Source organism: Triticum aestivum, chromosome 5B (genome assembly GCF_018294505.1).
Source record: "Triticum aestivum cultivar Chinese Spring chromosome 5B, IWGSC CS RefSeq v2.1, whole genome shotgun sequence".
Classification (NCBI taxonomy): Eukaryota; Viridiplantae; Streptophyta; class Magnoliopsida; order Poales; family Poaceae; genus Triticum; species Triticum aestivum.
Genome location: NC_057807.1, coordinates 382949383 through 383093561, shown reverse-complemented (window position 1 = coordinate 383093561; position 144179 = coordinate 382949383).

Genomic DNA, 144179 nt, shown 5'->3' with positions numbered 1-144179 from the left:
GCTTGTCCAGTTTTGACCGCATACTCGACCGTCCATGCCAAATTCATGGCACCCCTAGAAAACCAGCCAACCACACCAATAGAGAATGCTGGGTCTTCAAACAAGCCGGCGGGTGAGACGCCGAAAACAAGGGGAAGGGGTCCCAAAGCGACAGCGATGATGAAGAGCCCCGATCACCCGAGATAGGAGGAAAGAGGAAATTCCCTCCCCAGGTGAAAACAATGAATATGATACGCGCAAGACACATTCCAAAGTGGAAACATGCACTAAGGGAGGTCTATACAACCAACCCAAAGTTCAACCCATGGTCCTCTTGCCCGATCACGTTCGATCGCAGGGACCACCCTACCAGTATCCGTCATAGCGGTTCGGCCGCATTGGTCCTCGACCCCATCATTGATGCATTCCACCTCACACAAGTCCTTATGGACGAAGGCAGCAGCCTGAACCTACTTTATCAGGATACAGTGCACAAAATGGGCATCAACCCTTCAAGGATCAAGCCCAGAAAAACCACCTTTAAAGGTATAATACCAGGTGTAGAGGCCTGTTGCACGGGCTCAATTACACTAGAAGTGGTCTTTGGATCTCCGAACAATCACCGTACCGAAGACTTAGTCTTTGACATCGTCCCCTTTCGCAGTGACCATCAATCACTGCTCGTACAAACCGCATTCGCTCGGTTCAATGCGGTGCCACATTACACCTATCGAAAATTAAAGATGCCCGGTCCATGCAGCGTCATCACAGTTAATTGCAGACCCAAATTCCCACTCACGGCGGAAGAGTCTACCACCACTTTAACAAGAACAGCGGACGACACCTTACAGTCAAACCTCGAGTCGAAGGCAAAGCTCCCGGACACCACCAAAGGAATCCAAACTACTGCGCGACAGGATAGCCCGGCCCGCCCGGAGATTAATTAAAAACACTTAGGAAAAGGATAGAACAAGCCACATACTGCGGCTCAACCGCCAGGTGGCGCAAAACCATTTCTTACGTTTTCTTTACAGGTTCACCTCTACATAGGCTATGATGAAAGGCGTGGGAACAGTTCGAGCGTGTTAGGGAATCTCTAGATATTCCCCTGTGATCATCCGACTACACCCCGGATCCAAACATAGCTCCCGCACGCCTGGTATCAGTAGGTTCCGGAATCATATTTCTTTTTATCACATCACCTGTACTCGTACGAATTGACGTATTACTCAAATTCAACATGTGGATTTATATGATGCTCACCTATTACTATTTCTTATTTAAAATTCCTTTGTTAAAAGGCGACTGCTTATCGCAATATGCCTTAATATGCCAGGGGCTTCATCACACCCATACTACGGTAAAAAAGTCCGAACACCTTCATGGTAGTTCGGCACCCCGAACTTATAGCATTATATGCATCAGCTCCGAATCATGTCTTGGGTCAATAGTTGGGTTTGCCCGGCTCCTATGTTTTGGTACCTTACGGCCCGCTATATCGGCTAAGGTAGCACTGGGAGAACTACTGTGATTGTGTCCTGGTTCTTCCAGACGAGCACCTCAGTAGAGAAAGCCGAAAACTGACTGTCATGATGTAGCGAGAGCTGGTCAGCTGTTCGAGAGGTTCTAAAATCTTTAAGGATTTCTTCCGCATAATGCTATAACCAATGTAGCGTGCGATGGATCGGCCCTTTCCGATCAGGCGCTTATAGAGCCCCTCGTGCAGACTTCCGAACACTAGGGGCTGCACCTACCTTCCTCAAAACAACTCCTATGGCTAAGTGAGAGCGATAAAGCCCTATAGTCTGATTGCCTGGTTCACTGTGCTGAACACCTCCTTTAGGGACCCAAAACTGGGATAAAGAGTGCTTAGGTTTATCCCGAACACCCTCGTACTCACTACATGGGGGCGGAAGCCGACGACTGGCCGACTCTCAGAATTATTATATACAACGGTCGCACAGGATGAAAAACATTCATATGACAAAGTAATAGATGATAAGAATGCTTTTGTTCAAATATTACAACGGATGAACATGAGCGTATTCATGGAAATCTAATGTCCTTGGTGCATTGCTCCGCCGCAAGGCGGGATCCTTTCAAGACACCTTCATAATACAGCTCGGGCTTGCGGTGCTCCCTCCCCTCCGGTGGTCCCTCCGTCATCAGCTTCTCCGCATCCATCTTCACCCAATGCACCTTGGCACGGGCGAAGGCCATTCGCGCACCCACTATGCAGAGAGACCGCTTGATGAACTCGAGTCGAGGGCAGGCACCTACAAGCCGCTTCACGAGCCCGAAGTAGTTGCTTGGAATCGGCCCAGCAGGCCACAGCCGGATAATTAAATCCTTCATGGCTAATTCAGCCGCTTTGTGCAGCTCGACCAGATGCTTTAGCTGATCGGAGAAAGGCACCAGATAATTCGGCGCCAGATACTGCATCCAAAAGAGCTTATCCGCAGTATTCCCCCCTTCGGCTCGGTAGAATTGGGCGGCATCAGATATGTTGTGCGGCAGCTCTGCAAATACTCCTGTATATATCAAAACTCAAGATTGTCAAATTTGATTTTCTCATCTCCTATACTTGCTTTTTACAGAAAAAGCCTTACCAGCCGCAATCTTCCTCGCCTCCTGGATTTTCTTCAGGGCACCTTGGGCTTCCCCCCGGGCATCACTTGCGGCTTGGAGAGCCTGGGAGAGTTCGGATTCTTTCCTTGCTAAACTCTGCTCCAGGGTCTCGCATTTCTGCACGGCCTCTTGAAGCTCTCGCTCAGCCTCAATAACTGTGGCCTCGTGCTTCTCACGGAGCACCTGCTCTGCAGCTGCTTTCCTCTCGGCTTCGGCCACAACCTTCTTCAAGGTCTCAATTTCCGCTGATGCCCCTAGAGCACATTATCAAAAGATTGTTATCATGCACACTCATCCTTTCGTGCTACATAAAAAAGGTTTCCACATACCTTGATTATCCTCCAGCTATCTCTTCACTTGGCCAAGTTCTCCTTCAGCCCGCTTCAGACTACGCCTCAGTCCAGATACTTCCGCAGCTTGAGAGGCTGCAGTCGCTACAGACATCTGCTGATTAAAAAGAGTGATAAATATCATCAAGTGAGTCTCCTGCGAACATGAATTTGATCCCCTGCCCGGTTCTTTCTTTCACCGAACAGTGTATCAGGGCTACTATCTATACCATGACATTCTCCCAAGAACTCATAAAACATACCTCAAAGCCTCTTATGAGGCTGACACTGGATTCGTTCAGTCCACTCTCAGCAGACTGAATCTTCTCAATCACCGCACCCATGAGGGCACGGTGTTCATCAACGATGGAGGCACCCTTCAGTGCCGCCAATAAAGAATTCAGCACCCCTGGCTGAACAGAGGCGGCCGGTGGATGGGACTCGGGGACCTTATGGGTCTCTAGAATCGTGTCTGGCTTGGGACTGGATTCAAGATGACCTTCTCCTTCGACACCCACGGGATTTTTCTCTCCCGTGTAACCGGCCCCAGAAGTATGGCCTCCTGGCGCCGCCTTCGCGGCCTTCTTCCCTCCTCCGTGTCCTGGGTCCTTCTGGGACGAAACCTCGGTTTTGTTCCTACGTTTGGAGGAGGAGGCCTTCAAGGGTGTCCCGCTCCCCATAGCGTCCAAACCCAGCAGATCCTCTGATGAGGATTGCTCGGCGCGGGGCTTCACCGGACTGAAAAAGAAAAGCACGACTCAGATTAGAATGTGATGCCATGACAAGTCCAGACGCATGAGTGTGTTCGGATTTTACAATTACGAGTTCACCTGGGGCTTGGCCCTGGGATCCGATTCCGGGTTGCTATCGGTGGCGCCAGTGGACTCCTCTTGAAGAAGAGTTTTTCCCCTCTTAGGCGAATCGGCCTCCAAGGAGCTGGAGGCCGTTCTTTTCTTCTTCCCCCCTGTGGGGGATTCGTCGTCCTCCTCCCCATCCTCTTCGGAGGAAGAATGGGCATTGGAGTCTTCGGATTTTGTGTCCTTGGTACCACGGCGACGGAGGCTGCCCCTGGTCTTCTTGGCCTCCTTCTCGGTCTTTTTCTTTGGCACTTTATATGACGCCGGGACTAGCATCTTCGTCAGAAGTGGGCCGGCCGATTCTTCTGGCAGAGGGGCAGGATAGTAGATCCGCCCCGCCTTCTTCGCCTAGCCCTAGGAAAAATGATGGGAAATACGTTAAATGTCTTTCTGAGGATGTATGGACAGAATGCATGAATTATCAAACGTGCAGTTGCTTACCAAACTTGCGGGGCAGGACAGTTGGTACCCGCGGTCCTCGGTGGAGTCCGACCACGGTTTGCCGGACTTGAAAAGCACCTTCCAGATGTCCTTGTGTGTAGAGCCAAAGAGCTCTAGCAGGGTCTGGTGCTTGGCCGGATCGAACTCCCATAGATTGCAAGCTCGGTGTTGACATGGTAGGATCCGGCGAACCAACATCACCTGGACTACATTGACGAGCTTGACGCTCTTGTCTTCCATGTCTTGGATGCGCGTCTGGATCTCTTATAGCTCGTCAGACGAAGCCCAGCTTAGGCCCTTCTCGTGCCATGACATAAGTCGCAGGGGGGCACCGGATCTGAACTCCGGAATGGCGGTCCACTCCTTGCCACGTGGATCAGTGAAATAAAACCACTGCTGCTGCCACTCCTTGTTGGAATCATTGAAAGTCCCTATCGGCCATGTGACATTGGGCATCTTGCTCACCATGGCGCCTCCGCATTCGGCATGCTCACCGCTCACTACCTTGGGCATTACATTAAAAACCTTCAGCCATAAGCCGAAGTGCGGCGGAACACAGAGAAAGGCCTCGCACACGACTATGAATGTCGAGATGTTGAGAAAGGAATTTGGGGATAGATCATGGAAATCAATCCCGTAATAGTACATGACACCGCGAACAAATGGGTGAAGGGGAAACCCTAGCCCGTGGACAAAATGAGGGAGAAATACCACCCTCCCATGGGGTTCCGGGGTGGGGACTATCTGTCCCGCCGTCGGAAGACGGTGGCCAATTCTCTTGGCCAGATACTCGCCCCCCCGAAGCTTTTTGATGTCCTTTTCCTGAATGGTAGAGGCCATCCAGTTGCCTCCTGCTCCAGATTTGAACATCTCCGGGAAGCCTTTTTGGGCGAAGAAGAGAAACGCTTGGGCGCTAGGGCTCGGGCGGAAAGGAATGGATGAATAGGGAAGGGCGTGGGTGAAAGGGAAGACTCTTATCCCCTTATAAAGGCAACGGATATCCCATGCCTCCCCACTTGCCCGCTAAAACCGCTTATTCCCCAAACACCACGTTCGATGGCACGGTTGGGTTACCCACGTCTATATTGATGAGGATCCCGTGATAAGGGGACACGATCTCTGCTTCGACAAGACGTGCCGATAAAACCGCTTCGCGATATGTGCGGTGGCTGGTTGTGAAAAATGGTTCGAATAATGACCGAACCGTGGCGTGATATCATGCTATAAAAACCTGTCTGTAGATTAGATTTGTGTAATATTATACTCTCTACGGTGGAATGTGGAATTTGTTTTGCAGAGCCGGACACGATTCTTGTCCCCTAAATCTTCTACGGAGTATTCGGAGAAGGAACCTGCCTTCCAATGCTGAAGACAATCTGCACGCCGGACTCATCGTTATTGAAGCCTGGTTTAGGGGCTACTGAGGGAGTCCTGGATTAAGGGGTCCTCGAACAGCCGGACTATATACTTTAGCCGGACTGTTGGACTATGAAGATACAAGATTGAAGACTTCGTCTCGTGTGTGGATGGGACTCTCCTTTGCGTGGAAGGCAAGCTTGGATATTCGGATATGTAGATTTCCTTATCTGTAACCGACTCTGTGTAATCCTAGCCCCCTCCAGTGTCTATATAAACCGGAGGGTTTAGTCTGTAGGACAAAAAACAATCATAATCATAGGATAGCTTCTAGGGTTTAGCCTCTACGATCTCATGGTAGATCAACTCTTGTAATACTCATATCATCAAGATCAATCAAGCAGGAAGTAGGGTATTACCTCCATCAAGAGGGCCCAAACCAGGGTAAAACATCATGTCCCCTGCCTCCTGTTACCATTAGCCTTAGACGCATAGTTCAGGACCCCCTACCCGAGATCCGCCGGTTTTGACACCAACAGCTGGTGCTCTATGTCGGCAAGGCCCGACCCGCGCATACCACAACTGCCGTTGGGGTGTCCGGATCACCAAGACGGGACCAAGGGGTGAGGGGCTACATGGCCAGTGAGGCCCCTGAGTCGCGATGCTTAGGGGGCCCCTTGATGTACGAGTTACCCTCATGACCTCCATACGTTTTTCCGTCAACCTTTGCATGGGAGGGGTGCGCAAGGACCAGGTGCAAGGACTTGGTGAGGTGGCATGCGCCTTGTCGAGCTTGAACGCAACCCCCGTGTCCAGCCCCCGCGCACTCATCACAAAGAGAGGTTGAAAGGGCGACCGATCGACCATCCTAAGGTTGGTGCAGCCTGGAGGCACCATCAGTTGTTTATTCACCAGCGTGGAGCATGGTACTTCCACTCTTGCATGGGCATAGCCGCTCCTCGACCGTGTTGACCGCCAGCGCGGAGCATGGGGCTTCCACTGGTGCGTGGGTGGGAGCTCCCTCGGGGGGGGGGGGGGGGGGGGGAGACTCCGACGCGTGTACAACCCCGTCTTGACACGTGGCTAGCACGTAGGACTAGAGGAGGTGTATATGGTCACCCGTGAGCCAACGCGGGACTCACGAGGCCCTACCTCAAGGTGGGTTGTGCCTGAAATTTTGATTCGGAAGATTTGTGAGGGCCCTGTGAGATGTTTAGGTGGCCTGCGATGAGTGAATCTCCGGAGGACATCGCATGAGAAGTCCAAACACCAATGACCCAGGAGGTGACATGAACGGGCCTGTCCCGCCAGACAGAGCTAAACCATTGGGTTTATCGATGCTGTAGGGATGGACCCGAGCACAGATGTCGTGCCCAGTCTTCTCATGCAACAATCCCAAGGAAAGACAACCGGCGTGCAGCTCCCGCGGTGCCGAGGCATGATACGTCTCCATCGTATCTATAATTTTTGGTTGTTCCATGCCAATGTTCTACAACTTTCATATACTTTTGGCAACTTTTTATATTATTTTTGGGACTAACCTATTGATCCAGTGCCCAGTGCGAGTTCCTGTTTGTTGCCTATTTTTTGTTTCACAAAAAACCCATATCAAACGGAGTCCAAACGGGATAAAAACTGATGGAGATTTTTTTGGAATATTTATGATTTTTGGGAAGAAGAATCAATGTGAGACGATGCCCGAGGGGGGCATGAGGCAGGGGGGCGCGCCCCCAGCGGGTCAGGCGCGCCTTGGGCCCTCGTGGCCACCCCGTAAGGCGGTTGGTGCCCTTATTTTGCCCAAGAAAGCTAATACCCGGAAAGAGATCGTGTCCAAATTTCAGCCCAATCAGAGTTACGGATCTCCGGGAATATAAGAAACGGTGAAAGGCCAGAATCAGAAAGCGAAACAAAGAGAGAGAGAGAGAGAGAGAGAGAGAGAGAGAGAGAGAGAGAGAGAGAGAGAGAGAGAGAGAGATCAAATCTCGGAGGTGCTCTCGCCCCTCCCATGCCATGGAGACCATGGACCAGAGGGGAAACCCTTCTCCCATCTAGGGAGAATGTCAAGGCAGAAGAAGAAGAAGAAGGGGGGCTCCCTCCCCCTTGCTTCCGGTGGCGCTGGAACGCCGCCGGGGGCCATCATCATCACCGTGATCTACACCAACACCACCATCATCTTCACCAACATCTCCATCACCTTCCCCCATCTATATTCAGCGGTCCACTCTTCCGCAACCTACTGTACCCTCTACTTGAACATCTTGCTTTATGCTTCATATTATTATCCAATGATGTGTTGCCATCCTATGATGTCTGAGTAGATTTTCGTTGTCCTACCGGTTATTGATGAATTGCTATGATTGGTTTAATTTGCTTGTGGTTATGTTGCTGTCCTATGGTGCTCTCCGTGTTGCGCAAGTGTGAGGGATTCCCGCTGTAGGGTGTTGCAATATGTTCATGGTTTGCTTATTGTCTGTGTTGCGTGAGTGACTGAAACACAAACACGGATAAGTGGGTCATGGCGTAAGGGAATAAAGAGGACTTGATACTTTAATGCTATGGTTGGGTTTTACCTTAAGATCTTTAGTAGTTGCGGATCCTTGCTAGAGTTCCAATCATAAGTGCATATGATCCAAGAAGAGAAAGTATGTTAGCTTATGCCTCTCCCACACAAAACTTGCTATCGGTCTAGTAAAGTAGTAAATTGCTTAGGGACAATTTCACAACTCCTACCACCACGTTTCCACACTCGCTATACTAACTTTATTGCTTTTTTATCTAAACAACCCCTAGTTTATATTTACGTGCTCTTTATTATCTTGCAAACCTATCCAACAACACCTACAAAGTCCTTCTAATTGCATACTTGTTTTAGGTAAAGCGAATGTCGAGTGTGCGTAGAGTTGTATCGGTGGTCGATAGAACTTGAGGGAATATGTGTTCTACCTTTAGCAACTCGTTGGGTTCGACACTCTTACTTATTGAAAGAGGCTACAATCGATCCCCTATACTTGTGGGTTATCAAGACCTTTTTCTAGTGCCGTTGACGGGGAGTCATAGCATGGGGTGGATATTCTCATGTGTGCTTGTTTGCTTTAGCACTAAGTAATTTTTATTTTCTGTTCTTAGTTGTTTTCTATCTTTAGTTATGGGTAGGAAATGTAAAATACCAAAAAAATTAGTTGTGCCTACTACACCAATGGTTGAAGAACCACTCAAAATCTATCACACTCCTGAAGCTTTTTACTTGGATCATCTTTGATCCCTTTGTGCTCGTGCCGAAACCCCAACTAGCTTAGTTGAGGGAAAATCTTTAGATGAGCATGCTTGTTATGTGCGACACCATATATCTGAAAAAGGGAAACTTTTACTGGATCAAATTCATCGTTTGCAATGCTATGCTTGGAATTTATGTGAAATATATGATGTTACTTGTTGTTCTGAAAACCCTAAGAAACACCTTCCCTACCAATGTGAGTTTAGTGATAATGGAATTGTATCTTCGTATGCTAAGGGTGTTTATAATTACTATGATGTTCAACAAATTGAAGAATTTGTTGCTTTTAAGTTGCTTACGAAATTGCTTCTTTGATTGAAAAGTATGATGCTACTCTTTATAAATCTGAAAATTTGGCCATACTTAAATATAACTATGATAATTATGCTTCAAATTCTTATGTTAAACCATATATTGAGGACCCCTCCGCTGTCCAAGAAGTGACTAATATTTTGCAGGAGTCTATGGAAGAAGAAATTGATGAAAGTATGAGCTCATTGGATGAAAAAGATGATGAGGAGAGCGAAGAACAAAAGGAGGAAGAGCGGATTAGCTACCCGTGCCCACCTTCTAATGAGAGTAACTCTTCACCTCATACATTGTTTAATTTCCCTTCGTGCTTACCGAAGGATTATTGCTATGATGATTGTTATGATCTCGTTGATTCTCTTGAAATACCCCTTTTTGATGATGCTTGCTATGCTTGTGGCCATGATGCCAATATGAATGATGCTTATGGAGATGAACTTTCTGTAGTTCCTTATGTTAAACATGAAATTGTTGCTATTGCATCGACGCATGATAGTCCTATTATATTTTTGAATTCTCCCAACTACACTATATCAGAGAAGTTTGTGTTTATTAAGGATTATATTGATGGGTTGCCTTTTCCCATTGCACATGATAATTTTGATGAATGTGATATGCATGTGCTTGCTGATCCAACTTGCAATTATTATGAGAGAGGAACTACATCTCCGCATCTCCATGTTTCCAATATGATAAAATTGCAAGAAACTATTTATACTATGCATTGGCCTTTACTTTGTGTGCATGAATTGTTCTTTTATGACATGCCAATGCATACAAAGAGAGTTAGACTTTGTTGTTTCTTGATATATGTTAATTTGTGCTCACTACTAAATTACAAATCATTGTTAATTAAAATTGGCTTTGATATACCTTGGGATCCGAGTGGATCCATTACTTGAGCACTATATGCCTAGCTTAATGGCTTTAAAGAAAGCGCTACCAGGGAGACAACCCAGAAGTTTTAGAGAGTCATTTATTTCTGTTGTGTTCTTTCATAAAGTTTAAAACAAAAAAATAAAGAGGGGAACCCAAAACTTTTCAAAAAGTAAAGTGAGAGTGAGAAAGACGAGCATTGTTAAAGTGGGAGCTAGCCTTGAACTTTGTTCATGCTCATGGAAACTTTGTGAATCTTGATTACAGAAACTTTTCAAAAATAATAATTATCCCCTTGTACAATTCCATTGTATTATAAAAATAATGTGCCAAGGTTTACCTTTAGGATGTTTAGATTGCTTGTTGGTTTGTGCAGTGCAAGACAGAAACTTTGGCTATAGTGCGCGATTTTACATTTTTTACTAGAACGTCAAACGGTTCTGAAATTTTTTGCACTGTATTTATATACAAATTGTTTATTTTTCCTAATTGTGGCAGAATTTTTGGGGTACTAGAAGTATGGCGAATGTTCAGATTACTACAGACTGCCCTGTTTAAGATAGATTCTGTTTTTGATGCATAGTTTGCTTGTTTTGATGAAACTATCAATTTCTATCAGTGGATTAAGCCATGGAAAAGTTATATTACAGTAGCTACAATGCAAAAACAAAATATGAATTGATTTGCAACAGTACTTATAGTAGTGATTTGCTCTATTATACTAATGGATCTTACCGAGTTTTCTGTTGAAGTTTTGTGTGGATGAAGTGTTCGAAGATCGAGGAGGTCTCAATATGAGGAAAAGGAGGAGAGGCAAGATATAAAGCTTGGGGATGCCCAAGGCACCCCAAGTAAATATTCGAGGAGACTCAAGCGTCTAAGCTTGGGGATGGCCCAGAAGGCATCCCCTCTTTCTTCAATAAGTATCGGTATGTTTTCGGATTCGTTTTGGAGCGTCTTTGGCATTTAGTTTTCACTTTTATTTTATGCACCATGCTGGTATGAGATAGTCCTTGGTTGATTTATAGAATGCTCATTGCACTTCACTTAAATCTTTTGAGTATGGCTTTATAGAATTCTTCATGTGCTTCACTTATATCATTTGAAGTTTGGATTGCCTGTTTCTCTTCACATAGAAATCCGCCATTTGTAGAATGCTCTTTTGCTTCACTTATATTTGTTAGAGCGTGGGCATATCTTTTGTAGAAATAATTAAACTCTCTTGCTTCACTTATATCTATTTAGAGAGATGACAGGAATTGGTCATTCACATGGTTAGTCATAAAATCCTACATAAAGTTGTAGATCGCTGAATATGATATGTTTGATTCCTTGCAATAGTTTTGCGATATAAAGGTGGTGATATTAGAGTCATGCTAGTGGGTGACTGTGGATTAGTAGAAATACTTGTGTTGAGGTTTATGATTCCCGAAGCATGCACGTATAGTGAACCATTATGTGATGAAGTCGGAGCATGATTTATTTTTTGATTGTCATCCTTTGTGTGGAGGTCCGGATCGCGCGATGGTTAACTCCTACCAACCCTTCCCCTAGGAGCATGCGTGTAGTACTTTGTTTTGATGGCCAATAAATTTTTGCAATAAGTATGTGAGTTCTTTATGACTAATGTTGAGTCCATGGATTATACGCACTCTCACCCTTCCATCATTGCTAGCCTCTTCGGTACCGTGCATTGCCCTTTCTCACCTCGAGAGTTGGTGCAAACTTCGCCGGTGCATCCAAACCCCGTGATATGATACACTCTATCACACATAAGCCTCCTTATATCTTCCTTAAAATAGCCACCATACCTACCTATCATGGCATTTCCATAGCCATTCCGAGATATATTGCCATGCAACTTCCATCATCATCATCTACATGACTTGAGAATTCATTGTCATATTGCATTGCATGATCGTAAGATAGCTAGCATGATGTTTCCATGGCTTGTCCATTTTTTGATGTCGTTGCCACGCTATATCATTGCACATCCCGGTACACCGCGAAAGGCATTCATATAGAGTCATATTATTGTTCTAGATATCGAGTTGTAATATTGAGTTGTAAGTAAATATAAGTGTGATGATCATCATTATTAGAGCATTGCCCCAGTGAGGTAAGGATGATGGAGACTATGATTCCCCCACAAGTCGGGATGAGACTCCGGACTTTATGAAAAATAAAAGAGGCCAAAGAAGCCCAAATAAAAAAAGAGGCCAAAGAAGCCCACCAAAAAAGAGAAAATAAAAAAATGAAAGAAAAAGAGAGAAGGGGCAATGTTACTATCCTATTACCACACTTGTGCTTCAAAATATCACCATGTTCTTCATATAGAGAGTCTCTTGAGTTATCACTTTCATACACTAGTGCGAATTTTTCATTATAGAACTTGGCTTGTATATTCCAATGATGGGCTTCCTCAAATGCCCGAGGTCTTCATGAGAAAGCAAGTTGGATGCACACCCACTTAGTTTTCAGTTTGAGCTTTCATACACTTATAGCTCTAGTGCATTAGTTGCATGGCAATCCCTACTCCTCACATTGACATCAATTGATGGGCATCTCCATAGCCCGTTGATTAGCCATGTTGATGTGAGACTTTCTCCTTTTTTGTCTTCTCCACATAACCCCCACCATCATATTCTATTCCACCTATAGTGCTATATCCATGGCTCACGCTAATGTATTGCGTGAAAGTTGAAAAGTTTGAGAATACTATAGTATGAAACAATTGCTTGGCTAAACCTGGGGTTGTGCATGATTTAAATACTTTTTGTGGTGAAGATGGAGCATAGCTAGACTATATAATTTTGTAGGGATAGCTTTCTTTGGCCATGTTGTTTTGAAAAGACATGATTGCTTTATTAGTGCGCTTGAAGTATTATTGTTTTTATGTCAAATGATAGAGTATTGCCTTGAATCAATCATGTCTTAATATTCATGGCATGATTAGATTACATGATCAAGATTATGCTAGGTAGCATTCCACATCAAAAACTATCTTTTTTATCATTTACCTACTCAAGGACAAGCAGGAATTAAGCTTGGGGATGCTGATACGTCTCCGTCGTATCTATATTTTTTGATTGTTCCATGCCAATATTCTACAACTTTTATATACTTTTGGCAACTTTTTATATTATTTTTGGGACTAACATATTCATCCAATGCCCAATGCCAGTTCCTATTTGTTGCCAGTTTTTTGTTTCACAGAAAACCCATATCAAATAGAGTCCAAACGGGATAAAAACTGATGGAGATTTTTTTTGGAATATTTATGATTTTTGGGAAAAAGAATCAACGCGAGACGATGCCCAAGGGGGCCACAAGGTAGGGGGCGCATGTCGGTGTCAAAACCAGCGTATCTCGGGTAGGGGGTCCCGAACTGTGCGTCTAAGGCTAATGGTAATAGGAGGCGGGGCACACAATGTTTACCCAGGTTCGGGCCCTCCCGATGGAGGCAATACCCTACTTCCTGCTTGATTGATCTTGATGATATGAGTATTACAAGATTTGATCTACCACGAGATCATAGAGGCTAAACCCTAGAAGCTAGCCTATGATTATGATTGTTCTTGTCCTATGGACTAAACCCTCCGGTTTATATAGACACCGGAGGGGGCTAGGGTTACACAGAGTCGGTTACAGAGAAGGAGATCTATATATCCGAATTGCCAAGCTTGCCTTCCACGCAAAGGAGAGTCCCACCCGGACATGGGACAAAGTCTTCAATCTTGTATCTTCATAGTCCAACAGTCCGACACAAGTACATAGTCCGGCTGTCTGAGGACCCCCTAATCGAGGACTCCCTCAGTAGCCCCTGAACTAGGCTTCAATGACGATGAGTCCGGTGCGCAGATTGTCTTCGGCATTGCAAGGCGGGTTCCTTCTCCGAATACACCAAGGTAGATTTTGAATACAAGGATCGTGGCCGGTTCTGCAAAACAAATTCCACATACCACCGTAGAGAGCACAATATTCCACAAATCTAATGTGCTGACAACTTTTCGTAGCGTGACATCACACCGCAGCCCGGTCATTACACAAACCATTTTTCCCAGCCTGCTACCGCATGTATTGCGAGGCGGTTTTATTGACACGTCTATTCGAAGCAGAGATCGTGTTCTCCTTATCACTGGATTCTCATCAATACGGGTGTGGGTAACCCAACCACGCTTGTTAATATGACTCCTCGATTTTAGGCAAGTTCCAAACGGCCACACGGAGGACGCTTGATATTCACCCTCTTTATAAAGGGGCCAAGACATGTCCTTTTTTTCCACGCTCGATCCTTCCCTTCCCCTACCTCGAGTTCCAACACCCAAGGTTCAGGCTAAGCGCTTCGGACCTTCAACCATGTCTGGATCCAACCTTCAATGCGGGTGGATGACCTCTTTTGTCACAGAGGAGGACATCAAGAAGCTTAGGGAGGCTAGGTATCTGACCGCCGAAATCCCCCACAGGCTACATGCTCAAGGGCAGGTTATCCCCACTCCCGAACCCAACGAGAGTGTTGTATTTGTTTCCCACTTCCTCCGAGGGCTAGGCTTTAGTCTTGATCCCTTCGTAATTAAGAGGGCTCATGTTCTATTACGGGCTCGATTTCCATGATCTAACTTCAGATTCCATCCTTCACATCTCGTCGTTTATCGTCGTGTGTGAGGCCTTCCTCCGCATTACCCCACACTTCGGCTTATAGCTCAAGACCTTCAATGTGAAGCCGAAGATGATTGATGGGCGACCCGCGAAGTGTGGAGGCGCTACAATAAGCAAAGGTGTCGACGCCCTATGGCCAAAGGGTTCCTTCCCGGAGGTGTCCGACTTATGGCAACGGGAGTGGTTTTACATCCCAGCACCCCGAGGTACAAAGCGGGTGGCCGCCCCAGCCTTTCGCCTAGGCCCTCCGCCCCTACTGGCATCATGGGTCAACAAAGGGCTGGACTGGGGCCGGTTATAACGCGCTGACATTGCAAAGTCGCATTCGAGATCTCCTCAAGAGGGATATCAGTCTCGTCAAAATAATCCAGGTAATGTTAGTTCGTCGGGTCCTGCCATGCCAACGTCGATCTCTCCGTATGTGGGAGTTCAACCTGGAAGGACCGCAAACCATTCAGCACTTCTTCGGCATGACGCTCGAAGGGATGTATAGATTATTCTTTGGATCATGAATAAAGTGTTCGGACACCGCCGAGGATGCGGGTCTCAACTGCAACCGTCCAGACACCCAAGTAAGTAACTCCGCGACCGAACATGATGTCTTTATATTTGTCACAACATTATTCTGAAAACTTCCCTCGACCAGGATTGGATAAGAAAGGCGGAGAGGATCAGGTGTTCGGCCCCTCTTCCCGAAGGCTCGCCGGATCCCATACTTATCAAGATGCTGGCCTGCGTCCCGTACCAAGTGCCATCAGGAGAAGATGAGGGAAGGAATAGGGAAGCCAAAAGCGGGCTTCATATGCTACACATCCAAACCGGTGGAATTAGTGCCTCCGTGAAGGAGGATGATCAGGGAGGTGAATCTAGAATCCCCTCTCCCAACAGGAAGAAAAGGGCCGCCCCTGAAGACTTGGAAACAGAGGTTTCCAAGCGAGGGAAGAAACCTTCACCAGGGGGCCCTGCCCCAGAGGGCGTCCTTACCACACATCACCCACAAGGGGGTCAGCCGTCAGCCGAGCTGTAAGTGAATAAAGGTACATAGGTAAATATGCCCGACTCTTTTTCCGAGAATAACAACCGAGACATATGTTTTGCAGTCCGGCTCATAGCCCTTCTCCACAATGTTCGTCTTTGGGGGATCTTCTTCTGGAGATGATGCAGAGCAAAACGCCTCCCCTTACTTCCCCGCCTCGTGAGATGGACAACCCTGAGGTGTCGTCGTGGAGGATTTCTCCTGATCTGCAAAGGCCAGAGGGTAACTCTTCGGCCGCCCGAAGTCCGGAGTTCTCGGCTCCTAAGGAGACCAACAGAAGAAGCCCAGGACTGTCCGATGTGCAACCGGACACATTGATGGATCTTCTGGAGCAAGCGACCATCTCAGAGGCACATCGTACCTTAATGGGTACGGTGGTTGAGAGGATCTCATCCGTGAAAAGTGGGTTGAATGAAGCTTTTACAAGCCTACTAAGAGGCTTTGAGGTACACTGTACCGCACACGCTAAGTGTGCTCTGTATAGATAGTAGCCCCTGAGACTCTGGTTGCCGTCCAGAGGCGGCAAGCGGAGGATCATAGTCTCAGGTAATGATTGCGCTGCTTTCATGCGCAGGCTGCTGAGAGTCCGACAGCTAACCGGACTGCTGATTTTGCCGAATTGAGGCGGCAGCTTGACGTGGCGGATGCGGACATCATGCTTGTGAACAAGCAGCTTGACAAGGCACAGTGTATGTATATTTGGGTGGTCAGCAAATATTAAGAGGAGCATGATACTAGTATCTATAATATGCATTGACTGCAGATGGAGCTGCCGCCGTGGAGACCCTTCGGGCAGAACTTGCCCAAGCCAAGGAACAAGCCAGGAGAAGCAATGCGGCCGCCCTGAAGGCAGCCGAGGAGTTAAAAGCCAAACAGGCTGCTCATCGCCAGAGCGAAGATAAAATAGCCAACATGGCTCTTGAGCTGCAAAATTCTGCTAGCCGATATGAGCTCCTCGAAAGGGAAAGCCAAGTGAAAACAGCTAACCTGAAGAAGGCCTTGGAAGCAGCCAAGGAAACGCACTCTGAAATTAGAGCAGCGCGAGAGGAGCTTTGACAAGACAGAGATATCGCGGCTGGGAAGCCCTTCTTATTGTGGTTGAGGTTTGGCGATCCGAAGTATGCCCCTCTTGATCAATTGTGGTGTTCGGCAGGCACATACTTGGATTTAGCAAAGAGTGCTACTGATGCGACGGAGTATTTCAAAGATCAGAAAGATCATGAGGTGGAAAGATTATTCTGGTCGCAGTTCAGTAATCTAAGGCGTCCGCTGTTGTTGAATGAGCAAATGGCCGAGTGGGCCGAGCTCCATAGGTTGTCCGGGCTTGCCGTGAAGTCTGTTGTGGATCGTCTGTGGCCGAAGGAACCAAGTCTGGATAGTTATTTTAGTTTGGTGCAACGATTTCTTCATGTTGTACCGCATATCGACGCTGCCAAGAGGTCGGCGTGCATAGAGGGTGCACGGATGGCTCTTGCCCGTGTTAAGACATGTTGGGCGGAGATGGAGGCCACCGCTGTTGCAACCAGGGGTCCGCCCGGAGGCCAGGACTCGCCCGGGTACTATTTTGAAGAAGTCCTAGAAGGTGCCCGTTTAATAGAGGCTCAGTGCTCAAAGAGTACCATGTTTCAGTGACATGTATCTTGATTGTAAAAACAATGCCTTTTTTATAATAGAGGCCGTATTTATACTTTTGCCCGTAAAGTATTGTGGTGCCTCCTGTGCGGCCGTTTATGTATGTATGTATATAACCTGAAAGTTTGCAGTCGGCGGCTTCCGCCCCCATGCATATAATGCGGGGGTGTTCAGTAAAGTGCGTAATCACACTTGATCCAACGTCTTGGTCCATTAAGGAGGTGATAGTGCGGCAAACAAGGCAATCGGACTATATAGCTTTAACACTTTCACTTAGCCAGAGGAGTTTGATGGTGGGGCTACTATATAGCCCCTCGTACGTCTGTGTTCATCCGAATACGGTGCACGTACATACATGGCCGGGAAACCGGTCCTTTGTTAATGCGGAGGAATCATGAAGATTCCGCTAAGTCATCGAGTGGTTGACCAGTCTCTCGCTTTATCATGACAGTCATTTTTCGGCTTTCTCTACTAAGGTGCTCATCCAAGTGAACCAGTGCACAATTGCAATAGTTCTCCCGGTGCCACCTTAGCCGATAGAGCGGAACGTAAGGTAGCAAAACACGGGAGCCGGGTAAACCCAACTATTGACCAAAGACACGATTCAGAGCTGATGCATATAAGGCCAAACTCGCGACGCCAAACACTCCCGAAGGTATTCGGACTTTACAACATATACTGGGCTGAATATAGCCCTCGATAATGATCCCTGAATATCCACGTACGTGCATTAATCTGGCGTGAATAACATTAGTATCCCTCTCGGTTGTTTTAAGTGCCCGGAGGGTGTGAAGCAACAAGAGACAATAAAAAAGCTTTACACAGGGTCTTAATCTAAAAAGAAACCTTTGAACGGGGCCCTGCTGCACGTCCGCGCCTTTGTCTCCGTTGTGTCGTATCCTGTAAGGGTGGAGCACGATGATCATCTATAAAAAAGAAAGAGAAACGCAGGTCAAATAATCTGGTGTGATCGTGCGAAAAGTTGGTTATTCTTAATGAACCATTAGAACTCCATCTACTGTGTATTAGTAGGGTCGAGCCGAACTATGGAACCTTTTACATGCGGGCAACCCCTAGCACCACATATGGGGGGATATCCATCGACCAAGCTCAGGTTCATCTGGGCTGCTACAACTAGTGGTGCGCTGGACACGTCTAGCCGTGTCCGTGGTCTTGAGGACTGATCATTTATTCGGGTTGGGGAGGCCGTTCGGTGGTTCGGCTGCTAGAGCCGCCACATATTCTTCCGCACGTAAGGAACGCTCTGTATTTCTGCTAATTATGATGACGCCACGTGGATCGGGCATCTTAAGTTTAAGATAAGCATAATGCAGAACTGCGTTGAAACAAGCGAAGGACGTTCTTCCGAGTAGTGCAAGGTAGTCGCTTCGGAATGGAGCAATGTCGAAGATTAGTTCTTCGCTTCGAAAGTTGTCGGGCGAACTGAATACAACCTCTAGTACTAGAGAGCCCGTGCAACGGGCCTGTACGCCTGGTATTACTCCTTTAAAGGTAGTATTGCTTTGGCTGATTCTTGACGGGTCTATCCCCATCTTGCGGACAATGTCCTGATATATCAGATTAAGACAACTGCCCCCGTCCATGAGGACTCGGGTGATATGGTATCCGTCAATTACTGGGTCGAGCACCAAGGTAGCCGAACCTCTATGTTGGATACTAGTCGGATGATCCCTACGATCGAAAATGATCGGGCAGGCCAACCATGGGTTGAATTTGGGGGCAACTGGTTCTACAGTGTATACGTCTCGGAGTGCGTATTTGCGCCTCCTCTTTGGTATATGGGTTGTGTAAATCATGTTCATTGTTTTGACCTCTGGTGGAAATTTTTTCTGTCCCCCAGTGTTCGGCTGGCGAGGCTCATCCTCGTCTTCAGTTGGCGTCTCCCTCCCTTTGTGTTCGACATTTAGCTTGCCGGCCTGCTTGAAGACCCAGCATTCTCTGTTGGTGTGATTTGCATGTTTCTCGGGGGTGCCATGGATCTGACATAATCTGTCTAGAATTTTGTTTAGGCTAGACGGTCCATCTCTGCTGCCTTTAAATGGCTTTTTCGTTGACCAGGTCGAGAGCCCCTGAATCCGGCATTTACCGTCGTGTTCTTTGGGTTGTCTTCATTATTTCGACGCTTGTTTTTATTGCGCCGTGGCTTCCCGTTGCCATCCCTGACTTCGGATGTGCCTGGGTCGCTGGTGCCGCTACGGGCCAACCAACTGTCCTTGCCTGCGCAAAAGCGGGTCATAAGGCTTGTTAGGGCTGCCATTGTCCTCGGTTTTTCTTGGCCGAGGTGTCTGGCGAGCCATTCGTCCCGGACACTGTGTTTGAAATCCGCTAAGGCTTCGGCGTCCGGGCAGTCAACAATTTGATTCTTCTTGGTGAGAAATCTGTTCCAAAGCTTATGGGCTGACTCTTCGGGTTGTTGGATTATGTGACTTAAATCATCTTCATCCGGAGGTCGGACATAGGTCCCTTGAATATTAGCCCTGAAAGCATCCTCAAGTTCCTACCAACTTCCAATTGAGTTTTCGGGGAGGCTTTTCAACTAGTGTCGAGCTGGTCCTTTCAACTTGAGGGGCAGGTATTTGATGGTGTGGAGATCATCTCCGCGAGCCATGTGGATGTGAAGGATAAAGTCCTCAATCCAGATCGCAGGGTCGGTAGTTCCGTCATATGCCTCTATGTTTACGGGTTTAAATCCCTCTGGAAATTCATGTTCCAGCACCTCATCGATGAAGCACAGGGAGTGTGCGGCACCCCTGTATTTGTATGTGTCATGACATTCTTCCGCCGGTTTTAGTGTTCGGTGCTGATTCCGAGCTAGTATTCGGTCCATATAACTGTTTTGGTGGTCATGATCCTGCGCCGGAGCACGCTTCCTAGATCCATATATGGACCTGGCTATACCGGCTTTTTTATCCAAGGGCTCACGTAAATCGTGTGTTAACTTGTGTGCGGCGTCATTAGCCGCCCTGTCGCAGCCACGGGGTGGTCGGTCCGGCAGATCGGCCATATTATGTTTCGGCGGAATAGGCTCTATGGCCTCGTCGTCGAGTTCGGGCAGTAGCTTGTGCTTTGGGTAGCTCTTTGTGTGGCGATCGCCGTCGTATTTTTTGTCAGTGACGAGCACTTTGTTCCATCTACGGTTGAGCATATCCTACATGGCCTTAAGCCTTTGCTTCGGCTTCTTTAAGCTCCGCACGCTGGCAATAAGCCTATTGCAGAGGTTTTCTTGTTCCAAGTGTTTTTCCGGGATGATGAATGCATCATCGTCCGAACTGTTCTCCTCTTTGAAGACAGGTTGATGAGTTTTACCCTCGGCATCGCTGTGATCGGACAGCGGCTCCGGACTATGTTCACCGTCCCCTGGCTCATCCTGCTCCATCATTGGGACCATTGGGTCGTTGTTTCCTTTGGAGTCGACTGGGCTATTATTCTTTCTTGCGTTGTTATCGTTGTTTTTGCTATGGCGGGATTTGGAGCGGCGCTGATGTCAGTCGGCGTTCTGGGAACGGGGGTCCCCAGACTTGCCTGCCTGCGGCCTGCGGCGTGGCTCGAGTGGTGGCCCAGTACGTCCCATCTTCATCAGCTCAAACTCAAGACCCTCGCGAGGGGCCAAGCCTCGCGGGGCAGACAACGCAAGGCTTCCTCAGGAGCGGCCTCACTAGGAAGGCTCGCGAGGAGGCGGAGATATCAAGGCAAGGGTACCTCACGAGGTGCTCGTGATGCAAGCCGTGACGATCAAGAGCAGGAGGACGCCAGGCGGGCGCTGGCCTACGCAGTGTCCTTGTTTCCTCTTTGGTGCAAAGGGGGCAAGCGCAGGCGCGGAGTACCGAGGCATCAGGCAAAGGTTACCATTTTGGTGCAACAAGACCAAGACCAGCAGAGCTGCAGGATGGAGGTCACCTTGGAGCCCAAGGCAGCGTCATCGCCAGTGCCTTTGGTAGCTGAAGACCAACTTTAGTCAGGATAACTTGTACTAGCTGTTCCCCTTCAAAATTGCCGTTGTTGGCGCCCTTCTCGCTCAATATTTGGGAAGAGGACCAGGGCCTCTATATATAGGGATAGCCACCATAGTAGAAGGCATCGAGAATATCATCTAGGACCAAGAGAGGATCGAATCCCTCTCAAGCAAACCACCACTGCAAGAACACCTCTCGCAAGGCTGTTCTTCCCCTTGTATTGTTCATCTTCAGTCCCCTAAGGCAATCCACCACACCACACACTGGAGTAGGGTATTACACCACAATGGTGGCCCGAACCAATATAAATCTTGTGTCCCTTGAGTTGTTCATCGTTTAGCTTAGATCCTCGCGAGGAAATCAGACGTGGATTGTTAGGGGGAAGATCTTCGCGCGCACCCTAGTGTTCGAACCTTAAGGGTCTGCCGGAACCCAACATCCGACATTTGGCGCGCCAAGTAGGGGTGCGCCGGAATATCTCTTCTGCTATTCCGCGTTCGATCATTCGTCGCATCGATGGATGACACTCACCGGGCTCGCGCCGAGCGTCGGGCTGCTCTCGCGGCCCACGTCGCCCAGACGGCTCCCGTTGATGGGCGTCCCCGTCGATCTCCGTCGCCTACCGCCCACGCCGCCACTGGCCCGGCAGGGAACGAGCAGCAGGCCTCATTGTTGCATCCCTCGATGCGGCGGGAAGGCCGCACCGCCACCCCGTCGCTGACTCTAGCCAGTTCGTCATTGCACGGCTGTTGCACCCCCACGGACGTGCACGCCGCGTTGCTCTTGGCACGTGAGCTCCTGCACTACCGTCCCATCGACGACCTCTATGAGGAGTGGCTCGCTCGCATCACCGAGCTCGTCAGCGCCGTAGGGGGCTCCCCTGCACCATCCCTCTTGCTGCCTCGCCCTCCATCCTACGCGGAAGATGCAGCCCAGGAGGTGCCTCCGCCACCTCCTCCCCAAGAAGGCGCGCTGCCTCCAAGGCGCGCGGCCCCTGGACGAGATCCACCACATCCAGCGCCCGCGCTACAAGAAAGGATCCACCAAGAAATCCCTCGTCCCCAAGAAGGTGCTCGCGTGCTTCCTGCACCAGCACGCCATGACCGCATCCCTGCGCCGGCACGTCAAGACCCCGCGTTGCTCCAGGCAGCGGTGCGTGGGAATCCTCAGGAGGAAGCCCCGCATGAGCAGAGAGATCCGGTGGCCACCGCGGGCTGCGGCGCCTTCACCACCGAGCTACACAGTGTCGCCTGGCCGGGAAAGTTCAAACCTGACCTGCCTCCTCGCTATGACGGCATTGCCGACCCCGCAGAGTTCCTGCAGCTCTACGAGTTAGGCATCGAAGCCGCCAAGGGGGGCGAAAAGGTCATGGCGAATTGGTTTCCCATGGCGCTCAAGGACGGTGCCCGCACCTGGCTCCTGAACCTGCCTCCTGGCATGATCTCCTCCTCGGACGAGATGTGCACCTACTTTATCGCCAACTTCCAGGGCACTCGCGACCGTCCGCCGGCCGTGGGTGACCTGCGCCGCATCAGGCAGCAACTGGAGAGACCTTGCAGAAGTACATCCAGCGCTTCAACGACGCTCGCCTCAAGATTCCCAAGGTGACTGAGGAAGCGATCATCTCAGTGTTCTCCGATGGCATCCGCAATGTTAAGATGAAGGAGGAACTGGCGATCCACGAAGATGTGTGCACGTCTCTAGAGCTATTCAACCTGGCGACCAAGTGCGGAAGGGCTGAGGAGGGACGCCTCTCCCTTCTCGAGCTCCCAGCTGTAGATCCAGAAGAGAAGAAAGCCACGACCAAGGATGTGAAGCGCAAAGGAGCAACTCTGCTCGCAGCAGAGCCGGATACGAAGCAAGGCAGTGACCAGTCGGAGTCGTCCAAGGGCAGCCGGTATTGCGTGTACTACGATCTCCACACCCACAACACCAACGAATGCCAAGAGCTTAGGGCCGTGCAAGAAGGCCGTGTCGGTTGACGCCCCAAGCGCAACAATCGGGGCTACGGCCGAGGCAGAGGAGGAGGTGGAGGATGATGGGACGACCGTGGCCCTCACCAAGGGTGGCGTGACCGGCCTCGTGAGGACCGCTGGCAGGACCAGCCTCGCGAGGGAGCTTGGAGGGATCAGCCTCATGAGGATCGCCCGCAAGGCAACGCAGGTGAGGGAGTCCTGGATAAGGGGGTATTCGGACAGCCGGACTATATACATCGTCCGGACTATAGAAGCGTCAAGATACGAGACTCAAGACTTCAGCTCGTGTCCGGATGGGACTCTCTTTTGCGTGGAAGACAAGCTTGGCAATCCGGATATTATGTTTCCTTCCTTGTAACTAACTCCATGTAAACCCTAGCTCTCCGGTGTCTATATAAACCAGAGAGCATGGTCCTTAGAAGGCCGATCACAATTACAATCATACCATCATAGGCTAGCTCTTAGGGTTTAGCCTCTACGATCTCGTGGTAGATCTACTCTTGTATTCCACATATCTTCAATATTAATCAAGCAGGAAGTAGGGTTTTACCTCAATTGAGAGGGTCGGAACCTGGGTAAACATTGTGTCCCTCGCTTCCTGTTACCATCAGCCTAAGACGCACAGATCGGGACCCCCTACCCGAGATCCACCGGTTTTGACACCGACATTGGTGCTTTCATTGAGAGTTCCTTTGTGTCGTCGCTTCGAGGCTTGATGGCGTCTTCAATCGTCAACAACACGGTCCAGGGTGAGACTTTTCTCCGTGGACAGATCTTTGTGTTCGGCGGCTTCGCACTGCGGGCCAATTTGCTTGGCCGGTTGGAGCAGATCGATAGCTTCGCCCCTGGCCACCAGATCAGGTTCGGAAACTTGAACTACACGGCGGATATCCGCGGAGACTTGATCTTCGACGGATTCGAGCCTGCGCGAGGAGCGCTGGACAGCCACGACGAGCACGGCCTAGACCTGCTATCGGACAGTGCTCGAGACATCATCCCTGAAGCAGCTTTGGATCTAAATCCATGGCAGATTGCGTTTCCTATGGACGGAGGGCTAGACCCTGCTCCGTAGGCCGCACACTTATCGGTGATGGATCCGAACACGGGTCCCACCGCTATGGAGGCCTGTAATCCCAGACCCCTGGACTCATATCCGGCTGTTGGTCCTGGTCCGCTCACTCTCGAGCCAGCTAAGCCAGGTTGGGCTCCAGTAATGGAGTTTACCGTTGCGGACATCTTTCAGCACTCACCCTTTGGCGACATACTAAACTCATTGAGGTCTCTCTCTTTGTCAGGAGACTCTGGGCCAAACTATGTCCGGCTGGAGTGGGAAGCAGGCGACGAAGGAATTCGATGATTTAACCGATGTGCTCGACTTTGACTTCGAAGACATCGACGGTATGGACGAAGATGCAGGAGACATACAGGAGCCACCGCTCACAGGGCGGTGGGCAGCCACCTCTTCATACAATATATATGGTGGACACTCCGAAAGAAATGAATGGCGACGAGGCAACGGAGGACAACCCCTCCAATAAGAAAGCAAAGCATGGGCATCGCCAGCGCCGCTCCAAGCCCCGCCAAGGCAATACCGGCGCCGGAGATGATAATAATCCAGACGGTCCAAATGATGAATACAACCCTGAACAGCCCGCCTTCGAGCAGGCCGAATAGGAAGACGAGCATAACAGCCCAGATGAACAAGCGACAGACGGGTATCCGAAGGAGGACAACTACATGCCCCTCTCCTAAGATGAGATTAGCCTCGGCGATGACGAGTTCGGCATACCCGAAGACCCCGCAGAGCAGGAGCGCTTCAAGCGCCGGCTTATTGCCACTGCGAGAAGCCTGAAGAAGAAGCAGCAGCAGCTCCAAGCTGATCAAGATCTGCTCACAAACAGATGGATAGAAGTCCTGGCAGCCGAGGAATACGGACTCGAGCGCCCCACGGCTGACCGACCACCTCAAGGTCGGGACAAAACAGCATATCAGCCAAAATAGCAGCCCGTACCCCCGCGTTGGTTTGCTACAGCCCGGGGCAATACTCAGGACCTGCGCGATAAACTGGATAACACCGCAGGACAACCAAGATCGATCTACGGATCATGGGGGCGCACCGAAGCACATGACGATGACCGTCATACCGGATACACTAACAGCAAATCCGGTCGGGCCGAATACAACCAGTCAGACGCAGCCGGACTGCGCCGTGACATAGCCCGATATAGAGGCGCCACACACCCCCTATGCTTCACTGATGAAGTGATGGATCACGAATTCCTAGAAGGGTTTAAACCCGTAAACATCGAATCATACGATGGCACCATAGACCCCGCGGTATGGATCGAGGATTTCCTTCTCCACATTCACATGGCCCGCGGAGATGATCTACATGCCATCAAGTATCTTCCCCTTAAGCTCAAAGGTCCTGTCTGGCATTGGCTAAACAGCCTACCCGCAAATTCCATTGGCAGTTGGGAAAACCTAGAAGACGCATTCCTTGACAACTTCCAAGGCACATATGTGCGACCTCCGGATGCCGATGACTTGAGCCACATAACTCAACAGGCCGGAGAATCAGCCAGGAAATTCTGGATTCGATTCCTAACTAAAAAGAACCAAATAGTCGACTATCCGGATGCCGAAGCCCTGGCGGCTTTCAAGCATAATATCTGTGACAAGTGGCTCGCCAGACACCTCGGCCAGGAGAAACCCAAGTCCATGGCAGCTCTTATGACACTAATGACCTGCTTTTGCGTGGGCGAGGACAGCTGGTTGGCTCGCAGTAGCACTACGCCACATTCTGGAACTTCAGATGTCCAGGACAATAATGGCAAGCCACGGTGCAACAGACACAAGCGACGAAACAACGGCGACAGCACCGAGGATACGACGGTCAATGCCGGATTCAGCAGATCGAAATCCGGTCAGCGGAAGAAGTCATTCAAGCGCAACAATCAAGGACCGTCCAGTCTGGACCGTATACTGGAGCGCTCGTGCCAAATTCATGGCACCCCGGACAAGCCAGCCAACCACACCAACAGAGACTGCTGGGTCTTTAAACAGGCCGGCAAAATAAACGCCAAAAACAAGGACAAGGGGCTGCACAGCGACGATGATGATGAGCCCCGGCGTCCGAACATGGGGGCCTAGAAGAAATCCCCCCCGGGTGAAAACGGTCAACATGATCTACGCCACCCACATCCCCAAGCGGGAACGGAAGCGAGCATTGCGGGACATATATGCGATGGAGACAGTCGTCCCCAAATTCAACCCATGGTCGGCTTGTCCGATCACCTTTGATCATAGGGATCATCCTACTAGCATCCGTCACGGCGGCTCAGCCGCATTGGTTTTAGACCAATTATAGATGGATTTCACCTCACAAGAGTCCTTATGGATGGAGGCAGCAGCCTGAACCTGCTTTATCAGGACATAGTGCGGAAGATGGGCATCGATCCTTCAAGGATCAAGCCCACCAAAACCACCTTTAAAGGTGTCATTCCTGGAGTAGAGGCCCTTTGCACGGGCTCTATAACATTGGAAGTGGTCTTCGGATCCCCAGATAATTTCCGAAGCGAAGAGCTAATCTTTGATATCGTCCCTTTCTGCAGTGGTTACGATACCCTGCTCGGATGAACCGCATTTGCTAGATTTAACGTGGTACCACACTATGCATACCTCAAGCTAAAGATGCCAGGCCCGCGCGGGGTCATAACAGTCAACGGGAATATGGACCGCTCTCTCCGTACAGAAGAACATACTATGACCCTTGCGGCAGAAGTACAATGCGGCCTCCTCCGGCAAACCACCAATCCAGCGACGACATTTTCAAGCTCCGTCAAGCAAGGGCGGAACACCCCGCAGCAAGATCAGCAGGCAGGACAAGAGCAGGACAAGCAGTCCGGCCTCCGCTCAAATCCCATCAAAGCAGCATTCGTGCCACGCGTACACAATTACGCACTCAAAATACCATGGGCACAGGCAGAGGCGTATCAGGGGCTTAGTCAACAGTAGGGTATCACTTCATAACCTTTCCATTCACCTTTAAGGACATTGCTTTAGTGCAGCTTCTCCAGAATAGCCGGATTGTCGAACTTACATAGGAGAGGAAACCCAGGAGGCAACAGGCTTTGGGCACAGCAGGAAACACCCAGGTGGAATCTATTTACGATCATTATTCCTGCTTTATCTATCTGTACGTAGCCTGCCCCTGGATAGGATATGTCAAATCATCCTATTTTGTCTCCGCTTAATGCATACATTGTAAACATACGCTTAAACGTATTATTCATCAATGGGAGACCACAAATAGCGTCAGCTTACTTATTTTTATTTGAGCATTTTTTATAAATGTCTATTTAATTTTGCATCCGTACACTTTGGTACGTGTAGTTTGCCAGGGGCTTCTTATGGTACCCCATAATACGGCAAGTCAAGTCCGAACACTTTCAACAGTGCGACACCCCGAACTTATAGCATTATGTGCATCAGCTCCGGATCATGTCTTGGGTTACGGTTGGGATAGCCTGGCTCCCTTGCTTTGGTGCCTTACGTTCCGTTAATTCGGCTAAGGTACCGCAGGGAGAACTACTGCGATTGTGACCTGGTTCTGCCGGACGAGCACCTCAGTAGAGAAAGCACAAACTGTCTGACATGATGTGGCGAGAGACTGGTCGCTGTTCGAGAGGTCTTAAAATCCTTAAAGATTTTTTCCACTTTAGGCGTTAATTTGGCTTTGTCCGATATAGGCGTGTATAGCGCACCAATTCGGCCTTCCGGATTCTAGGGGCTTCGCCGAAATTTAAAATTATATACTTCTATGGCTAAGTGAAGGTTATAAAGCTGCATAGTCTGATTGCCTGGTTCGCTGCGCTGGACACCTCCTTAAGGGGCCAAACATTTGGATAAAGAGTGTCCGGGTTTTCCACGAACACCCCAGTACTAGTTACACGGGGGCGGAAGCCGACGACTGGCCTACTTTCAGAATTTGATAAACAACCGCACAGAAGGTAATATTTTAAATTACGAAAGCGCTACATAGCGCAAGTAACTTCGTCTTTAAATTACAAACATGACAGAAGTGAATTCATTCAAAAATTATGTCTTTGCTACATTCATCGGCCATGAGGCAAGCACCCTTCATAACGCCATCATAATACTTCTCGGGGACGCGATGCGGCTTGCCCTCCGGCGGCCCGTCCTTCACCAGCTTCTCCACATCCAGCTTGCCCCAATGCACCTTGGCACGGGCAAAGGCCCGGCGGGCACCTCAATGCAAACGGATCACTTGATGACTTCCAGTCGCGGACATGAATCCACCATCCGCTTGATCAGGCCGAAGTAGCTGGTCGGCAGAAGCTCGCCAGGCCATATCCGGACTATGAGATCTTTCATAGCCACTTCGGCCGCCTTGTGGAGTTCGACCAACTGCTTCAGTTGGTCACTCAGAGGCATTGCATGTTCGGCCCCAGCATACTGGGACCAAAACAACTTCATCGTTGAGCTCCCCTCCTGGGCACGGTAGAACTCTGCGGCTTCTGATACGCTGCGTGGCAGGTCTGCGAATGCCCCTGGAGAGCTCCGGATTCGAGTAAGTAAAAGAAACGCCTCCTCCACATGTTTGCTTTGCATAAAAAATTTCTTACCCGCCCCTATTTTCTTGGCCTCCTGGATCTCTTGCTGAGCCCTCTCGGCTTCGGCCTTGGCGTCTTTTGTACTTATAACGGCCTTCGCAAGCTCGGCCTCCTTTGCTTTAAGCTCCCGCTCCGCAGACTCGAGCTTCTTGCCGAGCTCCTGGAGCTCTTCTTGTACCTCGCCCGCTCGGGCCTCTTGCTTTTTGCGCTCCTTGAGTTCCAAGGCCGCTTTGTGTTCGGCCTTGGACAACACCTTCTTGAGAGATGCCACTTCGGTGGCGGCCTCTGTTACCACATCACGACGTCTCATCGTTAGCATAATCAAATTTTATTTACTATTTATTATATGAGAGAGGGAAATCATTCACCTTTGTTCTCTTCGAGCTGCCTCCTTGCAAGGCCGAGCTCTCCATGTGTCCACTCTAAATCTTGTGTCAGGCCGGCGATTTCGGCCGTGTGAGCAGCAGCAGCCAGCAGCACAGCCTGTTTATTTACATTAAACACTTATTATTAGATTCCTGTGGATTATAATTGACCCTCCGTTTGTTTTTTCTTTCCAAACACCAAACAGAGTATCAGGGCTACTACCTATCGGGTGGTGATTTTACACATTTTTACTGCTTACCTCAAAGCCTGTTAGGAGGCTGGTGCAGGCTTCGGTTAGTTCGCTCTTGGCGGACGAAACCTTCTGAATCACCGCACTCATGAGAGTACGGTGCTCTTCATCTAGGGAAGCGCCTCGAAGCGCTTCCAGCAAACAATCTGGCGCCTGGGGCGCAACGGAAGTCCTTGATATAGACGGCCCTCCCTCCATAACGAGGGGCTGCCCGCCTAAGTACGGAACCACTGAAGGCTCTGGAACAGTGTTCGGCTGAGAGCCCGGCTTGCCGTGGCTCTTATCAACATGATCCGCGGGGACCTTGAACCCCGCGAGTCCGACGCCTGGGATGCTGCCTTGAGGTGCCTCCAGGGCCACCTCTGCCATCGTCGGGAGCCTTCGGGACAACACCTCTGTGTCGTCCGCAGGACGAGGAGACGTGGCCGTCGGGAGTGAGTTCATTGCTGACTCACTCAAGGACCCGTCCGAAGACGACACTCCCGGATGGGCCCTGGCCGGACTGTATACAAGCTCGGCATTATAAACAAAATTATGAAGCAAAAAATACAATTGAGTGCGGATACTTACGACAACACAAGGGGCTTCTTCCTGGGCAGCCACCCTTCCTCGCTATCGGCGACAGTGGCGGAGTAGTCCGGAAGGGATGCTTTTCCCTTCTTGGACGTCCCAGTCTCCCCCACCGGGGTGGCCTTCCTCTTCTTCCCTCCCCCGACACAGGGAGGTGGTGTTTCTCCTTGTTCCTCCCCGCCCTCGCGGGAGGAATCCGCCTCGTCGTCATCAGACGACAAGGGTATGATGGCCTTGCACCGGAGGCCTCTCCTGGCCCCCTGATTCACCGTCTCAGGCCCCCCATCCTTTCCGGATGGGGCGGCCTCTTCTTCTTCTTCCCCTTCGGGGGAGGAGTGCGCCTCGTCATCTTCAGACGAGGCTTGCGCAACCTTACTTCGGAGACCCTTTCGGGTTCCCTGGGCCTTCTTGTCGGTCTTCTTCTCCGGCCCCTTATAGGGCAATAGGACCAGCATCTTCGTTAGAAGATCATTGGCTGGGCTTTCCGGCAATGGAGCCGGACAGTCGATCCGCTCCGCTGTCTCCACATACTCCTAAAAACAAATATACACAATCACTTAGGAATTCCCCCATGAGTACATTGGGAAGAACCGGACTCGGTGGCGGCCTGAGAACTCACCTGGGAAGGTTGCCGTGCGGCGTGGAGCCCACGGTCCTCGGTTATGAGAGGAGGTGCCTCGGTGGCCTTGAACAATGTCGTCCATGCGTTCTTATGCTTCATGTCGTAGAGCCTCTGGAGCGTCCGGTGTTCGGCCGGGACGAATTCCCACAGATTGAATGCCCGCCTTTGGCACAACAGTATCAGGCGAATGAGCATGACTTGGATCATGTTGACGAGCTTGATGTTCTTGACCTTCATGCCCTTGATGCAGCTGATGAGTCCGGTCAGCTCTGCAGATTCGCCCCATAATAGGCCCTTCTGTTCCCAGGAGGTGAGCCACATAGGGGTTCCAGATTGGAACTCGGGGGCCGGCGCCCAGTTGGCGTCACGTGGCTCTGTGATGTAGAACCACCCCGATTGCCACCCCTTCACGGTTTCCGCAAAGGAGCCTTCAGGCCAGGTGACATTAGGCATTTTGCCCACCATGGCTCCTTTGCACTCCGCTTGCTGGCCACTCACAATCTTTGGCTTCACGCAGAAGGTTTGGAGCCACATGCCAAAATGAGGCTTGATGCGGAGGAAAGCCTTGCACACGACGATGAACGCCGAGATGTTGAGGACGAAGTTTGGAGCTAGATCATGAAAGTCTAGCCCGTAGTAGAACATAAGCCCGCGAACGAACGGGTGGAGTGGAAACCCCGGTCCACGGACGAAGTGGGCAAGGAACACGACCCTCTCGTGGGGTCCTGGAGTTGGAATGACCTGCCCTTCATCTGGTAGCGGGTGCGCTATGTCTGTGGCCAAGTATCTGCCGCTCGGAGATTCACGATCTTCTTCTCCATCGCGGTGGAAGCCACCCACTTGCCTCCTGCTCCGGACATGACTAACTGTGCGGAGAAGACCTGGACTAGGGCGCTGGAGCCCGAGGGGGCAAGAGTATGCGAGGGGAGGAAGAAGGCGTGTGTAAAAATGAGGAACTCTTATCCCTTTATAGAGGCGACGAAAGCGGTGCGCCTCCCCACTAGCCTGTTGAGAATCGCTTACTTCCCAAGCGCCACGATTGATGGCACGGGGGGATTACCCATACCCGTATTGATGAGAATCCCGCGATAAGGGGACATGATCTCTGCTTTGACAGGACGTTTCAAGGAAACCGCCTCGTAATACGCATTGTGGCTGGTTGTGAAAAAACGGTTCGAGTAATGACCTGGCCCTAATGGCATGTCACGTAGTCTAAAGGTTGTCAGCTGGAGTATCATTCTCTCTACGGTGGTACGTGAAGATCATTTTGCAGATCCGGACACGGTCTACGTGTTCGATGGTAACCTTGGAGTATTCGGAAGGAGGAACCCGCCTTGCAATGCCGAAGACAAGACTGCGCGCCAGACTCATCGTCATTGAAGCCTGGTTCAGGGGCTACTGAGGGAGTCCTGGATAAGGGGGTATCCGGACAGCCGGACTATATACATCGTCCGGACTATAGAAGCGTCAAGATACAAGAGTCAAGACTTCGTCTCGTGTCCGGATGGGACACTCCTTTGCGTGGAAGACAAGCTTGGCAATCCGGATATTATGTTTCCTTCCTTGTAACCGACTCCATGTAAACCCTAGCTCTCCGGTGTCTATATAAACCGGAGAGCATGGTCCTTAGAAGGCCGATCACAATTACAATGATACCATCAGAGGCTAGCTCTTATGGTTTAGCCTCTACGATCTCGCGGTAGATCTACTCTTGTATTCCACATTTCTTCAATATTAATCAAGCAGGAAGTAGGGTTTTACCTCCATCGAGAGGGCCCGAACCTGGGTAAACATTGTGTCCCTCGCTTCCTGTTACCATCAGCCTAAGACACACAGATCGGGACCCCCTACCCGAGATCCGCCGGTTTTGAAACCGACAGCAGGCCTTCCTCCTCTGCCACCCCCACCAAGAAGGAATGACAACCATCATCAGGACGAGGGGGCTGGGGGCTTCCAGGAGCCGCGTGCTATCGCTTGCATCTTGGGCGGAGCCCAGGCCCCAACCTCTCAGTGCATCTTCAAGCAGTTTGCTCGTGAAGTGAATGAAGTCCTCCCCAAGCTCGAGGCCACACGCCCTCTCAGGTGGTCCGCGTGCGCCATCACGTTTAGTTCAGCGGATCAGCTCAAGTGCGCGGCCACAACCGGTGTCCTCCTAATGCTCTGTTCCCCAGTCATCAGCAATGTGCAAGTTACCAGGACCCTCATCAACGGCGGGGCAGGGCTCAACGTCCTGTCCGTCGAGACGTTCAACAATCTCCAAGTGCCATACGATCAGCTTCAGCCAACCAAGCCTTTCTTAGGAGTCACAGATGGTTCCATTGCCCCGATAGGGCAGGTACGCGTCCTTGTCACCTTTGGGCAACGCAAGAACTACTGAACCAAGCTCATTGACTTTGACGTCGCTCACATTCACCTGCCATACAATGCCATCCTCGGATATCCGGCCCTGGCCAAGTTCATGGCGTTGACTCACCATGGCTACAACGTCCTCAAGATGCCAGGAAGTGGTGGAGTCATCACGGTCCCCTGTGAAGAGAAGGATGCAGTGTGCTCTCTTGAGCGCGCCTTCCAGGCCGCGTCCATCGAGGACCCAAACAGCAAGAGTGGAGACCTCCCTGAAGCAGCTCCCAAGAAGAAGAAGGCATTACCTGGCTTAAGGCTTCAAGAGGCAGGCACCTCCGGAAGCACCACATCAGGATCTGCGCCCATCCAGGGGGTGCCGCCCTCTGTCGCATAGGAAGGCATGCTCGGCGCCCTCCTCGGGCATGGCTCAGGGGCTCTCTCCTGGAGGGCCACTGACTTTGCCAAGATCACGAGGGAGGCGCTCGGGTACCATTTGGAGGCATGCTTCATGACACGTTTTCTTCAAGAAGGCATAAGGCGAGGAGGGCCCAACCTTCGGGAGTTCATCACCAAGGTCACTCAGGAGCTGCAGGAATCGAGAGTCATGCGCGGCAACCGCCATCTGCCCAGTGTAGCCCCCCATCCAGGCGAGGGTGGCGGGCTATGCGTCTGCATCAACTACCCACGGCTCAATCGAGTCATGTCTCAGGAGCACTTCTGACCTTCGCGCGTGGGGCGATGCGAGGGTCCACCTCACAACTATGTTCACATGCCCTTTGGCCTGCCGGAAGCGGCTGCTGCTCACCAGCGTCTGATGAGGAGCATTCTGGAGGCGCAGGTGGTCAGGCACTGCGCGTTCCTGGAGGGGATGGAGATGGACCTTGCCGAGCCGCTCGGACCTCCAGAGCCTCCCGAGGCTCGGAGTTCCGAAGGCTCGTGAGGATTGGCTCCTTCATCACGCACCGACAGCTACTCCAACACTCGCTCTGCAATGGTATCAGGTGACATCTCTCAAGTTTTAGTTTAGCTGGGAGCGCCCTCTGGGCTGCATCATTCCCAGGCCGCATGGGTCTATCCCCGCGGCATGTATCCATTTTTGCTTATGTCTTTAGCCTACTTTGCTGGGGGCGCCCCTCGGGCTGCATCATCCCCAAGCCGCTCGGGCCTGACCTAGCGGCGTGTGCCTTTCCTTGTATCTATCTAAGTTGGATTGCCTGTTCATGATTAATCTTCCGGTGATAATCGCCTACTCGATTGACACCTACCTTTGGAGCCGCTCACTCTGGCACGGCGCTTGCGCATGGGTCCATCCCTGCAACATCAACAAATCTGAGTGGTCAAGCTCTGGCCGCGGTAGCCCCGCAAGGCGCTACCTCACCAGGCCCTCGGTGCCTCAATCACTCCCTCAGAGCAACCAATGGCTGGCTGGCAACCGTAATGGCAGTACTTGTTTTACTCGTGTTGGTGTACATGATCCACCTAAGGAATAACGTGGGGAGGCGTCGTGAGCTCTCTCTCTCTCTCTCTCTCTCTCTCTCTCTCTCTCTCTCTCTCTCTCCCGTGCGATCCACTCGCGCATTAAAAGGGGGGCGCCTGAGCATCACGACTCAGGAGCCCTTACTGGCTCTCCAGCCCTCACCCCCTGACCTTGACACATGGCATCGTGACCTGTCATACTAGCGGCGGCTGAGCTCGCTCGAGGGCCAGGTGAGGGAGTCCTGGATAAGGGGGTATCTGGACAGCCGGACTATATACTTTGGCCGGACTGTTGGACCATGAAGATACAAGATAGAAGACTTCGTCCCGTGTCCGGATTGGACTCTCCTTGGCGTGGAAGGCAAGCTTGGCAATTCGAATGTAGATCTCCTCCTCTGTAAGCCGACTCTGTGTAACCCTAGCCCCCTCCGGTGTCTATATAAACCGGAGGGTTTAGTCCGTAGGACATAACAACAATCATACCATAGGCTAGCTTCTAGGGTTTGGCCTCTCTAATCTCGTGGTAAATCAACTCTTGTAATACTCATATCATCAAGATCAATCAAGCAGGAAGTAGGGTATTACCTCCATCGAGAGGGCCCGAACCTGGGTAAACATCGTATCCCCAACCTCCTGTTACCATTAGCCTTAGATGCATAGTTCAGGACCCCCTACCCGAGATCCGCCGGTTTTGACACCGACATTGGTGCTTTCATTGAGAGTACCTCTGTGTCGTCGCGATAAGGCTTGATGGCTCGTCTCGTTGTCAAGGACAACATCACCTCCGGGGGAACCCTGGCTTTAGGCCAAACTCTCCAGCTGGGCAGCTTTGTTATGACCGCCCGATCGGCTGTTGCGCCGACAATGACTTCTCAGGTCATTAAAAATAGTCCCCACGTTGATTCGGAATCTATCGAACAGATGGATCCAATGGAGCTCTTCTCCCTCAATGAGCTCTTGGATCGCGTCGCCGCCCTGGGCGTCGCTACGGACTATGATCGGATTGGGCTTAAACCTGATCAAAGGGAGATTCACTCTCCACCGGTCAGCCATGAGATAGCGGTAGTGGAAGAACATCATCCTAATTCTCCCTCCACTTTGAGGACAAACTATGTCCGGATTTCCGAGCTCTCCAAGTCGGACACCCGCTCGCGGGAGGACATGACCCCGGTCCCGGACTCAGGATCGGGGGGCGGGCCGAAGAAATCGGGCAACGCCCCAGAACCAGAGCTGTTAAGCTCGGAAGCTTCTTTGCCCCTGGGTCCCAGATCGGGTCGGGATTCGGATTCAAATCCGCCCACCCACCAAGATTTATCCAATCTCTCCCATATCAGACAAGAGCCCCAAGAAATAGTACATCACTACTGGGCCAGATTCCTCCTAGTGATAAACAGGGTCAAGGACTATCGTGAGGTAGATGCAATCTCCCTCTTTTGCAAAAATTGCACGGACAAAGCGATTCTCAACGCTATAAGTCGCCGTGACATAGCACACTTCGTTGACTTAGCAGCCATAGTGCAAAAGTACTGCGCGATGGAAAGCACCTGGAAAACGCAAACAAGTTTCTGGGACAGTCCGGCTCTAGCCAAATCCCCTGTCCGAACTAAAAGGGTAAACTCTCGTAAGTCACCCGATTCAAGTACCAAAAAAATAAAGCCCACCGCAAGGCACGGAACCGTATTGGAAGAATGGCTTAACGGGCCGTGCAAAATTCATAGCACACCGGATACTACACCAACGCATAGCCTTAGAGCATGTTGGATGCTCTGGCAGGTAGCAAAAAGCGGCGAGGATCTCCTCATAAAACATCCCACTGGAGACAACAATATGGTATTTACAGTCTTCGAGACTTTCGCCTCAAATAATAGGCGCAAGTGAGCTCAGCGCAGCCTCGCAGAAGTTTTCCACGTGGGAACAATAAACCCATGGAATGACACGGCTATAACCTACAATGCCTGTGACGAACCCCAATTCCGGACAGTCCGAGCACCAGCCGCTTTGGTCCTCAGCCCAATCGCTGATGGCTTCAGGCTTACTAAAGTGCTCATGGACGGCGGAAGTGGACTAAACCTCATCTACGAGGAAACCCTTAACAAGATGGAAATTGACAAGAGATGCATTGAACGAAGCAGCACGACCTTCAGGGGAATCATCCCTAGTCGAGAGGCACAATGCGCGGGAAAAATCACACTGGATGTGGTATTCGGCACACTGGAGAATTACAGGTCCGAAGAAATTACATTCCAAGTAGCCCCGTTCAGCAGCGGATACCACGCCCTCTTGGGGCGGGACGCATTCATGAGGTTTCAGGCTATACCCCATTACGGGTACATGAAGCTCAAAATGCCCAGGCCCAACGGAAACATCACTCTAGGTAGTGACCCGGATGTCGCACTCCGCGCCGAAAACAAAACTGCCGCCCTTGCCCTGGAGGCATTATCAGAAGCCCTTGCGGCCGAAGAACTGCAAACACTGCGAGCAACAGTGGACAAAGACGACGTGGTACTCGACAAGCGACCTAAATCCACCTCCTTCAAGCCAGCGGATGAGATAGTCAAATTCCAGGTCCACCCAACGGACCCTTCGAAGACAGCTTCCATAGGGACACATCTGAACCCCACAATAGACGCCGCACTGCGAGACTTCCTGCGTGAAAATTGGGATATTTTTGCCTAGCATCCTTCAGACATGTTGGGCATCCCACGCAGGCTGGCCGAACACAGCCTCAATATACTGAAAGGATACAAGCCAGTCAAGCAGACTCTTAGGTGCTTCTCAGAGCCTAAGCGGCAAGCCATGGGAGAAGAGCTAGCCAAGCTACTCAAGGCCGGATTCATCAGAGACATCAAACATCCGGATTGGTAGCAAACCTGGTAATGGTACCAAAAAAGGACAAATCCTGGCGCTTTTGTGTCGATTTCAAAGACCTTAATAAAGCTTGCCCTAAGGATCCCTTCCCTCTCCCCCGCATTGATCAGATAATCGATGCCACTGCATGACACGATTCATTGTGTTTCCTTGACACATACTCCGGGTACCATCAAATAAAGATGGTGGACTCCGACCAGGCTGCAATAGCCTTTATCACTCCGTACGGCCCCTTCTATTTCAACACCATGTCCTTCGGGCTCAGAAACGTCGGCGCAACTTATCAACGCATGATTCAGACATGCCTGGAAAAACAAATCGGCAAGACAGTAGAGGCCTATGTAGACGACGTGGTCATCAAAACAAGACACGTCGAAACTTTAATAGATGACTTGAGGCTTACGTTCGATAATCTCCGAACATACGACATCAAGCTCAACCCGGAGAAGTGTGTCTTCGAAGTACCCTCCGGAAAATTGCTCGGCTTCATCATTTCCAATAGAGGAATTGAAGCCAATCCGGCAAAAATCCGAGCTTTGTCACAGTTGGCTACCCCAACAGACCTCAAGCAAATCCAGAAATTGACTGGATGTGTGGCTGCCTTAAGCTGCTTTATCTCCCGCTTAGGAGAAAAGGCACTACCACTGTATCGCCTTCTTTGACGCACCGAACATTTTGAGTGGCGGATGTGGCCACGGCCGGACTGGAAGAAATAAAGGCACTCTTGGCCACAAACCCAGTCCTGACCGCGCCAAACATTGGCTAACCCATGCTATTATACATAGCCGCAACAAACCAAGTTGTGAGCGCAGTGCTCGTCGTCTAACGAGAGGCAGACGGACACAAGTTCCCGCTCCAAAAGCCGGCATATTACATGTCCACTGTCCTCACTCCATGTAAATCTTGGTACCCGCACTATCAAAAGATAGCGTACGCAGTCTTCATGGCATCCCGGAAACTACGACACTACTTTCAAGAGTGTTCGATCACGGTGGCCTCCGAAGTTCCACCCAATGACATAATAAATAACCACGACGCAATAGGCTGAATCGCTAAATGGGCTATTGAGCTCCTTCCGTTCAACATAACATACAAACCACTGCGGGACATTAAGTTGCAAGTACTGGCTGACTTCGTCGCCGAATGGATAGACGTCGAACTCCCTAAAGAGTACAGCGCGTACTCAAATTGGATGATGCACTTCGACGGCTCCAAAATGCTGGCCGGATTGGGAGCGGGTGTCGTCCTGACATCCCCCACCGGAGACACAGTGCAGTACATCCTCCAAATATTATACACAGACTCCAACAATGCAGCCGAATACGAGGCTCTGTTGCATGGTCTTCGAATGGCGGTCTCCATGGGCATTTAACGCCTCGAAATGTGCGGGGACTCGAACCTCGCAATATCTCAGGTAAACAGAAACTTTGACGCCAAGGATCCGAAAATGGCGGCCTATCGCAATGCCGTCCTCAAAATATCAGCACGGTTAGAGGGGCTCGAATTCCACCATGTGGTCAGAGAAAACAACCAAGCGGCCGATATACTCGCCCGCATCGGCGCTAGACGCGACCCTGTCCCACCTAATATCTTCTTAGAAAGGTTATTCAAGCTGTCCGTGGTATGGTAAGGGGAGTCCGGCACCATTAGTCCGGCTCCGAACACAACCCCAAATTCTGAACCTTCTGACGTAATCGGAGGCTCTGCCACCAAAATAACATCTTCGGCCGAGGAAATAATGGCTATCATCACCCCGTGGACTGAGCCCTTCTTGGCCTATCTTGATAGGCAAGAGCTCCCCGAGGACCAAAATGAGGCACGCTGCATCGTGCGACGCTCTAAATCCTACAAAGTCCATGAAGGAGAACTCTACAAGAAGAGCGCCACTGGAGTGCTCCAACGATGCATCTCCGAAGAGGAAGGGCGGCAGCTCTTAGCCGAAATCCATGACTAGGCGGGCACCACGCAGCAGCCCGAGCTATCGTAAGCAAGGCCTTTCGGACAGGATTCTACTGGCCGATAGCCCGGGCGGAAGCACAGGACCTTGTCCAACATTGCGTTGGTTGTCAACTATTTGCCAATCAGAGCCATATGCCCCCTACCACTCTCCAAATGATCCCCATAACTTGGCCCTTCGCGGTCTGGGGGCTGGATATGGTGGGACCCCTTAAAGGGGGAAGCCATAAGAAAAAATACTTATTGGTCATGGTGGACAAGTTCACCAAATGGATAGAAGCCAAACCAGTTAAAACGGCCGAATCCGGACCAGTGATAGACTTTATATCGGAGGGCGTACACCGTTACGGTGTCCCCCACAGTATTATCACCGATAACGGCTCGAAGTTTACAGCCGAGGAGGTGAAAGCCTGGTGTAGCAAAATGGGCATTAAGCTCGACTACGCCTCTATCTATCACCCCCAAACAAACGGTCAGGTTGAACGTGCAAATGGTCTTATTATGAGCGGCATCAAACCCAGACTAGTGCGATCCTTGAAGGAATCAGACATGTATTGGGTCAAGGTACTCGACTCCATACTCTGGGGGCTGCGGACCATGCTGAATCGCACCACCGGATACACACCATTTTTTATGGTGTACGGCGCAGAAGTGGTGCTACCCTGCGATATAATTCATGACTCACCTCGCATGCGCATATATGAAGAGAAGGAAGCCGAGCTAGACCGGCAGGACAACTTAGATGCTTTGGAGGAGGAGCGTGATGTCGCTAAAGCCTGCTCCGCATTCTATCAGAAACAGGCTCGAAGGTATCAAAGCAAAGAAGTATGGGCCAAAACTTATAACATTGGCGAACTCGTTCTACGCCTACCTGAGAAGAAGAAGGACAAGCTCAAACCCAAGTCGGAAGGTCCCTTCATCATTGATAAAGTTCTCACCGCAGGAGCGTACCGTCTGCGCAACGCCTCTGATAACAGACTAGAGCCGAACCCATGGAACATGGCCAGACTCCGGAGATTCTACGCCTAGCGCCGAACCCAGTGTTCGTTTCCTTATCTCCGCCTCTTAGATTATGTTCTTTTTCCTCCTTTCTCTCCCCTTTTTCCTTTTTTTCTATATACAACCTTAAAACTGTACGGATGCCCTGAGCACTCCGGCCGCATTATGCACGCACACTATACCTGGGGCTTCCTATTCGGAAGCTATATATATAATTACTTTAATGGCTTCTTGCCAAGCCACATATGCAGTTTCCTTTCCATTTGTGCCTTTTCTTCACCATTATATGCATCGATATGACATAAGTTTTGGCCATGCTGGGTTGCCTGGCTCTTGTATTTATGCCCTACGTTCCCGTTAATTCGGCTAGGGCATAAGGGGAGCACCTCTGCGATTGTTACTGCCGGTTGAGCCGGATGTGTACCTCAGACTGGGTGAAGCCGAAAGCTAGCGTTCTTGAGGGAATATTCGGTCGGTGAACAAAAGATGTTCTCGTTCCTAACAATGAAAATACCTAGATGTTTTGTTTCCTGCGCTTTTGCCCGCAGTTCGGGCATGCACATCGATGCATGCGTACCCAGAGAAAGGAACCCCTAACGGAACTATTCTCTCTGGAAGATGTTTCTTACTATCCATGTAATATAACATAACGTACTTGTCTGTTCAAGCACTTATGACCCCTACGCCTGGTTTCCACGCATGCCTCGGTTTTTCATTACTGTGTGGGTATTCGGATACACCCCGAACTGTCAGATCCGGGGGCTGAAGCGAAAAGGTCCACCATGACAAATGATTTTCACTCCAGCTAGGGAGTACATGAGTTCGTTCTAAATTACATAATCATATAGACTGGCCGTACTCTTCCTCTATATCATCCAACAGGTTGTCTAGCTTACAATCATGCTGGGAATACTTTGCAGCTAATGCTACTTGATCATATACTAAACTAACGGGTATCTCTTGTCCATCTGGCTCAGCCGGTCCGATTTCGGCCATATGGTTCGGGTCAGCCTTGGCGTATCGCGTCTTCACCATGGCCCAAGCTTCTCTCGCACCTTGCCGGCAAGCTGATATCTTCCATAGTCAGAAGCGCCGTCGTGCTCCTTTGAGCATCTCTACAAGTTCACCCATGCCTCATGGCAGGGAAGCGGATGGCCACAAAACCTGGGCAATACCCTGCATCACCTGCCGAGATTGTTCGTGCAGTTGTGAAAGCTCTTGCAGCATATCGCCTGCAGACCCAGGCATCTCCTCTTCAGGGCGCCCTGTCAACATACCTGCAGACATAACTCTGTCAATACGCCTCCTTGCCGAACTATACTACAGTTCGTTCAAGCACTTACTATAAATGCCGCGCCGAAGCCTCCGGTTCTCCTTCACGGAATCCGCAAGTTGAGCCCGAACATCTTTTAATTCGATGTTCAGTTGGAGATTAGCATCTTGCAGCTTATTCTTCTCCTGGATAGACTGCGTCAGCACGCGTTCGCCTGCCTTCAGCTAACTTCGCAGATGCAGCTCATTGTCTCCCATAATCTCCGGATTTCCTCCGGGATTGTCTGCCGAATCTTTTGTCAGATTTATAAAACATGTCGAACACACAAACTGGCAGAAGGAAATTCTTACCCGAAGAAGCATTTTCGGATCCCCCTTGTTTGGCTACATTAGCCTTCATTTGGGCCTTACACTCCTCCAGCTCTTGAGAGAACTGAGCATTCTTCTCTACAAGAACCTATGCATTTACATGATCCTTAAATCAATTGTGCCAACTGTTTCAAGTCTCAGGGGCTACTACTACACATACTTATTTATTCTCTTACCCGTATATCCTTGACATACTGGTCCGTTGCTCTGGCAAGTCCATCTTGAGCAGCGTGGATATAGGCGTGTCCGGAACTGAAGGCATTGAACGCCTCTTCGAAAAAAATACCACCACGGAGTACGGCTCGTCGGCGCCGATGATTCATGGCGCTCTCTACTTCTAAATTTGTGGCGGAAAGCATATCCGTATCCTCCGCAGGAGGACAGTTCGGCACTATCCCCACGTCAGCCTCCGCCCGTGAACCCGGTCTAGGAATCCGGCTGCTGGAGGCATGGCCGGTAGGGTCCCCGGACACAGTCTGGCGTTTCCTATCAGGGCATAGTTCAAATTGTCACGCCTCGACAAAAAGACCAAATAAACCACGGGGCAAGTTTAATGCATACCTCTGCGTCTGCGTATCGCTCCTAACCGCCTTACTTTTGAGCCTACCTTGTCTAGGCGCCTCTTGCTGAGAGGCCCCTGCGGGATCTGCATGACGTCCCGATCGACGTTTCTGTAAAAAGTGCGGCATGTGGTCATAAGGTACGGCAAAACAAAAGAATCCTTTAGAAAGGTTGGAACCCCGACATTACTTACATGCAACATGGGAAGCAGTCCGGGATAATCCGCGATGATGGCCACTAAAGAGCCACCACTGCTTGCCTGATAGAAGGTCCCGTCGACGAATTCCATGGATACGTCTGGTTCTTCTCCGATTCCGGGGTCGAGAGCCCGGCCGGGATCCTCTGGCTGCGGAGAAGGGCTGTTGAACTCTTTTACGGCCTTCCTCGGTTCCTGTTTTTGAAACAGCAAGGTTAATAATTGTGGTCGAGAAAGTAAGGACGAATAGAGTCGAGTAACAAATAACAACTTACCCAGCTTCGGGAGTTGTACATGGAAAATCCATCCCGTGGTTTAATGCAGAGGAACTCCTCTTCCTCTCCCTTGAACAATTTAGATAGTATCCTCGCCAAAGATGTGGTGGAGTCCAGACCTTTGCGACCACAGCGAGAGGCATCATTTTCTCCATTGAAGTGCCACATGGGTTTTCCCCTATATTGAAGTGGCTGCACTCCCCTTATAATGCATATTGACATAACTTCAATTATTGTCAATCCTGATTTCGCTAGGGTTTGTATCCGGCCCATCAGATAAAAGATTTCCCTGTTTTCTTCCTCCTGGGGGCTCCGAGGGCACCAGCTTTGGCGTTTCTTCAGCGGAGTATTGGTGAACCCAGGAAGGCCCGTCCGGACTGGGTCCGGAAGGGGAACATCATCAGCATAAAACCACTCCGAGGGCCAGTCTTCGGACGCCTTCTTTGGAGTACCGAACAGGTATCCAGTCTGGGCGATGCGCCATATTTCGGCTCCGCCCACTTGATATATAGATCCCTCCTGGTTGCGGGGGACGAGGCAAAATAACCTCTTCCATAGCTCGAAATGAGCTTCGCAGCCCAGGAACAGCTCGCAGAGGGCGACGTAGCCCGCGATGTGTAGTATGGGGGTAGGGGTAAGATTATGCAGCTGGAGATCATAGAACTCCAGGAGCCCGCGGAGGAATGGGTGGATTGGAAACCCGATGCCTCTTAGCAGATATGGGACAAGGCATACCCGCTCCTCCCGAGATGGGTTAGGAAATCTCTCCGCTTGCTCCGCGCAATTATAGGTGGCTAGTCCGGATCAGACAGGGACCATGTATGCGGGCGGAAGGAACCCTTTGGTCTGCAGCTCTATTAGGTGGCTGTGAGTGATGGAACACTTTTCCCAATCCCCTGGCTTCGAGCTGGGGGAGCGGCGAGCAGGGCTGCGGTGACTGGTCATGATGGGATGGCCTCTTTTGGGCGCGCTCTGCGGAAGGCTTGCTTGGGGGAAGATGGTGTGATTTGGATCTAAAGATCCCCGTTTCCTCAAATAGACGGCTCACCTATGGGATTAGGGTGTCAAATGCAAAAATGCCCCAACCCCTCGTCTTTGATCGACATGTGGAGGTGGCCATTATTGAAGCGCAGAAGCCGAGGAGTACAACCTTATTGGGAAGCCGGACAACGGGTGCACCGGATTTGGAGAAGAACCCGCCTTGCAATGCCAAAGACAATCTGCGTGCCAGACTCATCATCATCGAAGCCTGGTTCGGTGGCTACTCAGGGAGTCCTGGATAAGGGGGTATCCGGACAGCCGGACTATATAGTTTGGCCGGACTGTTGGACCATGAAGATACAAGATAGAAGACTTCGTCCCGTGTCCGGATAGGACTCTCCTTGGCATGGAAGGCAAGCTTGGCGATTCGAATGTAGATCTCCTCCTCTGTAAACCGACTCTGTGTAACCCTAGCCCCCTCTGGTGTCTATATAAACCGGAGGGTTTAGTCCGTAGGACATAACAACAATCATACCATAGGCTAGCTTCTAGGGTTTAGCCTCTCTGGTCTCGTGGTAGATCAACTCTTGTAATACTCATATCATCAAGATCAATCAAGCAGGAAGTAGGGTATTATATCCATCGAGAGGGCCCGAACCTGGGTAAAGATCGTGTCCCTAGCCTCCTGTTAACATTAGCCTTAGACGCACAGTTCGGGACCCCCTACCCGAGATCCGCCGGTTTTGACACCGGGACCTGAGGATGTAGAGCATGAAGGAAAGTGCGGGGAAGAGGGGAGAAGCTCACGAGGGCCTGACCCAGCGACATCCCAGCAGCCGACGCGTAGGTCCGGCACCTCGCCAAAGGACGGCTTCAAGCTCACCAGATAAGTCACACTCCTAGAAAAGCTAAATTGACGCGACATCAAACCCTCGCCTAATACAGTTCTGTCGCGGCGACGTTGCCTTCCTTTCTTGCCCAGCGGAGCCTGCTTGGGCGCTAAAGGGGGCCTCCTGAGCATCGCCCCTCGGGGGCTCTTACTGGATCTCGGGGCGCTCACCTCCTAGCCTTGACCACGGCATTGTGACCCGGCATACCAGCGACGGCTGAAGCCTGCCTGGGGAGCGAGACCTGTCGGCGTAGAGCATCAAGCCCTCGTGAGGATAGAAAGGGGGAACCGAGCCGAGACAGGACAAGCACCTTGCACAACTCCATGATAAGGATAATATTCACAAAAGATATAGCAGACGCTTTACATACCCCCACGGGGTGATTCTTCGATTCCTCGCAGGGAACAAAAGGTGTTGATCCTAAGGGATGCTAACTACACGCGCCTCCATGGTCGACGCCATCATCAACAGTGGGCCACCAAGCGCCGGTGCCAACCCCATCCAGATCAGCCGCGCCGGCGGCCTGATGCAGCTGCCCTGCTCCGAGCGCGACACGAGCTTGGGGGCTCGTAGCTTTTGTCGCTCGTCTCCAGACTTACGAGAAGCTCGGCAGAGTCACTGGACCCTCCGGCTTCTCCGCTGCTACCAGAGAAGTTGCTGGGGAAGTGGTTGGCAGGCCTAGCCCTCGCCACTTTGCTGCCCCGGCCGCCTTCCTTGGGGCAGCACTCCAGTCGGCATCCTTCGGCGTCGAAGACCTTGAAGAACATCAAGGAGGCGCGATCATATTCGAATTGAATCACGAGGGCACCTCCTGTTTGGCAGACCCAGGAGACCTCGCCCCAGCCCCGGGTCATGTAGACCTTGTCCGGAGCGACAACCTCAACCTCCGCTCCGGTCGCAGGGGCACGACAGTCAGCATGCTGCAGCCAGAGCTCGAGAGGCCCCCTCAGCGGCATCTCAAAGGTGAAGAAGGGAGGAAGGCGAATCCAAGAGCTTGGAGGCATGGCAGCATGGAGTACAAGCTCGTGAGAAGAGCCCTCGGCATGGACTCCAGGGACGACGACGTGCACCACCGTGATTCATCAGCTTCACCGGCGGCGCAGACGGTGCCGCTTGGCATCTTCTTCTCTAGGGCCCTCAGCCCGAGCGTACAAGGGCAGCGCAAACCCAGGCGTTGGCCGCTTGTACCAAGGCCTCGACGTCTCCTACCGCGCGACCTCGTCGTGGCAGCCGGGAACCGGCCGCTTCTTCGGTGGGAGTGGTTCGGGGCCCTCTCGGGGGGCCTTCCCTTTCTCTTCTGCTGAGAACCGGCGGATCGGTGCCATTGGCGTGAAGACGGAGGAGGGGCGAGGAAGAAGGAGTGAAGCAGAAACAGATGAACTGCGGGGCCTCTCGCCCGTCCGTACTTATAGTCAGGAGAAGGCCAACCGTCGGACTTCACGATCGTAGGTAATCATGACTCATTTCTACATGCAGGTACTTGTCAAGCCGGGCAGTTGCTGAGGCAGCATGGGGAAGCGAAGACGCCCACGTCCAATCAACCGCCAGGCGGCGCCCAAGGCCGCAGGCTGATGGGGCCCACGGTGCTCCGCACTTGCCCCTTCGCTTCTCTGCTAAGCCAAGTCCAAGCGCGCCTTGGGCCCGGGGGCTACTATCGGCGTTCTGGGTACGGGGGTCCCCAGACTTGCCTGCCTGTGGCCTGCAGCGTGGCTCGAGTGGTGGCCCAGTACGGCCCATCTTCATCATCTCAAACTCAAGACCCTTGTGAGGGGCCAAGCCTCGCTGGGCGGACGATGCAAGGCTTCCTCAGGAGCGGCCTCGCCAGGCAGGCTCGCGAGGAGGCAGAGAGATCAAGGCAAGGTTACATCGCGAGGTACTCATGACGCAAGCCGTGACGATCAAGACCAGGCGGGCGCCGGCCTGCGCAATGTCCTTGTTTCCTCGTTGGTGCAAAGGGGGCAGGCACAGGCGTGGAGTACCCAGGCATCAGGCAAATGTTACCATTTCGGTGCAACAAGACCAAGACTAGCAGAGCGGCAGGATGGAGGTCACCAGGGAGCCCAAGGCAGCGTCATCGCCAGTGCCTTTGGCAGCTGAAGACTAACTTTAGTCAGGATAACTTGTACTAGTTGTTCCCCTTCAAAATGGCCGTTGTTGGCGCCCTTCCCGCTCAATATCTGGGAAGAGGACCAGGGCCTCTATATATAGGGATAGCCACCACAGTAGAAGGCATCAAGAATATCATCTAGGGCCAAGAGAGGATCGAATCCCTCTCAAGCAAACCACCACTGCAAGAACACCTCTCGCGAGGTTGTTCTTCCCCTTGTATTGTTCATCTTCAGCCCCCTGAGGCAATCCACCACACCACACACTAGAGTAGGGTATTACACCACAATGGTGGCTCGAACCAGTATAAATCTTGTGTCCCTTGAGTTGTTCATCGTTTAGCTTAGATCCTCGCGAGGCAATCGGACGTGGATTGGTAGGGGGAAGATCTTCGCGCGCACCCCAAAGTTTGAACCTTAAGGGTGTGCTAGAACCCAACATCCGACAACGTCGTCGCTTTGGTTGCTTCTCAGGAGGATTATCCTTTGTTGCATCCTTTGGTTCCTCGCCGTTGTTTAATTTGGGTGTGTTCACCATGTATATATCATATGATGAGGTGGCTGTCTAGCACCCTTTGGGCGGTGGTTCCTATTCTTCTCCGGCATCTTTGTCCATACCGTCGATGTCTTCGGAGTCGAAATCAAGCATGTCGGTTGAGTCGTCGACAATGGCTATTAAGTGGGTGGTGGGTGGGGAACGAATTTCTTCGTCATCCGGTTCCCACTCAAGACGGACATAGTTCGGCCAAGAGTCTCCTGACAGGGAGAGAGATTTCAGTGAATTTTGCATGTCGCCCAAGGGCGAGTGCTGAAAGATATCCGTGGAGGTAAACTCCATGATCGGTGCCCACTCAGATTTGATAGGCACGGATGCACGCGGTTCGAAGCCTATGGCTGGAGACGTGTCCAAGGGTCCAATGACACAGTCCTCCTTGGAGGCGAAGTCTGTGTTCGGCTCTATCACCGATGAGTGTGCAGCCTCCATGGTGGGGTCTATCCACCCGTCCTCGGACGGCACGATCTTCTCCAGATTTATAGCCGGGGTAGCTGTAGGTGAGATCTCCCGAACACCGTCTAATGGCAGATCGAAGTCATGCTTAGCGTGCCTGTTCGGTACGCCTGTCATGGGTTCGAATCCGTCGAAGATCAAGTCTCCCCGGATGTCGACAGTGTAGTTCAGGCTTCCAAACATGACCTGATGGCCAGGGGCATAGCTATCAATCTGCTCCAGATGGCCAAGCGAGTTGGCCCGCAGTGCGAAGCCGCCGAATATGAAGATCTGTCTGGCGAGGAAAACCTCACCCTGGATCGCATCACTATGGATGATTGAAGGAGCCATCAAGACTTATCATGAAGACATAGTGGGACTCTTAATGAAAGCACCAATGTCGGTTTCAAAACTGGCGGATCTCGGGTAGGGGGTCCCGAACTGTCTGTCTAAGACTAATGGTAACATGAGGCGGGGGACACAATGTTTACCCAGGTTTGGGCCTTCTCGATGGAGGTAATACCCTACTTCCTGCTTGATTGATCTTGATGATATGAGTATTACAAGAGTTGATCTACCACGAGATCGTAGAGGCTAAACCCTAGAAACTAGCCTATGATTATAATTGTTCTTGTCCTACAGACTAAACCCTCCGGTTTATATAGACACCCGAGGGGACTAGGGTTACACAGACTCGGTTACAGAGAAGGAGATCTACATATCCAAATTGCCAAGCTTGCCTTTCATGCAAAGGAGAGTCCCACCCGGACACGGGACGAAGTCTTCAATCTTCTATCTTCATAGTCCAATAGTCCGACACAAGTACATAGTCCGGCTGTCCGAGGACCCCCTAATCCAGGACTCCCTCAGCGCGCCCCAGGGGCTCAGGCGCGCCCTGGGCCCTCACGGCCAGCCCATAAGGCGGTTGGTGCCCTTCTTTCGCCGCAATAAAGCTAATATCCAGATAGAGATCGTGTCCAAAATTCAGCCCAATCGGAGTTACGGATCTCCAGGAATATAAGAAATGGTGAAAAGCCAGAATCAGAACGAAGAAACAGAGAGAGACAGAGAGACGGATACAATCTCGAAGGGGCTCTCGCCCCTCCCACTCCATGGAGACCATGGACTAGAGGGGAAACCCTTCTCCCATCTAGGGATAAGGTCAAGGAAGAAGAAGAAGAAGGGGGGCTCTATCCCCGTTGCTTCCCGTGGCGCCGGAACACCGCCGAGGGCCATCATCATCACCGCGATGTACATCAACACCGCCATCATCTTCACCAACATCTCCATCACCTTCCCCCATCTATATTCAGCGGTCCACTCTTCCGCAACCCATTGTACACTCTACTCGAACATGGTGCTTTATGCTTCATATTATTATCCAATGATGTGTTGCCATCCTATGATGTCTGAGTAGATTTTCGTTGTCCTACCGGTGATTGATGAATTGCTATGATTGGTTTAATTTGCTTGTGGTTATGTTGATGTCCTATGGTGCTCTCCGTGTCGCACAAGCGTGAGTGATTCCCGCTGTAGGGTGTTGCAATATGTTCATGGTTTGCTTATTGTCTGCGTTGCGTGAGTGACTCAAACACAAACACGGATAAGAGGGTCCTGGCGTATGGGAATAAAGAGGACTTGATACTTTAATGCTATGTTTGGGTTTTACCTTAATGATCTGTAGTAGTTGCGGATGCTTGCTAGAGTTCCAATCATAAGTGCATATGATCCAAGAAGAGAAAGTATGTTAGCTTATGCCTCTCCCACATAAAACTTGCTATCAGTCTAGTAAAGTAGTCGATTGCTTAGGGACAATTTCGCAACTCCTACCGCCACTTTTCCACACTCGCTATATTTACTTTATTGCTTCTTTATCTAAACAGCCCCTACTTTTTATTTACGAGCCCTTTATTATCTTGCAATTCTATCCAACAACACCTACATAGTCCTTCTAGTTTCATACTTGTTTTAGGTAAAGCAAACGTTGAGCGTGCGTAGCGTTGTATCGGTGGTCGATAGAACTTGAGGGAATATTTTGTCACATCCCTAGTTCTGGTATGCTCAGGGCTAGCTAGTCATGTGTGCATCATGTTTAAATTCCATTTAAATTTGAAATGGGGATTTGTGAAACCCTCAGAATCATTTTTGGAAATGACCCAAATAAAAATTGCTCCAGAAAGGTCCAAGAAAGTGCTCATGTTGCTCTCTGAAAATATTGGACAGAGATAAAAATCAAACCAATATTTTTAGGAGCCCATAAGTATTTATTTTGGGCATTTGGAATTAATGCATAAATATTTGCATTGGATATATATATTATATATAATTAATATATGTCCAATAATTCTGGAACATTTTATGTGGTTTGGTATATTTTAGCTCTAGCCACATAATTATTTTCAGGATTTTATAAAATGGTTTAGTATTTTACTAAACCAAAACAAAACAGAACAAAATAGAAAATAATAAATAAAAGCAGAGAGAGAACTTACCTCAGCCTACCTGGCGCTCACCTGGTAGCCAAACCGGCCCAGCACTGCAGCTGGCCGGCCCAGCCCGCCACCGCTACCCCTGTCGCCTTCCTCCTTTGCCAGGAGGACGGGCACGCGCCCGGCGCGCGCGGCCACGCGCCCCGGCCACCTCCTGCTTCCCGGCCACCTCCTGCTTCCCCCCGACCTCCCTAGCGACGCCACGACGAGGCCTCGTGTCCCCTCGCTCCTCTTCCTCCCCTGCTGCATCCCCTCTCTCCTCTGCCCCCTCTCTCTCGCCCGGACCGAACGGAGCCGCTGCCACCGACGAGCTCCCTCGCGGCCACCGACCACCCCTCGCCCTGCCGATGAGTCCATAAGCTCCGCCGCGTCGTTCTCGACCTCCTCGCTGAGCTACGCAACGCCGGACGCCCTGAAGCCTTGCCAGTGCTGCCGTTTCCGACCTCGGCTGCCGGAGATCCCCCTCGATGCTCCGCTCGCTCCGGTGCCTCCCCGAGCTCGCCGAGGCCACCGCTGCACCCGCTGTGAGCTCCTGTGCTGTTTCCCCCTCTTCCCTGGCCCGTTTTCTTCCTCTAACACCGATGCCCGTCGCGGCCGAGAGCTTCTCGCCGTCGGCCATGGCGCAGCCGTGGCCATAGCCGCGCACGCCCACAACGGAGTGTTTCACCGTGCTCATAAAGCCCCCAGGAGCCCAACAAGCCAACCAGTTTTCCCTCCCGCGCACCGCAACGCCAAACCCGCGGGTGCCCGAACTCCGGCCACCGCGGAAATGCTCGTCACCGTCAACTCAGGCCGTTCCAGCTGCTGCCGCTGCTACCACTAGATGCGCAAGAACGCCAGCAAGCCGTAGCAACTAACTGCGCTCGAAATGGAGCCCCGTAGCGTTTTTCCGAAACGCTCCGCCATCGTTTTGGTCGCCGTCGGCGTAACTCCGGCGAGGGTGACGTGGCAGTTCAATTAGGGCTAATGACGCACTTAGTCAACACCTAGTGACACTGACAGCAGGGCCCCACCTGTTAATTAATCATAGATTAGTTTCTGTTCAGTTTTTAACTAATCCTAGTGGCCCCACGCGTCAGCATTGACCATGCTGACGTGGCCATTGACTGGGTCCACATGTCAGTGACCCTAACTGGCACTGAGACACTGACATATGGGTCCCACAGGTCAGGTTTGACCTGGGGCGCCCAGTTGACTCTGCTGACGTCATAGTGACGTGGGGCTGACGCAATAAGTATTTTCTGGATTTAAAAATAATCAGGAAATTCCAGAAAATGCCTAAAACTTCTAAAAATCATAGAAATTCAACCGTAACTCCAAATTAAATAATTTATATATGAAAAATTATCAGAAAAATTCAAGGAATCCATCTGTACCATTTTCATGCATGTTAGAACAATTTATAGCTGCTGTTTAGCACAAATCAATTAAATGGCATTTGAATAATCACATATGAAGTTTGAATTTGAATCTTGTATTCAAACCAACTTCATTTAATCTGTTGCTAGTTGCATTAGCTCAAAACACCAGCATGTTGCCATGTCATAGCATGCATCATATTGTGCATTGCATTGATCGTGTTTCTTCTGTGTTTGCCGGTGTTGTTCCCCCTTGGTAGACGTTGTACCGACGATGTGATTGTTGACACTGATGAAGACTCAATGTTATCTTCAGAAGTGCCAGGCAAGCAAAACACCCTTGTTCATTCCGATAAAATCCCACTCTCTCGCTCCTGCTCTCTTTTACTGCATTAGGACAACAACGACATATTTGTTACTTGCTGCGGTAGCTGAACCCCTTCATCCTTTGCATGACCTGTCATTGCCACAGTAAATAGATGAAACCCACTAGCATGAGTAGGAGTTGTTTGAGCCCTGATGTGCCTACTCATTCATGCTTGTTTGTCATGCCTGCTATTGCTTAGAGTGAGTCAGGTCTGATTCATCGGGGATGAATCAGAGGCGTGTGAACATGTCCTACTGTGTGTGAGCTAAGTGTGTGAACACGATTTGGTAAAGGTAGCGGTGAGAGGCCATGTAGGAGTACATGGTGGGTTGTCTCATTGCAGCCGTCCTCAGGAACTGAGTTCTGTGTTTGTGATCCATGATCAGTTACTACCACACATTGGGCTCCGGGCGCTCCAAGCTCTCTCGACTTATTAATCAACATGATCTCTGTCCAGGAGTTGCAACTAGTTTCTGTTGTTTGTAGGTAGTGTTAGTAGTCTACCAAGTGGCACCCGGTACCGGTGGGCTTGGGACAGACTAGGCACAGTGGCCCGGTGTACCAAGTGGCACCCGGTTGGTGGGCTTGGGAACCCTGCTCACATCGTTTGGGGCCGTAAGCGACACCCCCGGCCGGATCTCCTTGCGGATGGAACCCGAATAGGCGATAAACCTGGACTAGAGACTTATTCGGTTAGTCAGGTCGTGGCCGACTCCCTCGCCCGGCTTCCGCTTGAAGGTTGCCGAGGTACATGATGTGTACAGGGCGATAAGTGGCGAAAGCGTGTGTGAAGAAGTACACCCCTGCAGGGTTAACATCATCTATTCGAATAGCCGGATTCCTCGGATATGGAAACTTGGACCCCTTGTACAGTTCATAGACAAGTGAAAGTGGATACTCTAAAATACGCAAGATAAGCGTGAGTGCTATGGATGGCGTTCTCGTAGGGAGACGGGAGCGGATCCATAGTGGTGTATTGATATGGTGAATATGTGGACTCGTGTGCGCCACCTCAAAAGAGTTACTTGCAGTCGTAGTCTAGGTTAGCTACCGAGTCAAAGCTGGCTTGCTGCAGTTAAACTCCACCACCCCCTTTGTTGATAATGATGCATATGTAGTTAGTTCTGATGTAAGTCTTGCTGGGTACATTTGTACTCACGTTTGCCTATTTTATGTTTTTGCAGAGAGACTTCAGTCTCACTAGTAGTTCCGCTTGGACTTCGACGTTTAGCTTGTTACCTCAGCTACGATCTTGTGCCCTCGGCAGGATCTGGTAGATAGTCAGGCTTCTCAGCCTTTTTCATTTATAGATGTCTGTACTCGGACATGATAGCTTCCGCTTGTGCTTTGACTTGTATGCTCTGATTGTTGGGTCATGAGACCCATGTTTGTAATATCTCGCTCCTTGGAGCCTATTGAGTAAAATACTTGAGTTGTAGAGTCATGTTGTGATGCCATGTTGTATTTGCACATATCGAGCATATTGTGTGTATGTTATTGAAATGCTTGGTATGTGTGGGATCTGACTATCTAGTTGTTTATCTTTAGTAGCCTCTCTTACCGGGAAATGTCTCCTAGTGTTTCCACCGAGCCATGGTAGCTTGCTACTGCTCCGGAACACGTAGGCTGGCCGGCATGTGTCCTTCTTCGTTCCTGTGTCTGTCCCTTCGGGGAAATGTCACGCGATGAATACCGGAGTCCTGTTAGCCCGCTACAGCCCGGTTCACCGGAGTCCTGCTAGCCCAGTGCTACAGCCTGGTTTCACTCGCTAATGACCGACACGTTCGATGCTGGATCATGGATGCCTGTCCCTGTAAGTCTGTGCCACTTTGGGTTTACGACTAGCCATGTCAGCCCGGGCTCCTTATCATATGGATGCTAGCGACATCATCATATACGTGAGCCAAAAGGCGCAAACGGTCCCGGGGAAAGGTAAGGCGACACCCGTGGAATACCGTGCGTGAGGCCGCAAAGTGATATGAGGTGTTACGTGCTAGATCGATGCGGCATTGAGTCGGGGTCCTGACAGCGTTGGTATCAGAGCCTGGCTGCCTGTAGGATTACCAAGCCAAACTGGTCGAAGTTGAGTCTAGAAATGCTTTAGTTATATAAGGGAATTGATTGTGGGATGGAACGTAAGGCTCTTTTTACTCCTTATACCTTATGCCTTGCGATCTGAGTCATCTTATCTTTCCTACGGGGATTAAGAACTAGGCTATCTCTTCTTTCTATCAGGATCACGTGTTACTAATCCGTAGACTTATAAGATTGTTGGATTTAAGCTTGAGTTCAGTTCCTACTACTTCTGTATGTTAACTGTTGATCTCCAAACCTTGATATTGTGCTTCTGAGTGGTTATGCCACCATTTTGTAGTATGTCTCAAAATTTTTCTGAGCATTTACAGCCGTTATGTTGTCCAAGTCATCCCAGGTTTCTAAATAGTCTGATGCATTTGCAAAATTCTTTCCCTCTAGTTTCGATGTGCCTTTATGCCAGCTCAATCACACTAATTGTTGAGTTGAGGTATTCTATTGCCTTGACATTTATGTTGGAGTTATTATTATGACCCTAGTTGTCTTAGGGGATCATCCAGTAATTTAGCCATGATTTGTGTCCCAGTGTGATGATTCTGGCTATCATTCTCGAAAGCATCCCGTGATGCCAGCTAGTAGTAGGTATTCTACTCCTGGGTTTCTGAGCCCAAGATTCATCCTACTTACTTCATGTTGATAGTAATTGCTAGTGCCTTTAGGATATTAGTAACCTTTGCGATAGTCCTTGAAGTCCGTGGTATCTTCTTCTTCCAAATACCATGAACTACTTATGGCAGAAGTTCCTCGTTGAACTGAACAATCACAACCAGAGTGCTCTTGATGAGTTCTCCATTATATATTGTGACTCTGCCAGTTCTACCTTTCCGCATGGATTGTCCGGAAGAAATATGTTGAACTCGTTCGACATGCTAATCTATGCATTCACAACTCAGAAAAGCATATGTTCTTTTGAGTTGTCCCTCTTTAGTTGTTTTCTGACCCTCGTCTATCAATTGATGGTCAAGAGTATGCGTGCATTCGTTTATCGATGCCTATTACTCTTGTGGTCCGTCAAGCCATTCTATTCGGAATGACTTGGAGAAACAAACTCCAGTACCTCTTCCATATCCAGGATTGGGTCAAACAAGTTGTGCTCCACAGAACAAATTGCTAATCCAGCTTTTGTTCTGCTCTACCTTGGAGTATTACCATCTTTATATCGGGATTGTTATAGGAATTGCACACCATCCTATGAACTCCTGGTACAGTGATACTTCTCACCATCGTTAGTCATTCCTCGGTCCTCGTGTTGATGCAACCGGAATATCGACGAATGAATTGTGATGTGTGAAGTCAATACTATTAGCAACTCCGTTGCTTGGTAGTTAAATGGATAATAATTTCATTCTTAGCGTGTTGGTTTTTGAATCATCCTCCTAAGACTGATCGTGCTACCTAGTCCTTATTTCCTGGTGCACTCTTTGATTGATGAGTTAGGATTTTGTCAAGTCCTCGCTTTTTTTGATCATATCGTCTTGCCCTAAAAAGCAAGATTGTTCTCGAGCTTAGTAACATACCGGTGGTTCATGATATTCCGAATTTTTTCTCGGAAGTATCACCAGGTTGTCACCTGACTGTTATGTTGAGCTCGTGATCAAGTTGGTTTATTCCTGTAAACCACCCTTTCTCCAAGAATCCGTTTTGGATACCCCTGAGCTAGTTGGTTAAGCTAAACAACAACTTGGAGAGTTGGAAGATAATAGCTTGTCCGACTTAGTTCGTTCCAAAGGGATATTCTTGTGTAGTGTGTGTTGAAGAAAGATGATATCTTCATCGATTGGTCCCTGTGATCAGTTGCTGGACCTATTGTCTTATCAATCCTTTGATTGAGTGTGGGCTATCGTCAAATCAAATCAGTACCAACGATGCTCGTAATGTTGTCTTACTCGTGGATTTTCCTCGAGCATACATCATTATATTCTTTGGGTCTGACCAATGCTATCACCTGTTCACATAATTAGGGAATTCCATCTTCATGGAAATCTCGATGATTTGTTGTTGAGCCCATCAACATCATTTCATCTTCTCCAAGATCTCGTTGAACAATAAGTTAGTGTTGGAAACTTTTGAAAGCATTTTCTTCATGCTAGCTCATGAAGTATTTGTTTGATGAAAGGAGTGACTTCCTCTTATACACGTGCATTTGGTGAAAGTTGCCGCCATGAATTTGAGAAAGTTAGTTTTGCTTCCTCTGGAATCATCGCAAGTCAGTCATGCACACATGCGAAGTATTCTGTGGTCTGGATACTTGCAACCTCCATTCCATATGTATACCCTAGCACACCAAGCCACTGATTGATTGTTCACGGAAAAGGAGTTGATGTGCTAATCCTAGGTCATGCACAAGACTTCAATATCCTCGATTATGGTTCCCCACCTGAACTCGGTAGTGTTTTATTGTAAGACTACTTTGTGGTCATGCTTGTCTTGGACAACATGTTCACATGTTGTAGCAGAACCGGCTCGTGTTTTTGGAGCTTACTATCGTAGTTCATTCTCCGAGAATCTCGCAACGTCATCTCGTCGAATTGTGTTGCAAACTTTCGTTTTTCTTCCTAGACTCGATGAGTCTGGAATATCCTGACACCAACCAGATCTGAATCTCAGGCAGATATGATGGCTGGAACATTTCCCCAAGAACTATAATATCGGTCCCTCGGAAACCGGTAAAGTGGATGTCATGGCCAACACACCCCGCCGGAAGACCTATTATTGTAGTATCTTGATTGAAGCAGTTGGCCACCTTTCCATAAGGACTTCGTAGGATTAACTCCCTAGTTGTGCCTTATGATTTTTGTGTTTCCGAAGCCCGACCTTTACTTGATGTTCTAGATATCAGACCATTTCTATGAATGGGTTATACTAGCACATCAAGGAGAACATTAGAAGCGGAGTGCTAAATGTCTCTCGGTCGATCATCCAGATTTTATTTCCTTGGCCCCGCCAAGGGTGAAATCTGAGAAAGTGTTATCTTTCTTTGCATCTGCATCATCCATCATCATTCATCATGGTAGCAAGTTGTGTTGCCAGGATCCTTGACACGGATATTGGTAAAATCTTGATGATTATGGAAATGCTCAAGTTCTTGAGAGCACGCACAAGCGCTACGTGTTATCATCGGTACTACCTGGGATTCCTCTCAATTTCCTCGGCAATGCTATGACCTTTTCAAACAGTGAATTCACCCTCTATTGTTGGGTTCTTCCCCAGTTACCAGAATCATTCCCAGCATTTGCATTTTGTTCCCAGCTTGCACCGCCAATGTGTCATTCTACCATGGGTCTCTTCCATTTCCAGTGATAAGCAAATTCATCCATTACATTGTCTTCAACAAGGTAATCCACATCATCCAAGTCCGAGTATGCCATTCTACCGAACCCCTCCAAACGATCGCTCGAGATTTTCCTTAGGCTGGTTTAAAGAGTTTCAATGATCTTTGAATCAAAGGTAATTCTTTTTTCCACTTAAGGGGATATATCTTCGAGTCACCTTCCCTAAGGTGCATCATTATGGTGTCATGTCAACTCAACTCCTCGCTACGTTGACAATCGTTTACCACCTTCTTAGGTGTGGAATTGTTGTCTACCTAGTGAACCCTCATCATTTGTTCCACTCCATCCCTCTAGATGTGTGCTTCATCTCTCAGCTCGAGAGATGTTGCTATGTCTCATTCTGTGAGTTAGTCCTGAGTTGTTCGACCTTCAAGAAGATCGATCCTTCTAGAGTCTCCTTCTCCTCTTCTTGTCATGTTAGTTGGAGTTCTCAGAGCAAGACTTCGAGACAATGATGGTGAACGAATCAACGTTCATTTGAAGTGCAACCTGGATCGTGAAGATTTCGTTAGTTGTGTGTTCCCCTTCATCTTACCCTACACTTGAATCTCGGGGCGAGATTCTTGTTTAGTGGGGGCGAGTTGTCACATCCCTAGTTCTGGTATGCTCAGGGCTAGCTAGTCATGTGTGCATCATGTTTAAATTCCATTTAAATTTGAAATGGGGATTTGTGAAACCCTCAGAATCATTTTTGGAAATGACCCAAATAAAAATTGCTCCAGAAAGGTCCAAGAAAGTGCTCATGTTGCTCTCTGAAAATATTGGACAGAGATAAAAATCAAACCAATATTTTTAGGAGCCCATAAGTATTTATTTTGGGCATTTGGAATTAATGCATAAATATTTGCATTGGATATATATATTATATATAATTAATATATGTCCAATAATTCTGGAACATTTTATGTGGTTTGGTATATTTTAGCTCTAGCCACATAATTATTTTCAGGATTTTATAAAATGGTTTAGTATTTTACTAAACCAAAACAAAACAGAACAAAATAGAAAACAATAAATAAAAGCAGAGAGAGAACTTACCTCAGCCTACCTGGTGCTCACCTGGTAGCCAAACCGGCCCAGCACTGCAGCTGGCCGGCCCAGCCCGCCACCGCTACCCCTGTCGCCTTCCTCCTTTGCCAGGAGGACGAGCACGCGCCCGGCGCGCGCGGCCACGCGCCCCGGCCACCTCCTGCTTCCCGGCCACCTCCTGCTTCCCGGCCACCTCCTGCTTCCCCCCGGCCTCCCTAGCAACACCACGACGAGGCCTCGTGTCCCCTCGCTCCTCTTCCTCCCCCGCTGCATCCCTTCTCTCCTCTGCTCCCTCTCTCTCGCCCGGACCGAACGGAGCCGCCGCCACCGACGAGCTCCCTCGCGGCCACCGACCACCCCTCGCCCTGCCGATGAGTCCATAAGCTCTGCCGCGTCGTTCTCGACCTCCTCGCTGAGCTACGCAACACCGGACGCCCTGAAGCCTTGCCAGTGCCGCCGTTTCCGACCTCGGCCGCCAGAGATCCCCCTCGATGCTCCGCTCGCTCCGGTGCCTCCCCGAGCTCGCCGAGGCCACCGCTGCACCCGCTGTGAGCTCCTGTGCTGTTTCCCCCTCTTCCCTGGCCCGTTTTCTTTTTCTAACACCGATGCCCGTCGCGGCCGAGAGCTTCTCGCCGTCGGCCATGGCGCAGCCGTGGCCATAGCCGCGCACGCCCACAACGGAGTGTTTCACCATGCTCATAAAGCCCCCAGGAGCCCAACAAGCCAACCAGTTTTCCCTCCCGCGCACCGCAACGCCAAACCTGCGGGTGCCCGAACTCCGGCCACCGCGGAAATGCTCGTCACCGTCAACTCAGGCCGTTCCAGCTGCTGCCGCTGCTACCACTAGATGCGCAAGAACGCCAGCAAGCCGTAGCAACAAACCGCGCTCGAAATGGAGCCCCGTAGCGTTTTCCGAAACGCTCCGCCGTCGTTTTGGTCGCCGTCGGCGTAACTCCGGCGAGGGTGACATGGCAGTTCAATTAGGGCTAATGACGCACTTAGTCAACACCTAGTGACACTGACAGCAGGGCCCCACCTGTTAATTAATCATAGATTAGTTTCTGTTCAGTTTTTAACTAATCCTAGTGGCCCCACGCGTCAGCATTGACCATGCTGACGTGGCCATTGACTGGGTCCACATGTCAGTGACCCTAACTGGCACTGAGACACTGACGTATGGGTCCCACAGATCAGGTTTGACCTGGGGCGCCCAGTTGACTCTGCTGACGTCATAGTGACGTGGGGCTGACGCAATAAGTATTTTCTGGATTTAAAAATAATCAGGAAATTCCAGAAAATGCCTAAAACTTCTAAAAATCATAGAAATTCAACCGTAACTCCAAATTAAATAATTTATATATGAAAAATTATCAGAAAAATTCAAGGAATCCATCTGTACCATTTTCATGCATGTTAGAACAATTTATAGCTGCTGTTTAGCACAAATCAATTAAATGGCATTTGAATAATCACATATGAAGTTTGAATTTGAATCTTGTATTCAAACCAACTTCATTTAATCTGTTGCTAGTTGCATTAGCTCAAAACACCAGCATGTTGCCATGTCATAGCATGCATCATATTGTGCATTGCATTGATCGTGTTTCTTCTGTGTTTGCCGGTGTTGTTCCCCCTCGGTAGACGTTGTACCGACGATGTGATCGTTGACACTGACGAAGACTCAATGTTATCTTCAGAAGTGCCAGGCAAGCAAAACACCCTTGTTCATTCCGATAAAATCCCACTCTCTCGCTCCTGCTCTCTTTTACTGCATTAGGACAACAACGACATATTTGTTACTTGCTGCGGTAGCTGAACCCCTTCATCCTTTGCATGACCTGTCATTGCCACAGTAAATAGATGAAACCCACTAGCATGAGTAGGAGTTGTTTGAGCCCTGATGTGCCTACTCATTCATGCTTGTTTGTCATGCCTGCTATTGCTTAGAGTGAGTCAGGTCTGATTCATCGGGGATGAATCAGAGGCGTGTGAACATGTCCTACTGTGTGTGAGCTAAGTGTGTGAACACGATTTGGTAAAGGTAGCGGTGAGAGGCCATGTAGGAGTACATGGTGGGTTGTCTCATTGCAGCCGTCCTCAGGAACTGAGTTCTGTGTTTGTGATCCATGATCAGTTACTACCACACATTGGGCTCCGGGCGCTCCAAGCTCTCTCGACTTATTAATCAACATGATCTCTATCCAGGAGTTGCAACTAGTTTCTGGTGTTTGTAGGTAGTGTTAGTAGTCTACCAAGTGGCACCCGGTACCGGTGGGCTTGGGACAGACTAGGCACAGTGGCCCGGTGTACCAAGTGGCACCCGGTTGGTGGGCTTGGGAACCCTGCTCACATCGTTTGGGGCCGTAAGCGACACCCCGGCCGGATCTCCTTGCGGATGGAACCCGAATAGGCGATAAACCTGGACTAGAGACTTGTTCGGTTAGTCAGGTCGTGGCCGACTCCCTCGCCCGGCTTCCGCTTGAAGGTTGCCGAGGTACATGATGTGTACAGGGCGATAAGTGGCGAAAGCGTGTGTGAAGAAGTACACCCCTGCAGGGTTAACATCATCTATTCGAATAGCCGGATTCCTCGGATATGGAAACTTGGACCCCTTGTACAGTTCATAGACAAGTGAAAGTGGATACTCTAAAATACGCAAGATAAGCGTGAGTGCTATGGATGGCGTTCTCGTAGGGAGACGGGAGCGGATCCATAGTGGTGTATTGATATGGTGAATATGTGGACTCGTGTGCGCCACCTCAAAAGAGTGACTTGCAGTCGTAGTCTAGGTTAGCCACCGAGTCAAAGCTGGCTTGCTGCAGTTAAACTCCACCACCCCCTTTGTTGATAATGATGCATATGTAGTTAGTTCTGATGTAAGTCTTGCTGGGTACATTTGTACTCACGTTTGCCTATTTTATGTTTTTGCAGAGAGACTTCAGTCTCACTAGTAGTTCCGCTTGGACTTCGACGTTTAGCTTGTTACCTCAGCTACGATCTTGTGCCCTCGGCAGGATCTGGTAGATAGTCAGGCTTCTCAGCCTTTTTCATTTATAGATGTCTGTACTCGGACATGATAGCTTCCGCTTGTGCTTTGACTTGTATGCTCTGATTGTTGGGTCATGAGACCCATGTTTGTAATATCTCGCTCCTCGGAGCCTATTGAGTAAAATACTTGAGTTGTAGAGTCATGTTGTGATGCCATGTTGTATTTGCACATATCGAGCATATTGTGTGTATGTTATTGAAATGCTTGGTATGTGTGGGATCTGACTATCTAGTTGTTTATCTTTAGTAGCCTCTCTTACCGGGAAATGTCTCCTAGTGTTTCCACCGAGCCATGGTAGCTTGCTACTGCTCCGGAACACGTAGGCTGGCCGGCATGTGTCCTTCTTCGTTCCTGTGTGTGTCCCTTCGGGGAAATGTCACGCGATGAATACCGGAGTCCTGTTAGCCCGCTACAGCCTGGTTCATCGGAGTCCTGCTAGCCCAGTGCTACAGCCTGGTTTCACTCGCTAATGACCGACACGTTCGATGCTGGGTCATGGATGCCTGTCCCTGTAAGTCTGTGCCACTTTGGGTTTACGACTAGCCATGTCAGCCCGGGCTCCTTATCATATGGATGCTAGCGACATCATCATATACGTGAGCCAAAAGGCGCAAACGGTCCCGGGGAAAGGTAAGGCGACACCCGTGGAATACCGTGCGTGAGGCCGCAAAGTGATATGAGGTGTTACGTGCTAGATCGATGTGGCATTGAGTCGGGGTCCTGACATATTTGTTCTACCTTTAGCTCCTCGTTGGTTCGACACTCTTACTTATCGAAAGAGACTACAATTGATCCCCTATACTTGTGGGTTATCAAGGCACCGGGTCGCGCGCCCTAACTCATCCACTCTCGATTAGCTCATGCGAGAACAAGGCACCAAGGACCACAGGAGGTGACGCACACGAGAGCTGGCCTACGAGACAGAGCTCGAGCACCTGTGTTTAGGGACGAACTAAACCCTAGCTATCCAGCCTATGATTATTCTGATAGCCTCTACGAACTAAACCCTCCGGTTTATATATACACTGGAGGGGCCTAGGGTTGTACAAAGTCGGTTTACAAGGGAAGGAAATAGTACATCCAGACCAAACTTGTCGTCCACGCATATAGGAGTCCTACTGTTGGTGTCAAAACCGGCGGATCCCGGGTAGGGGGTCCCGAACTATGCGTCTAAGGCTAATGGTAACAGGAGGTGGGGGACACAATATTAACCCAGGTTCAGGCCCTCTCGATGGAGGTAATACCCTACTTCCTGCTTGATTGATCTTGATGATATGAGTATTACAAGAGTTGATCTACCACGAGATCGTAGAGGCTAAACCCTAGAAGCTAGCCTATGATTATGATTGTTCTGGTCCTACGGACCAAACCCTCCGGTTTATATAGACACCGGAGGGGGATAGGGTTATACAGAGTCGGTTACACAGAAGGAAATCTACATATCCGAATTGCCAAGCTTGCCTTCCACGCAAAGGAGAGTCCCACCCGGACACGGGACGAAGTCTTCAATCTTGTATCTTCATAGTCCAACAGTCCGGCACAAGTACATAGTCCGGTTGTCCGATGACCCCCTAATCCAGGAATCCCTCAGTAGCCCCTGAACTAGGCTTTAATGATGATAAGTCTGGCGCGCAGATTGTCTTCGGCATTGCAAGGCGGGTTCCATCTTCGAATACTCTGAGGTAGATTTTGAACACACGAATCGTGTCCGGCTCTTCAAAACAATTTCCACATACCACCATAGAGAGCACAATATTCCACAAATCTAATCTGCTGACAACTTTTCATAGTGTGACATCACGCCGCGGCCTGGTCATTATGCGAACCATTTTTCTCAACCTGCTACTGCACATATTGCGACGCGGTTTTATTGGCACATCTTGTCGAAGCAGAGATCATGTCCCCTTATCACGGGATTCTCATCAATACGGGTGTGGGCAACCCAATCGTGCCATCAATGCGGCGCTTGGGGAATAAGTGAGTTTATGGGGCGAGTGGGGAGGCGCATAGTTTATACCGCCTTTATAAAGGGATAATGATTCCACTTTTCCACCCACGCTCTCATCTTCCTCCGCTCATCCATTCTCGCTCGAGCTCTAGCTCCCAAGCCTTCACCTTCTCTGCAAAGTCATTCCAAACGTGTCCGGAGCGGGAGGCAAGTGGATGGACTCCTCCGACACGGAGGAGGACATTATGTAGCTTCGGGAGGCCGGATACTTGTCCACAAACATTGCGCACCGGCTTTCGGATGAGGGGCAGATCGTCCCCACCCCGAAACCCCAGGAGAGGGTAGTGTTCCTCGCTCACTTCGTCTGTAGACTGGGTTTCCCCCTCCACTCGTTTGTCTGCGGGGTGATGTTCTACTACGGGCTGGACTTCCATGATCTGGCCCCCAATTTCATCCTCAACATCTCGGCGTTTATCATCATGTGCGAGGCCTTCCTCCGCTTTACGCCTCACTTCGGCCTATGGCTGAAGACCTTCAATGTGAAGCCCAAGGTGGTGGTCGGCCAGCAGGCAGAGTGCAGGGGTGCCATGGTGGGCAAGATGCCCAACGTCACCTGGCCCAAAGGCTCCTTTGTGGAGACCGTGAAGGGGTGGCAATCGGGGTGGTTCTACATCACTGAGCCGCAGGACACCAACTGGGCGACGACCCCCGAGTTTCGATCTGGAATCCCCATGCGGCTCACCTCCTGGAAAGAGAAGGGCTTAACCTGGGGTTCATCATGGAGGTTACCGGACTTCAGACCTGCATCAAAAATATGATAAGCAAGAAAATCAAGCTTGTCAATGTGGTCCAGGTCATGCTCTTCCGCCGGATCCTTCTGTGTCAAAGATGGGCTTTCAATATGTGGGAGTTCGACCTGGCTGAACACCAGACGCTGCGAGAGCTCTTCGACACAATGCACGAAGACGTCTGGAAGGTGCTGTTCAAGGCCACTAAGGTACCACCGCCCATAGCCGAAGATCGCGGACTCAGCGCGAAGCACCCCGCCAATCCGGTATGTTTTTACATATTGCAAGATATGCCTTTCCCCGGCATGTTTCGCAGGAGGAATCTAAGCCTCCATGCCGATTTAACAGGACTGGGTAGCGTTAGCGGAGCGGATTGACTGTCCGACTCCACTACCCGAAGATCCAGCATCGCCCCTCTTAAGGAAGATGATGTTTCCGGCGCCCTATGAGGTGCCAGAGAAGAAGGCCAAGAAGAAGGCCATGGGGACCAGGAAAGGTCTCCTGCGCAAGGTTGTATCGGGCTCATCGTCCGAAGACACTAAGGCGTGCTCCTCCAACGAAAACAAGGAGGAGGAAGAGGAAATCCCTCCCCCAACCGAGGGGAAAAGAAGAGAAAGGCCGCCTCATATGGGGAGGCTGAAGCGTCCAAGAAGGGGAAGACCTTCCTTCCGGACAACTCCACCGCAGCCACCTACAGCAGCGAGGAGTGGTTACCCAGGGACAAGCCCCTGGCTAAGTCGTAAGTATCCGGACACTATAATACTTCCGGTATGTTTTGCTTTATTGCTTCTTATCATGCCAAACATGCTCGTGCAGTCCGGCCAAAGCCCACATCGACGTATCCTGTTCAGATGGGTCTCTGGGCCAGTCGGCGATGAATAGCGATACACTCCCGACATCCTCCTCGCCCAAGCCCGCGGACGACACAGAGGTGTTGTCTCAGAGGATGCCAGACCGGGGGGAGACAGTTCTGGAGGCGCCCCAAGGCGAAATCCCAGACGCCGGGCGCATGGGAGGGAAGACCCCCATGGATTCTGATGACGGGGGCCGCAGCAGGTTTGGCCCCCAGCCGGATACTGCTCCGGAACCCCCAGTGGTTCCGGATACAGGCAAGTAGCCCCTCCCTAAGGGGGGTGAGCCGCCCATACCGATGACCTCTGTCCATCTAGAAGCATCGGACAATTTGCTGGAACCGCTTGGAGGCGCTTCCATCGATGAAGAACACCGTACTCTTATGAGTGTGGTGATTGAGAATGTTCAGTCCGCCAAAAGCGAATTGACCGAAGCCTGCGCCAGCCTCCTAACAGGCTTTGAGGTAAGTAATCAAACTATGAGAAAATATCACAGTATAGACAGTAGCCCCTGATGCTTTGTTTGGCGTTCGGAAAGAAAGGCCGAACAAAGGATCAAATAACATCCGTAGGAGTCTAACATAAAATGTCCATGTGAATAAGTAGGCTTCACTGCTAGCCGATGCCGCTCGTACTGCGGAGGTCTCCGCACTGAAGCAGGACCTAGAGCGGACCGAGGGGGAGCTCGGCTTCGTGAAGAGGCAGCTCGAGGAGAACAAAGGTACATAATACCCCATCTATATATTGATAAAGAAAAATGGTCTCGGCTCATAGAGGCGTCATGAACTTTAATAGGGGCCACGACCGAAGTGGTGACCCTTAAGAAGGCGCTGACTGAGGCCGAAGACAAAGCGGCCAAGGACTGCACCGAGCACGAGAAGCAGGAGGCCCGGGTTGATGAGGTCCAGCAAGAGCTCCAGGATTATGTCAAAAAATACGAGTCCTTGGAGCGTGACTCTAAGACACGAGAGTCTGAGCTTGCTAAGGCCCTCCAGAGCATGAGAGGCGCCAAAGCCGAAGCCCAAAAGGCTCTCCAGGAGATTGAGGCGGCCAAGAAGATAGCGGCGGGTAAGGCATTTATTACGCAAAGCAAGCATGTGAAGGAGACTTTCCTTTTACTTACCCAAATTTGGAGCTCTCCAGGAGCGTTCGTAGATCTGCCGCGCAGCATATAGGATGCCGCGGAGTTCTACCAGGCCGAGGAAGGGCGCTCGACAGAGAAGTTGTTCTGGTCTCAGTACATAGGGACCGAACACCCGATGCCCTTGAGCGACCAGCTGAAGCAACTGGTCGAACTGCACAAGGCTGCCTAACTGGCCATGAAGGACCTCATAGTCCGGCTATGGCCAGCCGAGCCCCTGCCCAGTAGCTACTTCGGCCTTGTAAAGCAGCTGGTGAGTGCATGTCCGCGGCTTGAAGTCATAAAGCGGTCAGTTTGCATTGAAGGTGCGCGCATGGCCTTCGCCCGTGCGAACGTGCACAGGGCGAAGATGGATGCCGAGAAGCTAATTACCGAAGGGCCGCCGGAGGGCAAGGAGCATCGCCACCCTGAAAAGTATTATCATAGTGTCCTGAAGGTCTCCCGCCTTGTGGCGGAGCAATGTGCTAAGGATGTAATATTTGAATGAATACCCCCATGCAATATAACGCTTGCTGATTTAAAATTTTCCCTTCTGTGCGACCGTTTATAAAATCTGAGAGTTGACCAGTCGTCGACTTCTGCCCCCATGCAACTAGTACCGGGGTGTTCGAGATAAATCTAAACACTCTTTATCCAAATTTTTGGTCCTTTAAGGAGGTGTTCAGCGCAACGAACAAGGCAATTGGACTATACAGCTTTATCACTCTCACTTAGCCATAGAAGTTCTATAATTTTAAATTTTGGCAAAGCCCCTGGTATTCGGAAGACCAAACTTGGGGCGCTATGCACGCATAAATCGGACAAGGCCGATTGCTCGCCCAAAGCAAAAAAAAATCTTTAAGGATTTGAGACCTCTCGAACAGCGACCAGCTCTCGCCGCATCATGACAGTCAGTTTTCGGCTTTATCTACTGAGGTGCTCGTCTGGAAGAACCGGTACACAATCACAGTAGTTCTCCTTGTGCCACCTTAGCCGATTTAGCGGAACGTAAGGCGGCAAAACATTAGAGCCGGGCAAACCCAACTATTGACCAAAGACATGATTCGGAGCTAATGCATATAATGTTATAAGTTCGGGGTGCCACACTGTCGAAAGTGTTCGGACTTTTCTTGCCATGTCATGGGGTACACTGAAGCCCCTGGTGAACTGAACGTACCAAAATGTATGGGTGCAATTTGTAATAAAACAAATAGTCAAGGAAAAAGATAAAGAAATGTAATAATAAGCTGACTTTGTGCATTATTTTCCATTGTCACTTGAATAATACGTTAAGGCATATGTATACAGGTAGTGCAATAAGCAAAATAGGACTATTTGACATCTCCTGACCAAGGGCGAGCTGCGTGCGGGTATGTAAAACAGGTATAGCGATCGTTATCAGAGACCACCTGGGGATTCCTTTGTACGCCAAAGCTTCTTGCCTCCTTGGTGTTTCCATCCCGTTATGGGTCCAATAGTCGGGCTATCAGAAGAGCCTCCAGAAAGTAGGGACCTGAAAGAAAGAAACGGGGTGAAGGCATACGATTCCTGGGGCGGTTGAGCCATATTGCGGACCATATTGTAGCCGTGCCTCCGCCTATGCCCATGGTATTTGAAGTGCATAATTATGTACACGCGGCACAAATTTCACCGCTTGACTGGGACTAGGACGGAGGCCGAATTGCTAGGCGAGCTCTGGATATGCCAGACGATCCTGTTGCAGAGTACTTTGGACTTGCTTGACGGTGTCCGGGGGCTTTATTGCCGAATTGGAGGTCTGCCTAAGAAGCCTGCCCTATACTTCTGCTGCGAGGGCCACAGTGTGCTCCTCCGTACGGAGCGAGTGCTCTTTGTTTCCATTTACCGTTATAACCCCTCGAGGTCCTTGCATTTTGAGCTTGAGGTATGCATAATGTGGTACCGCATTGTATCTATCAAATGCGGTTCGTCCGAGCAGTGCGTGATAGCCACTGCTGAAGGGGACGATATTGAAGATTAACTCCTCGCTTCGGAAGTTGTCTGGAAATCCAAAGACTACTTCTAGTGTGATTGAGCCCGTTCAACAGGCCTCTACACCTGGTATTACACCTTTAAAGGTGGTTTTGGTGGGTTTGATCCTTGAGGGATCGATGCCCATTTTGTGCATTGTATCCTGATAGAGCAGGTTCAGGCTCCTGCCACCGTCCATAAGGACTCGTGTGAGGTGGAATCCATCAATGATTGGGTCAAGGACCAACGCGGCCGAACCACCATGACGGATACTGGTTGGATGGTCCCTACGATCAAAGGTGTTCGGACAAGAAGACCATGGGTTGAATTTTGGGGCGATTGGCTCCATCGGTAGATGTCCCTTACTGCGCGCTTTCACTCCCGCTTGGGAATATGGGTGGTGTATATCATATTTACCGTTTTCACTTGGGGGGGGGTTCTTTTGTCCTCCTTCGTTCTGCAGCCGGGGCTCCTCGTCGTCATCACTATGCGGCCCCTTTTCCTTGTTTCCGACATTCAACTTGCCGGCCTGTTTAAACACCCAACATTCTCTGTTGGTGTGGTGGGTTGGTTTATCGGGGGTGCCGAGTATTTGACACAAGCGATTGAGTATGCGGTCTAGACTGGACGGGCCCGGATTGTTTCTTTTGAATGGCTTTTTCCGCTGACCGGACTTAGAGCCACTGAATCCGGCATTGACTGCCGTGTCTTCGGTGTTATCGCCATTGTTGTGACGCTTGTGTCTATTGCCTTGGGGCTTGTCGTTGCTATCTCTGGCATCTGAAGTGCCAAGATTTCTTGATGTGCTATTGCTACGAGCCATCCAGCTGTCCTCGCCCGCAAAAAAGCGGGTCATGAGTGTCGTGAGGGCTGCCATGGACTTCGGCTTCTCTTGGCCGAGGTGTCGGGCGAGCCACTCGTCGCGGATGTTATGCTTAAAGGCCGCTAGGGCTTCGGCATCCGGACACTCGACAATTTCGTTCTTTTTAGTTAGGAACCGAGTCCAGAATTTCCTAGCTGACTCTCCGAGCTGTTGGGTTATGTGATTTAAGTCATCAGCATCCGGTAGTCGCACATAAGTGCCCTGGAAGTTGTCAAGGAATGCGTCTTCCAGGTTCTCCCAACTGCCAATGGAGTTTGCCGGCAGGCTATTCAGCCAATGCCGAGCCAGTCCCTTGAGTTTTAGTGGGAGGTACTTGATGGCATGTAGATCATGGCCGTGGGCCATGTGAATGTGGAGAAAGAAATCTTCAATCCATACCATGGGGTCTGTTGTACCATCGTATGATTCAATATTCACGGGTTTAAACCCTTCTGGAAATTCATGATCCATTACTTCATCAGTGAAGCATAGGGGGTGTGCAGCGCCTCTATGTCGGGCTACATCACGACACAATTCAGATGAGTCTGGTCTGTTGTATTCAGCCCGGCCAGATCTGTTTTTAGTATATCTAGCGTGACGGTCATCATCGCGCGTTGGGACACGCCCCCGTGATCCGTAGATCGATCTTGATTGACCTGCTTTGTTTTCCAATTTGTCTCGCAGGTCATGCGTGTAGCCTCGGGCCTTCGTGTTTTTGCTTGTTTGGTGACAGGGTGCGGGTTGTACTTTGAGCTGATATGCCGCTTTGTCTCGGCCACGAGGTGGCCGGCTAGCCTTATCCTGCACTGGTAGTGTAGGCTCTAGTGCCTCCTCCTCGAGTTGAGGTAACAACTTGCGCTTTGGGTAACTTTTGGTTGGGTGCTCGAGTCCGTATTCCTTGGCTGCCAGGACCTCGGTCCATCTATCAGTTAGCAGATCTTGATCAGCTCAAAGTTGTTGCTGCTTTTTCTTCATGCTTTTTGAAGTGGCTATAAGCCGGCGCTTGAAGCGCTCCTGCTCAACGAGATCCTCAGGCATGATGAATTCTTCATCGCGGAGGCTCACCTCGTCTTCGGAGAGGGGCATGTAATTGTCATCTTACGATTCTCCATTTGTTGCCTGTTCCTCAGGGCTAACTTGCCCATCCTCCCGTTCGGCCTGCTCGAAGCTTGGCTGGGCGGGATTGTTTTCGTCCTCAGCATTATCCGGAGTGTTATTGTCTCTTGTGCCAGTATCACTATGACGGGGCTTAGAGCGGCACCAATGACGTTGGTGCTTAGATTGCTTCTCAAGGGGGTTATCCTCCGTTGCCTCATCGCCATTGCTTTCTTTGGGTGTGTCCACCATATATATATATCATATGATGAGGTGGTTGTCCAGCACCTTGTGGGCGGTGGTTCCTGTTCTTCTCCAGCATCGTCGTCCATACCGTTGATGTCTTCGAAGTCGAAATCTAGTATGTCGGTTAAGTCGTCGACAGTGGCTATTAAGTGGGTGGTGGGTGGGGAACAAATTTAGGCCAGGAATCTCCTGACAAGGAGAGAGATTTCAGTGAATTTAGCACATCACCCAAAGGCGAGTGCTGAAAGATATCCGCGCAGGTAAACTCCATGATCGGTGCCCAATCAGATTTGATAGGCACGGATGTCAGCGGTTCGGAGCCTATGGCCAGAGATGAGTCCGAGGGTCCGATGACACCGACCTCATTGGAGGCGAAGTCTGTGTTCGGCTCTATCGCCGGTGAGTGTGCGGCCTCCGTGGCGGGGTCTATCCACCCGTCCTCGGACGGCACGATCTGCTCCGGATTTAGAGCCGGGGTAGCTGCAGGTGCGTTCTCCTGAACACCAGCCGATGGTAGATCTAAATCATGCTCATCATGACAGTACGTCGCACCTATCATGGGCTCGAATCCGTCAAAGATGAAGTCTCCGCGGACATCGGCAGTGTAGTTTAGGCTTCCAAACCTGACCTGATGGCTAGGGGCGTAGCTATCGATCTGCTCCAGATGGCCAAGCGAGTTGGCCCGTAGTGTGAAGCTGCCGAATATGAAGATCTGTCCGGGGAGGAAAACCTCACCCTGGATTGCATCGTTGTGGATGATTGAAGGAGCCATCAAGCCTTATCATGACGACACAGTGGAACTCTCAATGAAAGCACAAATATCAATGTCAAAACTGGCGGATCTCGGGTAGGGGGTCCCGAACTGTGCATGTAAGGCTAATGGTAACAGGAGGTGGGGGACACAATGTTTACCTAGGTTCGGGCCCTCTTGACGGAGGTAATACCCTACTTCCTACTTGATTGATTTTGATGATATGAGTATTACAAGAGTTGATCTACCACGAGACCGTAGAGGCTAAACCTTAGAAGCTAGCCTATGATTATGATTGTTCTGGTCCTACGGACCAAACCCTCCGGTTTATATAGACACAGGAGGGGGATAGGGTTACATAGAGTTGGTTACAGAGAAGGAAATATGCATATCCGAACTGCCAAGCTTGCCTTCCACGCAAAGGAGAGTCCCACCCGGACACGGGACGAAGTCTTCAATCTTGTATCTTCATAGTCCAACAGTCTGGCACAAGTACATAGTCTGGCTGTCCGAGGACCCCCTAATCCAGGACTCCTTCACCTATCCAGACACGGGGGATAGTCTTCTGCTTTATCTTCATGGCCCATCAGTCCAGCCTACATCGAATGGACCGGACACCCGAGGACCCCCTAACCCAAGACTCCCTCAGTAGCCCCTGAACCATCTTCGATGACGATGTGTTCGGCATGTGGATTATCTTCGGCATTGCATCGCGGGTTCCTCCACCTAAATATTTTAAGTTAGCTTCCCGTATAAAGGAACTGTATCCAGCTCTGCATAATCAATACAACCCTTAGTCACGAAGGCAAGACATCAAAATAGGAACATCGTCTTTTACTGACAACTTTTTTGGCGAAGCGTCAAACTTGGCTCTTTAATATTTCGAACCGTTTTCACGCCTCCCGTTTCGCGTTTCGAGGTCTAGCCTCCATTGGCACGTCTTGTCAAAACGGAGATCGTTCCCTTCCTTACAGGATTCTCATCAATATGGTTTGGGTAACTCAACCACGCATTACACACGATCTTGTTGGGAACACGCAAGGTTTATGGCTTGAGAGGGGGACGTTTGGTATTTTCATCATCTATAAGAGGGTAAAGATACCTTGTTTTCCCCCACGCCTTCTTCTAGCTCCTGTCTTCCAACCCCCAAGCTCCAGCGCCCTCAACTCCGATCTTTCCCACCGCTGCCACCCTCCCCAACAATGGTTGGGTCCGGTTCCAAGGGCAAGTGGGAGGCCTCCTCCGTCACCGAAAAGGATGTCAAGGATCTTCGGAGCGCGGGCTATCTGTTTGCAGATATTGCTCATAGGATCCCTGACAAAGATCAGGTTATATCTACTCCAGCGCCTGGTGAGAGGGTCATAGTCATCCCCCATTTCCTCCGGGGGCTAGGGTTTCTTCCACCCCTTTGTTCGGGGTCTAATGTTCTACTATGGTTTTGATTTCCATGATATATCCCCAAATTCCTTCCTCCACATATCAGCGTTTATCGTCGTGTGTGAGGCTCTTCTTTGCATTCCACCACACTTTGACCTATGGCTCAAGGTTTTGAATCTGAAGCGGAAGGTGGTTGACGGACAACATGCAGACTGTGGCGGGGCTATGGTTAGCAAGCTTCCCAATGCCGTTTGGCCCAAAGGAAATTCGTTGAGACTGTCAAGGTGTGGCAGTAGGAGTGGTTCTACATCATCCAACCCCGCGATGCCAAATGGGCGGCCATGCCTGACTTCAGATGCGGATCCCCCTAGAGACTCACCTGATGAACCGCCAAGGGCCTTGATTGGGGGTCCCAACCGGAGGTGAAGATGCTACAGAAACACATCTCCAACATCGTTGGGTGCGAACACTGGTCTCACAAACGTGATTCAAGTGATGCTCTTTGTTGCGGGAAACCACGGCCACCTATGGGATCAGGACGGCCCCTTATTGGTTCGGCAGGGGAGTCGTGTTGCACAAAGAGCAGACCAACATGGTGCAGGGCGGAAGAGATCACACGGAAGTTTTACCCAGGTTGGGCCGCCACGAGGCGTAAAACGCTACTCCTGCTTTGGTGGATTGATGGTGGAAATGTGGTGGTGGTGCGCAGTACACTTGCCCGGCAAGGGTTGCTTCAAGGCGGCAGCGACTATGCGCGTACGGGGGTGTGGGTGATCTAACTTTCCAACCTCTTGAATTGTTGCCATGGGCCTCCTTTTATAGGCTGAGGGTGTTGGGGAACGTTGTAGAAAATAAAAAAAATTACGCTTCACCAAGATCAATCTATGGAGTTCATCTAGCAACGAGAGAGAGGAGTTCATCTACATACCCTTGTAGATCGCGAGCGGAAGCGTTCAAGAGAACGGGGTTGAGGGAGTCGTACTCGTCGTGATCCAAATCACCGATGATCCTAGTGCTGAACAGACAGCACCTCCGCGTTCAACACACGTACGGTTGGGAATATGTCTCCTCCTTCTTGATCCAGCAAGGGGGAAGGAGAGGTTGATGAAGATCCAGCAGCACGACGGCGTGGTGGTGGATGCAGCAGCGATCTCGGCAGGGCTTCGCCAAGCTCTACGAGAGGGAGAGGTGTAGCAGAGGGAGAGGGAGGCGCCAAGAGCATGGGTGCGGCTGCCCTCCCCCCTCTTTATATAGGCCCCCTAGGGGGGCAGCCCTAGGAGCTGCAATATCCAAGGGGGGGCGGCGGCCAAGGGGGTGGCTTGCCCCCCAAGCCAAGTGGAGGCACCCCCACCCCTAGGGTTTCCAACCCTAGGTGCAGGGGGGCCAAGGGGGCGCACCAGCCCACCAGGGGCTGGTTCCCCTCCCACTTCAGGCCATGGGCCCCTCCAGGATAGGTGGCCCCACCCAATGGACCCCCGGGACCCTTTCGGTGGTCCCGGTACAATACCGGTGACCCCCGAAACTTTCCCGATGGCCGAAACTTGACTTCCTATATATAATTCTTTACCTCCGGACCATTCCGTAACTCCTCGTGACGTCCGGGATCTCATCCGGGACTCCGAACAACTTTCGGGTTACTGCATACTCATATCTACAACCCGAGCGTCACCGAACCTTAAGTGTGTAGACCCTACGGGTTCGGGAGACACGCAGACATGACCGACACGACTCTCCGGTCAATAACCAATAGCGGGATCTGGATACCCATGTTGGCTCCCACATGCTCCTCGATGATCTCATCGGATGAACCACGATGTCGAGGATTCAAGTAACCCCATATACAATTCCCTTTGTCAATCGGTATGTTACTTGCCCGAGATTCGATTATCGGTATCCCAATACCTCTTTCAATCTCGTTACTGGCAAGTCACTTTACTCGTGCCGTAATGCATGATCTCGTGACCAAACACTTGGTCACTTTGATCTCATTCTGATGATGCATTACCGAGTGGGCCCAGAGATACCTCTCTGTCATACGGAGTGACAAATCCCAGTCTCGATCCGTGTCAACCCAACAGACACTTTCGGGGATACCTGTAGTGTACCTTTATAGTCACCCAGTTACGTTGTGATGTTTGGTACACCCAAAGCACTCCTACGGTATCTGGGAGTTACACGATCTCATGGTCTAAGGAAAAGATACTTGACATTGGAAAAGCTCTAGCAAACGAACTACACGATCTTGTGCTATGCTTAGGATTGGGTTTTGTCCATCACATCATTCTACTAATGATGTGATCCCGTTATCAACGACATCCAATGTTCATAGTCAGGAAACCATGACTATTAGTTGATCAACGAGCTAGTCAACTAGAGGCTCACTAGGGACATGTTATGGTCTATGTATTCACACATGTATTAAGATTTCCAAATAACACGATTATAGCATGAATAACAGACAATTATCATGAACAAGGAAATATAATAATAATCATTTTATTATTGCCTCTAGGGCATATTTCCAACAAAGGGGTCATCACATTGGCAAATTAGTCATTAGACACTGATAAGATAGCAAATAGTGCTATCATACCTAACTCTGCAGGCTGACAATGCACATTTAATGCGCCGCTTAGTGTCATGTCGTTGGTTGCCCGGCAAGGCTTGCCGGGCTATCTCGCCAGCTCCACGCCTGCTCACCTAACATGTCATAGGACGGGTCTCGTCTGTGGGTTCTCTTGGTAGAAAGTGGCTGCCATGTGACGAATAGCTGCCACTTAATGTCACAACCGGTTTTCTGGGTATTGATTTCCCAGATAATGGCCCTTGTGCTCACCAGCCCCAGGATTACTGTTAGTTGATGAGGCACCAACTTGATACAGAAATTCCAAGCAAAATACAAAATGTGTAGTACAAGACCATTCTGGCCTATGAGTACAACAATTGGTTTCTAGTGGTTGATGGCGGAAGCGGTTTGTGGTCTTTCAGCGTCTATGGGACTCCATTTCTCACAGGAACAGCTAACCAGGTTAACTCCTATCTTCGCGAGGCTGTTGCCACCATTGCGTGGGTTCCGGGGCTGACATCGCAACGCTCCTCTCCAAGCAAGAAATCTGCCCAAGACAATAGCAAGGGACAAGCCAGTGAGTACTTTGAATGTACTCGCAAACATTATGAACACGGGTATAATATCACAAATGATAATCTTGCTCTGAAATATTCTATGATCACAACGTCAGTCATAAAAATAAAATCCCTGAGGCATGTAAGCAGGTTATTTATATAAAACATGAATGTGCAATAAAAGAGTAGTAATAAAATGCACCGATCGGTTGTCTGAAGCGACGCCTCGAAAGGATAGTAAATAACGAGCATGCCTCATTCGGGCGTCTGAGCGACACCACATAAAGGGCCTATAGAGTAGATAATTAACAAGCAGGCCACAGTCAGGCGTCTCAGCGACACCACATAAAGAGCTTATAAATAATAAAAATAACAAGCATGCCACAGTCGGGCGTCTCAGCGACACCACATAAAGGGCTTATAAATAATAGAAATAACAAGCATGCCACAATCGGGCGTCTCAGCGACACCACATAAAGGGCTTATTAGAAAACAATCACAGTGAATATCCAGGAGGTCGAACTGTCCCAGGGATATTCAATACTTTAAATAATATAAAGAGTTAGTCCATAATAATAATAATCATAATCATCATAAGTCACATGTCATTGTCCATGTTCTGGTTTAGCATTTTCTCCTCCGAAGACCGACACTAAGACCGACACTTGACCCATCCCAGACTATAGTCCTTAACCATGGACATGGTTATTTGAATAGATTTGACCTCTGCAGAGGGTGTACTCTTTACCCACGAGTAACGGATTCCTTTAGTCCATCGGGACTAATTCCATCTATAGTCTTTTAATTGAAAACACACCTAACCCGCACACACCAGCTTAACTTACCGGTGCCTGGAATCACCCACGACACCTGTCAAGCAAAACTCTAAGTGGGGAGGCTACAACCTCGATTAGGATGGGATCAAATTTATATCGCGCGCTCTAAGGGGTGCCCCCCTCTCGGTCCCAACCAGAAACACCCATGCTCCCGGACCAGGTGGCCTGCCTACCGGATGGAGCCGGTATCTTCCACCATGGCCTCTCTGTACGGTGTGTGCCCAGAAAGGGGTTGACAATTTACTGAACCGTACCCTACCTGCGGCAGGGACAAGTGGTAGTACGAAACAAGTATGGGGGTTACTAGAACAAGACTCGATTTATGGTCGACTCAGGAGGTTTAAGAATTCCCTGCATGATATGTATAACAAATATATTCCAACCAACAGAATCACCAGTCATCATACCTTACTATGCCATACCGGACATAACCGCCTCGACGAAGACCGGAGACAAGCTCATGCCTACCCAAGGCAGAGGCTTTCACAGATTTCTTTCCGGCAGGCATGAAAGGCATATGAGGATGATTACCTTCACAAGTACATCCATTTCCAACAGCAAGGAAATCTCCAATATGCATTCATGCGAATGATCGCATCACCACATGAAATGACGAGTTCTCCGTATTAAGGTGGTGTTATAATCGTGTCAAAAAACACACAAAAATATCATGCCCGGGTTCAAAATGCTTGCCTTCAAGTTGTGGAGAGGCAGGGTGCATTCCAAAACTTTTGAATGTTTTCTCCTCCGTCCAAAAATCCTATTTTAGAAAATATTCAAATTAACCCATAGTTTCAAAACAGTGCAAAAAAGTTGTCTGAAATTTTTTCAAATAAATATGAAAATAAACTAGACAAAATTTGAGAGAGGTAGGAAAAAGAATCAACTCATTTGGAGTTTTATTTTAACAGATATGCCAAGTCAAAGTTTAGTCAAAGTTCTGATTTTAAATAAAACAGAAAAAAGAAAACGTTTCGAAATGAATACACGTTGAAGACGTACTTTGCGTTTGCACCTCCACTTTCGCCAGCGTGGGCCGGCGCTGGGTCGCTGACAGCGGGTCCAGGGGGCCCACTGGTCAGGTTTGACCAGTCGCCCCCGCCTGCTTCCTCCTTTGGCCGAACAGAGGCGGGGCTCCGGCGATCGACGCCAGTGAACGGCGGTTCCCCGCGGGGTCCCGAGGGCAGGGATGGATCTGCGGGTCCAGGGCAGTCCTCCCGGTGGTCGTTAGGTAGGTGGGGACGAAGGGAGTTACCGGCGGCGAGCTCCGCGGCGGACGGCAGCTACGGGTGGATTGGGGGTTTGGGCTATGGTGGCTCCCCGACGGAGTTGAGTGGTTGGGCGGCTCCGTAAGGTCGAGACGGGTCGAACGGCGGTGCTGGACGGGGAGGCGAGACTCTGAGTGCGACGCATTGGATCGGAGGGCGGCGACGGCCGAACTGGCCAGAGATGGGGAAGAAGGCTTTCTGCCGTCGCTGGCTGGTTGTGGGGGCTTTGGTGGAGTGGATTGAGGTCGCCTGGGTGCCTGGTCAAGCACGGGGCCCCTTATATAGGCGGTCGAGGTCGGTTCCGCGGCGGCCGTGGATAACCTCGATGGTGAACCACCGTTCTGTTGGAGCAGGGCGACGTGGCGGCGACGCGAGCAAGCGAACGGGCTTGCGGATGAGATCGAGTTGATCCAGGGGCAGCTGGCGTGCGCGTGTGGCTCGGGCGGCGCTGTCCACGGCAGGAGTTGTCGGAGCGGCGGTGGCGGCTTGCATCAGTGGCACTATAGGGCGCCAGGAGGGGCCAGGGTGGCTCTGCGGTGAGGGAGGAGTCGGGGCGTGTTGGCTGCGAGTGGGGAGAGGCCAGAACGAGCGCGAGGCGACGACAGTGGGACGCGACGAATCGGTGCACGCGCGTGCAAAACGTGTGCTCTGGGCGCGCCCAGTGCACGCACGCCAGGCGTTCGGCAAAATTCCAACGCTTGCCAGGAGGCTCCAAACCGCATGAGGGTTAGCAGGGTGGGGTTATAGGCTAGGGCAGAGCCCTTAGACATGCTGGTTAGGCAAAGCAAGCAGGTCCAATGTACAATCCAGAAACTATGTCAAAACTGACCATGCCCATAAGGTGTTTGACAAAATGCCAAGAGCACCTAGGCATTTCTTGGGGTGGCCAAACTCTCCAGACTAGTGTCTCTTTAGATGCAAAAGAGGGTGGTAAGGTTAGTTTGGCAAAAACAGAAACTTGCTAGTGGAAGTTTTTGAGAAAACCATTTCTGGACAAAAAGTAAGAGGCATATTTTCATGTACCAAAAATACTCCAATAGGTCCATCCTCCTGGACTTAAGGGTTTTGCGGGGTGGTTGATAAGCAGGAGAAGGATCATGGGCATTAGAGCAACAAAAATTAGAGTTGTTGTAGAAAAAGCCAGACTGGACCGGAGAGAAAAAGAGGATGTTTTGTTCAAATTTTTCAAAGAACATCAGTGGATTTTTGCACAAAATTGAATAATACACTCCCACTGACCTCCCCTAATTTTGGTGGGATTTTTAAAATAATATTTAAATAAGTTGTAGTGCGAAAAGTGCCATATGGACCAGATTGGAAAATTTAGTGTAGAGCTCAAAATCTCCAAATGACTAAAGGATATTCTTGCATAAAAGTGATTTAGGAACATCACTTGTCATCCCCAAATTTTGGTGGATTTTTTAAATAAATTTATCAAAGGGTTGCAGTGCAAAAGAGGCTCTAAAGCTTATAAAAAGCAGTTTTAAAAGAAATAAAGTTCAGGGAAAATCATATAAATAACTCCATTGATAAAAGCAATGTTTCAAGGGAGGGTATACAAGTCCATCAACATTTTTGAAAAGTTTTCACTTGGGGCAAAAACTCCATAATATCAAGGAAAAGAAAGGTTCTGAAATCAAAAGATAAACCCAGAAAATAAAAAAATTAATTTCCTGGCAAAATTTTAATAAACAAATCATGGTTAAATTTTTGGGGTGTTACAACACTACCCCCCTTAAGAAAAATCTCGTCCTCGAGATTTGCTAAGGGCTGTTTAGAAAATAAATACTCCTACTATTCAAAAATAATCTCACAAAAATAACCCTCATACTTATGTAATTAAAATGTGGCTAGAGTGAGTGGGCAATAAGTGGTGCAAAACTACAGTGTGGCATGTTGGCATCGCATGGAGAAATTTTACAGTAAATTCTACTATTAGATACAGTAAAATTTTGATTAAAAATATAAACTACTAAAATACGCTGGTCGTACCTGAGAGCACAGTGCTCTCTCTGGCTGACAGGTGGACCCAGGGCCCACTGTCGGTCTCTTCCTCTTCCTCTGGCTCTCTCTTCTCCCTCTCTCTTGCGCGCTTTCCCGCGTTTTCTCCACCGGCGATGGCTAGCGCGTAGGGCATCTATGCTGTACTGCGGTAGTGCGCGGCGTGCTAGCTGCCGGCGCAGCATGCACTCACCTCGCGGGCCAGTGCGCTGTCGGCACTGCTCACGGATTCGCCTCCAAACACTGGCGATCAGGTGACGAGCGGCGCTGGTGGACTTCGCCCACCGTACACCGATCTCGAGCAATAAAACGGTCGAGGTGCTCCTTTCCTCTTCCTCACACCCGGCTTCGCTTCTTCTTCTCCTTCCTTCTCCTCCATTTCTGCTTGCTGGAGCTCGAGACAAGGCTCCAATGGCGGAGGTGATGCCGGACTGGTACGTGATCCTGGTGTGTGGAGGGTTGGCGGCGTTGTTGGGGTTCTCTGTGCTCTTGTGCGTGATGATCTTTGATGATCATCGCGATGCGGCCGCTCGAGTGTTAGCTCTCCGCGGTGGTGGGGATCATGCGGAGTAAGTGCGGTGTCGGGTCCTAACTATTGTCAGAGTGCTGGAGGTAACTTGCACCCGAATAATTTCCCACAAATCCCTCCTTCAGAGACTGTGGTGCTAGTGAGGTGATCAGGTAGGTGCAAAAAAATGTGCGTGTGGTCGAGTGGTTGTGTTTGTGAGTCTGTTATCGTGGTGCTGCGTGAATAAAAATCTATGTTGTGAAGAGACACATGCCGCAACAACACAGGGAAAACATCTCACTTCAGGATTTACCGAGAGTGAAAACAGTTAGTAAAAATTTACCGTAGTATAAATTACTCACATTGATTGGAACTAAGAATTTAATTCATCGCACAAATTTAGGATACCAAGCGTAAATTGCAACACAAAAATAAAAGCTGAGTCAATAAACATAGCAGTGACGTCTACAATGACAATGGTAAATGGACAGGGTCCTGAGAAAACGTCTCTGGAATTGGGGCACACTCTTCTTCTATTGGAGGAAGCGGATTGACGAGTCAGTGAGCGCGTCTCTCCTGGTCGGGCCTCAGTGGTTTGCCGATGGCGATCTGAGGATTCAAACCAGTGAGGCTCTGGAGATAACCCATCACTCGCTGGGTCAAACGTTCTTGAGCGATGAAATACTGGGCCAGGTTGGCCAGTACTGGGTCTCTCTTGATTCATCCATCGGGAAAAGATGCTACTTCTCCGGGTGCTGCGCAACTCGGAAAGTAATAATACCCCCGATAACTGGCATAGGGCACCGCGAATCAAAGGCGGGTAAGTGCTTCATACGCAGCAGCTTCTATGGCCATATGTGGAGTTGGCATAGATTTCCCCACGAATGAGACTTCTGTTGGGTCTTGATTTGGGTTTGTGGGAGGGATGTGCACCACTGCCCAATATTTCGAGGTGGATGGTGTGATCCTCAATTTGAGTAACTCGTACTGGGGTGGACGGATGACACTCATGGTACTGCAGGTAAAGTTCCACAAAATTTTAACAGAACTACCCGGGGTTGCATCTGGAGTTCTCAGATAAATGCTGGGGCTCGGCATGGTAAAGAAATGGCTGTGAGAGTTGTGCACAAGGTGAGGGGTACTTGGCAAGGTCACGAGGTGGCCTTTTATATAGCATCCGGGCGGGGTCTTTTACCGCTGTGAAGAGTAACTAGTCCGTCGGTTCTGCTCTACAGGGTCGGGGTCAATGCTACAGATACACATATCTCACAAAAGTGACGCATTACTGTGGGTGTCATCGGGGTGGTTTTTTTTTGTAGTTGTGCCCGGGATTGAAAATGCAACCACAATCTAACATATTTATGCAAGGCTACTATTCAAAATAGAGGCACACAAGCAGGATGCGTTTATTCAAGGTGATGCAAGCTTACATAATTACCGGGCGTGGGCATACTGAGACTCGGTACTACTCGAGTGACTTAGTATACCTCGTTAATATCTAAGCGGGCCTGCCTTGTGGACGTCGAGGCTTCTCCACGGGTTTCACCATCGGGATTAGCTGGAGGGGGTTGAGGAGTTGCTGGGTCGGGGTAGCGATGATGGCCATCCTGGGGATTGTTGGCCACAATCCCGCTGGAGCGTGTTCCCAAAAGGCAATGAAGCACTTCTGGGGACACCAAAGTATTTTGTTCGATGGCTGGGGCAGACCTCAAGGACTCAATTGGGTGTCCAAACAGCACGACTGGGTTGTCGGCGTCGGGTTCATCTTCTCCTCTCGCCGGGGCTCAGCGGACCAGCTCTCCATGAGCTGCGATCAGATCAAGAGTGATTTGATCGAACAGTTCCTCTAGTGCACCTATATAGCGCACTAGATGCAACAAAGCAGGATCCGTCTCGTGATCTCCGTTGGCAACTTGGGGTGGCCTACCATACCCATCACGACTGGGGTAGTAGTAGAACGAGCGACAGTTAACTCTGGGCGACAAGTGCCAGAGTTGAACTATAGCCTCTCGAGCCGCTATTTGGATGGCTTGTGGCTCAAAGGAAGTCGTCCTTCCGGTGAACCTGTAGGGGCGTTCGGGCGATAGACCCCTACCATAGACGTGCATAGTGGCCCAGAATTGACGGCTTTCACCGCTCATGGGTCCTTGGTACACAACATACTCTAGGAGTTCTTCTAATGCAAAGGCACGGCGGGTGAGATTTGCTAGCACGGTCACAAAACCTCCAAGGTTGTTTGTTGTGGTCTCATTGTGCACGACGGGGCCAGGCATTTTAGCTCGATTTGGGGGAAAAGGCTGGGCTGTGTTGGGTTGAGGCTAGCGTGTCCTTTTTATAGGAAAAAGGGGACGGAGTCTTCCTTCGCACGCTTGCGAATGGGACAATTTAGGTGTCGGTCACTGGCGTGATCGACAGGCTAGGCTGATAGGTTGGGCACCGACTACCAAAAAGTGTCGGGTCACTGTGAGGCTATCTTGCACGGAAATCTTGGCCGGGGCTAGGTTAAGGTCTGGTGGGTTGGTTAATCTAGATTTTTCGAACTGGCTAAGATAGGATTAGCCAATGGTCAGCCTGGCTTTGATACCAAGTTTGTCACGACCGGTTTTCCGGGTATTGATTTCCCAGAGAATGGTCCTTGTACTCACCAGCCCCAGGATTACTGTTAGTTGATGAGGCACCAACTTGATACAGAAATTCCAAGCAAAATACAAAAATGTGTAGTACAAGACCATTCTGGCCTATGAGTACAACAATTGGTTTCTAGTGGTTGATGGCGGAAGCGGTTTGTGGTCTTTCAGCGTCTATGGGACTCCATTTCTCACAGGAACAGCTGACCAGGTTAACTCCTATCTTCGTGAGGATGTTGCCACCATTGCGTGGGTTCCGGGGCTGACATCGCAACGCTCCTCTCCAAGCAAGAAATCTGGCCAAGACAATAGCAAGGGACAAGCCAGTGAGTACTTTGAATGTACTCGCAAACATTATGAACACGGGTATAATATCACAAACGATAATGTTGCTCTGAAATATTCTATGATCACAACGTCAGTCATAAAAATAAAATCCCTGAGGCATGTAAGCAGGTTATTTATATAAAACATGAATGTGCAATAAAAGAGTAGTAATAAAATGCACCGATCGGGTGTCTGAAGCGACGCCTCGAAAGGATAGTAAATAACGAGCATGCCTCAGTCGGGCGTCTGAGCGACACCACATAAAGGGCTTATAGAGTAGATAATTAACAAGCGGGCCACAGTCAGGCGTCTCAGCGACACCACATAAAGGGCTTATAAATAATAAAAATAACAAGCATGCCACAGTCGGGCGTCTCAGCGACACCACATAAAGGGCTTATAAATAATAGAAATAACAAGCATGCCGCAGTCGGGCGTCTCAGCGACACCACATAAATGGCTTATAAGAAAACAATCACAGTGAATATCCAGGAGGTCCAACCGTCCCAGGGATATTCAATACTTCAAATAATATAAAGAGTTAGTCCATAATAATAATAATCATAATCATCATAAGTCACACGTCATGGTCCATGTTCTGGTTTAGCAGTTTCTCCTCCGAAGACCGACACTAAGACCGACACTTGACCCATCCCAGACTGTAGTCCTTAACCATGGACACGGCTATTCGAATAGATTTGACCTCTGTAGAGGGTGTACTCTTTACCCACGAGTAACGGATTCCTTTAGTCCATCGGGACTAATTCCATCTACAGTCTTTTAATTGAAAACACACCTGACCCGCACATACTAGCTTAACTTACCGGTGCCTAGAATCACCCTTGACACCTGTCAAGCAAAACTCTAAGTGGGGAGGCTACAACCTCTATTAGCATGGGATCAAATTTATATCGCGTGCTCTAAGAGGTTCCCCCCTCTCGGTCCCTCCCGGACCAGGTGGCCTGCCTACCGGATGCAGCCGGTATCTTCCACCATGGCCTCTCTGTATAGTGTCTGCCAAGAAAGGGGTTGACAATTTACTGAACTGTACCTACCTGCGGCAGGGACAAGTGGTAGTGCGAAACAAGTATGGGGGTTACTGGAACAAGACTCGATCTATGGTCGACTCAGGAGGTTTAAGAATTCCCTGCATGTTATGTATAACAAATATATTCCAACCAACAGAATCACCACTCATCATACCTTACTATGCCATACCGGACATAACCGTCTCGACGACGACCGGAGACAAGCTCATGCCTACCCAAGGCAGAGGCTTTCACAGATTTCTTTCCGGCAGGCATGAAAGGCATATGAGGATGATTACCTTCACAAGTATATCCATTTCCAACAGCAAGGAAATCTCCAATATGCATTCATGCGAATGATCGCATCACCACATGAAATGACAAGTTCTCCGTATTAAGGTGGTGTTATAATCGTGTCAAAAAACACACAAAAATATCATGCCCGGGTTCAAAATGCTTGCCTTCAAGTTGTGGAGAGGTAGGGTGCATTCCAAAACATTTGAAAGTTTTCTCCTCCTTCCAAAAATCCTATTTTAGAAAATATTCAAATTAACCCATAGTTTCAAAATAGTGCAAAAAAGTTGTCTGAAATTTTTTCAAATAAATATGAAAATAAACTAGAAAAAATTTGAGAGAGGTAGGAAAAAGAATCAACTCATTTGGAGTTTTATTTTAACAGATATGCCCAGTCAAAGTTTAGTCAAAGTTCTGATTTTAAATAAAACAGAAAAAAGAAAACGTTTCGAAATGAATACACGTCGAAGACGTACTTTGCGTTTGCGCCTCCACTTACGCCAGCGTGGGCTGGCGCTGGGTCGCTGACAATGGGTCCAGGGGGCCCACTAGTCAGGTTTGACCAGTCGCCCCCGCCTCTTTCCTCCTCTGGCCGAACAGAGGCGGGGCTTTGGCGATCAACGCCGGCGAACAACGGCTCCCCGCGGGCTCCCGAGAGCAGGGATGGATCCGCGGGTCCAGGCCGGTCCTCCCGGTGGTCGTTAGGTAGGTGGGGACGAAGGGAGTCACCGGCGGCGAGCTCCGCGGCGGACGGCAGCTACGGGTGGATTGGGGGTTTGGGCTACGGTGGCTCCCCGATGGAGTTGAGTAGTTGGTCGGCTCCGCAAGGTCGAGACGGGTCGAAGGGCAGTGCTGGAAGGGGAGGGGAGGCTCTGAGTGCGACGCATTGTATCGGAGGGCGGCGGCGGCCGAGTTGGCCAGAGACGGGGAAGAAGGCTTTCCGCCGTCGCTGGCTGGCCGCGGGGGTTTTGGTGGAGTGGCTTGAGGTCGCCTGGGTGCCTGGTCGAGCTCGGGGCCCCTTATATAGGCGGTCGAGGTCGGTTCCGCGGCGGCCGTGGATAAGCTCGATGGGGAACCGCCGTTCTTTTGCAGCAGGGCGACATGGCGGCGACGCGAGCTAGCGGATGGGCTTGCGGATGAGATCGAGTTGATCCAGGGGCAGCTGGCGCGCGCGTGTGGCTCGGGTAGCACCGTCCACGGCAGGAGTTATCGGAGCAGCGGTGGCAGCTTGCGTCGGTGGCGCTGTAGGGCGCCAGGAGGGGGCCAGGGCGGCTCTACAGCGAGGGAGGAGTCGGGGCACGTTGGCTGTGAGTGGGGAGAGGCTAGAACGAGCGCGAGGCGACGGTAGTGGGACGCGGCGACTCGGTGCGCGCGCGTGCAAAATGTCCGCTCTGGGCACGCCCAATGCATGCATGCCAGGCGTTCGGCAAAATGCCAACGCTTGCCAGGAGGCTCCAAATAGCATGAGGGTTAGGAGGGTGGGGTTATAGGCTAGGGCAGAGCCCTTAGACATGCTGGTTAGGCAAAGCAAGCAGGTCCAATGTACAATCCAGAAACTATGTCAAAACTGAGCATGCCCATAAGGTGTTTGACAAAATGCCAAGAGCACCTAGGCATTTCTTGGGGTGGCCAAACTCTCCAAACTAGTGTCTCTTTAGATGCAAAAGAGGGTGGTAAGGTTAGTTTGGCAAAAACAGAAACTTGCTAGTGAAAGTTTTTGAGAAAAGCATTTCTGGACAGAAAGTAAAAGGCATAGTTTCATGTACCAAAAATACTCCAATAGGTCCATCCTCCTGGACTTAAGGGTTTTGCAGGGTGGTTGATAAGGAGGAGAAGGATCATGGGCATTAGAGCAATAAAAATTAGAGTTGTTGTAGAAAAAGCCAGACTGGACCGGAGAGCAAAAGAGGATGTTTTGTTCAAATTTTTCAAAGAACATCAGTGGATTTTTGCACAAAATTGAATAATACACTCCTACTGACCTCCCCTAATTTTGGTGGGACTTTTAAAATAATATTTAAATAAGTTGTAGTGCAAAAAGTGCCATCTGGACCAGATTGGAAAATTTAGTGTAGAGCTCAAAATCTCCAAATGGCTAAAGGATATTCTTGCATAAAAGTGATTTAGGAACATCACTTGTCATCCCCAAATTTTGGTGGAATTTTCAAATAAATTTATCAAAGGGTTGCAATGCAAAAGAGGCTCTAAAGCTTATAAAAATCATTTTTAAAAGAAATAAAGTTCAGGGAAAATAATCATATAAATAACTCCATTGATAAAAGAAATGTTTCAAGGGAGGGTATACAAGTCCAACAACATTTTTGAAAAGTTTTCACTTGTGGCAAAAACTCCATAATATCAAGGAAACGAAAGGTTCTGAAATCAAAAGATAAACCCAGAAAATAAAAAATTAATTTCCTGGCAAAATTTTAATAAACAAATCCTGGTTAAATTTTTGGGGTGATACACTTAATCACTCTGTGGCTTGACACCGCATTGATCATCGACATGAGTTGTAGTGTAGTGGTCGAGGAGGTGATCTAGTCTCCGCAGGTCCCGGCAGGCCTTGCAGGGACGCCTTGGTTAGCTTCTTCTGGAGGTAGCATCGCCCCTTGCCAGGCTCGCCTGCCCGGCAAGGGTGGCCTCTCACTTGATGACATCTTGTTCTTCTTGCCTGGTCTTGGTCCCTCTAATCTACCTTTTGGTTCTTTGAGTAACTTGGCTTCTTGTACTCCATCTTGGACTGGTGTTTCAATCTTGATCTTGTGCATGTGCACTGATAACCCACAAGTATAGGGGATCAATTGTAGCCTCTTTCGATAAGTAAGAGTGTCGAACCTAACGAGGAGCTAAAGGTAGAACAAATATTCCCTCAAGTTCTATCGACCACCAATACAACTCTACGCACGCTTAACGTTCGCTTTACCTAAAACAAGTATGAAACTAGAAGGACTATGTAGGTGTTGTTGGATAGAATTGCAAGATAATAAAGGGCTCGTAAATAAAAAGTAGGGGCTGTTTAGATAAAGAAGCAATAAAGTAAATATAGCGAGTGTGGAAAAGTGGTGGTAGGAATTGCAAAATTGTCCCTAAGCAATTGACTACTTTACTAGACCGATAGCAAGTTTTATGTGGGAGAAGCATAAGCTAACATACTTTCTCTTCTTGGATCATATGCACTTATGATTGGAACTCTAGCAAGCATCCGCAACTACTAAAGATCATTAAGGTAAAACCCAACCATAGCATTAAAGTATCAAGCCCTCTTTATTCCCATACGCCATGACCAACTTATCTGTGTTTGTGTTTCAGTCACTCACGCAACACAGACAATAAGCAAACCATAAACATATTGCAAACCCTATAGTGGGGATCCCTCACGCTTGCGCGACACGGAGAGGACCATAGGACAGCAACATAACCACAAGCAAATTAAACCAATCATAGCAATTCACCAATTACCTATAGGATAACGAAAATCTACTCAGACATCATAGGATGGCAACACATCATTGGATAATAATATGAAGCATAAAGCACCATGTTCAAGTAGAGGGTACACTGGGTTGCGGGAGAGTGGACCGCTGAATATAGATGGGGGAAGGTGATGGAGATGTTGGTGAAGATGACGGAGGTGTTGGTGTAGATCGCGGTGATGATGATGGCCCCGGCGGCGTTCCGACGCCACTGGGAGAGAGGGAGAGAGAGCCCCCTTCTTCTTCTTCTTCCTTGACGTTCTCCCTAGATGGGAGAAGGGTTTCCCCTCTGGTCCATGGTCTCCATGGCGTGGGAGGGGCGAGAGCACCTCCGAGATTGGATCTGTCTTTCTGTCTCTCTCTGTTTCTGTGTTCCTAGATTCTGCCCTTTCACCATTTCTTATATTCCCGGAGATCTGTAACTACGATTGGATTGAAACCTTCGCCACGATTTTTTTCCAGAAATTAGCTTTCTTGCGGCAAAAGAAGAGCAGAAACTGCCTTACGAGGTGCCCACGAGGGTCAGGGGCGTGCCCACCCCCCGGGGCGTGCCCCCCTGCCTCGTGGCCCCCTTGGGCATCGTCTCGCGTTGTTTCTTCTTCCCAAAAATCATAAATATTCCAAAAAAATTCTCCATCCGTTTTTATCCCGTTTGGACTCTGTTTGATATGGGGTTTCTGCAAAACATAAAACATGCAACAAATAGGAACTGGCACTGACACTGGAATATGTTAGTCCCAAAAATAGTATAAAAAGTAGCCAAAAATATATGAATGTTGAATAATATTGGCATGGAACAATCAAAAATTATAGATACGACGGAGACATATCAGCATCCCCAAGCTTAATTCCTGCTCGTCCTCGAGTCGGTAAATGATAAAAAAGATAATTTTTGATGTGGAATGCTACCTAGCATAATCTTGATCATATATCTAATCATGGCATGAATATTAAGACACGAGTGATTCAAGGCAATAGTCATAATTCGTGCATCCCAACAAGCAATCATGTCTTTCAAATATCGATGCTAAAAACGCTATCCCTACAAAATCATATAGTCTTGTATGCTCCCTTTTCTTAACACAAGGTACCCCTCATGCCTATCCCGGTGTCAACTAAGCAATTGGTTCATACTTCTTAACGCGCTTCAGCTTTGTCAACCTTCATGCAATACATGAGCGTAAGCCATGAATAGAATATGATGGTGGAGGTTTATGTGGAGAAGGCAAAAAGAGGGAGAAAGTCTAACATCGACGCGACTAATCAACGGGCTATGGAGATGCCCATCAATCGATGTCAATGCAAGGAGTAGGGATTGCCATGCAACGGATGCATTAGAGCTATAAGTGTATGAAAGCTCAAACTGAAACTAAGTGAATGTGCATCTAACTTGCTTGCTCGTGAAGACCTCGGGCGTTTGAGGAAGCCCATCATCGGAATATACAAGCCAAGTTCTATAATGAAAAATTCCCAATAGTATATGAAAGTGATAACTCAAGAGACTCTCTATATGAAGAACATGGTGCTACTCTGAAGCACAAGTGTGGTAAAAGGATAGTAGCATTGCCCCTTCTCTCATTTTCTCTCATTTTTTATTTTCTCTCATTTTTATTTTTTTTATTTTTTTGGTGGGCTTCTTTGGCCTCTTTTTTTATTTGGGCTTCTTTGGCCTCTTTTATTTTTCATAAAGTCTGGAGACTCATCCCGACTTGTGAGGGAATCATTGCTTCCATCATCCTTTCATCACCGGGGCAATGCCCTAATAATGATGATCATCACACTTATATTTACTTACAACTCAATATTACAACTCGATACTAGAACAAAAATATGACTCTATATGAATGCCTCCGGCGGTTTACCGGGATGTGCAATGATCTAGCATAGCAATGACATCAAAAACGGACAAGCCATGAAAACATCATGCTAGCTATCTTACGATCATGCAAAGCAATATGACAATGAATTCTCAAGTCATGTATATGATGATGATGGAAGTTGCATGGCAATATATCTCGGAATGGCTAGGAAATGCCATGATAGGTAGGTATGGTGGATGTTTTGAGGAAGATATAAGGAGGCTTATGTGTGATAGAGTGTATCGTATGATGGGGTTTGGATGCACCGGCAAAGTTTGCACCAACTCTCGAGGTGAGAAAGGGCAATGCACGGTACCGAAGAGGCTAGCTATGATGGAAGGGTAAGAGTGTGTATAATCCATGGACTTACATTAGTCATAAAGAACTCATATACTTATTGCAAAATTTTATTAGAAGCAAAGTACTACCACGCATGCTCCTGGGGGAGGTTGGTAGGAGTTAACCATCGTGCGCCCCCGACCTTCACGCAAAGATAAACAATCAAAATACAATGCGCGCCAATTTGGTTACATAGTTAGGAGACCATACGTGCATGCTTCGGGAATCACAAACTTTAACACCATTATCCTTACTAAACACAACCATTTACTAGAACCTCCCACATATTATCATCTCTATATCGCAAAACTACTACAAGGAATCAAACATATCACATTCAGTGATCTACAAGTTTTATGTAGGATTTTATGACTAACCATGTGAATGACCAATTCCTGTCATCTCTCTAAATAGATGTAAGTGAAGCAAGAGAGTTTACTTCTTTCTACAAAAGATATGCCCATGCTCTAACAAATATAAGTGAAGCAAAAGAGCATTCTACAAATGGCGGTTTTCTAAATGAAGAGAAGCAGGCAATCCAAACTTCAAATGATATAAGTGAAGCACATGAAGCATTCCATAAAGCCATACTCAAAAGATATAAGGAAGTGCAATCATCATTCTATAAATCAACCAACACTACTAGGGAAAAGCCTATACACAGAATCTTACCAGCAGCGCTCCCTAAAATACCACGCTACTGCTATTTAGCAGCAGTGCGTGTTAAAGAAACGCGCTGCTGACAGGAAAATAGCAGTAGCGCGTCCACCGCGAACCGCGCTGCTGTTATAATTGCCATGACCTCGCCCCCCGCTAGTTATAGCAGTAGCACGCTTTATTGAACAGCGCTACTGCTATAGAAGTTAGCAGCAGCGCACTTATGGGAAAACCGCTACTGCTAAGATCAGCCCACAAGTTTAGTCCCACCTCGCTCCGTGAACAGGGTGTTTACCACCTTAAATATGTTATTTCTGAAACTACCACAACCAGTTGGTCTTCACTGAACTCTATGTGTAAAATTTGTGGCCGCAATATGAGTCCTCTCCGGTTCCTACTGGATAGGACTCATATTGACAATTCAGATTGTACACAAAAAGATCATTGATGGCCAATGTATTTTTGCATTGACGCGTATTTTTTGTATAGTTACGCTTAGCAGTAGTGGTTTATGTGCAACTCGCTACTGCTATTCTGATTATCTATAGCGCGTTTCGGCAAACGCGCTACAACTATCCCTACCTTATCCCCACGCACACGACAGGCGCCCTCACTCACACTCTCACTCTCGCCCCCCGTGCCGATAACCGTCGTTGTGCGTCGTCGCCGCCGCCGCCTTTGTCCGTCCGCCGCCGAGGTACTCCCCTCCTTCCGTCCCTCCTCCCTCCTCCTCGCACATCCTCCCTCCGCCTGCGGCCGCCCCTCCCTCCTCCGCCGCTGCCCTCCTCCCTCCGCCTGCGGCCGCCCTCTCCCTCCTCCACCGGCAGCCCTCCTCCCACCGCTCTCGACCTCGCCGCTCCTAGCTACCTCTCCGTCGCCCCCACCCCTGCCACTAGTTAGTACTAGATTTAGTAGTTGTAGATGTTAATTTAGGGTTCATAGCTAGTACTAGATGTTAATTTAGTTAGTACTAGATTTTTAGTAGTGTAGATGTTAATTTAGGGTTCATAACTAGTTTAGTAAGTAAATTAATAAACTAGTTGAAGTAGTTGAATTAATAGAACTAATGTATTTTTAGTAAGATAATTAATATAACTAGTTGAACTACTTTATTTTTAGAAAGAACTAGTTTTTTTCTATTTATAGTAAGTTTATATTTAGTAAGTTCTAGTTGAATTAATAAAACTAGTTGAAAATGTCATATTTGTTGTTATTTTTTAGTTTAAGCAATTATTCGGGATGTATTAGTGATAACTTATATAGTTTCAGGTGACCACCGTCGTCCCCGTCACCGACCCCCTCCGACATCCCCGTCATCGTCCCCGTCACCGACCCCCTTCGACATCCCCGCCGTCGTCCCATTCACCGACCCCCTCCGACATCGAGGTGAGACCAGCCAAATATCCTTGTATATCTTGTGTTGTTGCTCAAATAGAATATGTGGTTGCCCAAGTGGCCCTTCATGTTCAGTTTACATCTCCGAGTGGCCTATGTTTTGCCGGAGTGTTGATTAATTTCCGTTCCGGTAAATTTCAGGCGCTCGATATGTCCTTTTTTAGCAAAGGTCATGCCGGATTTTTTCGTGAATTCTGGCATGACTTGTGCTAGAATATGTACAGGTTTAATCTTTGAATTATGAACGTAGGAAATGTCATACTCGGACGATGACAGTCTCCCGGGGGAGTGTAGCTGGTGCCACGACGTTCGAGGTATGTGCGACAGGTGCGTTCGGCTGGACGAAGATCGGCGCTTCAACATTAAGCTCAAGGAGACCTTCGATTGTGAAACGATACGCAACAACGACAAGTGTTTTTTTCGTAATTAAGCATGACTTCAACTATTTCAATGTCTAATTTTCATATTTTACAATTCGACTAGCTTATCCCATGCCATGCAAGACGCTATGTCTTGGAGAGGATGGGTTTTGAAGACCATGAAAATTTCAAAACAAAGAAAATACACCTAAGGACCCATCATGATATGTATTTTGAAGTAAATCTGTGCAATGCTCAGAGCGTAACCCATTTTGGTTGCCAAAATTGGGAAGCACTTTGCAAAATGTATGGTTTTTATGAGGGTATGATTGTCACCATGGATCTTGGTGATCCTGACATCGAGCAAGACAATATGGACATTTGGGTCCTTGTTGATACGCTTCCGATTGTACCTCTATGTGAGTTTCTCAAACATAGTTATTAACTAATTTTTAGTTTTTATTTCAAAATAGTTGATAGCTTATTTCCATTGACAGCTTATTTTGATTCTTCAAAGACTGTGCGGAAGATGGTAGATAAAACCCACTACACTGATGGCACCGAGTTAACGTATAAGGAGAAAAATCATCTGATCGCATTTTGTACTCTTCTTGAGAATTACAATAACTATTATCGAACTCCTCCAAATTATGGTGAATACGTGCCACTAGTGCATGTGTTGAACCACGGTAACTTCTCTGGAGATACCCTTGTAAGATTTTTTTTACTATTACGACATCCGTGCATCTTTTGCATACTTCTAAAACTAGTACATCATTGCTAACTACGAAGTTATTATTATGTTTTTCAACAGAAACTCCCGATGGATTGTGTGCCTGATCTGATGTCTCTGCATGGTCGCCTCTCAGTTCTGAACACACTGCCAGGTAAATCTATGGAGCTCACCTGTGCATATCGGATTTCTAAAACCTGTGAACACATGTTCATCAAAGAATGGAAGAAATGTATGGACACTCGCAAGGAGGTTCTTGGAAGTAACATTCAGCAAAAGGCAAGAATTGGAGATAGGCTAATCTCCATTCTCCATAATGGAGAGTCAGGGGCTATCTTGTTTTTTGCTATTTTACCTTAGAAAATGTAGTAGGTCTTAATCGAATGTAATAGGTCCTATGAGGTACATATGTTTATTATGTGGTAATGTGTTAGAGTTGATAATGATGATCTTGAGGAGGTGTTATGTGATGTCAATGATGAAAACGATGATCTTGAGGAGGTGTTATATGACAATGATGTATTATGATGATAAGTTGTTAATGATATGATGATGATGATGATATTATTATATCATTGGGTGAAAGAACCATGGATTAGTTTCAAGTGGATGGACATCCACTTGAAACTAATCCACGGTTCTTTCCCCCGTGATGTAATAACTCATTATGATGAGTTAAACAATCTCTAAATTCCTGTTGTATGAAAACTTGTGTAAAGGTGTATGAATACAACATGAAATAAAAAAGAAACAAAATACTAAATCATAGTAGTAGCGCGGGAAAGGAGAAGCGCTACTACTAATTACCAGTAGCGCGGTTTTGAAGAAGCGCTACTACTAAGTCAATTTATCAGTAGCGTGGGTCCAGGCGCGCTATTGCTAAGCATTAGCTGTAGCGCCTTATCAGTAGCGCTCCTGCCCGCGCTACTGATAGGCCTAAAACCCGCGCTGCTGCTAGGCTTTTCCCTAGTAGTGCAAGGACTATCTCATACCAGCATGGTGCATAAAAGAAAAGTGAAAACTAAATGCAAAAGCCGCTCCAAGATTTGCACATATTGCATGAATGAAATGAATCCAAAAACATACCGATACTTGTTGAAGAAAGAGGGGATGCCTTCAGGGGCATCCCCAAGCTTAGACGCTTGAGTCTCCTTGAATATTTACTTGGGGTGCCTTGGGCATCCCCAAGCTTGAGCTCTTGCCTCTCTTCCTTCTTCTCATATGGAGACCTCCTCGATCTTCAAACACTTCATCCACACAAAACTTCAACAAAAACTTGGTAAGATCCGTTAGTATAATAAAGCAAATCACTACTCTAAGTACTGTTGCAAACCAATTCATATTTTCTTTTTGCATTGTATCTACTATAATATAACTTTTCCATGGCTTAATCCACTGATAGAAATTGATAGTTTCATCAAAACAAGCAAACTATGCATCAAAAACAGAATCTGTCTTAAACAGGACAGTTTGTAGTAATCTGAACATTCACCATACTTCTGGTACCCCAAAAATTCTGCCAAAATTAGGAAAAATAAACAATTTGTATAGAAATACAGTGCAAAAAGTTTCCGAACCGTGTGACATTCCAGTAAAAAATGTGGAATCACGCACTACAGCCAAAGTTTCTGTCTTGCACCGCACAAACCAACAAGCATTGTAAACATCCTAAAGGCAAACCATGGCACATTATTTTTATAATACAATGGGATTGTACAAGGGGATAATTATTTTTGTGAATTGTACAAGGGGATAATTATTTTTGTTGAAAATTTTCTGTAATCAAGATTCACAAAGTTCCTGTGAGCATGAACAAAGTTCAAGGCTAGTTCCCACTTTAACAATGCTCGTCTTTCTCACTTTCGCTTTCCTTTTTGAAAAGTTTTGGGTTCCCCTCTTTATTTTTTTGTTTTTAGACTATATAAAAGAACTCAACAGAAATAAATGACTCTAAAACTTTCGAGTTGTCTCCCTGGCAGCGCTTTCTTTAAAGCCATTAAGCTAGGCATATAGTGCTCAAGTAATGGATCCACCCGGATCCCAAGGTGTATCGAAGCCAATTTTAATTATCAATGATTTGTGATTTAGTAGTGAGCACAAAGTAGCATATATCATGCAACAACAAAGTCTAACTCCCTTCCTATGCATCGGCATATCATAAAAGAACAATTCATGCACACATAGTAAATGCCAATGCATAGTATAAGCAGTTTCTTGCAATTATCGTGTTGGAAACATAGAGAGGTGGAGATATAGTTCCTCTCTCATAATAATTGCAAGTAGGAGCAGCAAGCACATGCATATTATATCTATCAAAATCATTATGTGTAGTAGTAAAACACAACCCATCAATATAATCCTTAATAAGGGAAAACTTAATAGGACTATCATGCGTGGGTGCAATAACAACAATTTCATGTTTAACATAAGGAACTATAGCAAGTTCATCTCCATAAGCATAATTCATATTGGCATCTTGGCCATAAGCATATCAAGCATCAAGTTCAACAAAAAGGGATATCTCAAAACAATCAACAGGATCATCACAATCATCATAGCAATCATCCTTCAGTAAGAACGAAGGGAAATTAAACAATGTATGAGTTGAAGAGTTACTCTCATTAGAAGGTGGGCATGGGTAGCTAATCCACTCTTCCTCCTTTTGTTCTTCGCTCTCCTCATCATCTTTTTCATCCAATGATCTCATAGTTTCATCAATTTCTCCTTCCACAGACTCCTGCAAAATGTTAGTCTCTTCTTGGACAATGGAGGAGTCCTCAATATATGGTTTAACATAGGAACTAGAAGCATAATTATCATAACAATATTTAAGTATGGCAAAATTTTCAGATTTGTAAAGAGTAGCATCATACTTTCCAATCAAAGAAGCAATTTCATAAGCACCCTTCAAAGCAACAAATTCTTCAATTTGTTGAACATCATAGTAATTATAAACACCCTTAGCATACGAAGATACGATTCCATTATCACTAAAATCACATTGGTAGGGAAGGTGTTTCTTAGGATTTTCAGAACAACAAGTAAAATCATATATTTCACATAAATTCCAAGCATAGCATTGCAAACGATGAATTTGATCCACTAAAAGTTCCCCTTTTCAGATATGCGGTGTCGCACATAACAAGCATGCTCATTTAAGGATTTGCCCTCAACTAAGCTAGTTGGGGTTTTAGCACAAGCACAAAGGGATCGAAGAAGATCCAAGTGAAAAGCTTCAGGAGTGTGATAGATTTTGACTGGTTCTTCAACCAATGGTGTAGTAGGTACAACTAATTTTTTTGGTATTTTGCATTTCCTACCCATGACTAAAGACAGAAAACAACTAAGAACAGCAAATAAAAATTACTCAGTGATAAAGCAAACAAGCACACACGAGAATATTCACCCCATGCTATGACTCCCCAGCAACAGCGCCAGAAAAAGGTCTTGATAACCCACAAGTATAGGGGATCAATTGTAGCCTCTTTCGATAAGTAAGAGTGTCGAACCCAACAGGAGCTAAAGGTAGAACAAATATTCCCTCAAGTTCTATCAACCACCGATACAACTCTACGCACGCTTAACGTTCGCTTTACCTAAAACAAGTATGAAACTAGAAGGACTTTGTAGATGTTGTTGGATAGAATTGCAATATAATAAAGGGGCTCGTAAATAAAAAGTGGGGGCTGTTTAGATAAAGAAGCAATAAAGTAAATATAGCGAGTGTGGAAAAGTGGTGGTAGGAGTTGCGAAATTGTCCCTAAGCAATTGACTACTTTACTAGATCGATAGCAAGTTTTATGTGGGAGAGGCATAAGCTAACATACTTTCTCTTCTTGGATCATATGCACTTATGATTGGAACTCTAGCAAGCATCCGCAACTACTAAAGATCATTAAGGTAAAACCCAACCATAGCATTAAAGTATCAAGTCCTCTTTATTCCCAAACGCCATGACCCACTTATCCGTGTTTGTGTTTCAGTCACTCATGCAACGCAGATAATAAGCAAACCATAAACATATTGCAAACCCTACAACAGGGATCCCTCACGCTTGCGCGACACAGAGAGCACCATAGGACAGCAACATAACCACAAGCAAATTAAACCAATCATAGCAGTTCACCAATTACCGATAGGACAATGAAAATCTACTCAGACATCATAGGATGGCAACACATCATGGATAATAATATGAAGCATAAAGCACCATGTTCAAGTAGAGGGTACAGTGGGTTGCGGGAGAGTGGACCGTTGAATATAGATGGGGGAAGGTGATGTATATGTTGGTGAAGATGACAGAGGTGTTGGTGCAGATCGCGGTGATGATGATGGCCCCGACGGCGTTCCGGTGCCACCGGGAGAGAGGGGGAGAGAGCCCCCCTTCTTCTTATTGTTCCTTGAACTTATCCCTAGATGGAAGAAGGGTTTCCCCTCTAGTCCATGGTCTCCATGGCGTGGGAGGGGCGAGATCCCCTCCGATATTGGATATGTCTCTCTGTCTCTCTCTGTTTCTGCGTTCCTAGATTCTCCTCTTTCACTGTTTCTTATTTTCCCGGAGATCCGTAACTCCGATTGGATTGCAACCTTCGCTACAATTTTTTACGGAAATTAGCTTTCTTGCGACAAAAGAAGAGCAGCAACCGCCTTAAGGGGTGCCCACGAGGGTCAGGGGTGCGCCCACCCCCTGGGGCGCGCCCGCCTGCCTCGTGGCCCCCTCGGGCACTGTCTCGCGTTGATTCTTCTTCCCAAAAATCATAAATATTCCAAAAATATTCCCCGTCCGTTTTTATCCCATTTGGACTCCATTTGATATGGGGTTTCTATGAAACATAAAACATGCAACAAACAAGAACTGGCACTGGGCACTATATCAATATGTTAGACCCAAAAATAGTATAAAAAGTTGCCAAAAGTATATGAAAGTTGAATAATATTGGCATGGAACAATCAAAAATTATAGATACGACGGAGACGTATCATGCATAGTTAGGGCAATAGACCCTGGGTCTGTTGCACCGACAAAAGCCCCCGGTCCTGCCCCGAATGCACTGTCAAGCGTCATCGGGGTAGGGCCTAATAATTGCATAGGTAAGGTTGTTGAAGAGGCGATCCTCTTGAGATCTTCCTTTCTTCTTCATTAGTCTTGATTTCGGGCCAGTTTATGGTTTCCCCACGCGTCGTTTAAAGCAATTGGTGGTGGGTCCGCTCTAGTAATGGCCCGTGAATGACTTTAATGCACGGGGTAGAAACTGCCAATTCACTCTTCCCACCATGCCCTTATCCTTATCCACGTATGCTGCATGCATTACACGGGGTAGGTAACGGAGGAGCGTGGTGCTGGAGAGCATAATGGTGAGGGCCCGGCTTCCTTGAATTGGTGGAGGAGGGCGGTGGTTACCCATTGTGGAGCCATCCCCCAGTCCCTCGCTTGCCTATAAAAGGAAGAGCGGGGGAGGAGTGGAGGCATTCATCTGCACTTCTCTTCTCCTCTACCTTACTTCGTCTTGGATATGCTGGAAGGGAGAGCCTGGGGCTGTCCCCCAGGCTTTAACTCTGGGTTGATGATCCCGGGCGCCGGTGTTGGCGCTCGGGGAGTGAGCTTGGTCCAAGTCCAAGGTGAGAGGCTTGGGGCCGTTGGAAATCCCAGTACGGCCCCTCTCCTTGTAACTGGGGTTGATGTCGACAAGGGGTGCGCCTTCCTGCCCGCCAAGGAGGGGAGTGGCATGCCTCTCGTCCCTTGGCTGTCTTGGCTGTTCGCTGTCTCTCCGAGGGGCGTCGGACCGCGGTCGGGTGCTTCCCTGGCAAGGTGTTGATGGAGAGAAAACGAGGGAAGGCGGAGGTGGCGAGCGGTGGAGGGTAGGGTCGGAGTATGCTGGCCTAGATGCCTTCGCCTCCGACCGGCAACCTGCCGCCTCGTCTTTCATCCTTCCCTTCCCTCTCGGCACAATCATCACCGGCCTCTTTGGGCTATAGCCGGGGAGGGAGGCCTTCCCGGCGCCTCTTCTTTTCCTCCGGTGATCTCCCATCCGAGCCCCTGCGGATGATCCCACCAGGGCTCAAGTCTAGTCTTCTTGCTGGTGGGGGAAGCCGGGGGCGCTCCGCCCCGCTCCTACGCTTCTCCTCCACACTTTCGCCAGCCTCGGTCTCATTCGGACACCTCTGGTCGGGTCGCGACGAGACCGGAATGGGTTCCCGTCTGGGTGCTTTTCTCATCCTTTCCTCCTTCCACCGCAGTGCCTGGGGGAGGGAAAACGAAAAGAGGAGATCACGGGGCACTTATCTTTTTTCAATCTCAAATCTGTAGGCACTTGCCAAATTTTAGTTCAAATAATATAATCTCTCATGTACATGCTTGTGTTCTGTAATGTTGTACTTGTATCAGCATGATAATGAAAAAGATAAACCTTGCCGGGAACCCGTGCATGTGTATGTCCATACAGAGGTGAGATGCCTCTTTAATGTAAATAAACGAGTTTTTCCCCGGAAGGTTACCTTGCCGGTACCCTTTTTGTCTGCCGGAGAGTCACATCTGCCGGGTTATAGACAAAGGGGACCAGTCCCCCGCCAACCTCCTCTTACCAAAGGCAACTGCGACCATCCTGATCGAAGCAGTGTTCGAGTCAGGAATGGGAGCACCCAAGTCTAAAAAGAGCGGCGAGGTTTTCTAATGCATAAGTTCTAGCCTACAGAACATGAATGGACAAGAGGTAGAACCTATCTATTTCGCTTGTCAAGGATCGCAGTGCCGAGCAATCTTCTCACCCCCTTGTCGAGCCAAGTCCACGGTAAGAACCTGTAGCTTCATGCAGATGAGAATCAATTCAGGATGCGATCCTATCTATATGCATATGCAGATGCTCATGAAAATGCTTATGGTGTGATCTGGAATGCTCATGCATGCATGCAATCTAGGTTGGGGCCCCCCTATAGCGCTTCTTTATTTTCTCTTGCACGGGGTCAGCGCCCCGGCTTTGTACAAGGGGTAACATACAGCTAAGGCAATGTCTGTACAAATGGGTGGCTGTCGTGCAGGGCCCGACAGCCTCGCGCCTTATGGGTAGAACTTGCAGAGATGCTCAATATTCCATGAGTTTTGCAACTGAGTGCCATCTCTGGTCACTAGACGGACTGCGTCGGGTTTGGTGACTCGTACTACCCGGTAAGGGCCTTCCCACTTTGGTGACAACTTGTGTGTACCCTTGACAGACTGAACGCACCTAAGGACAAGGTCACCTTCCTCAAAACACAGGGCGTGAACCCTGCGCCTATGATAGTGGCATGGCTTGCTGGTAGAGTGCAGCATGCGTAGCAGCCCGGAGACGATTCTCCTTGAGTAGCACAGCATCGTCACACCGATGCTGTTCTTGCACGATTTCATGGTAAGCAAGTACTCGAGGCGACACATAAATGAGTTCTGTGGGGATAATTTATTTTGCCCCATAGACCAGGGAGAAGGGAGTATGCCCGGAGGCTCGGTTTGGTGTCGTTCTGAGGGACCAGAGAACCGCCGGCAGCTCCTCGATCCACCGCCTGTCGTGCTTCTGCAGCGTATCGAAGGTTCTTGTCTTGAGTACACGTAGCACTTCAGCGTTCGCCCTCTCAGCTTGTCCATTGCTCTGGGGTGTGCCACAGAGGCAAATGAGATTTTGCATCCGAGGGCATGAACATATTGCATAAAGGCGTGGCTCGTGAACTGGGTGCCGTTGTCAGTGATGATCCTTGCCAGAACTCCAAAACGACACACCAGATCTTTCAAGAACTTGATAGCTGACTGAGCAGTCACCTTTCTCACGGTAGTCACTTCCAACCACTTTGTAAACTTGTCAATGGCAATGAACAAAAATTCAAAGCCCCCGATTGCTTGGGGAAGGGGCTGAGCATATCGAGCCCCCAGACCGAAAATGGCCATGATAGAGGGATTGTGTGAAGCGCTTGGGCAGGTAGGTGGGTTTTCTTGGAATGCAATTGGCAGGCTTCACACTTTGTGACGAGCTCGACCGCATCTTGGAGGGCTTCAGCCAATAGAATCCTTGCCAGAATGCTTTCCCAACTAATGCCCTTGATCCAATGTGGGAGCCGTGCATTCCTCTATGTATCTTAGCCAGCAGTTCCTTTCCTTCTTCCAGGCAGAAGCACTTCAATTTCACACCGTTGGGCCTCCTTCTATATAGAGTGTCATCGACAAACTGATACATATTGGCCCTCCGGGCTACTCTTTCAGCTTTGTCTTGGTCGCCAAGAAGCACTCCGGTTTGGAGGAAGCGGTCAATGTGCCTTGCCCAAGTTGGAGCCTGAGGCTCGGCAACAAGGACTAGAGGCACCTCCTCTGCTGCGTGAGCACCAGCCTCATACGCGGGGTCCATGGGCCCGGCTGGAGGGGGTGGTTCGGCAGGCTGCGAAGAGTTGTTTCTGGCAGGGTCTCTGCCGGGAGCGGACGGCTCTACCAGGAGAGGCTTACCGGTGTCCAACTTTCTCCTTTTCCGGGCCATTGTTGTTGGGGATACGGAGGGCTGAGTAAGATGGAGAACAAAAGTCCATGGTTCCACAGGAAGCTTCTGCGCAACACACTTTGACAGACGATCAGCTATGCCGCTTTCCGCACGGGGTACGTGCTCTGTTTGTAATCCATCGAAGTGATCCTCCAATCTTCTCACTTCCTCGACGTATGCCTCCATCAATGGGCTTTGATAATCCTTGTTAACTTGTCTCACCACCAGCTGTTAATGTCCTCGAATGTTCAGCTTCTTAATTCCCAATTCTGCTGCAATCCTGAGCCCGGCAAGGAGCCATTCATACTCTATTGTATCGTTGGTGGCTTCTTCCCGGGCAAAATGCATCTGGACGACGTACTTCAAGTGCTCCCCGGAGAGGGCGACAAGAAGCACGCCAGCCCCTGCACCTTGCAGGGAAAAAGCACCATCGAAATACATGATCCATTCTTGGGGTGATTCCTTGCTGGGGATAATTGTCTTTGTCACTTCCTCAACAGGGGTTGGCGTCCATTCTGCAATAAACTCTATCAATGCCCTGCTTTGGGCAGTTGATGTGCTCTCAAACTTCAAACCAAAGTTGGATAGCTCCAAAGCCCAATCCACTATTCTGCCGGTAGCCTATGGGTTTCAGAGTAGCAGTTGCAACAGGAAACGAGTAACAACCGTGATCTCATGGGCTTGGAAGTAGTGGCACAGTTTCCTTGAGGCCACGATGAGGCCAAAAATCCACTTTTGCATGCCAGAGTACCTTGATCTAGCCCCATGTAATAAGGAGCTGACGAAGACAGTGGGCGATGCACCACTTTCTTCCTTGCCACGTCATTGGGGTTGTCCTCGTTATCATGCACACTACTGTCTTGATCCTTAATTATCTAACTTTGCTAGTCTCTGCTCACTCTCTGGTTCATTTACTTCCCGTTGCGCTACTAATACTGCACTGACCACTTGGTTGGTTGCCGCCAGTATAACAATAGCGGCTCCTGGGGTTTGGGTGCAACTAGGGTAGGAACAGAAGATGGGTAGGCCTTCAACTCTTGTAAAGTTGTGTCTGCTTCGGGAGTCCACTTCATAGGACCTGCCTTCTTCAAAATCTTGAAGAACGGCAGGGCACGCTCGACAGACTTAGAGATGAATCTCCTTAGCGCCGCAACACACCCCGTCAGGTGCCTCACATCCTTAATTGTCCTTGGCGCTTGGATCTGCTCAATGGCCTTGATCTTATCGGAATTATCTTCCACCCCCTGTGGGACACAAAGTACCCAAGCAGCTTGCCGGAGGGAACACCAAATATACATTTCTCTGGGTTGAGCTTCAAGTTAAGCGTACGTAGATTTACAAATGTTTCCTCCAAATCCTGGATAAGAGTCTCTCTGTCTTTGGTTTTGACCACAATATCATTCGTATAAGCTTCAATGTTTCTGTGCAGCTGAGGTTCAAAACCAATCTGGACTGCCCTTGCAAAGGTGGACCTAGCATTCTTCAATCTGAATGGCATGCAGACAAATTAGTACGTACCACATGGAGTGATGAACAACATCTTCTCCTCATATTCTTTGGACATGAAGATCAGGTGGTATCCTGAGTAGGCATCCAAAAATGAGAGCAAATCATAGCCTAAAGTGGAATCCACAATCTGATCAATACATGGCAAGGGAAACGGGTCCTTCATGCAAGCCTTGTTGAGATCCATGAAATCAATGCATAGCCTCCATATCATGTTTGCCTTTCGGACCACCACTGGGTTTTCTAGCCAAGTGGGATGTAGCACTCCTCTGACTAAACCAGTTGCCTCAAGCTTCATGATCTCTTCTGCAATAAACTGTTGTCTCTCCAAGGCTTGCTTTCGGACTTTCTACTTAACAGGTCTGGCATGTGGGCAGACAGTAAGGTGGTGCTTGATTACCTCCCTGGGAAAACCGGGGATGTCAGATGGTTGCCAAGCAAACACATTGATATTCGCCTGCAGGAAGGCAACGAGCGTGCTTTCCTATTTGTCATCAAGGGTGGTGATGATAGTGAAGGTACCATCAACGCCAGTCAGCCCTGTCAGGACCTTTTTCACTTGCGGAGCAGTAACCTTTGTTCTCTTGCTGTGGGAGCACTCCGGCATGTCGTCAACGGGTGTTGTGCACTCAGAGGGGGCACACTTCCCGGACTCTTTGCCGGAGGTTCTACAATACTTTTTCTTTCCTTTGCTCTCCTTGGCGGGAACTGCTGCCGTTGCTGCCTCTGCCACGACCGCTTCCCTGCACATCTTGTCCACACAAATGATGGCATCTTTCTCATCTGATGGGATGGTGAGGACTCCCAGTGGCCCTGGCATCTTTAGGGTGTTGTAGGCATAGTGAGATGCCACCATGAATTTAGCCAAAGCTAGGCATCCAAGGATCCAGTTGTATGGTAGTGGGAGATCAACTGCGTCAAACAAAATCTTCCCAGTCCGGTAGTTCAGTTCTCCCCCGAATGTTGTCGGCAGCGTGATCTTTCCCTTAGTATGACTCCTGCCGGGATTAATTCCTTGAAATGTGCCGGTAACCTCTAGTTCTTCCTCCACTATCTGAAGCTTACTGATAACTGCTGGGGAAATCAGATTCAGTCCGGCCCCACCGTCCACCAGCATCTTCGTGACCTTGAGGTTGCGAATTGTTGGAGAAACCAACAATGGCAGGCACCCTATCGCAATGGTACGGCTAGGGTGATCCTCTTTGTCAAAGATGATGGGTGTACGAGACCATTTGAGTGGCTTCTGAGCATCTGGCGCTGGCTCCACGACATTGACTCCTCGTGCCCACTGCTTGAGCTGGCGGTGAGAGGTGTGCAAAGATGCACCCCCGTCAATGCACAGGGCGTCAGTAGCCTTCTGAAACTCTTGCTCACTTGTTTCCTCTTCATCCCCTCTATCACTCTCATCATCATAGGCTTCCTTCTCCTGGCCCCTGGCGGGTTTTCCTTTATTCCGAAAGGGTTTGTCGCGGCGATTTGCTTCATCACCTTGGCCCTTGCCGCCAGTGACATTCTGACCCTTTTCCTTATCATGCTTCTCATATTATGCTCTCTATCTCTTGACCAACTACTCAACCTGATAGCACTCTTGAAGATCGTGGCCTTTGGTCTGATGGATCTTGCAGTATGGCCCATCACCCTTTTCGGCCTTTTCGCAGCCGCAGCTTCCCGGAAATCAACGCACATGGCAGTCTCCTTGCCGGGGACCTCGGCCTTGGCGATCTTGCCGGTACTAGGGGTGCCTGATCCTGCAACAGTCAACACTGCCTAATCCCTCCGCTTCTTACTATGCTTCTTGCTTTTCTTCTGACTAGTTGATTCATCATCATCATCTGAATCAACATTGATGCAATCTTCCTCTCCGGGCAACTTCCTTCCCTCCTCCATCCGGGCACACTTATCCACTAGGGTGTACAGCTCCTTCACAGTCTTGGGAAACCGTATGTTCATCTTGGAATGGATCCGGCGGTTGCGCACATTGGACTGGAAGGCAGCTATCATAGCTGCCAGATGGATATTTGGAATATTTCTATGAACTTTGCTAAACCTCTGTAAATACTTACGAAGGGTTTCTCCATCCTTCTGTTGGAGAAGTTGAAGATCGCTGGGTCGTCCTGGCTCCTGGTGGCCACCGGTGAAGGCACCGATGAACTCATGGCACAGGTCTACCCATGATGAAATGGAGTTCTTCGGCAGGTGCATCAGCCAAGACCTCACATTGGACTTGACGGCCAAAGAGAAGTAGTTGGCGAACACCTTCTCATCTGTTCCCCCGGTAGCATGAATAGCGATGGTGTAGATGCTCAGGAATTCTGCCGGGTTCAGCCTCCCATCGTACTTCTCAGGTATCTCTGGCTTGAACGTGCGAACGGATGGCCAACAGACTTGCCACAACTCACGGCTGAAGGCAGGGCGGCCAACCTGGAAGGGCAGGGGCCCGCCAACACCGAGCGTGGGCTTGTCAACGTCGGGGCCGCCGCGCCTGTTGGCTCGGAGGAGGTCGCCATGGTGCTGCTCAACAACGCACACGTCTCCTCTCCGCCTATCTTCCGGGGTTCGTCGTTGGCCTGGACGTGCTCGAGGATCAGAGGAGGCCACCGAGATGTCATAGGGGTCTTGATTTGGCCGCGCCTGTGCTGGCTGCCATGGTGGGAACTGCACCATGGGAACGACTCCATCCGTACAGGCAACGGCATGGGCTATTGCCGTTTCTTGGGGAGGTCATGGCGGGCCAGCTCGTCATGAGCCTTCGGCTTCAGCGAAACTGAGCAGACTTTGGATGGTGGCACGGCATTCATCCATCTGCTTGGCTGCTGGTGGAAACCTCAGTAGAAGCTGAGCCTGCACCATGGCCTCCGAGGCTGGGCTTGGCATAGATGATGATGTAGTCGATTGCGCCGTCGTTCGGCTCTTGATAGAGCCAACAGTGGCAGCGTTGCACCCCTGCTATTGTGGTGTAGCCACCTGAATGGCAGGTTGGCAAGGTGGAGGTGCTCGAGGGCCATCAGCTTCGTTGGGCGCATCAGCTTGGTCGACCCGCCCTGGGGAAAGCGCAAGCGCGGTGGTCGCGCCTGCGGCATGGGTGGCCGGAGGGCGGCGATTCGCCCCCGACCGAGCGTTATCATTGTGGTTGTGCCTGTTGGCAAGCGGAGTGCGGCCGTCGAGGAGTCGCTGGTGCTTCTCTCGTTTGGCATCTCTTGCTCTTGTGTCAGCCGCGGGGGAAATGGTGGTGGTGCCGCCTGCTCCGACCACATCCCCAGCAGTGTTCATGTCTTTGCGCGTCTCCATGCCCCCCGCAGCGTTGGAGGCCGCGGGCACTTGGGCCTTCAAGGTGGATGGATGGGCCAAAGAAGCTGGTTTCTTCTTGGGCGCTATGGTTGATGGCGCCGTCGAAGATGCAAATGGCAATGAAGGTGACGTGTTGCTTACGTCTTCAGGTTCACACAAGCGATCCCCCTACCTGGCGCGCCAAAGATGTCGTGGGAAACCACGGCCACCTATGGGACCAGGACGTCCTCTTGCTGGTTCGGCAGGGGGGAGTCGTGTTGCACAAAGAGCAGACCAACGTAGGGCAGCGCGACAGAGATCACACGGGCAGTTTTACCTAGGTTCGGGCTGCTGCGAGGCGTAAAACCATACTCCTACTTTGGTGTATTGATGGTGGAAATGTGGTGGTGGTGTGCAGTACACTTGCCCAACAAGGGTTGCCTCAGGGCAGCAGTGACTACGCACGTACGGGGGTGTGGGTGATCTAACTTTCCAACCCCTCGAATTGTTGCCATGGGCCTCCTTTTGTAGACTAAGGGGTCACCATAGTGGCAAATTAGTCATTAGACACTGATAAGATAGCAAATAGTGCTATCATACCTAACTCTGCAGGCTGACAGTGCGCATTTAATGCGCTGCTTAGTGTCATGTCGTTGGTTGCCCGGCAAGGCTTGCCGGGCTATCTCGCCAGCTCCACGCCTGCTCGACTGACACATCATAGGACGTGTGTCGTCTGTGGGTTCTCTTGGTAGAAAGTGGCTGGCATGTGGCGAATGGCTGCCACTTAATCACTCTGCGGCTTGACACCGCACTGATCGTCGACGTGAGTCGTAGTGGAGTGGTCGGGGAGGTGATTTGGTCTCCGCAGGTCCCGGCAGGCCCTGCCGGGATGCCTTGATCAGCTTTTTCTGGAGGTGGCCTCGCCCCTTGCCGGGCTCGCGTACTCAGCAAGGGAGACCTCTCTCTTCATGACATCTTGTTATTCTTGCCTGGTCTTGGTCCATCTGATCTGCTTGTTGGTTCTTCGAGTCACTTGGCTTCTTGTACTCCGTCTTGGACTGGTGTTTCAATCTTGATCTTGTGCATGTGCACAGTCAGGGCAATAGACCCAGGGCATGTTGCACCGGCACTCTTCCGCCGTATCCTTCCCTGCCAACTCCGGGCCTCCCCCATGTGGGAGTTCAATCCGGAGGAGCCACGGACCTCGAAGTGCTTCCTCGGCACCACGCACGAATATATATGGAAGCAGATCTTCAAGGCCTAGAAAAGTTTGCCGATGAATACCAAGGACATCAGACTCGACATCGAGAATCAGGCCTTGGCGGTAAGCATAATCTTTCTGGAGACCTATCTGGTCAATATTTCAAATATAATAAAGATTATATCGCCTGCCTCTCGTACAGGGCTGGACAGCAAAGACAGAGCAGGTCAATTGTCTAGCACCGCTGCATGAGAACCTGGCCACACCCCAGCTAACGAAGATGCTGGTCCCGGCGCCCTATCAGGCGCCAGAGAAGAAGACCTAGAAAAAGAAAGGCAAGGAGGGCAAGGGCGGCCCTCGCCACAAAGGTCCTTCGGACATAGTGTCCGGAGACATCGAAGCCCTATTTTCGCATGACGGGGACGAGGAAGAAGAGGAGGAGGAGGAGGTGGTGGAAAGTGACTCCCCTCGTAAGGGGAGGAAGAAGAAGAGGGCGGCCTCCGAGGACCCAAAGGGGGAGGCGCCCAAAAGAGGGATGGTGACCCTCCCGGATAGTTCGGACTCAGAGTCCGAACTAGTCCCCAAGAGACCTCCCAGGGTGAAGCCCTTGGCCGAGTCGTAAGTATTCAGAAACTTACTTGTTTATCTTCAGTCTACCTGCTTTCATTATGTCAGTTATTCTGTTATTTGCCTCTCAGCCTGCTACGTCTTGAGCTTGCGTTGGTTCTCCTTGAAGAGGAAAGGGTGATGCAGCAATAGTAGCATAAGTATTTCCCTCAGTTTTTGAGAACCAAGGTATCAATCCAGTAGGAGGCTCCTCAAAAGTCACAAACAAACAAAGAACTCGCAACCAACACAATAAAAGGGTTGTCAATCCCTTCACGGCCACTTGCGAAAGTGAGATCTAATAGAGATAGTATGATAAGATAAATATATTTTTGGTATTTTATAATATAGATGCGAAAAGTAAAGATGCAAATAAAAGTATATTGAAAGCTTATATGATAAAAGATAGACCCGGGGGCCTTAGGATTCACTAGTGGCTTCTCTCAAGATAGCATAAGTATTACAGTGGGTAAACAAATTACTGTCGAGCAATTGATAGAAAAGCAAATAATTATGAGATTATCTAGGCATGATCATGTATATAGGCATCACGTCCGTGACAAGTAGACTGACTCCTGCCTGCATCTACTACTATTACTCCACACATTGACCGTTATCCAGCATGCATCTAGAGTATTAAGTTCATAAGAACAGAGTAACGCATTAAGAAAGATGACATGATGTAGAGGGATAAACTCAAGCAATATGATATAAACCCCATCTTTTTATCCTTAATGGGAACAATACAATACATGCCTTGCAACCCCTGCTGTCACTGGGTAAGGACACCGCAAGATTGAACCCAAAGCTAAGCACTTCTCCCATGGCAAGAAAGATCAATCTAGTAGGCCAAACCAAACTGATAATTCGAAGATATTTACAAAGATAACTCAATCACACATAAAATAATTCAGAGGAGATTCAAATATTTCTCATAGATAAACTTGATCATAAACCCACAATTCATCGGATCTCGACAAACACACTGCAAAAAGAGTTACATCGAATAGATCTCCACAAGAGAGGGGGAGAACATGGTATTGAGATCCGAAAAGAGAGAAGAAGCCATCTAGCTAATAACTATGGACCCGAAGGTCTGTGGTAAACTACTCACAACTCGTCGGAGGGGCTATGGTGTTGATGTAGAAGCCCTCCATGGTCGATTCCCCCTCCGGTGGAGCACCGACGAAGGCTCCAAGACGGGATCTCACGGATACAGAAGGTTACGGCGGTGGAAATTGTTTTTGTTGGCTCCCTGGATGTTTTCGGGGTACGTGGGTATATATAGGAGGAAGAAGTACGTTGGTGGCCACCCGAGGGGCCCACGAGATAGGGGGTGCGCCTAGAGGGGGTGGGTGCGCCCTCCTATCTCCTGGCTGCCTTGATTGCTTCTTGACTTGCACTCCAAGTCCTCTGGATCACGGTCATTCCAAAAATCACGCTCCCGAAGGTTTCATTCTGTTTGGACTCCGTTTGATATTCCTTTTCTTCGAAATACTGAAATAGGCACAAAAACAGCAATTCGGGTTGGGCCTTCGGTTAGTAGGTTAGTCTCAAAAATGATATAAAAGTGTAGAATAAAGCCCATAAACATCCAAAACAGGTAATATAATAGCATGGAACAATAAAAAATTACAAATACGTTGGAGACGTATCAAGTGTCCCCAAGCTTAATTCCTACTCGTCCTCCAGTAGACAAATGATAAAAACAGAATTTTTGATGTGGAATGCTACCTAGCATAATTCTCAATGTAATTTTCTTTATTGCAGCATGAAAGTTCAGATCCAAATGATTCAAAATAAAAGTTCATATTGACATAAGAAATAGTAATACTTCAAGCATACTAATAAAGCAATCATGTCTTCTCAAAATAACATGGCTAAAGAAAGTTATCCCTACAAAATCATATAGTCTGGCTGTTGCTCTATCTTCATCACACAAAGTATTTAATCATGCACAACCCCGATGACAAGCCAAGCAATTGTTTCATACTTTAGTAATCTCAAACTTTTTCAACTTTCACACAATACATGAGCGTGAGCCATGGACATAGCACTATATGTAGAAAAGAATGGTGGTTGTGGAGAAGACAAAGAGGGAGAAGATAGTCCCACATCAACTAGGCGTATCAACGGGCTATGGAGATGCCCATTAATAGATATCAATGTGAGTGAGTAGGGATTGCCATGCAACAGATGCACTAGAGCTATAAATGTATGAAAGCTCAATAAAAGAAACTAAGTGGGGGTGCATCCAACTTGCTTGCTCACGAAGACCTAGAGCATTTTGAGGAAGCCCATCATTGGAATATACAAGCCAAGTTCTATAATGAAAAATTCCCACTAGTATATGAAAGTGACAACATAAGAGACTCTCTATCATGAAGATCATGGTGCTACTTAGAAGCACAAGTGTGGTAAAAGGATAGTAGCATTGTCCCTTCTCTCTTTTTCTCCCATTTCTTTTTTTCTCCTTTTTTTCTTTGGCCTTTCTTTTTTTAGCCTTTTCTTTTCTTTTTTTTAGTCCGAAGTCTCATCCCGACTTGTGGGGGAATCATAGTCTCCATCATCCTTTCCTTACTGGGACAATGCTCTAATAATGAAAACCATCACACTTTTATTGATTTACAACTCAAAACTAGAACAATATATGACTCTATACGAATGCCTCCGGTGGTGTACCGGGATATGCAATGAATCAAGAGTGACATGTATGAAAATTATGAAGGTGGCCTTGCCACAAATACGATGTCAACTACATGATCATGCAAAGAGCAATATGACAATGATGATGCGTGTCATATAAATGGAATGGTGGAAAGTTGCATGGCAATATATCTCGGAATGGCTATGGGAATGCCATAATAGGTAGGTATGGTGACTGTTTTGAGGAAGGTTTATGGTAGGTGTATGGTACCGGCAAAAGTTGCGCGGCACAAGAGAGGCTAGCAATGGTGGAAGGGTGAGAGTGCGTATAATCCATGGACTCAACATTAGTCAAAAGAACTCATATACTTATTGCAAAATTCTACAAGTCATCAAAAACAAAGTATCACACGCATGCTCCTAGGGGATAGATTGGTAGGAAAAGACCATCGCTCATCCCCGACCTCCACTCATAAGGAAGACAATCAATAAATAAAATTGTGCTCCAACTTCATCACAAAGCGGTTCACCATACGTGCATGCTACGGGAATCACAAACTTCAACACAAGCATTCTTTAAATTCATAATCACCGACCTAGCATGACTTTAATATCACTACCTCTGTCGGTGTTCTGGGAACGGGGGTACCCAGACTTGCATGCCTGCGGCCTGCGGCGTGGCTCAAGGAGTGGCCCAGTTCGGCCCATCTTCACCAACACATGCTCAAGACCCTCGCGAGGGGCCAAGCCTCGCGGGGAAGGACGACAGGAGGCTTCCTCAGGCATGGCCTCGTCAGGCTGGCTCGCAAGGAGGCGGAGAGATCAAAGCGGGGTACCTCACGAGGTGCCCGTGATGCAAGCCATGACGACCAAGGCCAGGCGGGCGCCAGGCGGGTGCCGGCCTGCACAGAGTCCTTGTTTCCCCTTTGGTGCAAAGGGGGCAAGCGCAGGCAAGGGTATCAAGCGAAGGCAACCATTTCGGTGCAACAAGACCAAGACCAGCAGGGCGGCAGAACGGAGGTCATCGTGGAGCCCAAGCCAGCGTCATCGACAAGGTCTTTGGCAGGCGAGGACCAACTTTAGTCAGGATAAGTGTACTAGATGTTCCCCTTCAAAATGGCCAATTGTTGGCGCCCTTCCCGCTCAATATTTGGGAAGAGGCCCAGGGCCTCCGCCTATAAATAGGACTAGCCACCCCCAGGCTAGGGGGGGATCCATCGGCATCCAATCTGGAGACCAACCAGAGAGAAGAACCGTGGACAACAACACCACCATAGGAACAGACCCTCGCGAGGCTGTTCTTCCCTTGTATTGTTCATCAGTCCCAAAGGCAATCCACCACACCACACACTGGAGTAGGGTATTACACCACAATGGTGGCCTGAACCAGTATAAATCTTGTGTCCTTTGTGTTGTTCTTCACGTAGTTTAGATCCTAGCGAGGCGGTGAGACATGAGTAGGCTGGGGGTGTGATCTCTGCATGCACCCCAGTGTTCGAACCTCTAGGGTCTGTTGGAACTCGAAATCCGACATTTGGCGCGCCAGGTAGGGGTGCGCCAGAGCTCTCCCTTTCGTCGACCCGTTCTCCATCAGCACCTTGCTCCGCCCTCATGGCGGACAACGCACCGCCCGCTCCGGCTGTCGACGCCAGCGCGGGAACCAGGGGGCTTCGAGCCCTGGCCCCCGCCTTGCGACAGGTGCAGTGGCCGAACAAGTTCAAGCCGGACATGCTGCCGTGCTATGATGGCGCGGCCGACCCGCTGGCCTTCCTGCTGACGTATGAAGAAGCTGTCCTCAAAGCCGAGGTGATGACAGGGTCATGGCTAACTGGCTGCCCATAGCCCTCACCGGTGTCCAGCGCATGTGGCTGCTCCACCTGCCAGCAGCTTCTGTGGCCTCCTGGGGGGAGTTGCGCAGCCTCTTCCTCGCCCATCATGCTGTGCCGGCACTCCCAGTCGTGGCAGCCCTCCTGGGCGGATCACAGGCACCACCTTCAGGCCGCCACATCAAGCCATTCGTCCGCCAGGTCGGCGCCGCCTTTGTGTCGCGCGGGGCGCCTTCAGCTTGGGCGGCACCTAAAGCTGGTCTGGCCTTCAGCTCAGATGATCACCCCTTCAACTCGGCCTGCTCGGGCGCTCCCAATGTTGTGCACCCCCACTATCTGCAACGTGGTGGTCACCAAGACCCTCATCGACGGCGGCGCTGGCCTTAGTGTGCTCTCGGTGGAGGCCTTCAGCCTTCTCCACGTACCGCTGGAACGGCTGCAGCCCAGCAGGCCTTTCTTGGGCGTCGGAGGCAGCTACGCCGGCTCCCTGGCGTAGATCCGCCTTTCGGTGACCTTCGGCACCTACGACAACTTCTGCATGGAGCTAATCGACTTCGACATCGCCCCCATCAGCCTCCCGTACAACGCCATCCTCGGCTACCCGGCGCTAGCCCGGTTCATGGCCGCAACTCACCCGGCATACAACCTCATGAAGATGTCCGGGAGTAGCGGCGTCCTCACCGTGTCAGGGGACACCGGGGACGCGTTGCAAGCGCTCAAGCTCGCTTTCAAGGCCGCGGCGGCGGCGCAGCCCGCAGACTCAAATGCCTCTGGACCCAAGGGGGCTGCGCCAGCCAAGAAGAAGCATCTGTTCACTCAGGACAAGGCGGAAACCAAGCAGGTACTGGTTGACGAGGACGGATCCACCAGTGCCACCTTCACCATAGGCGCCAACCTCGAGCCCGAGCAGGAAGAGGCCTTGGTAAAATTCTTGCGCGCGAACAAGAAGGTATTCACGTGGGAACCTGATCAGCTAGCAGGGGTCCCCAGGGGCATAATCGAGCATCACCTCAATGTGTGCCCCAACATGCGCCCGGTGAAGCAGAAGGCGAGGCGGTAGTCCACTGAGAAGCAAGCTTTCATCATCCAAGAAACCCGCGAGTTGGAGGCGGCGGGGGTCATTCGCGAGGTCCGCTACCCAGATTGGCTGGCTAACCCTGTGGTCATGCCGAAGAAGGGGGGAAAGGAACGCATGTGTGTCGACTTCACCAACCTCAACAAGGCCTGCCCGTAGGATCCGTTCCCGCTCCCGCGCATCGACCAGATTGTCGATTCCACCATTGAGTGCGACTTGTTGTGCTTCCTGGATGCCTTCTCCAGCTACCACCAGATCAAGATGGTAGTAGAAGACGTGGAAAAGACGGCCTTCCTGACCCCGTGCGGGGTGTACTACTATACGTGTATGCCGTTCCGGTTGTGCAATGCTGGTGCAACCTTTCAGCGGCTAATGCACATCGCCTTGGGTCGGCAGCTCGGGAGGAATGCTGAGGCTTATGTTGACGACATTGTGGTGAAGTCTCGGGAGGCAAAAACCCTGATACAGGACTTGGAGGAAACCTTCGCGAGCCTTAACGAGGTGGACCTGCGGCTCAACCCAGAGAAGTGTGTGTTTGGAGTCCCCTCGGGCAAGCTCCTGGATTTCCTAGTATCCCAACGGGGCATCGAGGCCAACCCAGAAAAGGTAAAGGCAGTCGGGGATATGAGCCCGCCAAAGACCCTCAGAGAAATGCAGAAGCTCACCGGGCGCGTGACCGCCCTAGAGCGTTTCTTCTCCAAGCTGGGGGAACGAGCGCTGCCCTTCTTCAAGCTGACGAAGAAGAAGGGCCCCTTTGAATGGACTGAAGAGTCCGACAAGGCGTTCCAGGATCTTAAGAGGTACTTGACTAGCCCCCCGGTGATGGTAGCTCCGCGCCCTCAGGAGCCGCTGGTGCTCTACCTAGCGGCCACCCCCTACTCTGCCAGCGCAGCCCTGGTGGCTGTTAGGGAGGAGTGTAGGACCAAGACCGCAACGACCGTCCGAGTTAAAGCAAAGCAGGGCCGAGAGGGCCTCACAGCGACCGCGGCTGCAACCAAGGAAGACCAGCCACAGAAGGGAAGCGCACCCGATACAGAGGAGGCCCCTCCTCCAGACGACCAGTCGCTGGGGGCTCCGTTGTCTCAGGAGGCGCACCGGCCTGCGAAGGACTATCATAGCCCCAGTTCAGGCCTTGCTTGTCTTTGCATTGCATCCATGCATCATGTTTAATTTTCATGAAACTTGAAATGGGGATTGATCCAAGCCCTAGCACCAAATGAAATTCAAATAGGTTCAACCTAAAATCATTTTCAATAAACCCAAAATGCCTTTGAAAATGTTCATGATTTCTGTTAAAGGTGAAAACCTCTGCCAAAAATGATGAACATATTTCTAGGTTATTCCTGGATTTTTTGAATTAAATCATAAAGTATTTGCATTTGGGCATTTAAATGCTAATAAATATTTTAAATGCTCAAATAATCATAAACTAAAATGTTTTCTGTTGGTTATATTTCAAACAGTGGCATTGAGCAGTTTCATGATTTTTGGAAATGCCCTGGTATTTTTATTAAAGCCAAACACAATTACAGAAAATAGAAAATGAAAATAAAAGAGAGAGAAAGGAACCTACCTAACTTACCTGTGAAGCCCACCTGGCGGCCCAAGTGGCCGGCCCAGCCCACCAGGCCACCCTTCTGTCGTCTTCCTCCCCCTCGCCCCGAAGCAGCTCGGTGGCAAGCGCCGACGCCGCCCTGGCCACCTCCTGCTTGCCACCGAGGCGCCCTCGACGCGTCTGGATACGCCCCGCAGCCCCCTCTGTCTCTTCCCTCGCTCTCTGCTCTCTCTCGACCCCTTCCCCCTCCTCTGCTCTCTCTCCCTCCCATGCCCGAGCGCAGCCGTCGCCGCCGCTCGCTGTTGCCGCGCCCACCACCACGGCCTCGCCTCTCCGACGAGTCCAAAAGCTCCGCGCCGTAGCCCTCGTCCTCCCCGCCAAGCCGTGCGTCTCCGGATGCCCTGTGGAGCCGCCATCTCCGTCGTCTTCAACCTCCAGCACCGGAGATCGTCGTCGCCATTCTGCACACGTTGGACCGTCCCCGAGCTCTCCGACGATTCAATCGGATGCGCTGTGAGCTTCCCGTCGCTTCCCCCCTAACCCCGTGGCATTTTTCTCATCGTAGCCGCCTTTTCCATCGGAGCCGAAGCTCGCCGGCGCCGTGCCTCATCGCCGCCGTGGACACAGCCGCTGCAGCTTGCAGCAGAGCACACCACTTCACTCCGCGTACTCCCACGAGCCTACCGCACCCACTAGCTCGTCCGGTAACTCATCCCCGCGTCCAGTTCGTGCTCGCACGAACTCCGGCCGCCGCAAAAGTTGCCGCCGCTGTCGATTTAGTCCACTCTGGCGCGAGCTGTTGCCGCCCTTGGATGCGCGAGACTCCTAGCTTTCCGTAGCCACAAACCACATCCAAAACCGAGCCCTCTGGGCATTTCCTGAGCACCTCCGCCGTCTCTGGCTCCGCCGGCGACGAGCCGCGGGTCAACTCCGGCGAGTTGACCCGGGTTTGACCCATGTTTGACCCCCAGGGTCACTGACGCGTGGGCCCTGCCCTGTTAATTCTTAGTTAGGTCTAGTTAGAGCTAATTAACCTAGATTAGTGCTTAATCAAACACTAACTAACGATGTTAGTTAGATGTGTCAACGATCAGTGGGCCCCACTGGTCAGGTTTGACCCGGATGTGGTCAGTTGACCTGCTGACCTCAGCCTTACGTCATGCTAACGCAGTAAATATTTTCTGGGATTTAAAATAAATCAAAATGATTTATTTATTTCAGGAAATATCCAAAATTTCTAAAAATCATATAAAATCAACCGTAACTCCAAATGAAATAAATTATATATGAAAAATGATCAGAAAAATCCAATCTATCCATCTGTACCATTTTCACGAATGTTAGAACAACTTATAGCTGTTGTTTAGCACAAATCATATTAATGGCATTTAAATATCCACATATGGAGTTGAATTTGAATCTTGGATTCAAACCAACTTCATTTAATCTGGTTGCTAGTTGCATTAGCTCAAACCACAACATATTGCCATGTCACACTCATGCATCATATTGTTTCATTGCATTGATTGTGTTCCTTCTCTGTTGCCGGTGTTTGTCCCCTCTCAGTAGATGATGTACCGACGATGAGTTCGATGACACCGATGAAGAACTATTATTATCTTCAGAAGTGCCAGGCAAGCAAAACCCCCTTGTTCATTCCAATACAATCCCACTCTCTCGCTCCTGCTCTCTTTTACTGCATTAGGACAACAATGACTTATTTGTTACTTGTTGCGGTAGCTGAACCCCTTTCCTCTGCATGACCTGTCATTGCCACAGTAAATAGATGAACCCACTAGCATGAGTAGGAGTTGTTTGAGCCCTGATGTGCCTACTCATACATGCTTGTTTGTCATGCCTGCTACTGCTTAGAGTTGAGTTAGGTCTGATTCATCGGGGATGAATTGGAATGTGGTGAACATGTCCTACTGTTGAGAGCTAAGTGTGTGAACACGATTTGGTAAAGGTAGCGGTGAGAGGCCATGTAGGAGTACATGGTGGGTTGTCTCATTGCAGCCGTCCTCGGGAACTGAGTTTTGTGTTTGTGATCCATGAACAGTTACTACCACGCATTAGAATGCTTAAGTGCCCCTCTCGACTTATTAATCAACCTGATCTCTGTCCAGGAGTTGCAACTAGTTTCTGGTGTTTGTAGGTAGTGTTAGTAGTCTACCAAGTGGCACCCAGTACAGGTGGGCTTGGGAACCCTGCTCACATCGTTTGGGGCCGTGAGCGACACCCCGGCCGGATCTCCTTGCGGATGGAACCCGAATAGGCAATAAACCTGGACGAGAGACTTGTGTGGTTAGTCAGGTCGTGGCCGACTCCCTCGCCAGGCTTCCGCTTGAAGGTTGCCGAGATACACGAGGTGTACATGGCGGTAAGTGGCGAGAGCGTGTGTGAAGAAGTACACCCCTGCAGGGTCAACATTATCTATTCGAATAGCCATGTCCGCGGAAAAGGACTTCTGGGTTGCGTGTACAATTCATAGACAAGTGAAAGTGGATACTCTAAAATACGCAAGATAAGCGTGAGTGCTATGGATGGTGTTCTCGTAGGGAGACGGGAGCGGATCCATAGTGGTGTATTGATATGGTGAATATGTGGACTCGTGTGCACCACCTCAAAAGAGTTACTTGCAGACGTAGTTCAGGTTAGCCACTGAGTCAAGGCTGACTTGCTGCAGTTAAACCCCACCATCCCTTTGTTGATAATGATGCATATGTAGTTAGATCTGATGTAAGTCTTGCTGGGTACATTTGTACTCACGTTGCTTAATTTATGTTTTTGCAGAGAGACTTCAGTCTCGCTAGTAGTACCGCGTGGACTTCGACGTTTAGCTTGTTACCTCAGCTACGTTTAGCTGGTAGATAGTCAGGCTTCTCAGCCTTTTTCATTTGTAGATGTTTGTACTCAGACATGTTAAGCTTCTGCTTGTGCTTTGACTTGTATGCTCTGAGTGTTGGGTCATGAGACCCATGTTTGTAATATCTCGCTCCTCGGAGCCTATTGAATAAATACTTGAGTCATAGAGTCATGTTGTGATGCCATGTTGTATTTGCACATATCGAGCATATTGTGTGTATGTTATTGAAATGCTTGGTATGTGTGGGATCTGACTATCTAGTTGTTTATCCTTAGTATCCTCTCTTACCGGGAAATGTCTCCTAGTGCTTCCACTGAGCCATGGTAGCTTGCTACTGCTCCGGAACACTTAGGCTGGCCGGCATGTGTCCTTCTTCGTTCCTGTGTCTGTCCCTTCGGGGAAATGTCACGCGATGAATACGGGAGTCCTGTTAGCCTGCTACAACCCGGTTTACCGGAGTCCTGTTAGCCCAGTTGCTACAGCCCGGATTCACTCGCTGACTACCGACACGTTCGTTGTTGGGTCATGTATGCCTGTCCCTGTAAGTTAGTGCAACTTTGGGTTCATGACTAGCCATGTCAGCCTGGGTTCTTTGTCATATGGATGCTAGCGGCACTATCATATACGTGAGCCAAAAGGCGCAAACGGTCCCGGGCTAGGTAAGGTGGCACCCGTGGGAATACCGTGTGTGAGGCCGCAAAGTGATATGATGTGTTACATGCTAGATCGGTGTGACTCGGGATCGGGGTCCTGACAAGGACGCTAGCGACACCGGCACTCCCAACCGAGTCGAGCACCCTGTGTACTTCATCGGCACGGTATTGTGTGACGCAAGGGCGCGGTACCCCATGCCCCAGAAACTCCTCATCGCGCTATTGGTGGCCTCGCGCAAGCTGTGACACTACTTCCAAGGCCATCCCATCAGGGTTGTCTCAGCATACCCTTTGGAAAGGGTGCTCAGGAGCCCCAATTCAGCTGGAAGAGTCGCAGAATGGAACATCGAGTTGCAGGCGTTTCAGATAGAATTCAGCACAACCAGAGTCATCAAAGGGGCTGCGCTTGCGGACTTCGTGGCGGAATGGGCAGAGGCGCCAGGCCTCGAGGCTGGCAAGGACTGATCGCTCTCCCCGGCGAGCGAGGCACCGGACGGATGGGTCATGTACTTCGACGGGGCGTTCTCCCGACACGGTGTAGGGGCTGGTGCGGTACTCATATCCTCCACTCAGGATAAGCTCTACTACGTCGTGCAACTTTGTTTTCAACATGGGGAAAAGGTCTCCACCAACATAGCAGAATACGAAGGCCTGATAGCGGGCCTGAAGGCCGCAGTTGCCCTGGGGTGAAGCGCCTCACCATCAAGGGTGATTCGCAGCTCCTTGTCAACTTCTCCAACAAAGTATATGAACCAAGGGACGAGCACATGGAAGCCTACCTCGCGGAGGTCCGCGGGATGGGGAAGCAGTTTTGGGGGCTGGAGTTGCAGCATGTACCTCGCGGCACCAATCAGGAGGCCGATGACATCGCAAAAAGGGCATCCAGGCGGCTACCTCAGGAGCCTGGCGTCTTCGAGGAGAGGCTCTTCAAGCCCTCGGCGACGCCGTCACTATCAAGCACTACGCAGCCTCGGGGGGAGCTCCCCCAGCTGCCAGCCTCGGGACCCCGGTCTGCGGCCCGACATCAGGAGCGCGCCTGCTCCTGGCATTGGAACCTCAGGAGGGGTGCTGGATCACGGAGCTCAAGAGTTACCTGACGAAAGGCACCTTGCCGGAAAAGGAGGAGGAGGCGGAGCGTGTGGCACGGCAGGCCACGGCATACTGCCTTCAGGATGGGGAGCTCTACCGAAGACGGTCGAATGATGTGTCTCTGCGCTGCATTTCCAGAGAGCAAGGGAAGGAGCTACTGGCGGACATACATGATGGCGACTGTGGGCATCACTCGTTGTCACGAACTCTCGTCGGCAAGGTGTTCCGCAGCGGGTTCTCTTGGCCCACGGCACTCAATGATGCTACGGAGCTGGTAAAGGCTTGCGAGGCCTGTCAGTTCCATGCCAAGCAGATCCATCAGCCGGCGGGAGGTCTACAGACTATACCCCTCTCGTGGCCCTTCACGGTCTGGGGACTCGATATCCTAGGACCGTTCCCTCAGGCGCCTGGGGGCTACCGATACCTCTATGTTACCATGGACAAGTTCACCAAGTGGGCTGAGGTGGAAGCTGTCCGCACCATCCCCGCAGGCTCCGCGGTCAAGTTCATCAAGGGCCTTGTGAGCCGGTTCAGGGTGCCGAACCGCATCATCACCGACAACGGTTCGCAGTTCACCGGTAACCTCTTCAAAACATACTGTGCTAACCTTGGAACGCAGATATGCTATGCTTCGATGGCGCACCCACGCAGCAACGGTCAGGCCGAGTGAGCCAACGCAGAGGTCCCGAGGGGCCTCGAGAATAGGATCTTCAAGAAGAAGCTGGAAGCCTGCGGTAGGGGCTGGTACGACGAGCTCCAGTATGTGTTGTGGTCAATCTGCACGACCGCGACCAAGCCGACTGGCGAGACCCCGTTCTTTCTGGTTTATGGAGCTGAAGCCGTTCTCCCTCACGAGGTCAGACGTCGTTCCGCGCGGGTCCTAGCGTTCGACGAGACGCAGCAGGACGCCATGCGGGGGACGGATCTCTTGCTGGGGGAGGAGCATCACCGAGAAGCTGCCCTGCGGGCAGCAAAGTACCAACAAGCACTACGGCGATACCACTGCCGCAACATCTGCCCCGGGACTCTCGAGGTAGGGGACCTTGTGCTCAGACGGGTTCTCTCCAGGGAGGGGCTGCATAAGCTCTTTCCCATGTGGGAGGGCCCGTTTAAGGTTGTTCATGTTTCCAGGCCCGACTCCGCACGCTTGGAGACTCAGGACGGGGTGCCCATCCAGAACGCGTGGAACATCCAACACCTCCGAAGGTTTTACCCCTGAAAAAGGCCCGGTGCCTGTGAAGAAGGCAAATGCCTATGAAGAAGCTGTGTTTTGGGAAAAGGCCTGGTGCCTGTGAAGAAGGCAAATGCCTGTGAAGAAGCTGTGTTTTGGGAAAAGGCCCGGTGCCTGTGAAGAAGGCGAATGCCTGTGAAGAAGCTGTGTTTTGGGAAAAGGCCCGGTGCCTGTGAAGAAGGCAAATGCCTGTGAAGAAGCTGTGTTTTGAAAAAGGCCCGGTGCCTGTGAAGAAGGCGAATGCCTGTGAAGTTGCAGTGTTTTGAAAAAAGGCCCGGTGCCTGTGAAGAAGGCAAACGCCTGTGAAGCTCGCTGCCCGTGACACTCTCACGTAATAATGAGTGGGGATGTACACGCCCCGGAGTCTCCGGAGTGCTGCCCTCGGGCCTCGGGGGCTCCCGCCCACGCCCAGTGGCAGCACTTGGCTCCGCGTTGGTGAGAAGACGTCGAAGACTAGACTAGGTGCCGGATGCGGCTTCTTTCATTTGCTTTCCGCAGTTGGTGTGTTTGTTCCTATTTGAAGTTTTTCTGAAACTGTTGCCACTTCGAGCTCGCGACTCTCTCATTTCACTTATTTATCTCGTTCTCTCCCGCGCAAGGTCTCGCGAGGGGGGTGGGCACCCTCACGAATATTTTTCTGCCCAGTAATTTGGAACTTCCTTGATTCGAGTCTGCTGTGGGAGCACCCCTCCCAGTCCGTACCCCACGGGCATCACGACACGATCGCAGGGTTTTGGCTTGGTTCCCCTCACTACCAAGGTTGGAGACTACCCCTGCTAACTAAACTCTGCAGGACACAAGGCGCAGGACGAGGCACTGCTCTCGGGAGGCGAGAGCCGCGACGAGCCCCCTAAGATAAGTGACTTCCACACACAGGCACACAGAATGAAAACATCGCGCATAAGCAGAGGAAACAATGCACCAATCAAAACAACAACAGTTCAGCACACTCCTCGGGGTAACAGATTACATTCTTTTTGCGCAGGAAAGAAAGGAAGGCAAAAGGGGGAACGACTCGCTCGGCGCCTACTCTCAGCGAAGGCTCGTGTCGCCTCCGGAGCTCAGCTAGACTCCGCCTCCCGCTTCACCGGAGCGTGGCGGCGGGCCGACCCGCTTCCCTCTCTCGGACGAGGGCGGCGCCGAGGGGGCTGGTCGCGACCACCATTGGAGGAGCTGCTACCCGAAGGATAGTTGCCGGAGCTTGGCGGGTCTCGGGCCCCACTGCCCGCGCGCCCTCCGCCCCCTTCACCCCAACCAACGCCGGGGCTGGGCGAGCGGCCGCGGTCATCATCTTCCGGGCAGCATCCGGCGCGGCGGCCGTCTTCCCCAAACACCCTCACATAGAGGGTGGCGTCGTCGTCGAACTTAAAGTGCAGAGTGCAACGCCGGTGTAGGGCGCGCGCGGGCAAATGTTTGCCAGCCACGGGTCAAGGTCGCCTCGCCAGCGATGGAGACCTCCAAAGTAGCCCAAGAGGCCCTACTACAGCAACCATCTACCTGAAGCCAAAGGCCGCCTGGGGCACCAGCCGGAAGCTCACCTATGAAGAAACGGGGAAGTTGGAGTCAGGTGCCGGTTGAGTCCGCCGACCACACGACGAACTCTGGCAGCACCTCCGCCAAGCGGAAGCGCGGCCTTGGGGGTCGCGCAGCCCCAGCATGCCTCTCGATGGCAGCCGAACGCCCACCGCTGCGCAGAGGGCTGCTTCCACGGCCCCCGGAGGCCGCAGCAGGGGCAGTGGGGTGCTTGCGAGGACGGCCCCGGCCGCGCTTGGTCGGAAGGGAGCTGGGCCCTTCCTGGCGAGCCTTCCCTTTCTCCGCGGCCGAGAACCTCTTTGGCGGAGCCATGGGGATGGCGAGCGGCCGAGAAGATCTACAACCAGGGGAGTCCCATCTGGGTTCATCTCGCTCTAGGGCGGTTAAGCCACAAGAATAGAGCACGAGGCTCTGATACCAATTGAAAGGATCGAGATGGACCTAGAGGGGGGTGAATAGGTACAATTACAAATTTTAATTATTACTTAGCAATTTTAGGCAATAATGCGTAATATGAAGATGAGCCTAACAATTGCACGTGAGCACAAAGTACTAAGCAAGCAACACAAACACGTAAGTAGGCAAGCACAATATGATGTACGTAAGTGTAAAGAGACAAGTAACCACAAGTAGAGAGTTAGGGTTAGGAATAACCGCAACTTCGGGAGACGAGGATGTATGCCGATGTTCACTTCCTTGGAGGAAAGCTAGTCACCGTTAGAGAGGTGGATGTTACCACGAAGGCACACCAACGCCACAAAGGCTCCCCCTATCTCCCTTTGAGACAACACCACGGAGGCGTTTCTCAACCACTAGTGGTAGACCTTGGGGTGGTCTTCAAACCCTCACAAACTTTTCCGAGGGTAATCACAAAGTTCGATTCCTCTCCGAATGACTCCTACCGCCTAGGAGTCTCCAACCTCCCAGAGTAACTAGAACGATGGGGAAAAGCTCAAAACTTGCTCAAATCACGAATTCCTTTGGTGCAAAGAAGGGGAAGGAGTGGATCTATCACTTGATTGGAGAACTTCTCTCAAATGCTCCTAGAACACTTGGGAATCTAGGATATGGTGTGGATGAATGAGAGAGAGAGTGAGGAGTGTTCTTGATAGGCTCAAAGTAAATGGTCCACCCTATCCCGTGGACGGGAAAGGTATATATATAGGTGGTGGGTAAAAGTGACCGTTTGGAGAAACATAAGTGTACAGGATGGGCCGGACGTCCGGAGAACGTCGGACGTCCGGAGGCACAAATAGGCCCGGACATCCGATAGTCATCGGACGACCGCCGCTGTGAAAATGTGAGCCACAACCCAGTGTACAGGATACGGACGTCCGAGCTGGGCCGGACATCCGGAGCACGGACGACCGGAGAGTTCCGGACATCCGTAAAAATGCTTCTGTTGTGAAAGTGTCGGACGTCCGGAGAGTTCCGGACATCCGTAAAAATGCTTCTGTAAAGGAACACCGGACGTCCGGAAGTGGCCAGACATCTGGGCAATCAAGAGGGTCCAGACGTCCGTAGAACACCGGGCGTCCGAAGGCAAGGTATAGAAAAAGTGGCTTTTGAGCAAGTTTTTCACTAGATCCATCGATCCCCTCTTAATAGTGCGGGATCCCTATACTCAAGAACAAACCATAAATGAAGTCAACATCTTGTATCTCCATTCTTGAGTTACATGCTTTTTGTCCCTAGTCATGATCCATGCACACGGTCTTTGAGACACAATCCTGAGATATACTTGATAAACATGATTAGTCCCTAGCATATGTGTTGTCATCAACATCAAAATATGATTAAGGGCATGATTGCACTTTCAATCTCCCCCTTTTTGGTAGTTGATGACAACTCATATGCATACTCAAAATAGTAATCAGAAGTATTTGTTGTGGAGCTCAATAACCATAATCAAGAATGAGTAGCGAGTGAGCTCCCCCTCAAAGTGATACCATAGATACAAAAAAAATGATGAGGGCTCCCCCTCAAAATGATGCCCCCAATATAACCAAATCTCATACACACGATAATCAAGAGTTAAACTTCATATAGATTCATCACATGTAGATTCACCAAATCTCAGATTCAACAAACTCATAACATAGGTTTAGTACAAGCTAAAACATAACCATAACAATAAGTTTGATTACACAATGAGCTAGAAAAACATGCATATAGAGCCTACTCCCCCTTTGGCATCAAGTATCCAAAAAAATAGAGAACTAGGGGGAAAACATAATAGCATTTGAGATCATCCTCATCATCATCATCATGAACACCACAGCCACCAGCCTCGTCGAAGAAATCAGCCCACTCAGGACCGGAGGGAAAACCAAAGTCAGAAGGGGGGTCTGCAGGAAGACGCTCATCGTCACTCACATCATACACTCCTGAGTCTCTCAGACGAGCCTTCAGAGCGTTCTTGGAAGTGACCATGTGAGTGACCACATCATGGTGTTGGGAGCAATGGAAGGTGAACATCTTCATCATGGCAGAGTGAGCCTTCCCAAGAAAACAAGCAATGCGCCCAAAGGGGGCAGCACTGGAAGGAGGATGGGTAGCATGAGAAGGAACACTAGCGGCGGTGCGACTATCAGTAGCGGGAGGAGGAGGAACATGATCAGCCGCCATGTGAGCGGGAATGACCCATCGCTCATGTACATGAGTGCGGGCAATGGGAAAGGGAGCTACACTTTCGATAAAAGCCTGAATAAAAGGTGCATGAGGAAAAGCCCTCTTGTGCTGGAAGCTAGCAAGGCGGATCTCATGCCATAGAAAGTGTGGAACATTGATCTTCCCTTTAGGAGATGTGAAGAGGTGATGCATGAGAGCAATGCAGTAGCTGCTGTAGGAGCCCTTGTCACCCATCTTGGGATAGATGGTGCGGATGATACACTGATAAATGATGTTGAATGGAAAGCGCCAAATGGAGACTTGGTTTAGACCCTTTTGTTTTTCAGTGGCAGACAAAGTTGGTATAGGTCTAAGGAGATCCGCACAGACCGCAATGCCCTTGGGCCTATGGTTGGGGTCATCCTTGTGGATTTTGAACCCAGTGTCGGGAAATCCAAGGGCAGTGAAAAACTGAGCATAAGATGCTGTGAGTGTAGTGTCTGAGGTCATCCATGTGACAGTGTTATCAGGAGCAAAGTAACATGTGGCATAAAACTGATGAATGGCAGCGTGGTTAAAATCATGTTGAAAGGCAAATGGAGCAGCTAGATTGGACGACTCAATGAGCTCAATGGCTCCCGGATATTTCTCCGGATGAGTGCGAATGTGCTCAAGATCAATGCAGACATGAAGTGACAAGCCTTTAGGGATGACAATCGTGGTGAAGATGTCGGCTTGGACATTTGTGCGAAAGCGACTATCCTGAGAATCCCTAACAACAGTAAATTGATCTACATCACGACACAATTTAAGATATGAAGCTTTGGGGACCTCGTTGAAACGCTTAACATGATGGCTGAGTGGCAGTGGAGGCTCAATTGAGATGTGACAAGCATCACCGTGGGGTTGCACCGAAGGAGGGGGAGGGTGAAAGGTTGGACGACGAGTGCCCGGCTTGGGTGCAGCGACGCGAACACCAACCATCGGGGCCGGATCCACCTCCTCAAGCTCATCCTCAAAGTCCGACCCCTCCAAGGAGGAATCACTGGATGAGCTGGGAGGACGAGCGACATGTTTCCGAGGGCGATCTTCCTCCTGGGAGTCGTCGGAGCCACCACGACGAGACGGACGAGCCGGCCCTCCGGCGACTTGCTTGCGAGCTGAGTGCTTGGACCGAGGCATCATGATGTAGGGGAGAAGGAAAGCACATATCAACACCCCTCCATAGATCAGGGTCAATGCATGAGGGGGGAAGGTTATGCCCTACCTTGAAGGGAGGAAGAAAACGGAGGAGACGAGCGGCTGGACCAAGGAGAAAACGCCAAGCAGGTGGCCGACGGGCTTGAGCAGCGCCAAGCAGGGCCGCAGATCCGCGGCGGAGAGGAGTCCCGGCGAGGGGCACGGCGGTGTGCGGCCGCGGTGAGTGGCCACACGGCAGGAGCGGCGGCGGCGGTGGGGAAATAGTGGATAGAAAATGTGGACAGTTGAGAAACCCTACCATGCAGTATATATAGTGGCCAGTAAAAATGTCCGGACGGCCGGAGCCTACGGACGACCGGAGTCGAATAGGCGTCCGGACGACCGGCGGGGTACGGACGACCGGAGTCGGGACCAAAAGAAAACAGAGGATGACAGACATGATTTTACGGACGATCGGCGGCCTCGGACGACCGGCTAGATTGTAACAGAAAGTTTATTACGGACGTCCGGAGACTTACGGAAGTCCGACGTTTCGGCATCTAGGCCAACTAAGGGAACCAGAGAGGATTTCACAGACGTCCGGAGAGGCCGGACGACCGGTCAATGGTAATCAGAGAAGAATTTATGGACGTCCGGATTCCTACGGACGACCGGCATTGAAGAACCACACGGACGTCCGGAACCTACGGACGTCTGACGCCAGAAGTGTGACAGGAGGCAAGGTGTAAGTGCTGATAATGATGAGGAGAAGACAATTTTCATCCACAGTAAAAATTTATTTATGTAGTAACTAATACCCTACCCCACTCAATCATAGCCATATACTACAAGTGGTGGCTAATGCCACAATGTCTGAGTAGACATGACATGACACGGAAAGATTTGAACTTTGAGTGCATAGTCACTACTCCATCATGTTAAAGCACCATAGGCCTAGACCCATGGTTACTTTGAGAGTGTTGGTTCTTTTTATGCATTAAGTAGGGTGAGAACATTCATGAATTGAATGTCTCCCCCTAAGTATATGCCTACATCATGACAAGACATTAGATTCATGCATGAATGGGTACTAGATTTCACATAATGTTGTCAAGCTCCAAGATACCAAGTTCACGCCTAAGTCGACAGAACCTTGCTTCATCTAAAGGTTTGGTGAAGATATCTGCTAGTTGAAAATCTGTGCCAATGTGATCAATGTGAATATCACCCTTTTCAACATGATCTCTCAAGAAATGATACCTAATATCAATGTGTTTGGTGCGGAGATGATCTTTGGGGTTCTCAGCAATATTGATGGCACTTTCATTATCACACAGAAGAGGCACATTTCTATAGGTGATACCGTAATCCTTCAAAGTTTGCCTCATCCATAACAACTGAGTTGCACAACTAGCGGCAGCAATGTATTCAGCTTCTGCGGTAGAGAGAGCAATACAATTTTGTTTCTTCGAGGACCAACTCACCAAGGATCGTCCAAGAAACTGACATGCACCGGATGTGGACTTACGATCCACTTTGTCTCCAGCCCAATCCGCATCCGTGTACCCAATGAGATCAAACTTAGCATCCTTGGGGTACCAGAGGCCCAACTTTGGGGTGTGAACAAGGTATCTAAGAATATGCTTAACCGCCTTATGATGACTTTCCATAGGGAAAGCTTGAAATCTAGCACACATGCATACACTGAACATGATGTCTGGTCTAGATGCACAAAGATAAAGCAATGAACCAATCATAGAGCGGTAAGTAGATGGGTCGAAAGGAGTACCATTTGTGTCTTCAGTGAGAGTAATTTTGGTTGGCATGGGTGTCTTGCATGGACTAGCATCAGACATACCAAACTTTTCTAGAATATCCTTGAGGTACTTTGCTTGAGATAAGAAAATTCCTTCTTGAAATTGTTGAATTTGAAATCCGAGAAAGAACTTCAAATCCGTATTGAGTGACATTTCAAAATTCTTGGTCATTGAAGCCGCAAACTTCTTGCACAAATGAATGTTAGGAGAACCAAAAATGATGTCATCTACATAGATTTGGCATAGGATCAAATCACCCTTGTCCCTCTTAGTAAAAAGAGTGGGATCGATCACCCCTCTCACAAAACCATCATCGAGTAAAAACTTCTTCAGATGATCATACCAAGCACGAGGTGCTTGTTTGAGGCCATACAAAGCCTTATGAAGTTTATACACATAGTCTTTGTGAAAGGGATCAACGAACCCGGGTGGTTGTGACACATATACTTCTTCTTGTAGAGGACCGTTAAGGAAAGCACTCTTCACATCCATTTGATGTAATGTAAAACCATTGAAAGCGGCATAAGCAAGTAAGATGCGAATGGATTCAAGACGGGCAACGGGGGCAAAGGTCTCACCAAAGTCCAAACCTTCAACTTGTGAGTACCCTTGTGCCACTAACCTTGCCTTGTTGCGGATGATTACACCATTTTCATCTTGCTTGTTCTTGAAAATCCATTTTGTTCCAATGACGTTGTGCTCGGTAGATGGCCTCTTGACTAATGACCACACTTGGTTGCGTTCAAAACTGTTCAACTCTTCTTGCATAGCAACTAGCCAATCGTTGTCCATCAATGCCTCTTGTACCTTGAGTGGCTCAATACTAGACACAAACGAGAAGTGAGCACAAAAGTTTGTCAAATGTTTACGAGTGACTCTACCTTCCGAGATGCCGGTGAGGATTTTGTCAACATCAACACGACCGGCCACTCGAGGCATGATGGAGGTGAGGGTTTCACGAGGTTCAACTTCATGTCCATCATCCACATCTTCAACATATGGATCATTCACGTGTGGAGGAAGATCTTCTTGTTCATATTGCATTTGTTGAGGTTCATCATCAATGATTGGACTTTCTTGTTCTTGCTCTTGATGATGATCTTGTTCTTGATGATTATCATTAAGAGAGACTTGATCATCCTCTTCAACTTGGGCTAAGGGTATCGGTTGAACAATAGGAGCTTGTGGTGGTATGGATGTTGAAGTAGTTTGATGATGTGTGAGACCTCCATCTTCTTCTTCATCATCATGAGGTTCTTGTTCCATAGGAAGAAGTGCACCAACACCCATGGTCAAAATGTCTTGAGAAGAATCTTCTTCACCTACATCACTTAGATCAACTTGCTCCCCATGGGAGCCATTAAATTCATCAAACACCACGTCACAAGTTTCTACAACACATCCATTGGATTTGTTGTAGACTCTATAGGCGTGAGAGTTTGATCCATAGCCAACAAATATACCCTCAATTGTTTTGGATTGAAATTTTCCTAACCGTTCTCTTTTGTTGAGGATGAAACATTTGCACCCAAATACACGAAAGTACTTGACATTTGGCTTGTTTCCAGTTAGAAGCTCATATGGAGTCTTTTCCAATATAGTGCGGAGGAAGAGCCGGTTTGATGCATGGCATGCGGTATTGACAGCTTCGGCCCAAAAACTATGTGGTGACTTGTATTCATCCAACATGGACCTTGCCATCTCTACAAGTGTACGGTTCTTCCTTTCGGCTACACCATTTTGCTGAGGAGTGTATGGAGCTGAATATTGATGCTCAATCCCTTCATCACTAAGAAATTCTTCCAAGGTATAGTTCTTGAACTCAGAGCCATTGTCACTTCTTATTGCCCGGATTTCTTTGTCAAACTTGCGTTGGGCTTGCTTGGCAAAATCAATGAAGGTGATCTTCGTTTCGTCCTTGGACTTGAGGAAGAACACCCATGTATATCTTGAGTAATCATCAACAATGACAAGCCCATACTTTTTCCCACCAAGACTATCCCATGAAGGAGGCCCAAAAAGATCCACATGAAGGAGCTCCAGGGGCCTTGAAGTAGATACTATGTTCTTGGGTGGGTGCTTTGATTGATGTTGCTTCCCGGCTATGCATGCACTACACACACGATCTTTCTCAAAAGAGACATTGGTTAGTCCAAGGATGTGATTCCCCTTTAAGAGATCTTGAAGATTTCTCATGCCGACATGGGCTAGCCGGCGATGCCATAGCCACCCCTTGTCAGCCTTGGCCATTAGACAAGTTGCATGGAATGTGCTCTCTTTCGAGAAATCAACCGTGTAAAGGTTGCCATCCAACTCTCCAACAAAAGCCACTTCGAGAGTATCTCTCTTAAAGACTTTCACATCCGTTAGTCCAAAGAGTGTATCATAACCAACAGAAGCCAATTGGCGAACAGAAAGCAAGTGGTATTTAAGGGATTGGACAAGCATAACATTTGCAAGAGACATGTCATTTGTGATAGCCACCTTGCCCAACCCGAGTACCTGTCCTTTTGAACCTCCACCAAACATAATGCTCATGAATGGTTGAATAGCTTCCATGAAATCGTAGAGCAATTTGCTATCTCCGGTCATATGATTTGTACATCCACTATCAATCACCCATTTCACTCCACCGGAGAAGCTTACCTACACACAATTAGGACTTGGTTAGAGGCACCCATTTTGCAATGGGACCTCTCAAGTTAGTTACAAGGGTCTTAGGGACCCAAATAGCATAGAACCGGAATGCATTTCGAGGACCAACAAATTTTGCAAAGACTTCTCCATCCTTAGTCTTACGAAGTACATAGGAAGGAGGCATGAACTCTTTAGGCTTGTTGAGAGTGGGCATGCCCCTTGTGGCCTTCCCACTTACAACCTTACCTTTCTCCTTGTGCCCTTCTCTTACAAATGTTTCTTTTAGAGGAGTTGTGCACTTTTGGGAGGACGTCTTATTCTTGCTTGTGCTCGGGTCAAACCCAAGTCCCTCTTTGGCAAACACCTCATTGTGTTGGCTCAAAATCTCATCAAGATTCTTTTGCCCTTGAGCACATGTCATGAGACCTTTCTCAGTTTGAGCCTTGAGAAAACGATTTTCCTCAAGAATAGATGCTAGATCACTACTAGAGTTAGTAGTACAAGCATCAACATTTATAATAGGGGAAGAGTAAGCCTTGGCTAGAGTTTCAAGATAAGTAAGTTTGAGCGTCTCAAAACTCTTTCTAAGAACGGTGAGCTCTCCTTCCTTAGTCTTGAGAGACACGGATAGAAGCTCACAATCCTTGGATAGAGAAGCATGAGACTTCACAAGCTTACTTTTATCATTCATTAACTCTTCACAAGAGTCAATAGCGTTTTTCAAGGAGGCAAGATCATTAGTGTGAACATCAATATTTGCACAAATTTTTAATCATAGTTCATCATTTCGTGCTTCCTCATATTGGACTTTCCGCTCAAGGATTTCACACTTTTCCTTTTCCTCGGTGACAAGGGTTTCGAGTTCCTTAATGGTGATGGTGTGCTTACTCACCATCTCCATAAGCATACGAAACATGGTGAGTTTCTTTCCTTTGAGGGAGCACATGAACTTATTAAGTTTAGCAATCATAGGATCATCTAGATCATCATCCTCATAGCTATCCTCCGCATCAAGATACTCATCACTAGGAGTAGATGGTGTGAAAAGAGGAGGATTTGTTCATGGAGTTACCTTGACCTTGTCAGAAGAGCTTTGGTCCTCTCCTTCTTCAACCATGGCCTTTGCCATTAGGCACTTGTGAGCATTGCCCTTGTAATCTTTCATGTAGTTGTAGGTGACCACGTCACCACTCTTGTTTACTAACCTCAAAGTGTTTTGAGAGTCTTGAGCAACTCCGGCAACACCACTAACATCATCCGGATCAGATTCTTCTTGAGCAACCATTGCCTTTCCATCTCTCTTCTTGAGCTTGGAGTTCGAAGGATTTGGCAACTTCTTCTTGGGAAAGGTCTTGGGAAACCTTGGTATATCTTCTCTCTTCTCATAAGGGCACTCGTTGGAGAAGTGATTGGTTTCTTCACAGTTGTAGCATTTTCTTACTTTCTTCTTTTGAAATCTTCCCTTGAATTTTCCCGCACTAAACTTCTTGACAAAAAGAGCCATGTCTTCATACGAAGGGCCCTCGTCGGATTCAATCTCATCACCATCTTCATCATCTTCTTCTTCTTCTTCTTCTTCACTTTGCTCATCTTCACATACTTGCTTGGCCTTCAATGCAAGATTGATCTTTGATGATGGGGAACCATGCATGGCAAGATGTTTTGTGGCGTTAGCCTTTGACTCTTCAAATAGTTGGAAGGTGGATATGATGTCATCTATAGTCATTTCCTTGAAGGTATGGTGTTGTCTTATGTCCCACACCATTTGATGGTGATATGGAGCAAGAGCATGAAGCAACTTATCCACACGAAACCTCTTAGTCATGTTGAATCCATCTTGTGTCTTGTCACACTCACATGACTCAATATCCGTAGTGAGAGTCATGAGACGCTCAAGGAGTTGATTGGGGGTTTCACCTTTTTCCATACAAAAGTTTTGCAAAGGCCCTTGGCAATTTCATATTGAGCACTCCGGAGGGTAGAAGTGGCAGTCTTGGATCGTATAATACTTTCCCATAGTTCCTTGGCACTTGTGATGTGTATGAACGGTCTCCTTTGCTTTTCATCCACACCTCTCCTTATACACATGATTGCCGTGTCATTGAGGTTCTTGTCATATATTTCTCTTGGTGTGGGGTTCTTTGGATCAACCACATGATAGCCATACTCTATGATCTCCAGCATCTCATCATTTCCATGTCGAAGATGATCTTGCATAGCAACTCTCCACAAAGCAAAATCGGAAGTGGCACTAAGTAAAGGAGGTTTGCATTGAGGATTATATCTTGGTTTCTCAACCTAAGGTCTTGCATAAAGCCAAGGAACACTGGCGTGTTCATTGCTAGGAGCTTGTTGACCAAGTGATGACGTAGGCATGGTTGGCCTCGAACCCACACCACTTGAGTGTGGTGCAAGCACCGCAGACAACGTGGCTAATCTCAGTTGGACCAAGGCCTCAAGAGAAGCATCATGCTCCTCTTTTTGCTTAGCAAGGACCCATTCTAGATCCTGAGACGTAAAGGACTTGACTTCAGAAGAAACCTCGCCTTTATCCTTAGGATCTACAACCAGGGGAGTCCCATCTGGGTTCATCTCGCTCTAGGGCGGTTAAGCCACAAGAATAGAGCACGAGGCTCTAATACCAATTGAAAGGATCAAGATGGACCTAGAGGGGGGTGAATAGGTACGATTAAAAATTTAATTATTACTTAGCAATTTTAGGCAATAATGCGAAATATGAAGATGAGCCTAACAATTGCATGTGAGCACAAAGTACTAAGCAAGCAACACAAACACGTAAGTAGGCAAGCACAATATGATGTACGTAAGTGTAAAGAGACAAGTAACCACAAGTAGAGAGTTAGGGTTAGGAATAACCGCAACTCTGGGAGACGAGGATGTATGTCGATGTTCACTTCCTTGGAAGAAAGCTAGTCACCGTTAGAGAGGTAGATGTTACCACGAAGGCACACCAACGCCACGAAGGCTCACCCTATTCTCCCTTTGAGACAACACCACAGAGGCGTTTCTCAACCACTAGTGGTAGACCTTGGGGTGGTCTCCAAACCCTCACAAACTTTTCCGAGGGTAATCACAAAGTTCGATTCCTCTCCGAATGACTCCTACCGCCTAGGAGTCTCCAACCTCCAAGAGTAACAAGAACGATGGGGAAAAGCTCAAAACTTGCTCAAATCATGAATTCCTTTGGTGCAAAGAAGGGGAAGGAGTGGATCTGTCACTTGATTGGAGAACTTCTCTCAAATGCTCCTAGAACACTTGGGAATCTAGGATTTGGTGTGGACGAATGAGAGAGAGTGTGAGGAGTGTTCTTGATAGGCTCAAAGTAAATGGTCCACCCTATCCCGTGGAAGGGTGACGGTGTCCTGGACTAGGGGGTACTCACCACGTCGTCTCCCGATTAGTTGGATTGGGCTGAGGATCCCCATGGCCGTATACTCATGGGTCAGTCCAGACAGTTGCCGCATACAAGGAAGATTCCACAAGACTTGGCGATCAAGACAAGGACTCCTCCCCCACCGGCGTATTCGGCTAGGACTCTTGTTATCCTAGGCCTCTGGTGCATTATATAAACCGAGGCCAGACTAGTCGATAGAGACATATACAACAACAATCATACCATAGGCTAGCTTCTAGGGTTTAGCCTCCTTGATCTCGTGGTAGATCAACTCTTGTAATACCCACATCATCAATATCAATCAAGCAGGACGTAGGGTTTTACCTCCATCAAGAGGGCCCGAACCTGGGTAAACATTGTGTCCCTTGCCTCCTATTACCATTGATCCTAAGACACATTGCTTGGGACCCCCTACCCGAGATCCACCGGTTTTGACACCGATATTGGTGCTTTCATTGAGAGTTCCGCTGTGTGATCGGCGAAAGGATCAATGGCTCGACTGCAGGTCAACTGCGACGTCGGCTTCTTCGTCACCAGCTCGACTGGTCCCCTTGGCTTGACCGAGGACGGTGCCCTACCTCCGATCGTCATGTTCGGATGAAGGCCTTCATCAACACCAACTCCGATCTCTATCAAGATCATGGAGGAGTCATCCATGGAGCTCGGGGGCTCAACGTTAACATTGCCCTCAGGCGACCGTGTTGTTTTTCTGGACAGCAAACTTGTATCCGCCGCCACCGCCTCCTTGAGTGTCGCTTAAACGATTACTTCGGTGGAATTATGCGGAATTAAGTCTACAACAACTCTGCAAAAATTTCGTCGAGTTCCGATGGAGGAATCTCCGGCAATCTCCAATATACTGGAGCCCTGTTGAATCTGGACGAGAATACGGACGAGTTTAGGGCGTGGTATCCAGCATCTAGCTCGGATGTCCTTTGGAGGATCCAACCGTTGATTTGCTGCGGAATTCCCATATCTACCACCTTCCAAAAATTCAGCTCGATCCGACCGTCCAAACTCTGGGAAACTTCCGATTAGTGCATCACTTTTTGGATCTATTTTCTGCACGAGAACGAATCCGACCCGAATTCATCTTCTTTATGAACGGGATCTCGGACATCCTTTTTAAAGGAAGTTTTCATATGGGGTGTTGTGTTTTATTCTCAAACACATCCCGGTAGTATTAAAAGTATTCTTGCAATACGAACTTCACCGTCGCGCCGGTGTCAAACCAGCCCGACAACATCACTCCACGGCGGCCGACCTGCGTTAGACACGTCGTCGCTTTGTTGAGTCGAGCTCAATTTCTTCGGATCATCATCTCGACCAGCCAAACAATAGTTCGGCATCGCGAAAGATAAATTGTCACCAACATCGCCGCCCCACGGATTACACGGAGCGGGCACACCCGCGTCGCCACACGGTCACTTCATCAAGCCGGCATTGACCACGTCACGACCTGCATCGCTGGACCGAGGGCTTCATCATCTCTTCATCAACCTACTCCGGAGACTTCGGCGTCGCTGGCCGACCAGCTCCGTCACGTTAGCTGGACCGAGGGCTTTGCCTCGGCGAGCCAACCTTTGCCAGCATCGCCATGCAGTTGCTTTATCGCCCATCAGGCAATAGGTGTGCGGATCGAGTCCCAATTTTGGGAATCACCTTTCTTCGGATTGCTACAACAAATAAGCCAGGTGCTATTAATCCTAGTAATTTTTGCTTGTTTGGTTTCATTTTTCCCAACGAATTATTACTCTGGTTTGTCCATCATATGTACGCAGGTCAATCAAACGGTGGCCGCATTAACAACGGTCGCATGGTGGTTCGGTCAGTTTCCGTACATAGTCCGGCGAACGCCGCATCCGGAACTCGAACCGACCTGTGAATTCAGGCCTTGCCATGCCTTTACCGCATCACGCCACCGCCCTGCATCGACATCGACTTCGGCGCCATGCCATATTTCTTTTATTACTCACTCTGCATAAATGATTTGTTATGCAACGAATTTTTTTATTACTATTATCTCTGGTTTGCACTATTTTTTGTGCACAGGAAAATGATCCAGCCGAACTATATCCTTTGGCGTCACCTCGGCTGGACGGGGGGCTTCATCAACACTTCATTACCCCATGCCGGGGACTTCGGCATCACCCTGCTGTCCTGCATTGACCGTGCTATGTCACCACTTCGGAGTGCCGAGCTCTTTGCTCCGCCACCTCGGTACCGGCTTGGGGGATGGAACCTTGTCCCGCATCAAGCTTGGACCGCGTCATCAATACCGAACACATTAACCAGCTAAGTTGCCTTCATGCTCAAACTTTTAAATTTTTAACTTGTGTTCGGCTCGACCAAGCATTATACTCTTTTGGAAAAAAGTTGCTTGTAAAAATTTCCTTGTCCAAACTTTGTTTGTGACGAGAAAATTCAAATAACCCGTTTACTTGGGGGCTTCCTTCATGAAGCCTTTTCCTCTTGCATATGGTTATACTCGTACGGCTTCGTTCCTTGTTCGTGTATTACGCCACAATATGCACCATATTGACTTAAGCGATTTGCAAGCTGGGTTGCCTGGCTCCTATGCTTACCCCTACGTTCCCGATTGTCCTGGACTAGGGGGTACTCACCACGTCGTCTCCCGATCAGTTGGATTGGGCCGAGGATCCCCATGGCCGTATACTCATGGGCCAGTCCCGAGAGTTGCCACATACAAGGAAGATTCCACAAGACTTGGCGATCAAGACAAGGACTCCTCCCCCACCGGCGTATTCGGCTAGGACTCTTGTTATCCTAGGCCTCTGGTGCATTATATAAACCGAGGCCAGACTAGTCGATAGAGACATATACAACAACAATCATACCATAGGCTAGCTTCTAGGGTTTAGCCTCCTTGATCTCGTGGTAGATCAACTCTTGTAATACCCACATCATCAATATCAATCAAGCAGGATGTAGGGTTTTACCTCCATCAAGAGGGCCCAAACCTGGGTAAACATTGTGTCCCTTGCCTCCTGTTACCATTGATCCTAAGACGCACTGCTTGGGACCCCCTACCCGAGATCCGCCGGTTTTGACACCGACAAAGGGAAAGGTATATATATAGGTGGTGGGTAAAAGTGACCGTTTGGAGAAACATAAGTGTACAGGATGGGCCGGACGTCCGGAGAACGTCAGATGTCCGGAGGCACAAATAGGTCTGGACGTTCGACAGTCATCGGACGACCGGCCGCTGTGAAAATGTGAGCCACAACCCAGTGTACAGGATACGGACGTCCGAGCTGGGCCGGACAACCGGAGCACGGACAACCGGAGAGTTCCGGACATCCATAAAAATGCTTCTGTTGTGAAAGTGTCGGACGTCCGGAGAGTTCCGGACATCTGTAAAAATGCTTCTGTAAAGGAACACCGGACGTCCAAAAGTGGCCGGACGTCCGGGCAATCAAGAGGGACTGGACGTCCGTAGAACACCGGACGTCCGAAGGCAAGGTATAGAAAAAGTGGCTTTTGAGCAAGTTTTTCACTAGATCCATTGATCCCCTCTTAATAGTGCGGGATCCCTATACTCAAGAACAAACCATAAATGAAGTCAACATCTTGTATCTCCATTCGAGTTACATGCTTTTTGTCCCTAGTCATGATCCATGCACACGGTCTTTGAGACACAATCCTGAGATATACTTGATAAACATGATTAGTCCCTAGCATATGTGTTATCATCAACATCAAAATATGATTAAGGGCATGATTGCACTTTCAACGCCCACGTCCAATCAACCGCCATGTGGCACCCAAGGCCACAGGCTCTTGGAGCCCGCGGCGCTTCGCACTTGCCTCTTTGCTTCTCTGCTAAGCCAAGTCCGAGCGCGCCTTGGGCCCGGGGGCTACTGTCGGCGTTCTGGGAATGGGGGTACCCAGACTTGCCTACCTGCGGCCTGCGGCATGGCTCAAGGAGTGGCCCAGTACGGCCCATCTTCACCAACACATGCTCAAGACCCTCGTGAGGGACCAAGCCTCGCGAGGAAGGACGACAGGAGGCTTCCTCAGGCACGGCCTCGTCAGGCTGGCTCGCGAGGAGATGGAGAGATCAAGGCGGGGTACCTCACGAGGTGCCCGTGACGCAAGCCATGATGACCAAGGCCAGGCGGGCGTCGGCCTGCGCAGAGTCGTTGTTTCCCCTTTGGTGCAAAGGGGGCAAGCGCAGGCAAGGGTATCAAGCAAAGGCAACCATTTCGGTGCAACAAAACCAAGACCAGCAGGGCGGCAGATCGGAGGTCATCATGGAGCCCAAGTCAGCCTCATCAACAGGGTCTTTGGCAGGCGAGGACCAACTTTAGTCAGGATAAGTGTACTAGATGTGCCCCTTTAAAATGGCCAATTGTTGGCGCCCTTCCCGCTCAATATTTGGGAAGAGGCCCAGGGCCTCCGCCTATAAATAGGACTAGCCACCCCCAGGGTAGGGGGGTCCATCGGCATCCAATCTGGAGACCAACCAGAGAGAAGAACCGTGGACAACACCATCACCATAGGAACAGACCCTCGCGAGGCTGTTCTTCCCTTGTATTGTTCATCAGCCCCAGAGGCAATCCACCACACCACACACTGGAGTAGGGTATTACACCACAATGGTGGCCTGAACCAGTATAAATCTTGTGTCCTTTGTGTTGTTCTTCGCGTTGTTTAGATCCTAGCGAGGCGGTGAGACATGAGTAGGCTGGGGGTGTGATCTCCGCTTGCACCCCAGTGTTCGAACCTCTAGGGTCTGCCGGAACCCAAAATCCGACAACCTACATATCTCAAAACAATTATCAAGTATCAAGTTGATCATAGCATCCAATTCACTTCATATGATAGTTTTTATTATACCCAACTTGGATGCCTACCATTCTAGGACCAATTTTATAACCATAGCAAATACCATGCTGTTCTAAAAGACTCTCAAAATAATATAAGTGAAGCATGAGAGACTAGCAATTTCTACAAAATTAAGCCACCATCGTGCTCTAAAAGATATAAGTGAAGCACTAGAGCAAAATCTATCAAGCTCAAAAGATATAAGTGAAGCACATATCATGTTCTAATAAATTTCAATCAAGTGGGCTTCTCCCAAAAGGTGTGTACAGCAAGGATGATTGTGTAAAACTAAAAAGCAAATGCTAATATCATACACGATGCTCCAAGCAAAACACATATCATGTGGCGAATAAAAATATAGCTCCAAGTAAAGTTACCAATGAACAAAGACGAAAGAGGGGATGCCTTCCCGGGGCATCCCCAAGCTGTGAAGCACATATCATGTTCTAATAAATTTCAATCAAGTGGGCTTCTCCCAAAAGGTGTGTACAGCAAGGATGATTGTGTAAAACTAAAAAGCAAATGCTAATATCATACACGATGCTCCAAGCAAAACACATATCATGTGGCGAATAAAAATATAGCTCCAAGTAAAGTTACCAATGAACAAAGACGAAAGAGGGGATGCCTTCCCGGGGCATCCCCAAGCTTAGGATTTTGGCTATTCTTTAATATCTTGGGGTGTCATGGGCATCCCCAAGCTTAGGCTTTTGCCACTCCTTATTCCATAGTCCATCAAATCTTTACCCAAAACTTGAAAACTTCACAACACAAAACTCAATAGGAAATCTTATAAGCTCCGTTAGTGCAAGAAAACAAAACCACCACATAAGGTACTGTAATGAACTCAATCTTTATTTATTTTGGTGTTAAACCTACTGTATTCCAAGTTCTCTATGGTTCATACCATTTAATACTAGCCATAGATGCATCAAAATAAGCAAACAACACACAAAAGGGAGAATCTGTCAAAAACAGAACAGTCTGTAGCAATCTATAACTAACGCAAACTTATGTAACTCTAAAAATCCTACCAAAATAGGAAGTCCTGGAAAAATTGTATATTGATCAGAAGCAAAAACAATCAATGCAAAAGCACGTTTGTGTGATTTAACAAAACTAATTTCGTGTGCGCAAAGTTTCTGTTTTTTAGCAGAATCAAATTAACTATCATCATAGGTTATCCTATAGGTTCTACTTGGCACAAACACTAATTAAAACATAAAAACACATCTAAACAATTATATGCAAAATTTATTACTAAACAGAAACAAAAACAAAAAACACAAATAAAATTGGGTTGCCTCCCAACTAGCGCTATCGTTTAACGCCCCAAGCTAGGCATAAAAGCGAAGATAGATCTAAGTAGTGCCATCTTTGGCACTCAATTCATAAGTAGCTCGCATGATAGATTCATAAGGTAATTTGACTTTCTTTCTTGGAAAGTTCTCCATGCCTTTCTCTAATGGAAATTGGAATCTAATATTCCCTTTCTTCATATCAATAATCGCGTCAATCGTTCTAAGGAAAGGTCTACCAAGAATAATAGGGCAAGAAAGATTGCAATATATATCAAGAACGATATAATATACGGGCACCAAATTTCTATTTGCAACAATGAGAACATCATTGATCCTTCCCAATGGCTTTTTAATGGTGGAATCCGCAAGGTGCAAATTTAAAGAGCAATCATCAAGATCATGGAAACCTAGAATATCACATAAAGTTTTTGGAATAGTGGAAACACTAGCACCCAAATCACACAAAGCAAAACACTCATGATCTTTAATTTTAATCTTTATAGTAGGTTCCCACTCATCATTAAGTTTTCTAGGTATAGAAACTTCCAAATTAAGTTTTTTATTATAAGATTGCATTAAGGCATCAACGATATGTTTGGTAAAAGCTTTATTTTGACTATAAGCATGAGGAGAATTAACAACAGATTGCAACAAGGAAATACAACCTTCTAAAGAACAATTATCAGAATCAAATTCCTTGAAATCCGAGATAGTGGGTTCAATGCTATTTAAAGTCATGACCTCTCCAATCACACTTTTACCAAATTTAGCATCAAGATCTAAAAACTCTGAATTATTGCGACACCTTCTAACTAAAGTTGGCTCATCTCCAGTCCCATTATTATCAAGATTCATATTGCAAAACAAATATCTAATAGGAGACACACCAATAACTTTAAGATCATCATCATTATTTTCATGGAAACTAGAAGAACACGCCTTTACAAAGCAATCTTTCTTAGCACGCAAAATCAAGCGGTTCTTTACTTGCACTCATCAATGGAAATTCTCATGGCTTTGAGAGACTCATTGATATCATGCTTGGGAGGAGTAGATCTAAGTTTAAGAGAATCAACATCAAGCGAAAGTCTACCAACGTTCCTAGCCAAATCATCAACTTTGAGCAATTTTTCTTCAAGCAAAGCATTAAAATTCTTTTGAGAGATCATAAATTCTTTCACATTATTCTCAAAATCAGAGGTTATCTTATTAAAATTACCATAAGAATTATTGTAGGAATTTCCATAACTATTAGAGGAATTACTAGGGAACGGTCTAGGATTAAAGTTTCCTCTATAAGCATTGTTTCCAAAACTATTCCTACCAACAAAATTCACATCCATAGATTCATTATTATTCTCAATCAAAGTAGACAAAGGCATATCATTGGGATCAAGGGGATTATTTTTAGTAGCAAACAACTTCATAAGTTTATCCATCTTTCCACTCAAAACATTAATTTCTTCTATAGCATGCACTTTTTTACTAGTAGATCTTTCGGTGTGCCATTGAGAATAATTAGACATAATATTATCAAGAAGTTTTGTAGCATCTCCTAACATGATTTCCGTAAACGTGCCTCCCGCGGCCGAATCTAAAAGATTTCTAGAAGCAAAGTTCAAACCGGCATAAAATTTTTGTATGATCATCCATAAATTCAAACCATGAGTAGGGCAATTGCGAATCATCAATTTCATTCTTTCCCAAGATTGGGCAACATGCTCATGATCAAGTTGTTTAAAATTCATAATATCATTCCTAAGAGTGATGATCTTAGCGGGAGAAAAATACTTAGAGATAAAAGCATCTTTGCACTTGTTCCAAGAATTAATACTATTTTTAGGCAAAGACGAAAACCAAACTTTAGCACGATCACTAAGGAAAACCGAAATAACTTCAATTTAACAATACCATTATCCGTATCTTTCTTATTTTGCATATCACACAAATCAACAAAGTTGTTTAGATGAGTAGCGGCATCTTCACTAGGAAGGCCGGCGAATTGATCTTCCGTAACAAGATTCAGCAAAGCAGTATTGATTTCACAAGACTCAACATCATTAAGAGGAGCAATTGGAGTACTAAGGAAATCATTATTATTGGTATTGGAGAAATCACACAATTTGGTATTATCTTGCGCCATGGCAACAAGTAATCCAACACACAAGCAAACAGAAAAAGGCAAGCGAAAAAGAGAGGAGAAGGTTGGGAAAGAGAGGGCGAATAAAACGGCAAGGGTGAAGTGGGGGAGAGGAAAACGAGAGGCAAATGGCAAATAATGTAAATGCGAGGGAGATGAGTTTGTGATGTGTACTTGGTATTTCTTGACTTGAGCGAAGACCTCCCCCCGCAACGGCGCCAGGAATCCTTCTTGCTACGTCTTGAGCTTGCGTTGGTTTTCCTTGAAGAGGAAAGGGTGATGCAGCAATAGTAGCATAAGTATTTCCATCAGTTTTTGAGAACCAATGTATCAATCCAGTAGGAGGCTCCTCAAAAGTCCCACGCACCTACACAAACAAACAAAGAACTCGCAACCAACGCAATAAAGGGGTTGTCAATCCCTTCACGGCCACTTGCGAAAGTGAGATCTAATAGAGATAGTATGATAAGATAAATATATTTTTGGTATTTTATAATATAGATGCGAAAAGTAAAGATGCAAATAAAAGTAGATTGAAAGCTTATATGATCAAAGATAGACCCAGGGGCCATAGGTTTCACTAGTGGCTTCTCTCAAGATAGCATAAGTATTACGGTGGGTGAACAAATTACTGTCGAGCAATTGATAGAAAAGCGAATAATTATGAGATTATCTAGGCATGATCATGTATATAGGCATCACGTCCGTGACAAGTAGACCGACTCCTGCCTGCATCTACTACTATTACTCCACACATCGACCGCTATACAGCATGCATCTAGAGTATTAAGTTCATAAGAACAGAGTAACGCATTAAGAAAGATGACATGATGTAGAGGGATAAACTCAAGCAATATGATATAAACCCCATCTTTTTATCCTCGATGGCAACAATACAATACGTGCCTTGCAACCCTTTTGTCACTGGGTAAGGACACCGCAAGATTGAACCCAAAGCTAAGCACTTCTCCCATGGCAAGAAAGATCAATCTAGTAGGCCAAACCAAACTGATAATTCAAAGAGACTTGCAAAGATAACTCAATCATACATAAAAGAATTCA